General features: G+C 38.8%; 2 protein-coding genes and 1 long non-coding RNA gene across 10 annotated transcripts; 2 read left to right on the forward strand and 1 right to left on the reverse strand.

The window, feature by feature from the left end:
- Nucleotides 1-17,362: 17,362 nt before the first annotated feature.
- ETFBKMT (electron transfer flavoprotein subunit beta lysine methyltransferase) lies at nucleotides 17,363-26,357 on the forward strand. Of its 4 annotated transcripts, none has more exons than XM_032432780.1 (5): nucleotides 17,363-17,502; nucleotides 18,494-18,631; nucleotides 18,978-19,419; nucleotides 21,333-21,463; nucleotides 22,443-26,357. In XM_032432780.1, exons 3-5 carry the CDS (start codon nucleotides 19,094-19,096, stop codon nucleotides 22,784-22,786), a joined length of 801 nt encoding a protein of 266 aa, XP_032288671.1. In that variant the 5' UTR covers nucleotides 17,363-17,502; nucleotides 18,494-18,631; nucleotides 18,978-19,093; the 3' UTR covers nucleotides 22,787-26,357. The 4 variants fall into 4 exon arrangements, 3 of the variants coding, with proteins under 3 accessions (XP_032288671.1, XP_032288672.1, XP_032288674.1); XM_032432781.1 differs by lacking the exon at nucleotides 17,363-17,502 and adding an exon at nucleotides 17,514-17,638; XM_032432783.1 differs by lacking the exon at nucleotides 17,363-17,502 and adding an exon at nucleotides 18,208-18,222.
- Nucleotides 26,358-26,383: 26 nt separating this feature from the next.
- On the reverse strand, nucleotides 26,384-77,885 carry AMN1 (antagonist of mitotic exit network 1 homolog). 5 transcript variants are annotated; one of them, XM_032432803.1, is made up of 8 exons: nucleotides 77,705-77,885; nucleotides 53,874-54,006; nucleotides 49,618-49,762; nucleotides 47,492-47,709; nucleotides 47,108-47,164; nucleotides 40,034-40,145; nucleotides 37,285-37,353; nucleotides 26,384-26,658 (listed from the first exon to the last, which is right to left on the reverse strand). In XM_032432803.1, exons 1-8 carry the CDS (start codon nucleotides 77,803-77,805, stop codon nucleotides 26,585-26,587), a joined length of 909 nt encoding a protein of 302 aa, XP_032288694.1. In that variant the 5' UTR covers nucleotides 77,806-77,885; the 3' UTR covers nucleotides 26,384-26,584. The 5 variants fall into 5 exon arrangements, with proteins under 5 accessions (XP_032288694.1, XP_032288697.1, XP_032288696.1 ...); XM_032432806.1 differs by having other exon boundaries at nucleotides 77,725-77,802; XM_032432804.1 differs by having other exon boundaries at nucleotides 26,596-26,658; nucleotides 37,216-37,353.
- A 369-nt stretch (nucleotides 77,886-78,254) lies between these two features.
- LOC116649707 lies at nucleotides 78,255-111,642 on the forward strand. The gene is made up of 3 exons (XR_004302723.1): nucleotides 78,255-78,338; nucleotides 85,848-86,175; nucleotides 109,431-111,642. It is a non-coding gene; the product is annotated as an uncharacterized LOC116649707 (long non-coding RNA).
- The last annotated feature ends 32,537 nt before the right edge of the window (nucleotides 111,643-144,179 follow it).

Genomic DNA, 144,179 nt, shown 5'->3' on the forward strand with positions numbered 1-144,179 from the left:
AGAGCAGGTTGGTGTTTTCCTTCTACAACCGCCCTGGAAACGGCCCTTCCCCACTCCTAGCGCTTATTGCCAGACAGTTATGAGCTGATGGCGCCCCCTGGTGGCCAGCGAGGGAAACAACAGGCACAGCATGCTTCTCGCTTTGTGCTTGCCAGCTCTTTCCTCTTGTACCTATGTACAGAATTTTTTTTTTTTTTCAAAGATTTTATTTATTTATTTGACACAGAGAGACACAGCGAGAGAGGGAACACAAAGCAGGGGAGTGGGAGAGGGAGAAGCAGGCTTCCCGCGGAGCAGGGAGCCCGACGGGGGACTCGATCCCAGCACCCTGGGATCATGACCTGAGCTGAAGGCAGACACTTAACGACTGAGCCACCCAGGCGCCCCGGGTAGTCGAATTCTTAATTTTATTTCACAGTCTTTAAATATATATTTCTAATAGTTGCCACATATTCTTTAATTTTCTTCTTTTCCTTCACAGGTGGATCAGTGGACATTCGACTGAGACTTAGGATTTGTCCCTTTGAGAGTCCTCTCTAGTCTCAATTGTGTTCTACTTATGTAGTCTAGTATTTTCTTTATTTTTAAATGTTCTCACATTTTAAAGATTTTTTTTCACATTTTTAAAATTAAAATAAGGGAAAACAAAACAAGGTATTAAATCACATGGCAAACAGCATCAAAGAAAGATGGCATACTGTACTGCTGGCAGGCAGAAACCTCTGTAGACTTGAAGTTGGCTTTGGTTCCAATATTTACCATGTAATGATGCAGGTTTGAAATGTGCAGTGGCTGAAGTCAAGAACGGCTACAATATATATATATTTTTCTTTTTGGAGCCTCTAGCCTGCCCTTATTTCTTAATGCAGACTTAATTCCATTCCAGACAATTTTCTCCTCCCACCTGTATACACACGGTTTTAAGGAAAATAGAACTTCTTTTGGTCCTCTTCTGTCTCCTTTAATTCCATGTACAGGTGCAAAACCACTTCTTTTTTTTTTTTTTTTTTTAAAGATTTTATTTATTTATTTGAGAGAGAGAATGAGAGACAGCGCGAGAGGGAAGAGGGTCAGAGGGAGAAGCAGACCCCCTGCCGAGCAGGGAGCCCGATGTGGGACTCGATCCCGGGACTCCAGGATCATGACCTGAGCCGAAGGCAGTCGCTTAACCAACTGAGCCACCCAGGCGCCCCTCTTTTTCTTTTTTTTAAACATTTATTTATTTGAGAGAGAGAGAGTGAGGGCATGGGGGGAAGGGGCACACTGGGGTGGGGGGAGAGTATCCCAAGCTGACTCCCTGCTGAGTGGGGAGTCCAAGGGGGGGGGGAGGGAGGCTCAATCTCAGGACCCTGAGATCATGACCTGAGCTGAAACCAAGAGTAGCATGCTTAACCGACTACACCACCCAGGTGCCCCGCAAAACTGCTTCTAAAAGTGGCTGAAAACAAAAACCATATAAGTAGTGAATAAAATAAGACTTTCTAAAAACTAGAGTGTCAACCTCTAAAACCTTTCAAGTGCTCAGATGCTTCTCTTCCTCTTGCCAAAAATTTCTATATTCCTTTTCATCCTTTTAAAACTTTACCCTGTTTTTTTTCAAGTGCCAACTTTCAAGATAAAGAAAAAGGTACTGATTATATTTTTAATCACCGTTCCATTTATTTTGTTATTACAATAAAATAGTCTTAAATTGGTTTTTAAAGTACAAACATGCAAGTCTTAAGTGATAGCATGGCATAAAGAGCCTTTTGTTTGAGGGCCTGGGAACTAAGCATCATCTATTACAATGTTTCTGTGTAAAGATATACTCCAACTCCTGAAATAACAAACAGACAAGGACTTCCTGTGCTGAGTTTATAAAAATTCTAGCTGATTGATTCATGCAGGGATATAATACTTATTGGTAGTTTAAATAATAATAATTATTATAAACATTTATTGAATGTTTCCTATGGTCAGGTCTTGCTTTAAGAAACTTGTATGCATTGACTCATTTTTTTTTTTTTTTTTTTAAGATTTTTTATTTAGTTGAGAGTGAGGGAGCACAAGCTGGGTTGGGGGGGCAGAGAAGGGGTAAAGGGAGAGGGACAGGCAGGCTCCCCACTGATTGGGGAGCTGGGTGCAGGGCTTGATCCCAGGACCCTGAGATCATGACCTGAGCCAAAGTCAGACATTTAACCAACTGAGCCACCCAGGCGCCCCTGCATTGACTCATTTAAGCCTCACCCCGACCCTATGACACAGGTACCTCTCACTATCTCGCTTTACAGACAAGAACGTTGAAGCAGAGAGAGGCTAAGTTACTTCATCAAGCTCATAGAGCTATTAAGTGGTGGGGGAGTTTGACCTTAGAGCCACTGTGCTCTGCTCTTTTACAGAATTTATTTTGGAACATAGGCATATTTCAAAATCTCACTTTACTTCTGAGATTCCTATTAATGGTCCTTGAAGGCAGAGACCGAGTCTTACCCATTTTCGTTTCTCCTTCAGTGTCTACCCCTAGCAGATTCTCAGCAGAGTGTTGTTGACAACTGAGCTGGTTGGGGAGATCTCTCTAATGGTTATCATTCGAGCCGTCATACACAAGGTTTCTGGGCTTGCAGTATGCCCCCGAGGGACATGCCCGAGCAAATGTGAAAAACGTCAGTGCCATACGTGTTGATGTAATCAGAGAAGCCCTGGCACTGTCCCCAGCCCTCAGCTGCTGAGGATCACTGAGGGCCGAGGGTTGGGGACAGACTCTGTGAAAAGCTGCCCCCGAAGTAGACGTGGCTCAATAGGCAGGACACTAGAGTCCACCGACTCTAATGATCTTCAGATGTTGTAGAAAAAATTGAGCCTCAGTGGGGGTGACATGAAAGTTTCTTTTCTGTTCCAACAGCCTAAGATTCCAGAACCGAGCATCATGTTCCTCTTCTGAACAGGCTGCTGCATAGATTAAAGGAAATACTTTCTGTAAAGGACATGAAGTGAAGTAACACGGGTGATACTAGGTCATGATTGTATCATCACTGCTAACAATGGCTGATTATGGACTTGTACATCTGAGTCTGTCTTTTGCAGACAGGGAAAGTTGGTGAGGATACCTGGCTGACTTTCCATTTTTTTTATAACGCATAATTAGAATACGGAGTCTGTTTTTGCTTGGTGATGAGAAAGCTTTTCCTTCACCTTCCTGATGGTCCTTATTTTGTGTACTTTATTTTCAGAGGCCATTAACATGTTGACAGGTACTAAACTGCCATCCTCATTTTGTTACTCCTCTGATCACACGCCTACCAGGACTCTCAATTAAAATTCCTAATGGAATCCAAGCTTCTAAGTCCGGCCATCGAGACCCTGCACCGGCTGGCCCCCACCTTATCCTAATTTCATCCCCCACTCTCTGGTGCCCGCGAATGTGCTTTATTTGCTCCATAAAAAAGCATGTAAATTCTTGCCTTTCACTTTGTGCTTGAAATATCTTTCTCCTTTCTCATTACCAAGTCTAAATCCTGGAAGGCTAAGGGAATAAAGCCTGGTGTGCAGCTTTCTACGGGCACAGCTCCAGAACCAGACTGCCTGGGCTTGTCATCCCCGCTCCCCTGCCAATTATCGATGAGCCCTCGAGCCTGCTACTTAGCTTCCCCGTGCCTCCACGTCATTAGCTTGAAAACAGAAGTCACAAGAGTTCCTACATTCTAGACTTAATTCTGATGCTTAAAGGAGATGATTTAAGTCAAGAACTTAGAGCATTATCTGCTGGGTAGTGTGACCAAAGCATGTCCGCTCAGCTGGTATTGTTCATGTTGCTTTCTCGGACCTGAGCCTTTTCACAATAACGACTCCTTTTCCTAAATTCACATATTGTCTCTGCTCCTTCTTTGCCACATATTCACTCATTCCACAAATATTTGTTGGGTGCCTGTTATGGGCCACACAACGTTCTCAGTGCTGTAAACAAAACAAAGTCCCTGTCTTCGTGGAGCTTATATTCTAGTGTGGGAACACAAGCAGTGGGCAATTAAATAAGTAAGGCATATGGTTTGTCAGATGGTAATGAATATGATGGGACAAAATGAGGGGAGGGACTGGGAACACTGGGTGGGCACGGCGGTGTTACTTTATGTAGCGCGGTCGAGGAGACCCCGCGACAAGGGGACCCGTGAGCAGAGCTCTGATGGAAGCAAGGGGGAGTCTCGGCCATCGGGGGTGGCGAGCGAATGGGCAGTAGGAATGCTTGCTTAGCTCATGGGGAGAGCAGGAGGCAGGCCAGGGTGACTACATCGTCAACAGGGCAAGAGAAAGAGAGTTGGGGGGTGACCTCAGAGTGAGGGCCTTAAAATCCATTGTAAAGACTTAGGCTTTTTTCTGTGGAGAAAATGGATTTGCACATACATGTCTTTTTTCCCCTGGTAACTATTTCCATCAGGTAACTCCCATAACATCAGCTTTTCTGTCTGTACTGTTCTTCACTTTTCCTCAATTTAAAACAAACTAAAGTGCAGTTACAAATTTAAGGATTTTGTCCTCTGGTTTGTGTCCCTCATCCAGCGTTCACACTAGTTTACACCTTCCATTTCCACAGCAAGGGCCTTGAAAACTTACAGTAAAATGCTTCCCGGGTCTTCCTGCAGCAGGATGGCCTCCCACCCAGCTCTAGTCACTGCCCTGGTCAAGGTCATCATCAGACACTTTAAAACATTTCTCTTCCTTGGCCTCTCTGCCGCATTTGGAACTGTTATTCTCCTTCTCCTTAGTTTCTAGGACACGACTCTTTCTGATTTTCTTTCTTTTTTTTTTTTTTTTAAAGATTTTATTTATTTATTTGACAGAGAGAGACACAGCGAAAGAGGGAACACAAGCAGAGGGAGTGGGAGAGGGAGAAGCAGGCTTCCCGCAGAGCAGGGAGCCCGATGCGGGACTCGATCCCAGGACCCTGGGATCATGACCTGAGCCGAAGGCAGACGCTTAACGACTGAGCCACTCAGGCGCCCTTTTTCTTTTTTCTTTCTGATTTTCTTCTTACTTCTCTCTCCTTCCTTTTCCATCCTGTGTCACTTACGATGTATTTCCTCAGGGACATCACTTTACCAGTGAGGCCTTCCTTGACCCTTCTTATAAAACATTATTGTACCTCAACTCATTTTTCTCTAATCCTTTTATTCTGCTTTTTTCTTAGAAATTATCAATAGCTGACATATGCCTTTATGTCTTTATTATCTGTCTCCTCCATGAGAAGGAAGACTCCATTAGGACGAGGATTTGGTTCTCAAAACAGGTGCCAAGATTGACCACAGGTAACTGAAACCACGGAAAATGAAATCCTGGATAAAGGGGGACCACTGTTATTCAAAAAATATAAACTACAACAAATGATAAGGGAGTTAAAAGGGTACACCAGAAAATATCTACTTTACACAAAGGAAGACAGTAATGGGAGAATGAAAGAACAAAAGGGACATGAGACAGAAAACAAGTAGCAAAATGGAAGAAGTCCTTCCTTATCAGTATATACAAAATGTGAATGTATTAAAACTCCAATTAGAAGGCAGAGATGAGCAGAATGGATTTTAAAAAACCCACGATCTAAGTATATCCTGTTTGCAAGAGACTCACTTTAGATTCAAAGACAAAAATCAGTTGAAAGTAAAGAATGGAAAATTATATTCCATGAAAAGAGTAAACAGAAGAGAGCTGGAGCAGCTAAAACAGTATGAGACAAAACAGACAATTAAGACAAAAAGAGTTATGAGAAACAAAAGACATTATATGATGACAAAAGGGTCAATCCATCAAGAATGTATTACAATTATATACACACTTAACAATGAAGCCACAAAATACATAAAGCAAAAACTGACAAAGGGGCGCCTGGGTGGCTCAGTCATTAAGCGTCTGCCTTCGGCTCAGGTCATGGTCCCAGGGTCCTGGGATCAAGCCCCACATCGGGCTCCCTGCTCGGCAGGAAGCCTGCTTCTCCCTCTCCCACTCCCCCTGCTGTGTTCCCTCTCTCGCTGTCTCTCTCTGTCAAATAAATAAATAAAATCTTAAAAAAACCCCAAAAAAACCTGACAGAATTGTAAGGAGGTATAGAAAATATAATAAGTGGAGATTTTATTACCCCACTTTCAGTAATAGAACAACTAGATGGGAGATCAAGAAGGAAACAGAAGACTTAAATGACACTATAAACCAACTAGATCTAACAGCTAGTGATAGAACACTATATCCAACAACAGCAGAAGACATGTTTTTCTCAAGTACACGTGGAACATTCTCCAGGATAGACAATATGCTAAGTAAAAAAACAAGTCTCAATAGGTTTAAAAGTTATTAAAATCATACAAAATATGTCCTCTAATCAAATCCAAAAGATAAGTTGGGGCAACTGGGTGGCTCAGTTGGTTGAACGTCCAACTCTTGATTTCGGCTCAGGTTGTAATCTCAGGATCATGAGATGGAGCCCCAGGTTGGGCTCTGCATTCGTCATGCATGGAGTCTGCTGGAGATTCTCTCTCTCCCTCTCCCTCTGCCCCTCCCCCCACTCACACTTGGGAGCTCTAAATAAATAAATAAATAAAATCTTTTTTTTTTGGAGATTGTATTCATTTATTCGAGAGAGAGCGAGAGCTGGAGCCGGGGGCATGGGGGAGGAGGGGTGGAGGGAGAGGGAGAAGGAGAGGGAGAAGCAGATTCCTGGCTGAGCAAGGAGCCTGATGTGGGGCTTAATCCCAGAACCCTGGGATCATGACCTGAGCCAAAGGCAGATGCTTAACCAACTGAGCCACCCAGGTGCCCCAATAAATAAAATCTTAAAAAAAAAGATAAACCACAAGAATCCCTTCATAACTTTCATCCCAGAGACTTGGCATATTGAAAAGCCTATCAGTGTAAGACCGTTCTCGAACACTACCAGGAGGAACTTTATCAGAAACAGAAGATGTCATGAAGGAGATCATTTTTCCAAGAGCCTCAGACTACACAGTAGGCGGCTGGACAGGAACAGCTTCTACCCAAGACCATGGAAACAGGGCCTAGGCATACCAGGAGACATTGACTGGCATACCCTTCTTTTTCTCTTTTTCCTCCTTTTCTTGGCTTTATTTTCTGTTTTTTTTTTTTTTTTGTAGGCTCCATGCCTCAATGTGGAGCCCAACATAGGGCTTGAATTCACAACCCTGAGATCAAGACCTGAGCTAGGTCAAGAGTCAGGCACTTAAGTGACTGAGCCACCCAGGCACCCCTAGTTTAAAGCTTTTATTGCTAAAATCAAATAAAGTTTCCTTCCCTAATATTTGATATTTTGGGTAAATAAGGAGGATGAGCAAAGTGTTACACAAAACTGTTAATATCAAATTTCATTTCTCCACAGGCTAGGATGTGGATGAGATTTGTTTTCTCTCTTAACCCCAGGTGGGCCAGCTCAGAATTAACAGAATACCATAGACTGGGTGGCTTAGACAACAAACACGTGTTTCTCACAGTTCAGGAGACTGGAAGGCTAAGATTGGGGTGCCACGTGGTTGGGCTCTTGGTGAAGTCCCTCTTCCTGCTTTACACATGGCCACCTTTACATGGTGGTGAGCAGAAAGAGAAGCAAACTCTCTTCTGTCTCTTCTTATAAGGGCACCAATTCCATTATAAGGGCTCCGCCCTGATGCCAAAATTACCTCCCACAGGCCCCAACTCCAAATACCATCAACATGGGGAATTAGGGTTTCAACATATGAATTGGGTGGGGGGATAGAAACATGCAGATCGTAATAGCCAGTATTACCAGGACTTAGAGGCGCTGTTCAAGACCTTCAGATGAATCTCATGCTAATACTCGTCTCCACAGTCATTCTCTATATTCTCCATTGTCCTACCACTCACTTGACAAATGACTGGAATTTAACCACAAAGGTAAAAAATCTTGGAGAGCTTGATACTTATTCTTACCAGAGTCTGAGATAGCAGTCTTCAGGAGTGATGTAGATCTAGTGAGCTAAACAAACCAAGACGGTCAAACCAAGATACGAAACTCGGGATCCCTGTTGACCAAGATGAGAGATTTTGAGACCCTAAAGACGAGACGTTTTCCCTTGAGGACCTGGCAGGTGTCTGTCCTGTGGCTCTTCCGCCTCACCCCTCTTGCACAGGTCTTCAGCCCCATCTGCTCCTCTCCATCACTCTAGGTAAAATCCAGATTGCTCAAGGCATGGCTGCTAAGCCTCCGAACAATTCCTTTAATCCCAAAACAGTCTGAACTTTGACAGACTCCTCTTGCTGAAGACCTATAAAGCATTCCACTCTTTCCCTCTGAAGCGACAGCTCCTCTTGAGATTTCTCATGCCAGGCATTCTCTAATAAAAGCTCATGCTAAAATCTTGGTTTTTTTTTTCCCCCTACATAAACAATAATTACACTTTCTAAACTGCCCTCTGGGGGAATGCCTGAGTTGCTTTTTGAAACACCACGGGAAAGTCTGATTAAGGGACAGATAAAGAAACAGAGCAGCTTATCAAGACCTGGAGGAGATAATTCAGAAGTTAACAGTGATGTCACGTGAAAGAAAGAATGAAGAAATCTGAGAGCTGGAGCACAGAACAGAGTGGTTTCAGAATTATGGTTGAGGTCCACTGTCTGCCAGACTGTTGGGCTCCTGGTCATGTGTGTCTCTTGTAAAATAGACAGATTCCTGGGTTCCACCCCAAACCAGCTAAGTCGGCATCTCCAGGCCAGGGTCTGGGAAGTGGAATTATTTAAGGTGGGTCTTCTCATCAGGGGAGTTTGGAATACATTGTTCTGGAATTGTGTTTGTAAATAGCACTGGTTCTGGGAGTTTTAAAAATGACGGCTCCCTGATTCCGGCCTGAGGATTCTGCACCTAAATGTGTAATGAGGAGAGCGCATGCGTAATTTAAAACTCTTTTCCGGTGGTCCCCGCTGATGGCGCTTGTTAGAAATGCAGACTTTCAGGTACCTCCACGACCTGAACCAGAATCTGACCTTTAACAAGACTCCTAGCTGGTTGGTATGCATATCAAGGTTTGAGAAGCACTGCCTTGGGGGTACTCGGAGGTGTGGCTATTGTCACTCCCAACTTTACGTGGGACCAGGACAGGTCTCCTTCTGGAGGGGAGGCACCAGACCACCTGGAGAAGGAGCCCACCACCCTCTCTAGGTTTGGGGGAATATTTCATTTAAACACTGTTTTTACTGATGAGAACATTGGAAATAGGCCAAGGCTCAGGATGCTGCGGAAGGAGAACTGAAGTGGGAGTAAGCGAAGTTTGGGGTTCAGAGTGTAGGGACTATGATATTGATGTAGGAAAGATGACCTTAGAGTTCAAAGCTCACAGCCAAGAAAGAATTCTCGAGATACCTTTGGTGCAAAAAGGTGGTTTTATGAAAGCACAGGGACAGGACCCGTGGGTAGAAAGAGCTGCACTGGGGTCATGAGCAGTGGCCCATTATATACTTTCAAGTTGGGAGGGGGTTAGAGATAGTGTAAGTCTCTAAGGAATTTTGAAAGCAAGGTTTCCAGGACCTTGAGGGGGCTACCTATTGGTGGGAAAGGTCATTTATTACTGTCTAATAAAACCTTAGTCATGAGACCCTTCAGATGTATATCAGTGGGCCATATGCTTGGGGGATGATTGCCAACACGTATCTTGGGGGGAGGGGGTTTAGAGATAAAGGAAGTTTCCAAAGGAATTTTTATATGTTAAACTGGACTTAACAGGATCCTGGGAATGGGGGTGGGGGTCAGGCTCGGATTGCCTTTTGCCTTTAGCAAAGTGTAAACATCAAGGCAGTTGAGTCCCTAGAGGAATGTCACTCTCCCTGTTTCAAGAACTTGTCAATGGGCTGTAGGTAATAAGGAAATTTAATAATTTTTCTTCTGCCTTTGTTTCCCACATCAATATGGCTAGAAGGAATGTTGGGGGAAGTCTCAAAACTGTAGTTGCAAACTGTTTCTCCTGAGGGCATATGCTAATGTGGGGCTGCCAGAAGGGGTTCCTGGCTGAGAACACTCAAGTTAGCCTTGGGGGTCCCCACTGCTCTTAGGAAGACCCCTTTAGATCCCTAAGATCTGAACTTTAACCTCGGTAAGCAACGAGGACTTTGGCAAGGTACCAGTTCCTTTCAGCTTTATGATTGGGAAACTGCGAAGAAGAGACATTCTTTTCCTGTACTGAACAATAAAAACAAGTTCATTTTTAGTGTTTCATTTGTCTAAAACAAAAAAATGACTGGCCTCAGAATGCAACACTCTTGTTTGCTGTCCTAAAGCTTTTCTGTATGATTTCATATCAGTCTGGGATTTGGGGCTTCAGGGCGAAGGCAAACAATTCACAGGGAACTGGGAAGAACAAATGTTTGGTAAATAAATGTTCGCCATGCCATGCAGAGAAGTCTTTCTGATGTAAAAATTTCTCTCTGGGAATAGCTCTCTTCCCAGTACAGGCCCCCTATCTAAATTCTTTTAGGCAGTTAAGGGAGAGGTCAAAAGCTCTTTTTCAGTCTGTTGGGCCTTGGTTGTCTTCAGCTGGAAATAATCTACATGGCAAACTGGGTACGTTCTGGGGCGGCCTGTCCTGAACTCCATCACCTACGCTAGAGTCTAGCAATTCCACTCCTAGGTAACCCGAGAAATGTAAACATATATCCACGAGAAGAGTCCTACAAGAATGTTCAAGCAGCTTCACAGCTTTGTCTATAATGACCCCAAACTGGAAACAACACGAATGTCAATAGGCAGAAAAAGAGATAAAGTCTGTTCACACAGTGGAACACTATGGAATGACAGAAAGAGTGAAGTACCACTAGCAGCAACAGCATGGCGAATCTCAAAAACATCATGCTAAGCAAAAGAAGCCAGATACAAAAGAGTACCTACTGTGTAATTCCATTTGTGTGAAACTCTAGAACAGGTAATACTAACCTCTGGTGAATAGACATCAAAACAGTGGTTGCCTAGAGGCAGGTGGGTGGACAGATGAGACTAGCTGAGAAGGGGCAGGAGGAACTTTCTGGGGCAATGGGAATGTTCCATATCTTGAGAGGTGTGGGTCACATGCATGCATACATTTATCAGAACTCTCAGCAGGGGCACCTGGCTGGCTCAGTCAGTAGAGCATTTGAGTCTTGATCTTGGGGTTGTAAGTTCAAGTCCTACGTTGGGTGTGGAGATTCCTTAAAAATAAAATCTTAAAAAAAACCCCAACACCTCTCATCAGACTATTTGCTTGAGATTTGTGCATTTCAGTATATATGAATTAGAATTTCCCTTAATTAGAGGGAAAAAGAAAAAATGAAACAAATCCCTGTCCTTACGGCTAGTCCCTCTCCTCATTTTAGTTCAATAAGCAAAATAAGTGATGAATGCCTATGGAGCAAAGCCAAGCAGGGAAAGCAATTTTAAGTACAGTGGTCAGACCTTGTGGAGATGGTAGCATCTGAGTAGACTTAAAAGAGAGGAGGGCTTAAAAATCTGCAACAAGGGGCACCTGGGTGACTCAGATGGTTAAGCATCTGCCTTGGGCTCAGGTCATGATCCCGGGGTCCTGGGATGGAGCCGCAGCATCAGGCTCCCTGCTCAGTGAGGAGCCTGCTTCTCCCTTGCCCTCTGCTTGTGCTCTCTCACTATCTCTGTCAAATAAATAAGTAAAATCTTTTAAAAAAAAAATCTGCAACAAAATACCAGAGAACTAAATTCAGCAGCATAGTGAGAGGATTATACACCATGACTAAGTGGGATTTACCCCTGGAATGCAAGGATGATTCAACATACAAAAATTGATCACTGTAATATGCCACATTAACAGAACGAAGGGGGAGAACCACTCGATCATCTTAATTGATGCAGAAAAAGCATTTGACAAAATTAAGGGAAATGAGGGGTTAGTGGTGCTCCTTGTCTGAGGGAAGACCATTCCAGGCTGGTGGTGTAGCAAGTGTAAGGACCCTGAGGCAGGAAACAGCAAATGTGTTTGCAAACAGCAAGATGGCAGCAAGATGGTGGGTCTGGCATGTTGGAAAAGGTGTTGTTGAAGGGGCAAGTAGTAGGAGTGGGAGCCAGAGAAGGGGCCAGGCTTATGTGTGGGTGGAGGTGCTACCAGAGGGTATTCAGTGGGGCAGTGACATGACCTGACTTCCTTCCCTTTTTTTTTAAAGAGAAGATATTTTTTCTTTTCTTTTCAAGCTTTTATTTATTTATTTGAGAGAGAGAGAGAGCAAATGAGAGAGAGCAGGCAGAGTGACAGAGGGAGAAGCAGACTCCCCACCGAGCAGGGAGCCCGACGTGGGACTCCATCCCAGGACCCTGGGATCACGACCCAAGCCTAAGGCAGACGCCCAACTGACTGAGCCACCCAGGTGCCCCTGACTTCCTGTTCAAACGGTGGCTCTGCCTTTTCTGTTGGGAATAGACCACAAGGAGCAAGGGTGGAACTGGAGGGGTTAGTTAGGAGGCTACTGCAATAATCCAGGTGACAGGTGATGGCAGCTTAGGGTAGAGCGGCAGTGCAGGTGGTGAGGAGTGCTCAGATTCTGGGTATATTTTGAAGGTATCGCTTATAGGATTTGCTGGTAGATTAGTTGTGGAGTGTGTGTGAGAGAGAGAGGCAGAGGATGTGTCATGGATGACACCAACATTTTTTTTTTTTTTTGTAAGTAGGCTCCATGCCCAGCATGGAGCCCAACGTGGGGCTTGAACCTGAGACCCTGAGATCAAGACCTGAGCTGAGATCAAGAGTTGGACGCTTAACCAACTGAGTCACCCAGGAGCCCCAGCAGGAGTCTTTCTTAAACTTTAGACTTTAACTATTACCAGGGATGACTATTTCCACCGTATTTTACAACTGAACAAGCATGCCAGTGTGTGGTAACATTGTGGGTGAGAATCTGCTCTTTATCCAGAATTAAGTCGATTTCACAGTTTCAGGGTTTTGTTGGGTTTTGTTTTAGTTTTTTGCTTTCACCATTTTAACTGACACACCTGGCCGATATTAAGCTAAATTATCACTAGATGGCACTGTAGTTTTAGTTGGCTGAAGATTGGCCAGCTCAATCCCTTTTATTGTAAACTGGTCTTAAAAGGGCCCGCTGTCAGGATTTTTAAGCGTGACTTAGTGACCTGGACAAGTTTGCCTCCTGAAGGAGCAGCAACTGCAAACCTCAGAGGAGGAACTGAGAAGAGGAAACCTACACAGTCACAAAGACATGGTGCCACAGAATCGTTGCAAGGATAGCTTGGTGGAGAGAAGCTAGAAGGAAGCTTAAGCTCTAGAAAACCCCAAACTTCATACTTCATTCAAAAGTGTGGGGAGAAACACATTCTGAGGTGGCAGAGGCAAATCACACTTCCTTGGGTGCATTGTTTTTTTTTAAAGTAAGCTTCATACCCAATGTGGGACTTGAACTCACGACCCCGATATCAAGAGTCGCATGCTTGTGCTCGCTTCGGCAGCACATATACTAAAAGAGTCGCATGCTCTACAGACTGAGCCAGCCAGGCACCCCTCCTTGGGGGCAATTTATATGTTGTTTGCCTCTCAAGGCTGATTTTATTTATTTTATTTTACTTATTTATTTTTTTAAAAAGTTTTTATTTATTTATTTGACAGAGAGAGACAGAGAGGGGACACAAGCAAGGGGGAGTGGGAGAGGGAGAAGCAGGCTCCCCGCTGAGCAGGCAGCCCGATGTGGGCTTGATCCCAGGGTCCCAGGATCATGACCTGAGCCGAAGGCAGACGCTTAACGACTGAGCCACCCAGGCACGCCTCAAGGCTGATTTTAAAACAAAACTGAAGTGTCAATATTTTATTAGAAATATATTTACAAACTTATTTAATTTATATTGATAAACACTTAAAAATTATGTTATAAACAATCTCCCAAAGTGGCAAAAGAAGTTATGTTTTTCCCATCATTCCAGATAATTCCATTAACTTTGTTGAATTGTTCTTCCAGCACTGAGGAAAAACAAAGATACAAAGCCCCTATTTTTAATGTACCTGAATTGTGTAAGAACAGAAAAACAATGCAGCAATTCGGATTTAAAATGAGACACAATTTGAATAGAAGATGAATGGATGGCAAAGAAGCACATGAAAAGATGCTCAAACAACATGGATGAATCTCAAAATAAGCATGTTGAGTGAAAACAAAGACAAAAAAAGAGTACATACTGTACGATTGCATTTATATAGAAATCTAGAAGATGCAAACTGATCTATAGTGACAGAGACCTGACCAGTGACTGCCTGGGGATGGAGGAGGGGATGTGGGCAAGGACAGGAGGGAGGGATAATACGGAGGAGGGGGTGTGGGCGGGGCAGGGGAGGGGGCACTGAATATGCTCACCATCTTGATTTTGGTAATGGTTTCATGAGTGTATATATACATATCAAAACATCAGATTGGGACGCCTGGGTGGCTCAGTCAGTTAAGCGTCTGCCTTCGGCTCAGGTCATGATTCCAGGGTCCTGGGATGGAGCCCCACAGTGGAGCCCCACATCGGGCTCCCTGCTCAGTGGGGAGCCTGCTTCTCCCTCCCCCTGCTGCTCCCCCTGCTTGTGCGCTCTCTCGGACAAATAAACATACAAAATCTTAAAAAAACCCAAAAAACCCCATCAGATTGTACACTTTAAATATGTGAAATTTATTGCACGTTAATTATACCTCAATAAAACTGTTAAAAATGAAATTTAAAAATGAGACATTAATATGTAATGTTTATTTACTCATTTATTTGCTTTTTCTTTCATTTAACAGAATTTATTGAGTGTCTTAATTGTGCCAGAAGATAAAAGAGGAAAGAGATGGTCTGCTTCTAAGTCTAGTAGAGGAGCCAGGCAATGGCAGTTCTGCATGATATTCTCGTTGGATGTACCCATAGGAAGCTAAGAAACTGTCAAGATTAGTGTGTGTGTTGGGGAAGGCTTTTCAGAGGGCCTTGACCCTGAGCTGAGTTCTGAAGGTTGAGGAGGGAGGACGGGTTGTTTAGGTGGCAAAGGCTGCACCTTGCTGTCTTAACCAAGGCCTAGGGGAGAGAACAGGCCCTGAGGCAAAAATCATAAAGCTCAATTGATAGCTCAATTGTTATCAGACAGTTCACAAGTCTGCTTGGTACATGTGGGTCAACTTTAATAAAAGCAAGACAGGGCACCTGGGTGGCTCAGTTGGTTAAGCGACTGCCTTCGGCTCAGGTCATGATCCTGGAGTCCGAGGATCGAGTCCTGCATCGGGCTCCCTGCTCAGCAGGGAGTCTGCTTCTCCCTCTGACCCTCCCCCTCTCATGTGCTCTCTCTCTCTCAAATAAATAAATAAAATCTTTAAAAAAAAAAAAAAATAAATAAAAGCAAGACAGTTCTTTCTTTTAATTAAGAAAAAACAATACATCAACACCAAGCAACGACAGAAAAGAAAATCCAGGTCTATTTTTCATGGATTATCTGGTTTATCTTATAGGAATGTAAGGCCTTTTCTAGGCTATAGAAATATAAAGTCCAGAAAACAACAACAACAACAAAACATTTAAGTTGTACTGTAGAGAATGAGAGAGGAAGGTAGGATTGGAGAGAGACTAGTTAAAGGAATTCAGGGAAAGGATCATAGGGCTGAACTAAGGCAATAGCTGAAGGAATAGAAAGTGGATCAATTTTAAAATTATTAAGGTGGGGAGTGGACATTCAGCAGTCCCTTTAGCCTAGTTCCAAGTTTTGGTCAAGGTGTCTTCACTTTTTTTTTTTGTCTTCACATTATTAAATGCATCTTCAATGATGAGCACTTAATTTTTACTGGAAACCCTCTTTTGTAAAAATGTTAGGCTTACCTCCTGTCCCTGGTGTCTTGGGCAATAACTGGGATGTTCTTGCTATTCACAGGAATAGAACACAAGCTAGTTAAAAACAATTCTTTGACAAATTGATCTTGAACATGGATTAAGGTTTATTGCTAGTAAGAGAATCGGAGTGTGTGGAAACGAGAAATTATAGTTGAGAAAACAAAGGTTTACATCAGCAGCTAATTTTTTTAAAAAGTAGCCAGTTAATAAATACAGTTTTATTCACAGTCATATTAGTTTTTATAGAGGAAATCTAGGGCAGAGTGACTCAGAGATGCTAGGTGTGTATCCTACCCATCTAAAATAAGTACAGTCATTCATGCAAGGAGCAAATGAGCAGGATGCATCTGGGGTTGTTAACTGGAATAACAAAGTTTCATTCCCTTCTAGTAGTTCCTAGAGGTTCCAGTTTACAGGGAAAATGGGAAACCCCCTAAACCCGAGGGCAGAAATGGAGAACAGAAGCAACAAGCTCTAATTTTGAACAGGCGGCTGTCAGGTCATTCCCCAAACTGCAGACTAAGATGCAGAAACATGATTTGCCCGTTTCTTAGTTTGGGTCAATTTTCTTTTTTCCCTTTGGCACACCTGAGTGGGTTTTAATTGTTGTCAGGTGGGGTGGCGAGTCTATTTTGGAGATGTTGAGGGTTGGAAGATGGGACATATGGGTCCAGAACTTGAATGATATAGGTTGCAAATAGATTTATATTGTACATTTATGCAAATTATAAAAGAGAGGACATACATTATGATTTAAGTTCAGTTGAAGGTTAAGTGTCATCAAGGGCTTATACTGTGTCTATTTTGCTCACCACTCTGCCCAGTGCCTAGAAGTGTGTGTAGGGGCTCTGAAGGAATTGCCCCAAGATGTGCCACTTTGACCTGTGGATTATTTCTGAGCTGAAAACAATCAAGGTACAAAAGACTCAGGAAGAAACTGACCTCCCCCCTTACTGCCTGAAAGAATATAAATAGAGGACCTGCTCCAGAAGAAATCTATCACCATAGATAACTACAGCATAATATGAACTAGGTGTGATAGGGAGGAATTTAGCAAAGTCTGTTTGTTAAAATTCCTCTCTCTGTCCCATTGTTTCTGTGTGGCCCAGCAAACATTTACGCCTTTCATCTTCTGTGAATTACTTTCCTTCCCTTTGAAGTCCCAAACTCCCTTCTCTTTAGTTCAGGACGACATATAAACCTCCTTTGACCTTTCTGTTTTTGCATCTCTTCTACACCTGGCATTTCCATAGGTACAAGATTCAATTTGGTTTTCTTCTGTTGATGTGTTTCCTGTCAATTTAATTCTAAGATCAGCTAGAAGAAGCTTTGAAAGGTGGAGGAAGGGAAGAGAAACATTTTTCCTCTCCAACAAGTGACTGGCACAAAGCAAACGCTCCCAGTTCGACTGGATTTCGCAGAAATCAGAGTTTGACGGTCCCACGCTTCCAGAGCGAGGTCGGAGTGCCGCCTCCTCCGGAGGCCCTGCCCCTTTAAGAAAGGTAGGAAAAGGCCGAGGGAGGCTGCTGGGAAGGAGGGCGGGGCGCGCGGTCCACGCTCTGCACCAGGAGGCGCGCGCCTGCCTGCCCGCGGGGGTCGGCGCGCCAGGTGCGGTTCTAAAGAATGCCGGGAAAGACGCACAAAGGCGAGTGCTTAGCTTCCCTGGGCGCTGTTCGCCCACCCTGGTAAGGACAAAAAGGAGGCCTGTGCCTGCCCCTTTAAGACCGAGCCCTGTTCTCCTCGGAGGGAAATAACGTGGTCACGAACACTTTTGGAACTTACCTTTTTAACCCCTCTTCCTTCCTTAACAATTGATAACAGGTACCGAGTGCCCACCGCATAGTCCCGTGTTCATGAAGGATGCTTTTTTGGTGTTGGGGTGAGAGGGGGAGGCGCCGGTCTAGACAACACGGTGTTCCAAACCAAAATCCTCTCATATTTGCTCTGCTGTATTTATAAGCTTCGGCTCGTGCGATTCAAGGGCTGACCCAACACTTCCTAACAGAATTAGTCCAGGGAGAAGGGAGGCTGTTAGAGACCTGGGATCCCGAGGGCACGATGGGGAGATGACACCTACTGAAAGCCTATCCTGAGTTCGCACGCAAGTGGCCTGACAGGCATTTTAGCCTGCCCTGTGTTTTGATATTTTAATTGATCACTTGCGTTTACAAGTGGGGGTTTTTGTGTGAATATCTGGATTATCTTGAGAAACTGGAAGAGCTGGCAGCGTGTTCTTACCTGGAAGCAGTTTGCTGGCCCCTTTGCACTGCTCAGAAACAGAATCCAGGTCGCCACAGCCCCTCTACTATAACCAGCGGCATCACTCATGGATCACCGGTCTGGCCCCTACTCTAAATATTTGGGTGGATGGATATAAGACTGTTTAAAACATTTATGCCGAACAGGTCAGAGGTCCCAAGTAACTGGGCATATAGTTTGTGTTTAAACTGCTGTTTTTTATTCTTTCTCGTTCTTACCAAGGTGTTTTTCTATTGGAACAAGCCTTTTCCTCCCAGGCTTGGTAAAGATGAGTCATCAGAGATATTTACAGGAAGATACTTGCAAGTTGATATTTTTTATGACAATTAAATCCATAAAGTTTTAAGAAAAAATCTGAATCTTGATTACATCGATGTGTACTCGGTATAATTTGTATACCTTTGTCCACAATTACAGTTTGGTAACCTCCACGACTCTTGGCAAGACTTCATAAAGGCCAGAACTGTGTTTGCCCTGGCAATGGCTCTACCCCACTGCTAGAGTCTAAGCTTCCCAAAGATGGAGACTTATTTTGTTCACAGTGCCTGCTTAAAGGTAAGTGGTTTACTAAATGTGTTAAAGAACTTTATTTTGTGTGTGTGTGTGAAAGAACTTTAAAGGTAAACCTTATTTTATGTAACAGGCATGTTCCCGAGGTTTTCTCTCAAAATCAAATGTTTGTATATTTGTTGTTCTAAATTATTAAAAGGCTTTTGTTGTGAAAAGACTTCCTTTAAAAGGTTGGATTTTCCTAAGTTGATGCACCAACACTTGGTCTGAAATGGACTTGCACTTGTGAATCATCTGCTACAGAGCTTACACTGTAATATTTTCTTCCTATGTAATGGGATATGGAAGTGTGAGTGAACCTTGGAATTTTCAGTATTATTTCTGTTTTTAGAGACCCACAGATTCCAGTTGAGATCACCGTGGCAGCCGGACCCTTCCTTCCTCATGAGGAGCAGCAGCTCTTATCAACAGCAACACTGACAGAACCTGTGTTTTGGACAAGGACCGATGGCTTCGAGCCTAGGTTGGAGAGCATGTGCACCATTTCCCATGAACCACTGTGGTGTCTTTCTGAAAGCTGTGAGAAGCAATGGTCTTTCCTTGTTTCCCTGGGGCCATTACCCCTGGAGAGGAACTGGAAGCTTTTTGGACCCTGAGATGAAAGCTTTCCTGGAGGAGAACACTGAAGTCAGCAGCAGTGGCAGCCTCACCCCTGAAATCCAGTTGCGGCTTCTGACGCCCAGATGCAAGTTCTGGTGGCAAAAAGCTGACCTGTGGCCCTATAGCGAACCTTACTGGGCAATCTACTGGCCAGGAGGCCAGGCCCTGTCTAGGTATTGCCCTAACTGAAATGGGAAGCTTTAAGGCCCATACAGATCTGTTTTCTGCAGATTCTTTTTTTCAGCAGATTCTTTTTTCAGCCCCTTCCAACTCTGCATTCTCCCTGCTCCTCACAAAAAACCAGAGTTAAACCCCCAAATTCTTGTTTTCTTAATTTGGAGCAGTTTATCAGTGTATTTCCCCAAACACAGTTCTCTCTCCAAGAGAAACCCTAGGATCAGCTGTCATACTATGAATGATCTGCAAATTTCACACTATTTTCTGGTTCATGGTTCATAAGGTATGGCCAGTGCAGTTTCTAGATGGAACCTAAAGCCCTGGTCCTTTAGCTCTCCTAGTTTAATCTAGTAAATGTTGCTCCTCGAGCTTCACACTCCCTCCCTCCCTGGAGCCTCACTTCTCTCAATCTCTCAAAGAACAAGAGATGTGAGTGAGTGGGCCCCACAAGGATTCCTTCTCTAGTGGCTTACTGACATCTCAGGTGAACTCTGGACTTGAATCTGCATTTTTCTTTTCTTTTTTTTTTTTTAAGTAAGCTCTATGCCCATCGTGGGGCTTGAACTCACAACCCTGAGATCAAGAGTTGCATGCTGTACCGACTGAGCCAGCCAGGTGTCCTGAATGTGCATTTTTAAGGTGTCCTCTTCCACCCACCCCACCCCCCCCGCCCCCACACAGCAAAAGTGTTCTTTAGGACATTCTCTCACATATTCACACTATGCTTTTTATTAAAACACAGCTGCTGAGACAAAGGCAAGAGCTTTCAGCATTTCAGTCTGGTTTTTGCTCTTAGATTGGTAAATGATTAAACCTGCTTATACCTTAAGGGTATAGACCTCTGAAATGAAAAGGATAAGGACTTCTCATTGGCAGGAACGGGATGGCCTAACAGAATTAATGTTGTATATAGTTTTAAATGCAAAAGAAATAAATGCATATGTAGAGCTTTTCAGAGAATCCTGAAGATTGGAAAGCTTTCTAGGTGTTATCAAACAATTCTGATTTTCTGGTTGTTGTTGCCAAATTTTCAAGCTTTATTCACTTACATCATACCTTAAAAATATTGACATTTTCAGTGACGTCTATTAAAGTGATTGTTTATCAACTTCAAATATAAATACAATCAAATTCCTTAACAGACTGAATCAGAGGTCACAAGTTGGTGCACCCGCAGATGTGTTTTGTTCGGCCTTTATTTGTAAATTTAAAACAAAAAATCAGTTGCTAACATTTAAAACTTGGGACATTTCAAAAAAATAAAAAATAAAAATAAAACTTGGGAAATTTCATGTAAAAATGTCTGATTTTGAAAAACAGGAAAATCTGATAACACAGGATTTCTGCATGGCAACAGTGAGCTGAAGATGGGTAGCGCTTTCGCTTTAGACAGGCCATGTACATCCCTAGTTTGCCATAATCCCGGATATTCTTCACTTTCCAGTGGTAAGGTCAAGTGTCAGGGTTTATTATTTATTTCAGGGTTTCTCATCCATCTTCAGTGTTTGATACTATTTAGTCCTGGTCCAAATTGTTCGGTTGAACTGGACTTTGTACTTTACCAGAGAGGTCATTATAACAACATAAGCAGTAGGTAAAACCACTCTATGATGCACAATCAATCAGGAGGAGACAGTGAATTTTGGATCTAGTTTACTGAATCCTTATTATAGCCGTATTTTGTCAGTCAGTATTCTTGGTGCGTGACCGTTTCTGGATCATAGTAAGTGCTCAGTATTTTAAAAAGACTTTTTTGGGGGGTGGTGGCGCCTGGTTGGCTCAGTCATTAGAGGTCGTTCAACCCCTATGTTGGGTGTAGAGCTTAAAAAAAAAAAAAAAGACTTTTTTTTAAATACCTCTTACTGACCTTCTCCCGTCTCAGTGTTTTTTTGCTTTCTTTCCAAATTAGGTATCTTTTGGATAATCCTGATGTTGTTAGAGGAAAGTCTGTGTTAGATCTTGGGAGTGGCTGTGGGGCTACGTCTATAGCGGCCAAGATGAGCGGGGCATCGAGGATCTTGGCCAACGACATAGACCCTAGTAAGGATTTCATATTTAAAAATACTTAAAGCTCATCTTTATTTTCTTCCAGGATAAATATCTATAGATGCCTCAGCATGATAGCTTATTTCCATGTATATTTTGTAATCTGATATTGTGAACTTCTGTTCAGTAGGACATTGTCTGTGAGGAGCCTGTGAGGCCTGAATTGAACTGCGTATCTCTCAAGAGGATTTGTATTTATGTCTGTCAGATATCCCAAAGTGTACCAAGCTGGGAGCACTTACTCTTAATTTCTGGGCGAGGGATTTCCTGAAATATGTAGGTTGTGTGTATTTGACCAAAACCCAAGTGAGGAGAGAGGCCTTGTGTTTTGAGGGAGAGTTTATTCCATTAAAACCTAAGTTGGGACAGGTCAGTTTTAATTTTTTCTGATTTTCTTTTAGTTTTCAATTTTACTGAGGATCTAGCTTTTATCCTTATTTTATTTTATTTTTTGGGGGGAGAGTGGAGAGGGGTAGAGGAAGAGGGAGAGAGAGAATCTTAAGCAGGCTCCATGCCCAGCATGTGAGCCCGATGCAGGGCTTGATTTCACAACTCAGATCATGACCTGAGCCAAAATCAGGAGTCAGAAGCCTAACGGACTGAGCCACCCAGCTGCCCCAAGATCCTTATTTTATACAGGGGTCTCAGTTCTAACTTGCCAGGTTGCTCAAGCCCAAGGCTTGTTTCCCTGGATAGCTATAATAAACCAAACCTCTTGGTTATTAGATCAGCAAATGTTCCTTAAAACCTCCACATTTCTAGGTGTTTTGTATTGTTTGTTTTGTTTTCAGGATATCCATTCATGCATTTGAAAATTGCAGTAAATAGTTTATATTGGTAGATACTTCTTTACCTAAAAAACAACTTTCAACAAAAGGGAAAAAATATTGTTAGATTTTCTAAATTACTTAAATGAATCAATAGGGGATTAAAACTGCCTAGCATAAACCAATTCATTATGTGCTTCTTAAAGTTGCAGGAATGGCTATCACACTGAATTGTGAGTTGAACCAACTGGATCCTTTTCCCATTTTAACCAAAAATATTTTGGATTTGGAACAAGATAAGTGGGACCTTGTTGTGCTTGGAGATATGTTTTATGATGAAGACCTTGCAGACAGTCTTCATCAATGGCTGAAGAATTGCTTTTGGACCCATAGAACTCGAGTCCTGATTGGTGACCCTGGACGACCTCAGTTCAGTGGACATAGCATTCAACATCAACTGCACAAAGTGGTAGAATATTCACTTCCAGAGCCTACTAGGAAGGAAAACAATGGATTGACAACAAGCACAGTATGGGATTTTCAGCCTTGAGTTGTCCAAGTGCTTCCAGGTGTGAATATAGCTATGTTTGGGTTTAACCCTAAAAGACCCTCCAGTTTAAAGCATGTAGTATCTTGTTTCCAAAACCTGAAGTCTTAAAATTTTGTTAGCCTTTGTCATGTAATTTGTTCTCCATTATGCCAAATATACAAATCTCTACCTGCAGTTTTCTGGTTTTGCTGCTGTAGGAATAGAATTCTAGAAGGCAACACCAAAATGGTAGCAACATGTAATTTAAGTAGTGGAGAAGGATGAGAAAGAAAATGAGAAAGCAAAGTCTGTTTCTGTAGTTGAGGACAACTCTATGATGGATCTTCAAATTAGACACAATACAAAATATAGAAGAGTACTGTATTTCAAAAAATGACCTGTAAAGATCAGAGCTGCATTTAGTGTGGTACAGAGTACATGGGCTTTGGAGTCAGGCAACTCTGTCACTTTCTAGTTGGGACTTCAGGCTAGTTAAGCTCTCTGAGCTTTAATTTCCTCATCTATAAAATTGTAACAAACTTAATAAACCTCACCTCAAGGCTATTTTATTAAATGAAAGTATAAAGTGCCTCATACAGTATTTAGTACATAATAGGACCTCAACTGACAGTCGTGGATAAAAATAAAGATTTTAGAATTTCCTATATACCGTGACACTTTTTGATGCCTCTTTATGGTTCACTAAGGTTAGCTAGAAATTGGTAATGCTACTATATGTCCCAGGTTGTCAGGATCTTATATATCAATAAAAACCCTATGAGATAAATGAGAATGTGAAGAAGAATATGTATAGTATACCACTATTTATAGGTGAATGTATGAAAAGATGTATGTATGTACCTACATATGTATATACATATAAAATACATATTTGCTTGCAACATACATAGCATATTCCTGAAAAGATAAACAAGTAACTGCTAATGTGGTTGCCTTCTGAGAGGGTACCAGATAGCTGGTAGACTGGGGTGGGAGGGAGGCTTAGGTTTTACCTTTGGGTCTTGTAATTCTGTACTGTAGATTTTCTATTCTCTAATTTAAAACTAAACACCAGCATTATATGTGTTACAAGTGAAATATAAAATGCAGCCTTTCTAATGTACTCTTATGTTCTTACACACTGCTTAGGAATTGTTTATAACATGTACATTTTATATAAACTTTCTAATACATGCATGCTGTTGGGATTATGGTACCAGGGAAATGTGATCAGAGTTACAGTCATACAGCAGAAATGTGGAGAAAGCAGTTAAGGGCAAGTTGTTGCTCAGATAGGAAAATAGGATAATTCGATGGGAGTCTGGGAGCTGGGGCTGCAGAGGATTTGGTGATTATTAAACTTGGAAGTCAGAGTTTATTTCAGCCCAGTGAAACAACTCTTGTGCATCTAATTCCCATTGGTCTGTTGGGTCTTAAACATTATCAACCTAAATTTTGATTCAGACTTGGTTAAAATTAATAGAAATTAAAGGTTACAGTGGCATTGGATGATATTTGAGAGGAAAGAGTTTTTTTGACAATATCCTTTGAAAATTCAGAGTACTCTGCCGGTTATTGCCCTTCCCAGCAAGATAAGAAAGAGTAAATTATACTCGGGAGCACTGTGGAAGTCAACTTGATGACACAAAGAGAAGATTTAAGTTTAAGTTTAAATATCTACAGACCCTGTTTCTGTTATCCTCTCTTGATGATTTATTAGGCAGGCAAAAAGTCTTTGAGATATCCAAATGTTACTTAAGATATTTTAAAATCTCCCATGTATATAATGGTGAGCCTTGAATGACTTCATAGTTTAACAAACAGGTTTGTATTAAGACCATTCACATTTAAAGGGATTATTGATATAGCTGGATTAATTTCTACCGTATTTATAACTGTTTTCTATTTGTTGCCCTAGTTCCTTGTTTCTTTTTTGGTGTTCCACTCTTTTCCTGCCTTCTTTGGTTTTAGTTGAGCATTTTACATGCTTCCATTTTCTCTTCTCTCTTAGGATATCAATTATACATATTTAAAAAATTGTGTTTAGTGGTTGCCCTAGTATACACTTAACAACTAGTCCAAGTCCACTTTCAAGTAATACTGTATCACTTCATGATTTTCAGTTTGTTCAGCTTTTATCTTATGAGGACAGGAGTGATGACTTCTAATCACTTTATAACATCAGACTGGAAACTGGAAGTATGGGTATTATTTTTCTTTATTTATTTTTCTCCTTTATTTATTTATTTTTTTGTGTGTTCATTCATTCAACAGATATTGGGTGCTTGTTATGTACCAGATACTGTTCTAGGCACTGGGGAAGAAAAGACAAAAATTCCTGTCTTTATGAAGCTTATATTCTAGGGAGATAGATAATAAAAACAGACAAGATGCCAGATGGTGATAGACGGTAAGGAGAAAAATAAAGAGGTCAAAGTGTGAGGTGAGGATGATAGAGATAGGTAGGAATGGAGTACTAAAATTTTAAACAGAGATAGCTAATACAACCAGCAATCTAAAAAGGCAAGAATATTAAACTGCAAAGTGTTTTTAGGAAGATAATTCTTTACAGACCCTAAAAAGCTGACACTCTAGATCTTGAAAAACTTGTTTCCCAAAAAGGGGGAAAAGCTACTGACTTTGCTTAACGTTTACTATTAAATTTTATTGAATTTGTCTTTAGAAAAATTTCATAGGTGGAACAGGCCTTACCCATGGTTTACATATATACATATGTCTTACCTTTGAGGGGCAATATATATATCCATACTATACATATACTGCATTTATAAAGTAATTAGTAGTAAGGTCAAGAAATAGAGTTGAATGTATAAACATTCTTCTAAACATGTAGAAGAAATTTACCATACCATACTTCCCTTCTTTTGTACTACATCAGAGTTAAAATAGGAAATCTTTAAAAAAGTCCCACTGAGACAGGCTCATGGCACAGGGAATATACTGAATTTGGGGTGGTTTAAGCATAGTATATATACTTCAGAGAATTTTGTGATTATAAAAGAGTAATGCAGTTCATTTGAAAACTAAGATCTGTGTTGTTTTGTTCACAATATGAAACCGACAGAGCTTTAGGAAACAGCCTCTATAATGATATTTTGTATTTACTCATTCTTACACGTTCCTGAATGCAGTTGTTAAGGAGGAAATTTCATAGATGAATAGCACGTACTTGGGAAAAGTAGCCATGAAAATCAAGTAAGTGGCTGGGCAAGGGCCTCAGTAACATTCATATGCTAAATGGCTAAGGTGTATGATGTCCTGGGTTTATGACATTAAGCTATTCTATTTCTTTGTTTTATTGAAATATTAAATTCTGTGAGGATTTACAGGGCTGATGTTCAGCTTTGCTTTTGGCCAATGAGCATTTAAATACTTAAGGAAGGTAGGGCCCAGAAAATAGCTAGGAAGGTAATTATGCTTTTAGAGATACTAAGAATTCTCCTAATGGTTATTCATACTGGTAAATTTAACTTATGGCAGCTCAAATAGGTAGGTAGGAGAAGGAAATCTCCAGGAAAAACTGGTAATTTAAAACTTTGTTATTTAAGAAACCCAGTACTCCCCTCCCACCCCCCCCCCCCCCCCCCCCCCCCCCCCGCAAATACATCAGAGGGCATGCTAGGCTTACCATGTCAAAAACAATGACTCCGCAAACAAACAGGATAATAGCACTATTACATGTTTAAGGGTCTGTTAACTTCAAAGCAACAAGCACATTATTGGAAAGCCAATCTCTAAAACCATTGTTTCCTGGGAATGTAGTATGAAGATCATTGCTTTGATAAGCTTTAATAAGCATCAATAAACAGTCCACGTCACTTGCTTTAGTTTGTTGGGGCCTACTAATTGCTCCAGGACTTCTCGTGAATGATCTACAAAAGAAAACAATGACAATACATTAATTCACAATAATCAAAGATATTTAATATGTCCTCATGTATAAACTAGGGATGATAACCATGATACCTCATAGGGTTATTGAAAAGATTAAAGGGGATGATATATAAAGAACTGCAACTAAAAACATTTAACTAGTGGTAACCCTCATTATTAGCTGCAGTACACATATCATAGTAATACTTGTAAAAAAAAGAATAGGCATTCATTGTTTTCTCTGTAATTTAGTCTCAATTTCACCAGCCAGAGAGTAAAGGTATAATTTCACCATTAACCTGTGTATAAACTTTCTCAGGGTCCTGGCAGGCAACAGACATACTAATGTGGTGTGCCTGAACAGGGTTTAACAAAGCGACTATTTACAAAGGAATGAGCAGGATTAAAGAACGCCAATGGGTGTGGTAAGACACTTTGGGAAGCTGCAACATGCCCAAAATGATTAGGGGAGGGAGCAATTACTAGAATAGGACAACTTGACCTGGAGGCAAACATTTTCCATGTCACACAATACTCTTATAAAGCATGATTTTTAATAGATAATTATTATATGAATTCATTATAATTTAACCAATGTATATTATTGGACATTTAGATGGTTCTTAATTATTCTCAGTAGTGATTTTTAATATGGTTTATATCTCTTTGCCAAGTCAATTTTATAATGTCTTTTAAAAAATACGAGTTAAACAAAAATACTGATAAAATGTTACTACTTTAAAAATTATTCATAAGTTTACCAAACTTGTTTAATAGATACAGACTATGTTGTATATATAACAGCTCTTCAAACTAGTCTTGGAAATTTTCTAGTTTAGTGGTTGTTAGAGTTACAGATTTCACAAACCAATAGAGAAAAAAGTGGGCCCAACATATGGTTTCTAAATTTTATTTTATTTTATTTTTTAATTAAAAAAATAATTTATTTGAGAGAGATTGAGAGTGTGAGCACAAGCAGGGGGAGGGATCCAGGGCAGAGCGCAGAGGGAGAAGGAGACTCCCTGCTGAGCGGGGAACCCGATGCGATGTGGGACTCTGATTCCAGGACCCTGGGATCATGACCTGAGCTGAAGGCAGACACTTAACTGACTGAGCCACCCAGGCAACCTCTAAATTTTATTTTAAGCAAAACAAAAATAAGCCCAAACACCAAAACTTAATGTAAACAAGAGAACCAGAGTGTATGGAAATGAAAAGTAATTATACCAAAAAACAAAGGTTTACATCAGCAGCTAATTTTCAAAAATAGCAGCTCATAAGAGAACAAATGCAGTCTTGTTGTCACAAAAATATCATTTATTACAGAGGAAATCCATTATATAGGAAATCTAGATTAAAGACAGGTTTCAAATAAGTTGAAAGTAAAAGCATGGACAAATGTGTATCATGAAAACAGTAACTATAACAAAGGTGGAGTGCTTTACTAATAGCAGATATGGGGAATATTTCCCAACTCATTCTGTGAGACCAGTATTACCCTGATGCTAAAGCCAAATAAAGACATCACACACATACAAAGCTACAGACCAATATCTCTTATGAATATGTACTCAAAAATCCTCAACAATACACTAGCAAATCAAATCTAGCAATATATAAAAAAACTTGTATGCCATGATCAGCTGGGATTTATCCCAGGAATGAAAGGTTGGTTTAACATCTGAAAATAAATTAATATTAATACACTTCATTAGTTTCCTATTGCTACTGTAATAAATTACTACAAACTTATTGGCTTAAAGCAACACAAATTTATTATTGTATAGTTTGGAGGTCAGAATTCCAAATTAGGCCTCATTGGGCTAAACTGGATCAGCACTCCTTTTTGGAGGCTCAAGGGAAAGAATTCACCTCCTTCACTTTTCCAGCTTCTAGAGGCCACCACATTCCTTGCATGCCTCCATATTCAAAATGAACAACAGTAGACAGTCCTTCTCATGCTGCCAATTCTATGATTCTCCTTCTGCCTGCCTCTTCCCCTTATAAAGACCCTTATGATTACCCTGGGCCCACCTGGATAATCCAGGATAATCTCCCTATTTTAAAGTCAACTGATTAGTTCCATTTGCAATCTTATAGAATATAACATATTAAGGTTCTGGGCATTAAAACGTGGACATCTTTGGGGTATTATTCTGCCTATGACATATACCATATCAATAGAATAAAGGACAAAAAGCACATGATCATCTCGACACAGAAAACGCATTTGACAACACTCGTGGTAAAAACATTCAACAAACTAGGAATAGAAGGGAACTTCTTCAACCTAATAGTGTCTATGAAAGAACTAAAGTTTTAACCTCATATTTCATGATGAAAGACTAATGTTTTCCCCCTACAATGAGAAACAAGGCAAGGATGTCTGCTCGTCCCACTTTTTTTTTTTTTTAAGATTATTTATTAGAGAGCATGCATGTGTGCACACAAGCAGGGAGGGTAGGGGCAGAGGGAGAGGGAGAAGCAGATTCCCCACTGAGCAGGGACCCAGATCCCAGGACCCTGGGATCATGACCTGAGCTGAAGGCAGCTGCTTAACTGGCTGAGCCACCCAGATGCCCCTGTTCTTCGCCCCTTCTATTCAGCATTGCATTGGAGGTTCCAGCCAAGGAAATTTGGGAAGAAAAAGAAATAAAAGGTATTCATGTTGGAAGGAAAGAAGTAAAACTATCTTTATTTGTACATTATGTAATACATATAGAATGTCCTGTATAATTACAGACTGTCCTAGGGGATCCACTAAAAAAAACTAATAAGTGAGTTCAGCAAGGTTGCACAATACAGGATCAATATACAAAAGTCAAATGTATTTGTATACACTAGCAATGAACAATCCAAAAATGAAATTAAGAAAAGAGTTCCATTCACATTACCAGCAAAAAGAATAAAATACTTAGGGATAAATTTAACAAAAGAAGTGAAAAACTTAGTCTGAAAACTACAAAACATTGTTGAAAGAAATTCAAGATCTAAATAAATGGAAAGACACCTGTCTGTGTTCATAGATCAGAAGATAATATTAACATGACAATACTCCCTAAATTGATTGCAGATTCAATGCAATCGCTCCCAGAATCCCAGCTGTCTCTCTTTTTTTTCTTTAGAAATTGACAAGATGATCCTAATATGTATATGGGAATTCAAGAGACCCAGAACAACCAATACAATTTTAAAAAGAAAAATAAAATCGGAAACTTATACTTCCCAATTTCATTTTAGTTGGTGTTTTTAGGATTATTTGGCATTTTTACTAATTATGAACATGTTATCAAACATACATACATATTTGTTTTCTGACTGCATTTGTGTCATCCTTTTGTAGAAATTTATTATTGCACATAAATAGGATGACATTTTTCCCTCCAGTACACCATTTTAGGTAATTTTAAAATTTTGATGCTAGATGGCAGTATTACATTACTCAAAGTCTCCTCAGGTACCTTTTTCTGGAGAAAATAGAGTATTTAGGATGGTGACTTTGAATAGTAGGAATAACCAATGCCTGTGAGTTTATTATGCTATAAAGAGAAACTGTGGGTTCTCTAACTATTTAGTGATCCCTTTCCAGAACACTGTAGTGTTTTTTTTCCTCCTATCCTTCTGAGTTCTTGGCTGAGACCCCCCATAATAAAAGACAGATTAACCAGGAGAAAAACAGCTTATCAATATGTATGCTTCATGTATGCATGAGAGATACCCAGGGAAAATGAGTAAACTCCCTGAGATGGCCCTAGCCACCACCTTACATACCATCTTCAGCTAAAGACAAAAGAAAGATATTGGGGTGGGGCAGGGTGGGAAGGCATCAAATTATAGGAGGTTATTAGAAAAAGCACAGTAAAAAGTAAAGGTAAGGTTTGCTTTACAGATTTGTGTTGGTGTCGTCTCCATTGACAAGATTCTCTTGTGATTTAGAGTCACCCTTTTCTTCTAAGTATAGAGAGGGAGACACTTACAAAGGGAGATTTTTTTCTTTTTTTTTTAAATTTTATTTATTATTTGTCAGAGAGAGAGAGCGCGAGCGAGCGCACAAGCAGGGGGAGCGGCCAGCAGAGAGAGAAGCAGGCTCCCGCTGAGCAAGGAGCCCGATGCGGGACTTGATCCCAGGACCCTGGGATCATGACCTGAGCCGAAGGCAGACGCTTAACCGACTGAGCCACTCAGGTGTCCCAAGGGAGATTTTTTTCTTTATAAATGCAAATTTCTCTCACAAAAGGGTAACTTCTGTTCCGTATTCAGAGCTTCTCTATTGTCTGCTGTTTCTCAAAAATAATCAACTCAAAAAAGTCCTTATCCTGAAGAAGCATATTGGGGTGGCATATTCTGCCACCCTTCTAAACACAGACTTTCTGAAAAAGACTCAAAAAATCATCAGTACCAATCACACTGCTGTTGCTTGATGTCACTCTCCTATTTCCGTCCCTTTTCTAGTAACAGTTAAGCCACTGACACCAATGGTTCTGGGAAATTGCTCCGCTGGGGAAAGAATTAGAGATTGTGCATCAGGTGACTTAGGTTTTTACTTCCAGTTCTACTATCAAGTATTTCCACTTAAGGTCATTCTCTGTTCCCTTATCCTTAAAACAAAGGTGTTGTGTAGATGAAGTCTAAGGAAGATTTTACCATCTCTCAAAATCTATGATTAATATAGATGGAGACCACTTTTTGAAAGAGATACATGGCGGGGCTTCTAGAGCACCAAGAAAAAGAAGAAACTGTGGGAAACAGAAATTAACTAATTTTTTCAAATGATCAATTACATTTGTAATTTAGATATTTTTGTAGACTACACAGTGAAAAAAGTAAGGCTGGCAGATTTTTACAAACAATGGTCAAAGTTCTAATGCCTCATTACAGTGTCTGGAATAAAGAAGTTCTGTGGCACGGAATTGATAATGAATAAATAAATAATAATGAAACAATAATATAGGATTTAGGAAAAGTAAAATACAAAATAATAAAAGAGTTGTCCTTTAAGCAAGGAATCAACTTTAATTAAAGGAATCTCGGAAGCAAACCACTTGGGTATTAATGTTTGTTTTGGGCTCTAGGTGGTAAATCTTGACATATTTATGATCTAGGAATCTAAGTAAAGAACTTCCTTGTATAGTAATCAGGCTGAAACAAATCCTCACATATGACTAAAATTTGGGTCAATTCAATCAAAAGTAGCAGATTTCCTGTTGGTTTTTCCTGCCTTTCAGTGTAAAACATAAATTAATTTAGTGCTGTCTTATTGCTTTATTGCCCTTTTAAAATCTAAACCTCCATGCCTGCAAATACTGTGAAACATGTGTAGATAATTATGAGAAACTGAAATGCCTGTCTGTTGTAGATTAGTAAAGGTGTGTGAGCTGAACTTACTGATAATCACTGCAGACATAACTGAATTAAAAAGAATTTAATAAGTTGTAAAATTATTTTTCTGCTTCTATAACATCTAGAAAAAGTACATTATGTCAAAGAACAAAATTCAGCCAAGTAAATTATAGGCTTTATTAATTGATTCATGAATCAGGCAGCATCCCATCTAGCAAGTAGAGGGAAGCTCTAAGGAGTTGTACAAAATAGAAGATTTTTATAGGAAGGAGAGTAGGGCAAGAAGTTATTAGCAAAAGAAAAGTAGGGATTGGTTCAAACAAGGTCACCTTCTCATAGGGGGAAAGGCAAAGGGTCCTATTAGGTGGATTACCTCACCTTCCTCTGGCGGGATGAAGAGGGCCCATGTGATAGATTACCTCATTGGTGCTGAACAGAAAATTTTACATTGTTTGTCTTAAAATTTCACTCCTTTGAGAAACTGAAACTGCAGTTAAGTCTAAGTTTGCTCTACTGGGGCAAGTGGCTCTACCTTGGACCTGCGGTTTTCTTTCTAAAAAATTATAATTTACGAGACTTTAAATAGCAGTTTAGTTTTTTTTTTTTTTAAAGATTTTATGTATTTGACAGAGAGAGAGAGAGCACAAACAGGGGGGAGTGGCAGGCAGAGGGAGAGGGAGAAGCAGGCTCCGCGCTGAGCAGGGAGCCCGACGTGGGACTCAATCCCAGGACCCCGGGATCATGACCTGAGCCGAAGGCAGACGCTTAACCGTCTGAGCCACCCAGGCGTCCAATAGCAGTTTAGTTTTTATTTTCTTTTCTGCAGAAATAAAATCAGGTGTTTCAAACAGTTTCAAGACCTGACGTATAATGTGGAGTTCTGTTTATAGTCTGACTTTAAGGTTAAGAAATTTAAAAAATAGTTAGAATTATAGTAGAGAAGATAAACCTATTAATTTAGGGAATTTGAGGGGAAACTATAGTGACACTGTCAATTTGGGGGTGAGACTGCTTTGGGGATAACATTATAATTGAACATACTATGTACATATATTTTTATGGAAAATAAATCATATTGTCTTATATAGTCATATATAAGCAACCACATAAATATATAAGCATGAGGAAAAATGTTATATAAGGTATCATGAAAGAAGAAAAAACTTTCATTTACCAGGCCAACCTTGTAAATGAAACCATTTACCTTCTTTGGAGAAAAAAATAAATAAAAATTAAATATAAGGTGAATATATTACCCCATTTTATTTTCATTTAATGATGGTAGCAAAAATACACAATGGTAGTAGTGCTGACAGGAAAGGGGGAAGAGTAGAAATGATCTGGGTAGTTGAAAAACTTCAGCTTCTTCTCTTTATGAACCTTTTTTAATAAAGCAATGGTATATGAACTCTTTTGCATTATTATCAGATCTCTCAATTTTATGGTTGACAATTATACACAAGGGCAAGCTGAGGTCCATAGAAGTGTTCTGTGCTAAAAAAATTTTGGGAAATGCTTGGAATAAGATAGTTAAATAAGTTTCTTAGCTATAGTATTTCTCAGACCCTTTGATAAATTAACATTCATTATAATGGTATGCTGCATTTCCCAAACTTTTTGGACACACAAACGCTTTTAGTTCTGGGGTGTCTGGGTGGCTCAGTGGGTTAAGCATCCGACTCTTGGTTTCAGCTCAGGTCATGATCTCAGGGTCAGGAGATTGAGCCCTGCATTGGGCTTTGAGGTCAGCGTGGAGTCAGCTTGAGATTCTCTCCATCTCCCTCTCCTTCTGCCCCTCCCCCAGCTCATGCATGCTCTCTCTCTAAAATAAATAAATAAATAAATAAAATCTAAAAAAAAAAAAAGCCACTTTTAGTTCTATGCTTTGTTGGGGAAGAAAAATATCCCTCTACCCTTTAAAATTCTTCCGGCTGCTGTCTGAATTAAACAGGAGATAGATTAACAGGAGAAAATCAAATTTAATTTGCATGTATGGAGGTCTCATAGATATGGGACCTAAGAAGTGACCAAGACAGACAGCTTTTATACTTTTTAGATGGAGAAACAAATTTTTTATGAACTGACAGGACAAAGAAAATTTATGTTTGGGAGCTTTAATTAATAAGGAATTCTAAACAGAATTGAGGCTGGGGTAGTAAAATAGTAAAAGTAACAAGGTTTGTTTATATAGACTTCCCCATCCCTGATGATAAGGATGTCTTTCTAGCTCCTGGTGCAGGGAGGGTACCTTTCACATGGGAGATTTGTTTCCTACTTTCGGGAGACAAAAGAAGGTCAGAGTGTTCTTGCATTGGCTGTTTCTTAAGTAACTTAAATTCAAAATAATAAATATACTCCATGGCATATTTTGGGGTGGCCTGCCCTAAGCTCCAACACTATACCTATGGTATTTTCTAGAACATGATAACATGTCACTATAGTTAAGGGATTTCAGGGCAGATCAAGGAAAAAGATATGACCACAAGGTGGCAGTAGGACACAATAAGCTTTATTTGGGCTGCGCTTTGACAGATTTGCTTTCAGAAGTCCCTCACAACATGAGATCTTCCAGAGACAACAATGTGTGTGTGTGTGTGTGTGTGTGTGTGTGAGAGAGAGAGAGAGAGAGAGAGAGAGAGTGGTGGGGGCACTACTGAGAAGGGAAGGAGGGTAAAGGAATTCCCAGAGGACTGGAGAGGAGGTTTGTGTGTCATGATGTAGCTCAGCATCAAGATAAGGGAGTCTCTGGGTCAGAGAGCTCCAAAGGGCAAGAGTGGCTTGAGTGCAGTTTTTCAGGGTATGCAAAGCAGGCAGGCTCTAGATGCTAAAAATCTGCTTCTTTAGGCTGTATTTAAAATCACTGAATGAATAAAGATTCTGATGCCGGTGCCTTTTTGAATAGTCCCAATCTGCTATGAAGAAATAAACTATGTAGGGGCGCCTGGATGGCTTAGTTGGTTAGGCATCTGCCTTCAATTCAGGTCATGATCCTGGGGTCCTGGGATCAAGCCCCGCATTGGGCTCCCTGCTCAGCAGGGAGCCTGCTTCTCCCTCTCCCTCTGCCGCTTCCCCTGCTTGTGCTCTCTCTCTCTCAAATAAATAAAATCTTTAAAAAGGAAAAAAAAAGAAACTACATAGAGGCCATCTTTGGTTCATTTACATAGCAGTAACAGTTGGTAAATGCTGGCCTAGATAATCTTCTAGGTCAAAACTACTGTTATTCTATTCCAAGGATTTCAAACTCCTGTCATTTTATTTTATTTTATTTTATTTTTTTATTTTATTTTTTATTTTTTATTTTTTTTTAAGATTTTATTTATTTGCGAGAGAGAGAATGAGAGACAGAGAGCATGAGAGGGAGGAGGGTCAGAAGGAGAAGCAGACTCCCTGCTGAGCAGGGAGCCCGATGTGGGACTCGATCCCGGGACTCCAGGATCATGACCTGAGCCGAAGGCAGTCGCTTAACCAACTGAGCCACCCAGGCGCCCAAACTCCTGTCATTTTAATGTGTACTTTCACTTCTAGTAAACCCACATGAAAATATAAGAAGTGATTTGAAAGGGGTATTGTGTTCCTGCTCCAACTGCTAAAGTTAACTGATAATTACTCTTTACTGTAAAGCAATGGTTCTCAAAGTGTGGTCTGTAGATCCTACAGTCTGAGACCCTTTCAGGGTTGTGAGCTAAGATAGTCACTTTATTCATGGAACATCATTTTTACTTGAAAGAACAGCTGACAACCTAAGGTTATTCAGACTTGGGTACTTGTCAGACTATTTCTTTTTTTTTTTTAAATTTAAAATAAATTAATTAACATATAATGTATTATTAGTTTCAGAGGTAGAGTTTAGTGATTCATCAGTTGCATGTAACATCCACTGCGCATTACATCAAGTGCCCTCCTTAATGCCCATCACCAGTTACCCTGTCCCCCCACCCACCTCCCAGCCAGCACAGATTACTTCTTGAAAAAGAGCAAAATGAGCCTATCACTTCAAAGAAAACAAATGTCACAGTTTGTTGCCAATGATAAAATTTTAGCTTTCAAATGGATTTTGGAAAATTTGTAGCTATCATTATGATCTTGACAACTACCCAGTGGTGATATTAACAAATGTGATTTTTTTTGCTATAATAAAATGTGTTGACATTGGAAGATCTATATTACTAAGAGAACCAATATTTTCCAAACTGCCAATGCATGACATTACAAAATCACGTATGGGTAAAAGATCCAATCAAAATACAAGACAGACGAATGGATTGTAATGTGAGTGTATAAAAAGTTCATTGATATATTTTCACCTTCCACACTGCAACTAACCTTTAAGAAATGACCGCTTACTGAGTTTGGGGGTAATATCAAAGAAGAGTGTCCACAGGGTAACCAGAAAGATAATGAAGGTAAAATAAGCAAAGGTTGATTTTATAATATGTTGCCTAGTCAAGTTATCCTGAAACAAATATAATAGAACATTAAAATAGAACTATTTCAGCTAAGGTTCCACGACTAGAGGTACCAGCTACTCTCTCCCATTCCAGTGAGATTCCAGACCTATATATGACTTGTAAATGCTTGGCTGAAATCTGATTTTGGAATCCATGGCACTTCATCCATTCAAAGATACAAAAGTGTTAAAGTGAGAAGGGATGGAGAGTTGGAAATTGAAGAAAGGATTTCTTTGAAAACAGCAGTGATTGGAGTTCTGGAAAGAGGGCTGGAGGTGCTTGCTTTTCCATTCAAGCCCAGTGAAAGGAAACTCTAAGGAGATCGGTTGGACTGATATGTCTCTTGGGCTTGGAGGACACAGGACACTAATATCAGACCCACATCTGAGAAAACTAAAGGGCAAAAGGCTATGGTGAGAGTCTCTGTAGCTAAAGAGAAGACTGAGGTTGGGACATATCTGCACTCTTATTGCCTAAAGTATGTGTTTCCTGTGGACAGATGAGGGCTGCCATGGGTTTGCTTTATATTTTGCTCATGAAAGGAGCCCAACTAAGTTAGGAAACCTGAGCAGAAAGAGACTGAAGGTATATTGCTGGATGCCTGGGGAGAGAGGAAGAAAATAGTAGCTACTAACTAGAAGAGACATGCTGGCTTGAATCAAGAGAACTGCAGATAGGAGACATATGCAATGATGAGGGGCTGGTAGGAAGTGGGCCCTGAAGAACCCCAAAAGTGCCCCACTTTTGAGAGAGGACGGATCAGCTCACCCACAGGGCCTGGAGTGCTGACCCTTGATCACAGTAGCACTGGTCAAGTAAGACTTTTCCTTCCCTTACCTCTGTTCTTGCTTATACCAGTCCCACCCTGTACGAACATTGGTGGGATCAGAAACCACGGTGGGCAAGCTGGGGAAGGAAGAAGAGAAGTGAGGGATGGTAAAATACAGAAACCAACAATGTCCTCTTACCCACTGCAGCCAAATCTGAGCTGACTGGAGGAGCAAAAGCTTTAGCTTGAACTTGTTCGGACTACTGCATGGACCTAAGACATTTTAATTACTGAAACGAGAGGTTTCAGTGATACAGAATGACAAGACATTTTAACTATCTGAGAATGATAAGTCAATGGCACCTGAGATTTCATCTGGCAGTAGGGAAAAATTAGCCTCTTTAGAGCAGATTTGCAATAGAGTAGTGTGAAGAAAATAGAATCGCTTTACGAGTACCCCTTGCTTGTTCAATATATTGATCAAACATAGCTCAGGGGATAGATTTACACAACTTGATTGGTATTCTGGAAAGATTATCAAAGATTGCTGTTATACATTCCATATACTGTGGTCTCCTCCAGCTTAAAATAAGAGCCTACTGGTTAGAATACAATTTTCTGCCTTGTTTGATGACCAGAAAACCTCTGTTTGCCTTCCCACAACCCCCATGATAATATATACAGGTACCAATCCCCTGCACTCAGTCCCATGAGTTTTTCTTGTTCTAAGTGATTTTTTAAAGATTATTATTACTAATTTTTATAGATAAAACCATTCACATGATAAAAATTCAAAAGGTACAAAGGGTGTATAATGCAGGATTTTCCTACTCTTGTCCCTCCACAACTTTCCCTGGAGGTAAGCACTGTTAACAGTTTCTCATGTCCTTTTTGGCTTTAGTTTTTTGAGAAATGTCTTGGCCCAAAAGATTTAGTCTTCATTATAGATGCCACTGATACAAAATACACCCCGTTGTACACTTGGTTTACACTGACAGTCCATACGTAAGAAAGAACAGAGGTTGTTAAGAGGATTTCTAGGATCATAACTCAACCTAGAGAGTAACTGTTTAGACTGTAATTAGAGCAATGAGCTGGAAGGACTGGACATCAGTGCTGACTTACAGGTCAGGTACAGGTTATCCTGTGGTATGTGGCCCATTGCAGGTGTAATGCAAAAGGGCTGAGGTGCTGTGCTTTCAGGACACAGTCATATATAGTATCATGGCTCTGTTTTTCCCACAATAATATAGTATTTTATTCATTATTTTATAAATTGTGATACCAAAATGATATTTTTGCAATTTTAAAATTTATATTCTTATATATCACTATTAGCTCTATTAGATTTTATAAGTAATAAAATATTCTTTTAAAGATTATATTTTTATTTATTTGAAAGACAGAGAGAGAGAGAGAGAGAGCACAAGTGGGGGGAGGGGCAGAGAGAGAGGGAGAAGCAGACCCCCAGTGAGCCGGGAGCCCTATGTGGGGCTCCATCCCAGGACCCCGGGGTCACGACCTGAGCTGAAGGCAGACGCTTAACCGACTAAGCCACCCAGGTGACCCCTAAGTAATAAAATATTTTTAAAGGTAAAATCTTTATGTTTTACTATCTTTATTAGTCCTTTTTTTTTTTTTAAGTAGGCTCCACACTCCCACACCCAGCATGGAGCCCAACACAGGGCTTGAATGCTTGAACTCACAACCTGAGGTCAAGACCTGAGCTGACATCAAAAGTTGGACGCTTAACCAACTGAGCAATCCAGGCGCCCCTCTTTTTTCTTTAAAAAAAGTTTTTTTTTTTTAAAGATTTTATTTATTTATTTGACAGAGAGAGACAGCGAGAGAGGGAACACAAGCAGGGGGAGTGGGAGAGGGAGAAGCAGGCTTCCCCGCGGAGCAGGGAGCCCGATGTGGGGCTCGATCCCAGGACCCCGGGATCATGACCTGAGCCGAAGGCAGACGCTTAACGACTGAGCCACCCAGGCACCCCCCCAAAAAAGTTTTTTTTTATTGGAGTACAGTTGACACACAATATTACATTAGTTTCAGGTGTACAACATAGTGTTCAACATCTCTCTCTGTTATGCTATCATCACCACAAATGTAGCTACCATCTGTCACCATACAACAATATCACTGGTTATATTCCCTATGCTGCACCTTTTATTTCAAGTATCATGGCTCTTACACAGACCACATGGGCTGTGACTACTTTGTTCTCCTTCAGTGAAGTATCACATTAGCCTAAGAATCCAAATTGTCCTGAATACGTTATGCTATGCTCACCACAAATGTAGCTACCATCTGTTACCATACAATATCATTGGCTGTATTCCCTATGCTGCACCTTTTATTTCCAGTATCATGGCTCTTACACAGGCCAAATGGGCTGTGACTACTTTGTTCTCCTTCAGTGAAGTATCTATCACATTAGCCTAAGAGTCCAAATTGGTCTGAATCTCAATGGCTATAGTTTGATGAGATTAGAGTCAACAGGTCATTCAGCATATTTAATAGATGTAATATTTTAAGCTTGAATTTTTTTGTCTACATAAAACATCATGTTTATTATCAAGACCTCTACCATCATCATCATGACTAACATTTATTGAGCTTTCACTATGGACTAGCTACCATATAAAGTGCTGTCAGATAGTTATCATGACTAAGCTTATGAGGTAAATACTGCTATTATATCCATCTTACAGATGAGGAAACTGAATAATGGAATGGGTTGAGTAGTTTACTTAAGGTCACACAGTTACTAAAAGATGAAGCCAGGATTTGAACCACCCAATCTATCATACTAACCTGTTATTAGGGGGCATCCATGGAAGAGTAATATATGTATCTGAGGACAGCAAGTGAGGACAGCTTCTACAGCCTCATCAGTCAGATTCACACAATGTCCCATATGAATCTCCTATTTAAAAATAAAGAAAGGATAGTCAAAAGAAAAAACAGATTTATGATGACAGCATGAAAAAGCTTGGGAACTACCCTGATACAAAAAGAACCAGGGGTGCCTGGCTGGCTCAGTTGGAGGAGCATGAGACTCTTGATCTTGGGGTCATGAGTTCGAGCCCCATGTTGGGCATAGAGATTACTCAAATAAATAAAACAAAAAACAACAAACAGAGGTGCCTGGGTGGCTCAGTTGTTTAAGCAGCTGCCTTCAGCCCAGGTCATGATCTCAGGGTCCTGGGATCAAGCCCCATGTTGTCAGGCTTTCTGCTCAGCGGGGAGGTCTGCTTCTCCCCCTCCCTCTCCCTCTGTGCGCTCTCTCTCTCAAATAAATAAAAAATCTTTAAACAACAAACAAAAAGAACCAAATATCTACTTGCAAGAAACATTCAATAGAAAGGACTAATGTAAGTATGCAGTAATTTGGAAAGTATAGATGATTTAAAAGTTAAGTGCCCAACCATTTTATAGAGCAATATGGCAAAATCTGTTAAAACTGAAGATGAGTATACTCCAGAACCCAGCAGTTCTAATTGAAAATGTCCACTATACAGAGTAACTCTTGTATATGTGCCCAAGGAAACAATTTATAAATGTGCTCATTTTAATATTATTTGTAATAGTAAAAAAGTGGATAATGGGTAAACAAATGGTGGTTTATTAATGGAACAGATGAAACAGTTAACATGAAAAATATCTACTTGTATTAATAGACATAAATCTCAAACATAATGTTAGTTCAGACACTTTGGAAAACAGTATCGTCTTATCTTTTAAAGCTAAATGTGTACTTACTATATGATAATCCCATTCCTAGGTGTTTACCCAAGAAAAATGAAAATGTATGTCTACACAAAGACTTGTACGCAAATTTCTATAGTAGTATTCATAACAGTCCAAAATTAGAACCACCCAAATGTCCATCAAATGGTACATTCACCAATTCTGAACAAACTGTGTCATATCCACACTATGAAATACTACTCAGCAAAATAAACAAATAAAAGTAATGAAACAGTAACACATGCAACAACATGGATGAATTTCAAAAACATTGTGCTAAGTGAAAGAAGTAAAAGAGGGGCGCCTGGATGGCTCAGATGGTTAAGTGCCTTTGGCTCAGGTCATGATCCCAGGGTCCTGGGATCGAACCCCACATCGGGCCTCCTGCTGAGGAGGGAGCCTGCTTCTCCCTCTCCCTCTGTCTGCCACTCCCCGCTTGTACTCTCTCTCTCTGTCAAAATAAATAAAATCTTAAAAAAAAAAAAGTAAAAGAAAAAAGTAAAAAACAAAAAAACTGGGTATTGCATGACTCCATTTATATGAAATTCTAGAAACTTTAAAACTATAATGCCAAAGTAAATCACTGGTTGCCTGGGGATGGAAGCAGGTAGAGAACTGATTGCAAAGGTATGGGAGAAAATGTTGTAGGGTGATGGAAATGTGTTATACCTTATTGTGGTGGTGGTTAAAGGCTGTGTAACAATTACCAAAATTCATCAAACTGTACACTTAAAATGGGTAAACTTTATTGCATGCAAGTTATACCTTAATAAAGCTTGGAAAATTAAACATAATTTTGAATGAAAAGCAAACTGTAATAGAACACATATATTATAAAACTATTATGTGAAAGTTTAAAACATAAAACAATACAATATCTTGTTTATGGATCCATATCTATATGTGTCTATCCATACATAGGTAAAGTATACAAACACACAAGGAAAAATAAACAGGTGTCTTTAGAATGTGGTTACTTTGAAGGAAGAAAGGGAGAATAAATGTGCAGGGAGCTTTACATGTAACATAATTTTTAACAAGGAACTAAAATAAGTATGGAAAATGTTAAAATTTAAGTGGCTGGTCCACAGGTTTGTGTTATATTACTTTCTATCCTTTTTCATATGTTAGAAATATATATCCCTCGTTTTATGTCCTAATTAGGAATCCTTCTGCACTGGTGGTGGGAATGTAAAATGGTACAGCCACTGTGATAATAGTATGGCAGTTCCTTAAAAAATTAAACACAGCATTGCCATATAATCCAGCTATTTCACTTCTAGGTATATACCCAAAGAATTGAAAGTGGGGACTAGAACAGATTATTTGTATACTTATGCTCATAGCAGCGGTATTCACAATAGAGAATAGGTGGAAACAAGCATTGAAAGATGAATGGATAAACAAAATGTTTATGTATATACATACACACATATAAGCATATATATATAAACACATATAAACATATACACGTGTGTGTGTGTGTATATATATATGAATATACCATATATATACAATGGAATATTATGCGGTCTTAAAAGGAATGACATTCTTTTTTTTTTTTTTTTTAAGATTTTAGTTATTTATTTGAGAGAAAGAGAGAGAGCACAAGTGGGAGGGAGGGGCAGGGGGAGAAGCAGACTCCCCGCTGAGCAGGGAGCCTGATGCAGGGCTCGATCCCAGGACCCTGGGATCATGACCTGAGCTGGAAGGCAGACACTTAACCAACTGAGCCACCCAGGCGCCCCAGGAATTAAATTCTGACACATGCAGGGACACAGATAAACCTTGAAAACATTAGGCTAAGTGATATAAGTCAGACAGAAAAGGACAAATATTGTATGATCCACTTTTATGAGTTATCTAGAATAGGCAAATTCATAGAGACAGAAAGTAGAACAGAGGTAGCTAGAGGCTGAGGGGAAGGGGTAATGGGGAGATATTGTTTCATGGGTAACGAGTTTCAGTGTAGGATGAGGAGAAAGTTCTGGAGATGGATTGTGGCGATGGCTGCACAACAATGTGAATGTACTCAATTCCACTGAATTGTACACAAAAAATCGTTAAAGTGGTAAGTTTTGTGTTGTGTATATTTGACCATAATAGAAGACATTTTAAGAATTCCGGAAGTAAGATTTATCTAATAGTTGACATGTATATTTATGGTATTAATATTTTTTCCTCCTGAAAAGTTGATATTAAGTTGGTATACTAATATAATCAATCATATCTTACAAATAAAGGAAACCTGAGTATATTGAAAACTCATAAAAATTGAGGAAAAAAGCATCTTGTTATAAATTGGCAAACATGTCCTATGATATAGATATAAATTGGCAAAGGCTACAGACAAAGAAATACAATTTGAGAACAGATGGAAGGAATAGTGTCCAACATTTAAAATATATTAAGGCATAAAAAAAAAAGATTCAATGCTGCAAACTGGGATCTTCGCAAAACTGTGAATTTACAACATAACCTTCATGGGAACCAATTTTATAATACGAATTTAGGACCATTAAAGTAGCCATACCTATTGATCTACTTGTTCTGTTTTTTGGAGTTCATTACAGCAATGGAAGAAAAAAGTATAAACCCCAACATATGATTATTTCTAGTAGCTAAAAACTGAAAATAATCTGAATTACCAACAACAACAAAAAGGAAAGAAATGATACATCCTATGAACAGATTTTGTTCTCTGATGTACCAATGTCTAGAACATAGCAGGTACTTAATGAATATTTGTTGAATAAATGAAATTCTACAGGCAAACAAACTTTTAACCATGAAGATTATAGAACCTTATAAATATGACAATAATATAAAGTTAATATGATAACATTTATTGAGGGACTATCTTGTGCCTGGAACTTCAGTAAAATATGGAGATAAAATGATGATAAAATGATGAACAAAATGGTCTCTGCCCACTGGGAACTCAGATCAACAGAAATTTCAGAAATAATCATGACATTCAATAAATGTTGTAATATGTTGTTTGTCAATCTTTAGGAGAGGTCCTTAGACTTTTTTTTATTATTATTAAGTAAACTCTACCCCCAACATGGGGCTTGAACTCATAACCCCGAGATCAAGAGTCGCATGCTCTACTGACTGAGCCAGCTGGGTGTCCCGAGGTCTTTAGACTTTTGATCGAATTTATTTTCAAATTATAAACAATTAAGCAACACTGATAATATCATTTCCAGGAACAGAACATATGAAAAGCAACAGATTAAAACAGAGCACGTGATAAAAGGTAGGAACACATACTGTCCACAAGAGAAAAGTCAGTAAAAAAGATGAAAAAGTTTATATTTCAATTTGAGTCAGAAATTGTGGTCACAAAAATACTAGATGCTATGAGACAAAGGTTAAAGTATATTTACTCTGTTTAAGGAAGGAATTAAGTTCTAATAAAGTTTAGAAAGATTTCCGTTGAAATGTTTTGGCACTTATAGAAATAAGATTTGGAAAATTGAAAAAAATAAAAAATTTAAAGTATGGCACTATAATCGCCAGCACTTATTGGTAACTGAATCTTTTTCTTTTTCTTTTTTTTTTGTATTTTTTTGAAAGATTTTATTTATTTATTTGACAGAGAGAGACACAACGAGAGAGGGAACACAAGCAGGGGGAGTGGGAGAGGGAGAAGCAGGCTTCCCGCTGAGCAGGGAGCCCGATGTGGGGCTCGATCCCAGGACCCTGGGATCATGACCTGAGCCAAATGCAGATGCTCAATGACTGAGCCACTCAGGCGCCCTTCTTTTTTTTTTTTTTTAAAGATTTATTTATTTATTTGAGAGACAGAGGGAGAACATGCACATGGGGGGAGGGGCAGAGGGAGGGAATCTTCAAGCAGACTACCCACTAAGCAGGGAGCCCGATGTGGGGCTCAATCCCATGATTCCCGTGGAATCATGACCTGAGCCGAAGGCAGACGCTTAATGACTGAGCCACCCAGGCGCCCCTGAATCTTTTTCTAAGTCTGCTTAGGTTGGTAACCAGCTCCTAATTTTGTAATACTGAAGTAAATACGTAGGTATGTTTCCTATCACTGCATGACAACTAATTTCCTGGTGGTTTTATTAGGGAATGATAAACTATGTTAACTGTTTGGGAACTTTATTAAAAATGATGATTATAAGATAATGTTATTGTAAGAACTAAATAACCTAATGAATATAAAGCAGTAGTAAGTGTGGAGGCTGGAATATAGTTAGTGCTCAACAAATGTTAGTGTTTCAAACAGTAAACATTATAGCAGAGTTTATTGCCCCTACAGTTAGCATGCAATTTGGAATTTGGAACTCAGTATAAGAAAATATGGTAATTTCTTAATCAAAAGATTTGTAAAAATATATACACTATACAGAAGATTTGTAAAAATATATACACTATATGTACATACACGTGCACACACATACATATAAGCAGGATTTAGATATAAAAAGATAAAAAAATTGTCTCTGGGCAATAACTCAAGGGGAAATATTTTGGCAAAAACATGGTACTGTTATTCTTTTATGATAGTTATTGCTAACATTTATAATTCATTTATAGCCTGTTTACTTCCAAAAAGAATTTATGTGGCTGATTTTTTTTTAAGATTTTATTTACTTATTTGAGAGAGAGAGAGAGCATGAGCAGGAGGGAGGGGCAGAGGGAGAGAGAGAGAAGCAGACTCTGCGCTGAGCAGGGAGCCTACCTGGGGCTCCATCCCAGGACACTGAGATCATGACCTGAGCAGAAGGCAGATAGATGCTTAACCGACTGAGCCACCCAGGCACCCCTGATGTGGCTCATCATTGAAAAGCACATCTATATTATTATTATTATTATTATTTTTAAGATTTTATTTATTTATTTGACAGAGAGAGAGACACAGGGAGAGAGGGAACACAGGTGGGGGAGTGGGAGAAGCAGGCTTCCCACTGAGCAGGGAGCCCGATGCGGGGCTCCATCCCAGGAACCTGGGATCAGGACCTGAGCCGAAGGCAGACGCTTAATGACTGAGCCACCCAGGCGCCCCATGAAAAGCACATCTATATTAAATAAGACTAAAAACCTCACTATAAACCGGGAAAGGAGGAAACCAAAATCCTGGGATAAAAGGATTCTTAATATATTTAGAAGCAGTTTATAGGTGCCACATCAGTCACTGAATGGAAGGCCTGAACACTAATTTAGGATCTTCTTAAAGAGCTGTACAATGTGGCTGTTGGGGAGGAAAACCTTTTTCCTCTTATTAGGTTCTATCTTTGGGAGCCTGTGAATTAAAATGACAAAGACAGACAAGCAAGAGAAAAGGCAAGTTTGGTCACACACAAGCTCACAAAGAAAGTGGTTCAAAGAAATGGCTGCAGTATAGAGTTTATAGGTCATTTTCATAGGAGAAAGGGAGGGGGAGAAAGGACACTTAGAGAAAAACAGATGACTTTTAGGAAAAACAAAGTGGGCTTTTAGAGAGTAGATGGGGGAGGTGTGATAGTCTTGTGACAATTTTCTTTTATGTCATTTCTCATCTGACTCCTCCAGTGATAGGAGTGATCTTCCCTGGGATTGGGTAGTCTTCCTTGAAGGGGGTTTGATGGCAGCTGAATTCTTTTGGAAGGCTCTGTTTTTAGGCAGATGGAGGGAGAGTGTTTCAGACAAAGCCTCTTTTTGCATCTGTTGATTCTTAAACATCTTTAGCTCAAAATAATTTTTATGTGACAGGCATATTCTGGATCCCTGCATGTATATTAAGAAAGTAGGATGGCAAGCCACTAAGTAGGCCTGGTAATGAAAATTCTAAAGAATATCACTTTACATTGATGAACTTTCATAATCTTCACTATAATAAGATTATTCTTCAATGTGTTAGAAGCTAAAACTTCTGGAAAATGAGGACTTTCACTGGAAGTAAAATGGGTTTTTATTTAAAGCCTGCTTTACCTCCTAACTTTACCAGTTTTTCCTTACTCTGGAAATAACGAGGTAGAGGCAAAAACCAAACCAAACCAAACCAAAAACACGCCATGGAAACACCTAATTGATAATAAGGCACTGGTTGTTTTCTACATTCAAAAAGCAATTTCTGAGGATAATATAAAAATTTAGTTAGCATCAACTTTATAGATATCTTAAAATTACCTCTAATTTCTTGGCACAAGATCCATTAACAAGCGCAACCACGCCATCGTCAGATACCTAAGCAAAGAGAACAATCAACATGGCACATAAATGGGAAAGATGAAAGTAAAATTTTCCAAATATTATTAATCACTTATATATGGTTTTATTGCCTCCCATTCAGCAAACATTTTAGTGTTAGCCACACTTATCTTTTTCACCCTTACTTAAAATAATTGAGGGGATTGTGCCAAGTTATATTGCAGTTCTATAACCACTGAAGCATGAGGTGGTCAACAATTCCAACAAAAACCAAAAAAATTAATTATGTTCTTCTGATGAGTCATGGAAGTTCACTGGGCAAACACATACAGTCTTTATATTTCAAGTCTATATTTCATTTACCTGAGTAGCTGAAAAATCAACGCACTGCAAAAATGGGCAGTTTTCTCCTAATGCATGTAAGGACACATCGGTAATACCTAAACAGCCACCTAAATCAATGATCTTTAGCAGCCGGCAGTTGAATGCGAGAGCAAGGACTCCTTCATCAGTGAGATTGCAGCATCTTTTCAAAGAAGCTTCATGCAGGTATGAACAAGAGGAAGCCACAGCTTTTACTCCTGAGGGAAAACAATTACGTATCAATGAGCTATATATGTATACATATGAGAAATGCGACTGATTTTCATTTTAGCAATCACCAGTATTGATACACCCAACTGTATGTTAGCCTTTTGCAAAGTAGTCCATCTCTGAGGATATACTTATCTTCCAGTGATGCTGTCATTATTAAAACTCTTTTGGAATATTTCAGGAATTGTCTACCATAGGCTGTAGTTTACGGCAAGCCTTTATTGTTGACAAGTAAATTTGCCCTTAGGAAATAGCCAAAAGTCATTCAGAATCAAATTAGGTCATTAAATAATAGATGAATCTTTTTGTTACAACAAAAGTTTTAAAGTAATAAAGTTAATTTTCTTGTGGACTCTTGAAGGGAAATCTAAAGTTAAATTGCCCAAATGTCTTAGGTGATAGTTTTCATGCTTATCCTTAGGAATCATACTTCTGTCTCTCTATTCTCTCTTCCCCTTTTGACTTTTAAATCCAATTAAATTGATGTAAATGCACATTGGAGACTGGTACATGATAATGTGTCACAAAAATAAAAGAGTACTTTGCGGATCCTGGGCCCTTCAGTCATGCATAAACATTATAACAGTGTGAAAAGATAACTTTATGAGCAAAATACACAAAAGGGAAGATGGTGAATTCATGTGTAGGTCATTTTTACTCTTCTCCATATCTTAAGAAAGGACTTTCAATTAATTAATTAATTAATTTTTTACCTCCCTGAAAGAACTTTTGTTTTATTAGTGTCCAGCATGAAAGTTCTTTTTAGTGAGGCATTATTTGTGTAAATATTTAAAAACTTATGCTTCTTTGTAATACTATGAATAGCCTAACTTGCTAACCAAGATAATTGCAAAATACAGCAAACTACTCAAAACATTTTCCAGAAACCTAGCTAGCCAAATAAATCTCTCTTACATTGAAGGAAAAGGTTAAAATCCTTTATTGATTAAAAAAAGGGTAAAAAATCCTCTAGTGTCACTGAAAAATGCCGTTTGACTGGCTATAAAAAACTATGCATTGTAGGGGAAAAATTGTACAGCATAGGGAATACAGTCAATGGTATTGTAATAGTGCTGTATGATGACGGATGGAAGCTACACTTGTGCTGAGTACAGCAGAATGAAAACAGTTGTCTAATCACGCAGTTGTACACCTGAAACTAATATAACGTTGTATGTCAACTCTATGCCGATAAAAAATTTTTTTAATTCAAAAAACATAAAAACAAAAAAACAAGCTATCATTGTACAGACTGATAAGAGAGTGCCTAGTAAGTTTAATGTGATGATGATTTAACTTTCTGTGGTCATTTAGCATCAAGAAAGCCTTAACAAAGTATGAACTGCTAAATAGCAAACGAATGTCAAAGTGTTCTGAGCTCTTGTACATGGATGTCCATCCATGTTTACTTTAAATATGTTTCAAAAAAAAAATAAATGTTTCTCTCTCTCTCTCTCTCTTTTTAAAGATTTAGTTATGTATTTGAGAGAGAGAGAGCACGGGGGTTGGGGGGGCAGGTCAGAGGGAGAGGGAGAGAGAACCTCTAAGCAGACGCCTCACTAGCGTGGAGCTGGATGCAGGGCTTGATCTCATGACCCCGAGATCGTGATCCTGAGCCAAAACCCAGAGTCAGATGCTTAACCCACTGCACCACCCAGGCATGCCTACTGCAAATACGTTTAGATTACAAGTAGTGACTTACCCAGTATATTTCTTAACTTTCAGCAACGGTTATAAGCAGGAATTCTAATTTGGATTCTTTATCTTAGTTTGAGTATTTTTATTGATAAATACAGTTTCTGTTTCTTTGACATCTTCATACTCACTTCTGACATATTAATTATACTAGATGGTGAATAGGAATCTACCAATTTATTCAGTGTTAATAAACATACCCTTTGAAGTTATGGAAATTCTGTTTTCTTTTGAGGAACTTAAATTTAATTTCTTCAGTTTTCTGCAGTTGCGCAGGTGCAGGAGAGCAGTGTCTGAAATATCACAGCTTCGTAGATCTAGAGTTTGGACTTCAGGATGTAAAATCTGTAAAAAATACATGATTTTGGAAACTTAATTTTTCCTATAAATATAAGAAATGTTTATTCCATGTTGAGTGTTTTGGTGGCGATGACAGACAAATGGTGGATGGAAACCAGAGCAAAGAATACAAAAACCTATCTGAGTGCAGACACATAAAACGTAAAGCAGGAAGAAACAAGTCCCCCAAAGTCTTTACTGGGACGCATGGCATTGTTGATGTGGCTGGTACAGCGTAAGGACCCACTAGACCTGAGAAGCAGATTCAAGGTGCTGGCATGTGCTTATCTTTTTCCAGTAGTTCCTGACTGTTATTAGAGATCCTAGCTATGTGCCTCTACTCAGCAGGTATGAGTATTTAGTCTCTACATACTGAACGGTTATAGGATGTGACTATTGCTTTTCTAGAACATTTACCTCCTTCATTCTTATTGGGAGCGCGTACAAACAAACCCAGTATTATTGAATATTTACTTAAGGGCAACAAATAGCAAACTGATTTCAAATTGTTCTGAGCTCTCTTCCTTGGCTCTTTCTTTCTTTCTTTCTTTCTTTTTTTTTGAGAATGAGGGGGTGGGAAGGGACAGAGGGAGAGGGAAGAAATCTTTTTATTTTTTTTTAAATATTATTTATTTATTTATTTGACAGAGAGGGACACAGCGAGAGAGGGAACACAAGCAGGGGGAGTGGGAGAGGGAGAAGCAGGGTTCCCGCCAAGCAGGGAGCCCGATGTGGGGCTTGATCCCAGTACCCTGGGATCATTCCCTGAGCCGAAGGCAGATGCTTAACCACTGAGCCACCTGGTGCCCCAGGGAAAGAGAATCTTAAGCAAGCTGCTTTCTACTTTTTTCCAAAGTAGAAATAGCTTTACTTTTCTGAAAAAAAGTGATGTACTATTGTTGTAAAAGATTCAGAGAATATAGAAAAGTTATAAAAATGATAAGAATAACTATTTCTATTTATTGAGCACTTACAGGAAGGGTACTAAGTGTGTTATATACATTATGTCATTTAATATTCTGTCTCAAACACAGACACACCCCTGAAAGATTGGTCACTGCCATTTTACAAATCAGGGAATTGAGGCACCTGGAGCTTAAGTAGTAACACAAAGTACATAGTCAAAAAAAAAAAAAAAAGCAGAGCTAGGATCGAAAACCAGGTCTTTCTAATTCTAAAGGCCATGCTTTTATCCACTACAACTAAAATTAAAGCGGAGGGGGAGACAAACCATGAGAGACTATGGACTCTGAGAAACAAACTGAGGGTTCTAGAGGGGAGGGGGGTGGGGGGATGGGTTAGCCTGGTGATGGGTATTAAGGAGGGCACGTTCTGCATGGAGCACTGGGTGTTATATGCAAACAATGAATCATGGAACACTACATCAAAAACTAATGATGTAATGTATGGTGATTAACATAACATAATAATAAAATTAAAATAAAATAAAATAAAATTAACCATAATACCAACACCCAGAGAAAAACATCTTAGTTCTGATGTTTTTTGAGTTAAAAAAGAAAACTGAAGAAAAATGGGATCAGATTATATATACTTGTAAGATGAGCACTTTTACAAAAACGATTTATTGTGGGTGCATTCTGTTCCATTTTATGCATGCACCATAACGTGTTAAATGCATTCTACACTGACAAACGCTTCAGCTGAACCTTTAGGCTGATTTAGGAGGCAATATAGTATAGTGATTAAGAACATGTCTTCTGGAGGCAGACTGCCTGAGTTTGAACCCTATGAATATGATCACGCTCTGGTTTTTGTATGTGTTTGTGGGCCTCAATGTCCTCATTATTAAAATGGGGTCAATATTTTGTGAGAAGTAAAGATGCCTGGCTTACAATGTATGCTATATATGTCAACTGTTATTATAAATATTATGATAAGCACACTTGTGTGCTTTCCCTATTATTATTTTCTTGGGATTGATGTCAGAAGTAAATGGTAATTATATGAAGTGATGGAGATGTTAAATAACCCACTGTGGTAATCATTTTGCAATGTATAAATGCATCAAATCATTGCGTTATATTATTTGCTTTAAATTTACACAATGTTATATGTCAATTATATCTCAATAAAACTCGAAAAATACTAGGACTAAAATTGTTGAGTCAATAGTAAGCACATTTTTAGGACTTTTGATAGTTAATGGCAAGCTGTCCTCCTAAAAGGTTTTTTATCAATTTATACTCCCATCAATAGGAGATAAAAGTGACTATTGCCCACACTATTGTCAACACTGGGTATTATTATTTTTTAAGTCTGCCAAACTGAAAGACAAACTGTGACTTTTATTACTAATGAGGTTAAATTTCCTTTTATATGTTAATAGTGATTTATATATTTTCCTTTGAGTATTTCCTGATTCTTTGTTTTAGTATTTGTTTTAATTTTTCTTAGTGGTTTGTAGGGATTCTTTAAATTGTCAAGATAACAAACCTGTAGAATTGCATGTGTATTGCAAATATTTTTCCTAGTTTGTTACTTGACTTTGCTTCTTTTTTTTTCTTCTAGCTATAAGGAAGTTCATATTGTTATGTAATCAAATCCACCAATTTTTTTCTTCTTGGTTTCTAACTTTGGTGTCATGTTTAGAAAGGCCTCCTCCATCCAACTATAAAAAGATTTAGGAAATATTTCAAAGAGAGCCATCCAACTATGCATGCAACTTTGTAACAGATGTTAGATCTGGCTTTTTGAATAATTTCATAAGTAGGACTTGTAAGGATGGAGATTCGAGGGAGAGCACAAAGAAATCATACTTCTGTTTTTTTCTATCTCTTTCACTCCTTAGCCCTTTTCTATTCAGGTAAAATTAGGTTTATTTTTTTTTTTCAGGTAAAATTAGGTTTAAATGAATATTAAGGATTGCCATAAAACAAAAATCTAAGCCACTGCAATATAGGCTAATGGGTGAGAACAAAATGGGGATGGTGGGGAACAGAAGAAAACCACCAGTTTTCTGTAGCGTCATAATGATTCTTCTGTGGACCACACACAAACTAGATACATCCACAGAACCACTGACAGTAAGAACCTGGGGATATTATTCTACCTCCATAGAGCTAAGCAGACTACAACACTAAAATGTCTATGTTCCAATGCAAGCTAAAATGAAGAAAACAAACCATTATAAGTACATCAGGTTAATGTTAGAAGAAACACAAATGGCACATCCAAGTGCAATTATAATGTGAAGGTCACAGGGACAGTCATGTGCTAGAGTGCTATCATCAGATCCCTTTTGATCATAAGCTTTGGGCAGAATGTGTAGTAAAGTCAGCAATTGCTAGTTAGAACCAGAGTTTCTACAGTAGACTAGTCCAGTGTAGACTAGAGTCTTTGGCAGACAGTGATGATGGCTGCAAACCCATTTTACGGTTAAGAGAACTGAGGCTCAATGTCGGAAAGAGTGGCAAAGCTAGGATTTCAATTCAGGTTGGAGGGCCTTACTATACTTACTGCCTTATAGAACAGCCAATTTTAGCTTAGTTGTAGTGATTAGTATCAATTAGCAGGAGTGAGGTCTCCAGAAGAGTGAGAAGAGTTTAGAAGAGTGGCTTTTAACTGCTGATTGTTATCCATGAATGGATAAAATCAATTTAGTAGACTCTGATCAACATTTCTGTAAACTGACATAAGACATAACAGAATAAAGTAGAAAATATCCAAGTGTACTGTACATTGTATGGTTACATGTGAGTGTGGTTTGTGGACCAGAGTCATAATGCAGCATATATTTCTTACTGTGGGTTTTTTTTTCTTTTTGCCATTTGTGTATTCACCCGGCATTTTTATTTTTACTTCTTCCAGTCTTATTGAGGTATAATTGATCAAAAAGCTTATAACTTTTTGAAAATGCAGAGATCAAGGGTGCTGGTATGATGAAGACAAGGGGGGCAGCTGAAAGAACGGTGAGAGATTTTTAGCAACTATTACACATGAACATTTTGGTTATCTGGAGAAAAAAAGAACCCCAATGTTTTGTTATATTTTAAAATTATAACTAAGCCTACTATATGCTATTGCTCCAAATATCTGAAACCATATCTAACAGTAAAATATAATATGCTTGCTTTGCAATTGTACATACTCTTACCTCACTTATATTTGAATCTGTTATCTGCCCCTGGACACTCATTATTTTAATCAGTCTATCTTTTATGTTGGGAGGTAAAGGCTTAATGTCTGTGATGTATCTGGAGATGTTCTTCATGAAGCACCACAGGCATCTGAAATACAAATACAATGTAGTAAATTACATGGTACTGGTCCTCATTCCTAATATTTATGCTGTTCCTTCTCATTTAGTCTTTTCATAAATAGGGTGTACATTTGTATCGATATTTGCAACTAAAGCTTGCTAAGATTCAAAAGCCTAGCATGCGCTCTGTTAGGCTGAGGCTCTTCCTTTACATTTTTTTCTCAGTATACCTCATTTACTAAAATGCATTCTAAATGACAAAAAAAAATTTTCCTAAGTCAGTCTCTCTAATTCCTAAGACACAGTTACTACCAAGATTTCAGTTACATATTCCTAAATAAATATTGGATGAGGGCCTACTTATTGACAAGTTTTATCTATTAATCCAGCAAACTTTTCACTATTTTTCTTAAAAATTATGTGTATAATGAAATCATGAAAGAACTACAACCACAACGATTGCACAAATAGTACAAATCATGGAGATAACAAACTTAGTGCCAGGATTGTATATATATAAAGGAGAGTTATCAGAGCAGGCAATAATCAAGGCCCATATGACCAACATATTTCCTATGTAGCCTGAAATTCCAACTATCTGAGAAACTCATATTTTACACAAACATAAATCTTACTTAAATCTCTGATTTCAACTACCTCCACATATATAATTTTACATTATATACATATACACTATACATTACATCCTATCCTTCCCCCTTCCATTAGATTAGTTCCTCCCACTAATATCTAGTGTATGTTCTTTATTTTTTTCTGTGCTTTTATACACATGTGCATGCGTACACACACACACACACACACACACTGACACATTTAAAGGGATGGGGGGATCACTGTTTCCTAAAATGGCCTCACCGTATACTCACTTTTCTATACCCTCTTTCATTCAATAATATCTTACAGAATTCTTCAAAGCATCAAGTATAGTTTTAATGCTCCCTTAATGGCTTAATGGCCATATAATATTTCACAGCATGGAGGATTTATTTAGTTATTCCCCTATTTATGAACATTCCACTGTTTCTAGGACATGTTAACATACGTTGTCAACTTGTTTTCTAGAAAGTCTGTGACACTTCATATTTCTATCAGCAGTACTGGAGTATCGTATTCCTCTACATTCCTAAAGCAACAGGTTCATTTTATTCATTTTTCCATTTATTTCCGTTGTCTCCCCAATCCCACACCCCACCACTCCAGGAATCCATTCTAATGTCTAGTGTGTACCCTTTCGTTGTATGTGTCCTTTTAACATGCTTGTTGTATGTATTTCTAATTTATATATCTGGTATTTGTCATAGATTTGTTTAGTTTTTCACTCACCAGTGTTTTTAAGATCTACCTACTCTTAAATGTTGGAAGATCTCATGTGTGAAAAGTGGTATCTTATTATTACTTTAATTTGTATTCCTCTAATTACTAGTAAATTTGACATCTTTTTATGAACTTGCTGGCTCTCTGGATATGCTTTTCTCTAAATTGTCTATTCATATCCTTTGCCTATTTTGCTATTTTTTGACTTAAATTTTAAGAGTTGTTTTTGTGGCCAAATATATGACTGAATTTGTATTTGTTCCACAAGTATTCAGAGAATATATATTCTCTAAGAGATGTAATGTTCTATTATACATGTATGTCTAAATATATCTCTCCATATAAGTATATGTATATGCACACAAATATATTATGTGAATATATGTGATTGTTTGATAGTATTTAATTCTTCTGTTATCTTTCTACCAAATTTGTAGAATTCTTTTTTTTTTAAAGATTTTATTTCTTTATTTTAGAGAGAGGGAGTGAGCATGAGCAGAGGGGAGGAGCGGGGGGGAGGAAGAGGGAGAGAATCTCCAGCAGACTCTGCACTGAGCATGGAGCCTGACACAGGGCTCGATCTCACGACCCTGAGATCATGACCTGAGCTGAAACCAAGAGTCGGACGCTTAACTGACTGAGCCACCTAGGTGCCCCTATTTGTAGAATTCTTAATTTATAATACTTGTATTTTGAAATCAAGTTTTACTTTCATTTCTACTCGTTTTTGCTTTTTGTACATTACTGTTTTATAATGAAAAAATTAAAAAATACATAAAAATAAAATAGGATGACATAAAACCCATGTACCATAAGTCTAGAATTTTAAAATTTATTATTTATCATTGTGTCAGATATCTTTCTTAAGACATAAAACATTTCACACTTGATCTTAGCCAAAAGGCCGAAAAGTGATAAGAAATAAAACATTTCAGATAAAAATAAAGCCTCCTTTGTACATCTACATAGGTTTACTCTTTCTCTGTCTTTGCAGAGGCAACCACTAGCATGAAGTTTTTGAAAACAGTTTGTGTCCATGATTTTATTTTTACTACTAAAGTATATATGCATAAATAACAGACTATTGTTTTTATATTTGCAAAATGTAGTGTATTAAGTTTCCTACCATGGCTGACCTTGTCAATTGTCCTTGTAAGTGACAATTTTCCTTTTCCTAAGACTTTGGTGTTAGTTGCAAATTCATGATCATTATATCTTCTTGTGGAATATTCCTTTTATCATTAAGTAATGTCTCTCTCTATACATACTGTTTTTCACATCAGATTGTATTCAGTCCAGTTTTAAAGTTGTTCTACTATCCTTCTTTGGCTTCTTTTGCTAACATGTTTTTTTTTTTTTTTTTTTTTTAAGATTTTATTTATTTATTTGAGAGACAGCATGAGAAGGGGGAGAGAAAGCAAGAAGCAGACACCCCCTGCCTTCGGCTCAGGTCATGATCCCAGGGTCCTGGGATCGAGTCCCGTATCGGGCTCCTTGCTCAGCAGGGAGCCTGCTTCTCCCTCTGCCTGCCGCTCCCCCTGCTTGTGCTCTCTCTCTCTGACGAATAAATAAATAAAATCTTTTCAAAAAAAAAAAAAAAAAAGCAGACACCCTATTGAGCAGGGAGCCTGATGCAGGGCTCAATCCCAAAACCCTGGGATCATGATCTGAGCCGAAGGCAGATGCTTAACTGACTGAGCCATCTAGGTGCCCCTCTTTTGCTAACATGTTTACAAGACTCATCTGCATTATTGCAGATAGCTATAATTTGTTCATTTTAATTTTCTGTTTGTTCATGTCCATTTTCAATGCTGCCTACTATTCCATTGTGTGAATAATTTATCTTTTCTACTGTTGCTGTACAGTTGGGTGGTTTATAATTTACTCTTATGTATAAAATTCATATGAATACTCTTGGAAGGTCTTTTGGTGCCATGTGTGCCTGTTTTTGATCAAGTATATATCTAGGAGCAGAATTGCTTGCTGATAAGGTATGCATATGTTTAGCTTAATGCCAAACAGTTTTCTGAAGTGATTGTACTGATTCCTGGAATCCATATCCTTGCCAACACTCGGCATTGTCAGTTTTTAAATTTTAGCCAATTTATGAATATATGGTAGCAATGCAATGTGACTTTAAGTTTCAGTCCCTTATTATTAATTAATTTGAGCATGTTTTCATTTCTTTATTGTTCATTTGGATGGTCTCTTGAGGAGTATCTGTTCAAGTATCCTGCCAAGCTTTCTTTTGGGTCTATGTTTTACTTACGGATATGTAGGAGTTCCTCTTATATTCTGGATATGAGCTTTCTGTTGGTTATATATGTTACAAATATATTCTCCCATTCTGTGGTTTGCCTTTTCATTCTCTTAATCATGTCTTATGTTGAAGAGAAGTATAATCTAATGCAGCCCAATATATTAATGTTTTCTTTATGGTTTCTTTTGGGTTCTGTTTATGAACTCTTTCACTGTCCTAAGTTCATGAAGATATTCTGCTATGTTTTCTTCCAGAAAAAATTCACTAAATGTATTGTTTTACCTTTCACTTAAAAACAATTTTTTTTTAAATTAAGTATACTCTATGCCCACTGTGGGGCTCAAACTCACAACCCTGAGACCAAGAGTTGCATGTTCTACTGACTGAGCCAGCCAGGTGCCCCTACTTTTTGCTTTTTGACTTAAAAACTACCTGGAATTGATTGTTGCAATTGTAAAGAACTATGCAGAATCTGAGAGTTTACCCCACTTACAAGCTTACAAGTGAGCCTATTACCAATTCATGAATGCTGGCAGAAGACCCAGAGATTCCTGGGTCATAGAAAAAGGGCTTTATTACTCATGACAAGAGCAGTAGCCAGAGCTTCACATTTATGCAGGTTCCCCATGCCCTCTAAGTCCTACAGTGTAATGTACGTAGGGCCCAGATGAATGCTTGCTCACGCGGTGGGTTGTATTGCAGGAGAAAACACCGAGCTTGGGTGATTCACAACTTTTATGGTAAACTGAAGCAAGTCTGCTCTGTTTTGGAAGGAGACAATATTTGCTGCACAAACAACCCTGAGAAATGCCCTAGGTAAAGAGTAGTCAAGGCCCTACATTCTTGGCATACCTGTAAAGTTCATGGCAGATTGCCTCTCCCAACATCTACCCAACACGTTCTTGGCTGAACTCAAATATTTATGTAAGTGTACCACTCTGTCAGCTACTCTAATTAATTTGATCAACAAAGGCAGAAACCAAATCTGTTCACTTTGTCTCTTAAAGCATTTAATTAAGGCTACTATCAATAGTATTCCAAGTAGCAGGGTAAGGCCAATCTGCAGTAATGACCTCGACAGCACCCCCAGGGTCCCAGACTTAGTTAACTGTGAATAAGTATGGAAGGGTGGGGAGGACCAGTAAGTCTCATTTTAGATAGACAGGATGTAGTCCAATCTATCATCCACTACGAAACATGCAAAGGAATTTAGATTGTTATTTCAATGGCTACATTTTTCTTTTGTAGGACTTCTAATTAAAAAAAATCTGGGGCGCCTGGGTAGCTCAGTTAGTTAAGCATCCACCTTTGGCTCAGGTTGTGATCCCAGGGTGCTGGCATGGAGCCCCACATCAGGCTCCCTGCTCAGTGGGGAGTCTGTTTATCCCTCTTCTTCTGCCCCTCTTCCCTGCTTGTGCTTTCTCTCTCATTCTCTCTCAAATAAATAAAATCTTTTAAAAAAAATCTATTATCTGTATTCTCTTAAGGATAACTGTTTCTTTGTTTTTGAATATGTCTAATACATTTGTTTTAAAATACCTTTCAAACTGTTCTATTATTTGTAGTTCTTAAAGTGTCAATTCTCTATTTTCTGCTGAGTCTCTTTCGTGCCATTTTTTTGTAAGTTTTTTTTTTTAATTCTTTAATCTCCAGCAGACTCCCCGCTGAGCCTGATGTGGGGCTGGATGCAGGGCTCCAGGCAGGGCTCAACCTCACAACTGAGGTCATGACCTGAGCCGAAATCAAGCGTGGGTCCCTTAACCAACTGAGCCATCCAAACACACCCCCCTGCCTTTTTAAGTTTTTACTGTTAACTCTTTTACACAAGTAATTTTTCATGAGAGTCCTGTGTTCTTTGTGTGAAGCCATCCCCATAGTGAAGGTTTGGGTTTTCTCTGCTTGAGGACCCTATGTTTGGTTGGGCTTCAATAACAAAATACCACAGAGTGGCAGGCTCATAAACATGAGAAATTTAATCTTCACAGTGCTGGATGCTATAAGTCTGAGATCAGGCTGGTTGAATAAGGGCCCTCTTCCTGGTTCATATTCAGTGCCCTCTCTATGTGTCCTCACATAGTGGAAGGGGCCAGAGATTTCTCTGGAAGTTTTAAAAGGGCACTAATCCCAATCATGAGGGCCCTACCCTCACGATTTAAACACCTCCAAAAGCCCCCACCTACTTAACATTCAGCCTGTAGCACATCCCATGAGCGTTCACAAGTTCCAAAGCAAAGTTAATGTTATTTATTTATCTTGAGGATTCTGTAACATATTCACAGTGAACATTCAAACCATACACTTGTGCATAATAAAGGCATGAAAGACCAGTTTTTCAACAGGAATTCCACTTTTGGCTGGGACTCTATATCCTTGTCAGTGCATGTGGGTTGCTCTGGGGGTGGGGCGTGTGCGACCTCAAGCTAGGCGGCTCTGCAGCAGGGGTAGATTCCGAAGGAGCTGAGTAATGCAAGCTATCTGTTGACCATTCTCTCCATGGGCAGCAAGTCCTTCCCTGAAGAGAGATCTGAGCGGCGTATCTCCATGGCTAGCTCTCTCATTTTCCAAAACTATGTTTCATTTAGGTGTTTGTATATTTTAAGTAATTCACACTGAATGGACTACATGGCATAATAAAGGGTAATAAGTTTAGACTCTCCCAGCTCTCATTCTCCTCTACTCTGTTAGGATATTGAAATCAGATATTCCATTATCAACAGACATTTATATCATTTATTCTAAAAGTAAAAGCTTAATGAAAAAAACTCCCAACTTTTTGATAATGGCTTTATTAAGATATAATTGACATAACATCAGTGTTTTTTGGTATATTCACAGAATTGTGCATTCATCATCACTATCTAATTCCAGAACATTTTCATTACTCTAAAAATAAATCTTGTACCCATTAGCAGTCAGCTGACAATCTCTCCCATCTCCCACCCATCTACTCTGTCTCATCCACATAAACGGAATCATAATAATATATGGTCTCTTGTTACTGGCTTCTTTTACTTAGCATAACATTTTTAAGTTCTTCCATTTCAATTACTGTACTTTTTCAATTCCAGAATTTCCATTAGGTTCTTTTTTTATATATGATTGCTATCTCTTTACTGCTATTGTCTATTTGATGAGACACTGTCATCATACCTTCTTTTCCTTTTTTGAAATCAAGGTGAAATTCATAAAATATAATTAATTGAAGCATACAATTCAGTGGCATTTTGTACATTTATAATGTTGTGCAACTACCACCTCTATCTAGTTATAAAACATTTGTTATTAGCTCAAGAGAAAATGTGTACCTATTAAGGAGTCAGTCCCCATTCCTCTCTCCACTGGGTATCTGGCAACTACCAACTTGCTCTCTGTTGCTATGGATTTATCTATTTCAGTTATTTCATATAAATGAATTCATACAATATGTGGTCTTTTGTGTCTGGATTCATCCACTTAGCATAATGTTTCCAAGGTTCATCCATGTTGTTGCATGTATCAATACTTTATTCCTTTTTAATGGCTGAATGGTATTTCATTATATGGATATACCACATTTATTTTTTATTATTTTTTTAAAAAATATTTTATTTATTTATTTGACAGAGAGAGACACAGCGAGAGCAGGAACACAAGTGGGGGAGTGGGAGAGAGAGAAGCAGGCTTTCTGTGGAGCAGGGAGCCTGATATGGGGCTCAATCCCAGGACCCTGGGATCATGACTGGAGCCGAAGGCAGACACTTAATGACTGAGCCACCCAGGCGCCCCCAATATACCACATTTATTTAAAAGATTTTATTTTTAAGTAATCTCTACACCCAATGTGGAGCTTGAACTCAAAACCCGGAGATCAAGAGTCACATGCTCTACTGACCAAGCCAGTCAGGTGCCCCCCACATTTTGTTTAATGATCATTGGTGATGGACATTTTGGTTGTTTCCACTTTTTAGCTATTGTGAATACTGCTGCTATGAACATATATGTACTAGTATTTATTTGAGTATCTAGTTTCAGTTCTTTTGGGTATATACTTGGGAGTGAAATTGCTGGGTAATATAAAAATTCCATGTTTAACTTTTTTTTTTTTTTTAAAGATTTTATTTATTTATTTATTTGACACAGAGAGAGAGTACAAGCAGGGGGATTGGCAGGCAGAAGGAGAGGGAGAAGCAATCTCCCCACTGATCAGGGAGCCTGATGTGGGGCTCAATCCCAGGACCCTGAGATCATGACCTGAGTGGAAGGTAGACGCTTAACCAACTGAATCACCCAGGCACCCCTCAATATTTAACTTCTTGGGGCGCCTGGGTGGCTCAGTCGTTAAGCGTCTGCCTTCGGCTCAGGTCATGATCCCAGGGTCCTGGGATCGAGCCCCACATCGGGCTCCCAGCTCAGCGGGAAGCCTGCTTCTCCCGCTCCCACTCCCCCTGCTTGTGTTCCCTCTCTTGCTGTGTCTCTCTCTGTCACATAAATAAAATCTTTAAAAAAAAAAAAAATTTAACTTCTTAAGGAACTGCCAAGCAGTTTTCTCCTTTACTTAATATATGTCTTCCTTTAATTCTTTGAATATGTTTATAATAGTTTCTCTGAAGTCTTGCTAAGTCCAACATCTGGGTCCTCTCTAAGGAAGTTTCTGTTGCCTATTTTTTTCTGTGTACGAGTCAAACTTTCTGTTTGTCTTGAAATTTTTTTGTTGAAAACGGGACAGTTTAGATAATAAAATGTAGAAACTTTGGATATTGATCCCACACATTTGTGATTATTTGTTTGTTTAGTGACCTGGCTGGACTATTTTAGTGAAGTCTATTTCCCTCACTATATGCAACTTCTGATTTGCTTCTTAGTGGGCACAGCTTGGACATAAGCATTGTTCCCTTAGGATGTCAGTGGTTTTGGTAGGGCTCTCTGTGACTCAGAGCCAAAGGCTGTCAACCTTCACTCCTTACAGATTGCTCTCATGTTTTCAACAATGTGTGGGGTACAAATTGCTCCACAATGTCATCCAATTCATTTTGGACTCCTTTGTGGGATTCGTTTCTGAGATCAGTGTTTAAGGTTTGTTCTGACTCAGGGCAGGCTCTTGTTAGATGTCCCTTTCCCTGGTTCTCTCTGGTAAACTTCTTTTCCCATTTCATTATATGGTATATCCATATAATGAAATACCATTCAGCCATTAAAAAGGAATAAAGTATTGATACATGCCTATGGTTTAGCTTGCATCTCACATGTAGCTCTCAGACTCTTGGTTAATACTTACTTAGATTTGAACTTCCTTCACCCTCTGTTTCAAATAAAATCATTTTCTTGACAGCTTTAGAATTGTTTTGCAGCCTGTCTTTCTTCTTGGGAAAAATCTCTAAGCTACAATTTCAGAGCTGGGAACAAGGATGATGATATGCTTCTCTCTGAGTGAAACCCCTACCTCCGGAGCAGAGTGCTGGGCAGTAGCCTCTGGTCTTCTTACTTGCCTCTTCTAGGATGGAACCTCTACCCACGAATGAGCTGGGATAAGAGAGATCAGCATCCCAGTATTCTCAGCATGCCATGCTGAAATAGAACCTGTGCTCCATAAGTGTGGGCTAGGTGGAGGTAGCAATCCCCCAACCGTCGACCATACTCACCCATAATTTAGCCTGTGAACAAGTACCTAGGGAGAAGTGTGACAAGAAATACTGGCATCCTGTTTTTTCCAGGAAAATACTGAAGCCCTTGACTAGGAACTGGGGGGAGACGTAGCTCCATCACCTTAGCCATACCCACCTGGAGTGGAGGTATGGTTCAAATGCCATAGACTTGTTGTTCTTACTGAGTTTTAAAAGATTATCTTGAATGAATGTTTTTTTCATTTGCTGTCTGCCCTTAGGAGGATTTCCAGAGACTTTAAGCGTTGGTTTTGTTTTATAATTTTCAACTTTTATGCTTATTTTACGGGGGAGCAGGTCTGTGCAGCTCCTCATACTTCCTTTTCAGTAAGTCTTCCAAATAGCATCAATCTTCGCATCCATTTAACAACTGTATCCCATTAATAAGAAATATGGTGACTCCTTTTCTTTCAAATATGTACTTGGGCTCTTTTCAAATAAGTTGGTCATTTTAAGTTTGCTTACTTTTCAGTGCAAGGTCTTTCTATCCCAACTGATTCTACAACAATTCTTGGAAAGAAATGGTGAGAGAGAGAGAGAGACAGACAGACAGACATACTCATGTATTTTTAAAATCCATATAATTGCTAAATTGTTTTAAAAATTGAGGTGAGACAGTTTCCCAACTTCTGGCTCGTGGTCACAGTTAGGCCTTTCACACTTCCATAGGTATGCTCAGAAGGTAAGGTCCCAACTGCTCTTTATTTGGGCCATTTCTCAGGTGGGTTGTGTTTGTAGCAAACAGTTCTGAGAGATAAGGTATTGTCTCCCTCCAAGACAAAGGGCAAGTCTGCTTATTGCTTGTTATAAAACTGTGTATTCCTCGAGCTCAGTGGTTTTTTTCCCTGTAATATACCGATTGTGCAGGCATCCATCTGAGCCCTCTGTGTCATCCTCATTGGATTTGGGGGAGAAGGGCAACTGAGGCAAACTGCTCATGTGGCTTGCTGTGCTGTAACAAAGTCCTTTGTCTCTAGCCCAGAAATCTTGTGTCTTCTGCCACTGTCAAACAATATGAACAGTAACAGTCTCATCAAGTAAAATCAAATCCTACATCTAACAATTTTGTGATGAGAATGGGATGCTGATGGAAACATAGGTTTATGCAAGAGGGAGGAGAAAAGTTCTGTGGGCCAGGTCTGGGGATATGAGACTCCTTGAGATCTAGTAGCAAATGCTCTCCCCATTTACAGCAATTTGTGCTCTAACCCAAAGTGACATTTTAAAAAAATGGCGCTTTTCCACCTCTAGTCAATGTGATATGGGAAACAAAGGCAGAAGAAAAATTATTAAATTTCCTTACTACCTACAGCCCACTGACAAGTCCTTGAAACAGAGAGTAACATTCCTCTGGGACTCAACTGCCTCAATGTTAATACTTTGCTAAGGGCAAAAGGCAATCCTAGCCCAACCTGCCCCATCCCCCTGGATCCTGTAAGCCTACTTTAACATATAAAAATTCTTTTGGAAACTTCCTTTATATCTAAACCCCCCAAGATACGTGTTGGCAATCATCCCCCAAGCATATGGCCCACTGATATACATCTGAAGGGTCTCATGACTAAGGTTTTATTAGATGGTAATAAATGACCTTTTTCCCAACAATAGCTAGCCCCCTCAAGGTCCTGGAAACCTTGCTTCCAAAATTCCTCAGAGACTTGTGCTATCACTAACCCCTTCCCAACTTGAAAGGATATAATGGGCCGCTCCTCATGACCCCAGTGCAACTCCTTCTGCCCATGGGTCCTGTCCCCGTGCTTTCATAAAACCACCTTTTTGTACCAAAGCCATGTCAAGAATTCTTTCTTGGCTGTCAGCTTTGAATCCTAACATCTTTCCTACATCACTTACTGCTTACTCTACAATGGCAGAGTCCCCAAATTCAGTGTTTCTTTCCTGTAATGCACCTCACAGCTTGATTAGACATTCATTTGGGCCCTCTGTGTTACTCTTGTGGAATGCAACACACTGCTTGTGTTGGCATCCATCTGAGCCCTTTGTGTTGCTGCTGTGTGTCTTGGAGGTCAAGAGGAAGTGACATAAACACGCTAATGCTCATACTGCTTGCTGTGCAATGAATAATAAAGTCCATTGTGCCTTTGATCCAAGAACCTTTGTTCTACCAGCATCCACGAAACAAAACCAGGCTAAAAAATGTATTAGCTTATAAGAAGGGTAAAATCAGATTCTATACTGACAGTCATTCCCCTTATATTTTCCTTTACGCAGATTTCAGCTATATTTCAACTGTTTCCCTTTTCCCCACAATGCCATCCTTTTTTCTGCTCCATCTCTCTTCCTAGTCTTTTTCATCTGGGCCCTTTAGGGTCCTCTTCTCTGAACTCAGCTATCTAGCCTGTGCCATGTATTCTCCACAGTAAATGCCTTCCTCTTTTTGCTCCAGTTCCCTCCAGCAGCAACATTAGGGAGCTTGGAAAGAAACAAATTCAGTATTTTGAAAAATACTGCTATGAGAACTATTAAATGGTTCATGAAGTCTATCCAAAAGTCTGTTGGTCAAACAAAGAAAGTTTATTAAATTTTCCACAGCAAGGATTTAACAGGGTTTTGGTAGTGTCTCAATAGGGGAAAGCTACGCAAGAGTACATTCAGGTTTCTCCCTCCAAGATGGGGAGTGGGTTAATATTAGGCAAAATTTGTGACCTAATAGTGTAAGACTGATAGATACAGGGTCTCAAAGCAGGCCTTGGTGAACAATCTATCCTGATAAACATAACGTTTGCTTTAATAATCAAAATGTTTGTCCTAATAACCAAACATTTGTTTAGATAAACAGATGGCAAAAATTTCCTGGAGCAAGTTATACTGACATAAGCTATCTCAGTTTTCAGTCCCATCGGTTGACACAGGTGGTCTAAGTTCTCAAAACAAAAATGAAAACTGGCCAGCTAAAACCTAACAAAATCTTCAAAAGCTGTAAAAAAAAAAAAAAAAAAGGGGGGGGGGGGGGGGGGGGGGTGAGATAGACATCTCATCTGATAGGAATTGCTCCAAATTTTATAGTTAAAAGAAACAACTTATTTATATTTAACCCATCAGTTATATGGTGAATTAATGTAACAAAGAAATCATTTTTGGCATAATACGAATGTTGCATAAAATTTGGTCCTTGGTCACCTTTTCCTCTCCCCATATTCTCTCCCTTAAACTTAGCAATGGCTTCATCTATCATCTGTTAGGAATTTACTCCTAATTTTAGACTCAATCCTTGATCTCTCTTTCATATTTCTATCTGCCTGTTTGATATTTCTAATGGATGTTCTGATTCATTTTTCTCATAAGACACTTACTTCTCCATGATTATCTAATGTTAATCACCATTTTCCTGGTCAACAAAGCTGAAAACTTTAATTTTTGCTTTTTCCCTTTCCTTGGTCCTTCTATTTAAAACTATTCACCACATCCCAGATCCAAAGAATTCTCTAAGGCAGTGCTTCAAAGAGCTAGTCAGTGAGGAGATTCAAGGATGTAAACCAAGCAGTTTCCTGCATGGAGAAGTCCCATCCTCTGGACTAAACAGTGCACTCAGTAAAAGAGTTGATTGTTATTTTGGATCAAGCTCCTTACCTTGTTACATCCCAGAAATAGCTTGCTGACCAGCTGCCAACCTGAACATACCTCTTCCCAAAAGGATTAGGAAATATGGATCTCAAGCCAAAAATGGACCCTATGGGGGACAACACTGTAGTATGACAATGAAGGTCAGGTGTTCATTTTTTTGCTTTATTTAATTTTTAAAAAAGATTTTATTTATTTATTTGACAGAGAGAGCACAAGCAGGTAGAGTGGCAGGCAGAGGGAGAGGGAGAAGCAGGCTCCCCACTGAGCTGAGAGCCTGACATGGGGCTCAATCCCAGGACCCTGGGATCATGACCTGAGCCAAAGGCAGATGTTTAACCAACTGAACCACCCAGGCATCCCAATCTTTTTGCTTTATTTCCAAGTTCTGGATAATTTTTCTTAAGGTGTTATTCCGTTTCCTCTTTTTTTCATTAAGCACTATGTTTTATTTATTTTATGTTAGTGGTTTATGTATCAAGTTGTTTATTTATCTTTATTTGGCCACAGCCAAACTTATAGAAAGATGCAACCCCCAGGGGTATAGTGAATGCTCCAACAATATGAAATCACAGATGCTTGGCCAGAAGGCCTCGTATCTGAGGTTTTGTCAAAGCACTGGAAGTCATGGTAGTTATTCTCCTCAACACCAACCTCAAACCTAATGTCCTTGCTAACTCACTAAGCACTATATTTTATTTTAAGATTTTATTCATTTGAGAGAGAGAGTGTGCGCGCATGTGTGCGGGCAGGGAGAGGAGCAGAGACAGAGAATCTCAAGCAGACTCCACGCCATCAAGTGTGGGGCTGGTCTCTGGACCTGATGGGGGTGGGTGGGAGGGTTTGAGTGTGTGTGTGTGTGTGGGGGGGCAGACATGGGGCGGGATGCGGGGCTGGATCCCACAACCTGTGAGATCATGACCTGAGCCCAAACCAAGAGTCTGAAGCTTAATGGACTGAGCCACCCAGTCACCCCAGCATTATGTCTTAAAGTTCCATCCATACAAATCTACTCTTCACTTCCCTAACAGCTGCATAATACTCGATGGCACCTCTCCCAGTGATAGACATTCCAATTTTCTGTCACCACAGTGGAATTCTGCAATGAACATCTTCATACATGTCTCCTAGTTTGGGCTCTCCTTACCTCTTTCCAAGATTCTGCAACAGTTTCCTAAGTGTCTCTTTATTCCCAACTTCTCCCTAATTCAAATCTCTCTCTACTCCCAGCACAGTTCCAAAATCTTTTATAGCTCCCATTGCTACAGAATTAAACACTGTTATATCATTCTGGTCCCCAAAGTTCTACTCCTAATTATATGGTTTTATGTCATACTACTCTGCTATTCATATTGTATTCTTCAGCCAAACTGAAATGCTACTTTCTGGTGAAATACTGCTGTCTGGTCTTCTCCCGTATTTCTAACTTTCCTGCTTGTCAAGCCTTTGCCCTTATTATTCCACTCCTTCTTGGATGCATTTCCTCTCATTTCCAATTGTCAGATGCTACGAATCTTCAAATACAACCCCCTTTACAAAGCCTTCTCCTAGTCTTGTATATTCTTTTCCTCATCAGAAGTTTCAAAACTCTTTGTTAATCCCTCTTTTGTGCTATTATTACTTATATTATAGCTATTTATATATTTGCCTAATGCTAGTCCCATAAGACTGTACCTTCTTTATGCTAGTTATTTCCCACAATCATCAGCATAGTGCTTCATATGCCAAATGTGCACTTTACATACATGCTTACCTGAATATTGAGCAACTCCTAAAAATAAGGAACTGTGGCTATGAAGAGATAAAAGACTTGATTCTGGCCACAGAAGTTCAGAGGATCATTTGTATGGATACATCAGGGAAGTGTCAGGATAAAGACAGGAATTAAAAGACAGGAATTCAGCTAGGCTTTAGTCTGTCTTCCTAACTTGCACTCAACTATTTCTCCAACTCTTTTTACTGACAAAGAAAATCCTATTTGGATTAGGCATAAAATTTAAGCCAAGAATGAAAGCAAGATACTTTTCTCAGGACTCTAAATAAGCCTGAGTTATACATAGGAGAATCAACGGATTTCTCTTATAAAAAGTGACTGTGGGGGTGGCTGGGTGGTTCAGTTGGTTAAGCATCTGCCTTCAGCTCAGGTCATGATCCCAGGGTCCTGGGATGGAGCCCTGCATCAGGCTCCCTGCTCAGAGGGGAGACTGCTTCTCCCTTTCCCTCTGCCTACCCCCCACCCCGCTCATGCTCTTTCTTGAGCGTGCACTCTGTTGATCTCAAATAAATAAAATCTTAAAAAAAAACCCCAAAACACGTGACTGTGGACTGAGGGCCAGAAGTTTATGAGATATAATGTAAAGGTTACATCTCAGTGATTTCAAAAGCACTCAACAGATTAAGATAATTGTTCTCCTCAGCCTTAATTTTTACATGGCAATATTTTTAATGTAATATTAATGAACTGAAAGCTCCTGGAGAGAAGCAATTGCCACTGTAACTGCGACTTCCAGCACAATATCTCATGTGAAATAATTAATAACAATAACTAACACTTAGTGGTGCTTATTACTTGCTAGTGTTAAAATAAAATAACATGGAGACCAGGCTTGAAAATCCCTCAAGCAGACAAAACCAGTTAGGTCACATAGTGAAACTTAATCTAGCTTTTATCATGATTGTAAGAGAAACTTAACCTAGGTTATTTCTTGTAAATGTCTCTGATAATGATAAATAACACTTAAATCATCTTCCTAAAGTAGTATAAGAGAATCACTTTTAACCAATCCCCTGCCATTTATAAACTCCCATTTAAAAAAAAATTAATTCCAGTATACTTAACAGTGTTATATTAGTTTCAGGTGTACAATGTAGTGATTCAATAATTCTATACATTACTCAGTGCTCATCATGATAAGTGTACTCTTTAATCCCCTTCACTTATTACCCATCTCCCCCCGCAACCCACCGCCCCTCTGGTAACCATCAGTTTGTTCTCTATATTTAAGAATCTGTTGCTTGGTTTGTCTCTCTCTTTTTCCTTTGCTCATTTGTTTTGTTTCTTAAATTCCACATATGAGTGAAATCATATGGTATTTGTCATTCTCTGACTGACTTATTTCACTTAGCATTACATTCTCTAGCTCCATCCATGTTGTTGCAAATGGCAAGATTTCATTTTTTTTTTATGGCTGAATAATATCCCAGTGCGTGTGTGCATGCACGAGCATGTATGTGTGTGTTTCACATCTTCTTTATCCATTCATCTATCAATGGACACTTGGGTTGCTTCCATAATTTGGCTATTGAAAATAATGCTGCAATACACATAGGGGTACACAAAACTGTACCCCTGAAACAAATAATACATTATATGTTAATTAAAAAAAAGGAAGAAAAAAATAAACATAGGGGTATATATATCTTTTTGAATTAGTGTTTTTGTATTCTTTGGGTAAATACCCAGTAGTGAAATTATTGGATCATACAGTAATCCTATTTTTAACTTTTTAAGGAAACTTCATATTGTATAAATTCCTCTTGTAAATAACCAATCGTTGTAAAGATTAAACAACTTTCTCATCCTCACTTTATAAGCCATCCTGTAATTACATGCCTCTGAGATTCTAACCACTTCTGGTTTGAAGTCTCCCTGTTTGCTAACAATTTGTTTCTCACTCAGTAAAATATTCATATCAAGTAGAACTCTCTGAATTTTATTTTGACAGTTTTTGGTGTCAGAAGTGGGATCCAAAGATGACCCCAGCTCAGCCCCAAGGCCAGTGAGTAACCAGGTGCCAACACCCATGAAGCCCACTGCACACTGCTTTCTTACCAACCGTGGAATTCCAGGGTAAGTCTTTCTCAGATTCAAACTCTACTCCCTTTGTGTTGACCTTTCTAGTTTTACTAAGCAACCTTTGTTGAAGGTTTTCAGTAAGTCACACTATTCTGTTCTAAAGAGGGGTTAATGTGTGAAATTCTCTGTTTTGGAACAGCCGTTGAAAAACAGTACCCCTGATAATTAAGATTTCCTAGGGAATCTAAGGCAAAGATGGGTTCTACCTGGTCCAAAACTCAGACTAGGATCTTATGCCTTTTTGGAAAAATGGGTGAACTTTACAAAGAATAATTGGAACAGCAGTGACCATTTTGGGAAAATCCTTAACTTAGATAAAATAGCCCACCTTAGGGGCACCTTTTAAAAAAGAGGATCACAAATTACTTAAAGACAATAAATGCATTCATTAGTTGGTATGCCAAAGTGTTAAAAAGACAAAATGACTCCAAAAATAGCTTCTCTAAAGAATTCTTACAGCACACAAATAAAAAAGTTGTGGTAAAAAGCTTAAATCATCTGAGCAGATAACCTTAAATTATTCTATCTGCCAGAAACACAATTTGGGTCCAGCTATTCTTTTGAGTTTTGTATTACTGTACCTGACACACAGCTAAAATTTTTAAACGAAAGCTATAAAATCTCTGTTTACAACTGTCTATATATTAATGTATATGTGTCTATGTATGTATGTTATGCATATGTGATTTTCAAAAAGAGCTCTATTTAATTAGCTTAAAGAAATATAAGTACTTAAATAAGTTAAGTATTCTTAAAACTCTCAGAAATATAGACACTAACCCAAATGCTTTTCAAGTTCATAAGATCTGGGATAATCTTCAATGCATTTTGCAAATAGTTTAAATATGTTGATGTAATTAAAACAGGCATGTCTTCTTAGTAGTCAACATTAAACATAATGCCAATATACAATCTTTCCTACCTGGATTTACTAGTCAAATAAGCTGATGCTATCTTTGTTACAAAATTTGTAAGCAAGAAAAACCAAAGATGTTAGTTAGGTATTTAATATTTAATCCAAGCATAATTATTAAAAACAAATATTTTAAGATTAAATAAGATGATGGATATTCCTCTAATGTAGATGAATGAAATGAAATGAAATGAAATGTAGATCATTTCCAAATAGATAATATACTGAAACATTAATTGCTAAATATATGTTTAAGTTTATTTACTTTTGGGGTGCCTGGGTGGCTCATTCGTTAAGCGTCTGCCTTCGGCTCAGGATCGAGCCCCACATCAGGCTCCCTGCTCAGCAGGAAGCCTGCTTCTCCCTCTCCCACTCCCCCTGCTTGTGTTCCCTCTCTCGCTGTGTCTCTCTCTGTCAAATAAATAAAATCTTAAAAAAAAAAAAAAGTTTATTTACTTTTGGCAGCTTAATTTTTATAAAGAGACAAAAAATACTTGGATCTATTTTTAAACATGCCTTTTGCCACATTAAAAAAATGTACTATGAAGAAGCACATGTCTCTAAAAAATATACTTTCTTATAATTAAGTGTTCATAAATTTGCTAATCTACTACAAGATGCTGATATATGCCAGATGTTTACAACTGCCTTCTTCCTAGTTTTCATTGGAAAATAAAGATTACTAACAGTTAAAATTTATAATCCATATATAAAAATAAGCCTACTAAAACAAGAGTAAAAGAAAACAACTATGTATACAAAGTATGAGAGGAGAATAGGATGCGTTTTTTATATGAAGAGTATGCAAAGAATATAGGATTTGTTCTTATTAAGGAAAAAAAGAGTAATCTTGTCCTAAAGTAAAATGGTTATCCCAGAATGAGAAAGAAAAAAGGAATAAAACAAAAATCTAAATGGATACAGAAAGTTGCAGAAGGCTTGTGAAGAAATTCCATGCTGCATGGTCAAAGTTAGCTAAAATTAAATGGATTTATTTATAAAATTTTCCAAAACTGAGTTGAATAATACACTAATACAAAACCACAGTTTAATTTTCTCTCTGTTAAAAGGACAAAGTTTCTTAGATTGTTAGTCTGCTCTTAATCAGAGATTATGAAAGGTTTTTCTTTACCTTTTGTGTATTTTGTCTAGGAAACAAAGATTCAATGTCTTACGAAAATAATTTCCTGTGTTTCACTTTGTCTTTATCAGGTTTTTGATTGCTTAGGAAAACAATCTTTTCAATATTAAAAGAGCTAAGGTATTTTTTTTTTTAAGATTTTATTTATTTGACAGAGAGAGACACAGCGAGAGAGGGAACACAAGCAGTGTGAGTGGGAGAGGGAGAAGCAGGCTTCCTGCGGAGCAGGGAGCCCAATGCGGCGCTTGATCCCAGGACCCTTGGATCATGACCTGAGCCCAAGGCAGATGCTTAACGACTGAGCCACCCAGGCGCCCCAGAGCTAATGTATTTTTAACAACTATGTACTTTCTATGTTTGCTTGTGAAGTCTTTTTGTTACTTTGGTTGAATAGGTAACTAAGTATTATTTCACAATGACCTGTGATCCTATTTAATTAAGTGGTGTTTTGTTTTGTTTTGAGAGAGAGGAGGAGGGGGAGAGGGAGAGGGAGAATCTTAAGCAGGCTCCATGCCCAGCACAGAGCCCGATATGGGGTCAATCGCTCGACCCTGAGATCATGACCTGAGCCGAAATCAAAGAGTCAGAGGCTTAACTGACTGTGCCCCTCAGGCGCCTCTAATCAAGTGACTGAAACCTTTTGACATTTTTTACAAACTTCCCAAAATCAAATTCTAAATGAAGTCTTTTTGACTTCGAACTAACTTTGGGGTATTCCCAAGGCTCCCTGGAAGATCTCAGTTTTTTTTCTCTCCTTATAAAAATGGAGACATTGAATTATAAATTTCTCAAATGTTAAATTGCATGGGAAACATTATCAAGTAAAGGGGATGCTTAATCTTCTTAGACTGTATTTGTATGGATATATGTTATTAATATAAGTGTTCCAGAAATTGCATAGAACTCCTAGGAATCTGATATGCCCTGATATAATGTTATCAGTTATTTTTAAATGTTGTATGCCACAGGAATAGCCAAACTTACCTGTCAATCACATCATTTTTTTTTTTTACAGTGAACTCTTTAACTAAGGCTATTTTTAAGTCTTTTGTCATTCACAGACAGTTGTTTTACACTTAATTCTTCTATGAAAACATTTATAATCAACTACAGGCCAGAATGCTTTGTTTTCAAGGAGATTCATAGAAAAGACACTGACATATACTCTAGAATAGAAGTTTCTGATAATTTTAAGATCATACGACTTAACTAGGTAAGAATTTCTAGCATGCTATGGAGAAACTGATTGATCCATAAAACTGCTAACCCAAGAGCAAGAAAACAAGAATTGATTACATGGGACTAAACTAATGGAGATGATTATAATTTTTATGACATTGTTTGCAACATTTTTGGTTCTTTACTGTTTTACTCTCCAAATTTAAAGAACCCCTTTTCTCCTATCAAGCCACTATGTAACTTATAACAATTTGGTAAACTTTTGTAAACAAAGATTAAACATTTATCTTTTTCTCCCTACCTGATCCCTTCAGAATTCAAAACAAAACAAAACAACAACAAAAAACCCTTATTGAGTGTACTTATTTTCATGGCAGTATAGGTATTTGCATAAATTCAACAAGAATTTATTCTCTTTATAACAGGACACAATTGGACAAGCCCTTGGCTTGGCTTCTTGGCCTGAAGAGGTGTTTAAACATCTAATCCGAGATTTCTAATTACCAGATGGTTTTTAAGAAGCTAAGGTTGATTTGTGGAGCCAATAAAACCCTTTGAGTTACCAAAGCTTGGACTGGAATATCATATTTGAACATATGCATAAAATCACTATTCTGCTGCACTTATATAAATAACAAGCTGAATTTAATGAGACTAAACTTATTTTACAATTATATTGTGATTATCTTTGGTAAAAACGAAGTGACTAGGGGCACCTGGGTGGCTTAGTCGTTAAGCGTCTGCCTTCGGCTCGGGTCATGATCTCAGGGTCCTGGGATCGAGCCCCGCCTCGGGCTCCCTGCTCGGCGGGAGGCCTGCTTCTCCCTCTCCCTCTCCCCCTGCTTGTGTTCCCTCTCTTGCTGTGCCTCTCTCTATCAAATAAATAAATAAAAAAAAAAACAAAACAAAAAAAAACGAGGTGACTATAAGAGAGAAAAGTTATGTTTCAATAGAAAACTATAGTATACCTATTATCAGATTCTAGTCCTGTTCATAATCTTTGAGGTTTTGTTATCTATCTGTAAACTCAACTGGTCCTGAATTCTTCCAGTTTCCTCCAACACCTGGCTACAGCTTTCCAAACTAACATTTCCAATTTTCTCTCACCATTCTGACTTGGAATAAAAACTAAAATTGCCCTTTAACCCAAGCCCTACAACCTAAAGCCAGACAACTTGATATAAATCTCAGAGATATCACCACAAGAGATCATGTACAGACAACCTTAGTGCTTATTTCTATACGGGCCACTCAGAGAGTTCACTAGAACACCCAATGACATCATCAAAGTCATTCAAACTGCAAATCAGGAAAATCCAACAGATTGAAACTGCCATCCTCACTCCACTATCTAAAGATGTTTTGAGCTCAAATCTAGAAATTTTCTTGACTGGCTGCTCTTCAGACTCAGAAACTGAGTTTGTAATTTGCTCCAACGATTAATTTTTATCCTTCTTTTGTTTCCATAGAAATGCCTGTTTGCTCACACCGTATAGGGGCCCAACTTAGATGGAAGCTCTCCTATAACACTCCTGAAATAAGACATCATCATGTTTATCCTAAGTAATCATAACATGATTCAACAGTGTGAGGCACTAATGTAATATTAAAAAACTTACTTTCCACCAGGTCTAAGAAGCTTTCTGTGATCCATTCCAAAAAAAGACATTAGAACTTAGAGACTTAGTTTATTGGAAAAGACACCAACAAAAGACTGCTTTTAAATCACCTCAGAGAGATGTCTTCTGCAAAATCCCTACAATTACAGCAGAAATCTATAAACTCTCTAGCCAGAGTTATATTAGACAATTGCACAGCCTTAGACACCCTCACCACTTAATAAGGAGATGCATATGCTCCAACTGGTTAAAAAAAAAAATTTCCATGTTAATAAATTAGGACTAATTACCCCCAATTTAAAAGATCTTAAAGATCAGATGTCACTCTTTCATCAAATAGGTGATATTTCTTTCACTGATTTATTTAGTTGGTTAAATCTTGGCTCCTGGGAATCTCTGCTTCCAGGAATTTTTCAATCCTTGTCTGTTACTTCCCTCATAGTCATCATATTAACCTTGCTAGTTGTAGAAGTGCCAACAACACTGACTCCATCTTTGGCCCTCCATTTTGTTTATGCTCATGCAATGACCTCCCTCAGGGCTACATGTTCCAGGCCACTTGGACGTTAATGTATGCCCTGACCAGAATGCGGGAAGGCTTACTCTGATCTTCCCTCAAGTGGCGTACAGAAGGCACACTTCAGATAACTAGGAGAGATGGCTGGTGCATAAAAGGCGCCACTTTAGATAACCAGGAGAGATGACTGGTGCACAGATGGCGCCACTTTAGATAACCCCCCCTTGACTGCACCACGATGCCCCTTGCTCTATAAAAGCTGTAGCTTAAGGTTTGGACTGGGTGGAGAATAGCTGCATAGCACCTGGATCATTTATCCACTGGCTCCCCCTTGTCAGTAGGTTACATTGAATAAAGTCTGTGTAAACACTATGGAGTGGCTTGCTTCATTTTTGGCTTTCCAAGTGCCTACTTGGTGTGGAGGATATTTTACTGTACCTCCCCCACCTTCTAACACTAGTGCACTGTATCCTCTCAAGAGTTTTAAATGCCTTTCAGCAGCCACTCACACACCAAATGATATCCATCAGGATTACACAACTCAAAGAACTCAATAATCCTACTGCCCATGCCTACAATGACTATGCAACTGTTTGTAATGGCAACTACATGACCATACAACCCAAAGACTACATCAACAGTGGTAGCGAGAGTAATAGCATATTGGCTCACACTTTCAGCTTGCTGAGGGAATGACCAAAAGGGGGTAATTTTTTAGATAAAATAAAATGGAGACCACGCTCGAAAATCCCCTAAGCAGACCAAACCAGTTAGATCATATAAGTAAACATAATCTGGTTTATTTCATGAATGTAAGTGAAATTTAACAAGTTATTTCTTGTAAATCCCTCTGATAATCATAAACAAAACATAAATCATCTCCCTAAAATAGTGTAAGACAATTACTTTTAACCAATCCCTTGCAGTTCTTTAAATTGTGGTACCAATCATTGTAATAACCAATCACTGTAAAGGTTAAACAAACCTAGTCATTCTCAGTTTATAAGCCATCTTGCAAACACATGCCTCTGGGATTCTCGTTTCTCCCTCACGAAAATAAAGCTCCTTGAAATTTCTTTTGACACTAGGCATCCTTCTAAGGACTTTACATATGTTAAATTTATTCCTCACTATAACTCTATGAGATAGGTACCGTTGTTACACTAATTTGATAGGTCAAGAACTCAGGCACAGAGGTTAAATTACTCTCCATGGTCACACAGCTGGTGAATGGGACTGGGAGCTGAACCCTGTAATCGCAATCAAGCAATCAAGGAGCCGTGCTGCCTCGAAGAATCAGTATCTATCCCAGTTACAGGAACTGGTGGAACTTTGCTGAAGGCTTCTGAGAGCCACATCTAGTGTTTTGTTTTGTTCTACCAAGGCTTTCAGCTCCCGTCAGAAACAGGCCACTGTCAGGAATTGCCTGGGCATCAAGTTGTCAAGGCTGACTGAGAGTTCGGACACCCATGTGGGGGCGCCCACGGCGGACAGCGGGGCAAACCTGCCTAGCAGCCCACTTGACACAACTGCCCTCTAAGAGGAGACAACAAATCAGGAACTCAGAAACAGAAACACCAGCGGGGCCCTCTTCAGAGGTCCAGAGCTGGGAAGGGGCGGGGAGGGAGAGCAAGCACAGGGCTCGGCTGGGGCGGGGCGAAGGGGAGGCGGGGACCGGGTGGACTCACAGATCCAGAAGCTGACTGACCCGCCGCGAGCTAGGCATCGCGGCCGCCCAGGAGAGCCTCTTCCGTGGTCCCAGGGCCGCCCCAACGGAGCCAGAGACCATCCGTCAACTCCTGCCCCCGCGCGACGCGTAGGCCCTCGTGACGTCACACGGCTTCTTCCGGTGACCGGGACGCAGCCACGCTCGGGACTACGGAGGGAAAGGAGAGAAGGGAGGTGATAAAATGTAGAGTAGCCCTAAACTCGGTGAGGCGCGACGGGAGTTGTAGTTCTGCCACCTCGCGGGCTCCGTTTACGGGCGGTTTCCCAGGAGTTGAAGCCCCGCGCGCAACCTAGCTGGGCACACCTCCAGCGGCGCTCTGCTTAGAAGCCGCTCCTCTTACTGCAGGGACGTATTTGATGCTGGTCCGTGCATTTGGCGACACATACTGGAGACTCCCTTGGAAATGGACTCCATTAACGTGAAACGGAGCGTTTTAGAGCAACCAGGAGTGACCGCTGTTTACCGAGCATTTTCTCTGAAGCACGTACTGAGCTACGTGCTCTCAATTAACTACATTCATTTAATCCTGTGAAGTCGTGATTATTTAGCCTTATTTTACAGATGAGGACACTACATGCCAACAAAAAAGCTCAGTAAGAATTTCATCATAGGGGGGAGGGGCATCTGTTCAAATCAGAAAGGATTCTAAAGAAGGGGCACCCTTTCCCAGGTGGAATTCTTTCTCTTTGGTTATGCTGCAGAGTGCCGGCTATTTTTTAGTGTTTTTCGTTCTTCCTTGTGGATTGATTTGTTGTTTATGTGTCTGTCTTCCTTTTATAAGCTGAAAGTTGGAACCCAGTTTTGTTCATCTTTTCAGGATGCTGCTTATTCAGGCAATACACATTTATCAAGCATTGAAGGAGGGTAGAGAGAGTGCTGGTGCTGAGGATTCAGTGGTGAACACATGCACCAGACCAGTAGAAGGACAATTAAATTGTTAAATGCTAAGATGAAGTTAATGCTATGCGAGCACCCATGGAGGAGTTGGGGGAGCAGTTCAGAGAGAAAACTGTGGTCTGTTAGGGACTGCAGACAATTCAGGGTGGTGGCTACAATGGAGGGTGGTGAGAGATGAATGTAGAGCAGGAGTTGGCAAACTTTCTATGGAGGGCCAGATAGTAAAGATTGTAGAGTTTTGTGGGCCATACTGTCTTGGTCACAGCTACTCAACTTGTAGCTCAAAAGAAGTCATAGACAATATGAATGAGTGGAGCTGTGTTCCAATAAAGTTTTCTTATTGAAGTTTGAATTTCATGTAGTTTTCATTGTCATGAAATATTCATATTTTGGTTTTTCAACCATTTAAAACTTTACGTTGCAAACTACAAAAATGAGCAGTGGGCTGGATTTGGCCGGCTGGTGGTAGGTCTGTCCTCTTCTGATCAAAAAGCTAAAATGGGGCCTAATGATCTGTGTTAAACAATTTAGGCTTTGTCTGGAGGACTTTGGGTGGAGTCATAGGTAGGTTTTAAGCAAGGACAGGGCATGCATAGGAAAAATGAGATTTAGAAAGAACTCTAGCTGTGAAGTATTCAAAGAACTGTAGAGGTCACAGGTGGAGACCAGATAGGAGTCCTTTGATGATAGCCTGAGCTAAAGTAGTAACAATGGAATGGATAAACAGATTCAAGAGGTAATGGAAGTTGAACTGATAGGATTTAGAGATTGGTAGGGGTGAGGGAAAGTGAAGAGTCAAGATGAACTTTTAGGCTTTGGGTTCGGAGAATTGGGTGGCATATGGTGGTGCCATTTATTGAGCTGAGAGGATTGCAAGAGTTTTCTGAAGAGAGGAGGAAAGTATTGTTGGACATGTGGCTTTTGAGGTATCTATGGAAAAATGTAGGCATGGAGCTATAGATCTGCAAATTGTGCTGGTTTGCTCTTAAAGAATAGATTGAATAGCAGTGATAATGCATGCATTTACTTATTGATAACAGTAATTTAGAAGAATCCTCTGCTGTTCTGGGAGCCATTTAGACCTTGGAAGACCATGGGAGAGCTTGACAGAGCAGATAAGGGTAGGACTTCATAGTCCTTCCTATCTGTTGAGTGCTGCACAGCTGTCCATCTGGGTCTTCCCACTGATTACTTGATTCTTCAAGGAAAATATAGGCCATTGCCCCATTATTATGAGATGTTCAGCTTTGGGTGCCAGTATTCTTCTCAGTAGTCAAAGGAAGTCATCACAACTGTTTTTTTTTTAAGAAAATTATAATGAGGTAAGATGACAAAGTCCTAGTTATTTCTAGCCAGTTATTTTATTTTTAAATTTTTATTTATTTTTTTAAAAGATTTTATTCATTTATTTGACAGAGAGAGGGAGAGCACAAGCAGGCAGAGGGAGAGGGAGAAGCAAGCTCCCCGCTGAGCAGAGAGCCTGACATGGGGCTTGATCCCAGGGTCCTGGGATCATGACCTGAGCGGAAGGCAGACGCTTAACCAACTGAGCCACCCAGGTACCCCTCTAGCCAATTATTTTAAAGGTCAAAGATGTGTACATGATATCACAATTCTTAGGACTATTTTTTTTTCTTCAAAGATTTATTTATTTTGGAGAGAGCTAGTGGGCGGGTCAGAGGTACATAGAGTGAGAGCAAATCCTTGGAGAGGTAGCTGAGAACAGCAATTGACACTGAGAAGAAACAGCCAAAGAGGTAGGGAAAAAAAACAGTGGGGTGCTACAGAAGATAATCATGACCAAAACTGTCACATGCTGAAGAGAAATCAAGTAAGATAACACCTGAAGGTGGTTTAGCCAGAAGAAGGTCATCAAGGGTCTTTGAGGTGGTGATGGAGGATGCAGTCTGATTGTAATGTCAGGAATGAATGGGAAGTAAGGAAATGAACACACAAGTAGCCCAACTCTTATTTACAATACATACTTGTTCAAATGAATTGCTGTTTCTATTAAGACTCATATTGAGAAGAAAAGGAGATTGTAAAAGTGTATAGCTCTACTTTGTGGAAGGTAAAATGGGATAACTCAGAACTGTTATTTATGGACCTTCTAGGTGTCAAACGTGGTAAATACTTAACAGGATCTCATGTAGTCATCAATCGAGTCTGAAATATGCTATCTTATAGATGAACGTGAGGTTTACCTAAATAAATAGGTCTGTCAGATTCCAAAGACCATGCTGTTTCTACTTTATTTGGGTGTTCAGGAGAGAGGTTTATGGTACATCTAAGATCATCAATATAACTTGCAAAGGGCCCTTTCAAAAAGTTATTAGATTTTTCAAGATGGTGATAGCAGAACATTAAACCAAGGCAGGACCCTGTACAATGGCACCGGTGGTCCACCCATGAAGCTGGCCTTGGTGTATGCAGGACTTCCCAAGAAAATCAGTTTCAGCTAGTGACTATTCAGTAACTTTGTCAAAATAAAATTCAGAGACAAATGTGAACACTGGGAAACTTTTAAAAAAAATCCAAGTACAGTTGACATATGATATATTAGTTTTAGGTGTACAACGTGGTGATTCGACAGTTATATATATTATGAAATGCTCATCATGATAAAGTATAGTTACCATCTGTCACCATACCAAGTGATAATATTATCGACTATATTCTCTATGCAGTACTTTTCATCCCTGTGGCTTATTTCTTTTGTAACTGCAGGTTTGTACCCCTTCATCCCCTTTACCTATTTTGCCTTTTAGGAAAACATTTTCACTTGCAGTTCAGAAGTAGTGGCTCATCCCATAGAAGAGGAGGCATTTATAGCTCTGATGATATGGCAGATATTTATAGCTCAGATATGGCAGCTGACAGTTCAGATTGGATAAGAACAAGATGTTCCTGTCTTTTTGTAAGGAAAACAGGATGTTCTTATTTTTGTGGCTTATCTCAAGAGGCAAAGCTTTCAGGATTTCCTGTTAGTCAATGCTTTTAGGAGTTTCCTGTTATTCATGGTTTATCTTGGAATGCAAGGTTATTAGGAATAAAAGTCTTTTCTGGTGCATGGTAAGTGATTTGTGGACAGCGCCAGGCTAAGGGCAAGATGTCGTGTTCCCATTCTCTCCTCTTTGCTTGCTGTACCCACTTTATTGTAGTTTCCTCTAGCTCGGAACCTCCTCCATTTCCTATCCTAGCTACCATATAAAAACAACTTATAGTTTGTTTTTCTGGGCAGGTTATATAAGAATAATAAGCAACATTACTTACCTTAAGTCATGCTATTTATTCCTAGCGTGTTTGTGTATGTGTAGAAAAATACATAATAAATGTCTACAGATAAAATGATGAAGTATATCTTATGCAATATATGTATATGTATGTATATATATACACACACAAAATTGACCCTTGGACAAAATGGGTTTGAACTGCCCAGGTCTATTTATATGGATTTTTTTTAGTACAGTACTGCAAATGTATTTCCTCTTATGATTTTCTTTCTTTCTTTCTTTTTTTAAAGATTTTATTTATTTCCTTGGCAGAGAGAGAGAGACAGCGAGAGAGGTAATACAAGCAGGGGGAGTTGGAGAGGGAGAAGCAGGCTTCCCGCCGAGCAGCGAGCCCGATGCGGGGCTTGATCCCAGGATCCTGGGATCATGACCTGAGCTGAAGGCAGTCGCTTAACCAACTGAGCCACCCAGGCGCCCCATCTCTTATGATTTTCTTCTCTCTAGCTTACTTTATTGTAAGAAAATAGTATAAAATATATATAACATACAAAATATGTGTTGACTTTATGTTTTGGTAAGGCTTCCTTAACAGTAGACTATTAATAATTAAGTTTTGGAGGAGTCAAAAGTTATATGTGGATTTTCGACTGTGTAGCGGTTTGGGGCCCCTAGGTCAACTATGTGAGTGTGTGTGTGTAATGAATCTTGGGTCATTTATTAAGAATGTGCGTGCATACAAGTAGATAGCAATAAATTGTTGTTCAGATCATCTTTACATGTCATATCTCAAAATATAAGAACAGGCTATGAGTTAGGTTCTTCACTTTTAAACCATACTGCTTATATTTAGATTCAAAATAGCAATTTCTCTCTCTTTTTTTTTTAAGATTTATTTATTTATTTGAGAGAGAGAGAGTGAGAGTGCGTGTGAGTGAGCAGGGGCTTGGGGGGCAGAGGGAGAGAGAGAGAGAGAATCCTAAGCAGACTCTCTGCTAAGTGTGGAGCCTGACACGGGGTGCGATCCCAGGGCCCCAAGATCATGACCTGAGCTGCAATCAAGAGTCAGATGCTTAACCAACTGAGCTACCCAGGCGCCCCAGCAATTGCTCTTCTAATATTAATTTTCAGCTCAGTATAGCCTATACATTATCATCTACTACTGACCCCAAATCATTTCATTTGGGTATTAGTGTCCAGACTAGGTGCAAGATGGAACCACTTATGCTAAGCCCACATCAGCAAACTGGAATTTAAGTTTCTATGCTTGGCTGTTCCAGAAAAAGCAGGCCTTGGCCAACCAATCAGTGCTTGCCTGCCCAGCACAAGTCATCTGACCTGGCTCTAAGACTCTCCTTTGCTCCATATAGGGAAGTAATCCTGCTTTAACCAATCAGCAAATGCCGAGTATAACTTCCTTGTTCCTTCTCACTTTGGTCTGTAAACATTTCTTGCCTTGTATGGCTCTTTAGAGCTCTTTTCTATCTGCTAGACGAGATGTTGCTCCATTTATGAATTGCTGAATAAAACCTACTAGATCAGTAAATTGTGGAAAATTTTCTGTTAACAGTATCAAGGATAATTGTGAACACTTATAGAGTAGTTAGAATAATACCTTGCACACAGTAAGTATCTTACAACTTCTAACTCATTTAACTGTTAAAGAAACCCTCACTGATAGATATTTTTACTGTTATCATACCCATTTTCCAGACAAGGAAACTGAGGCCCAAAGATATTAAGAAACATGCCCAAGTTCATGTGGCTAGTCAGTGGTAGAGCTGGGATTTGAAGCCAAACAGTTAGGCTGCAGAGCTGGGTTCTTAAACAATACTATATGGTTGCCCCTACAACATTTAAAATAAAAACTCTTGATAGTTCTTGATAATCATAAAATACAGTTATCAGAGATTTAAAACTAAAGGATATCTTTAGCTATGATTTATTCCAACATCTTAATTTTGCAGTTTAGGCAACTGTGTTTCAGAAAAGTTCACTGATTTCTCAAGATTTCTGAGCAAAGATGGGACTAGAATATATTTACCAATCCCATGTCCAGTACATTTTCTAAACCTAATCTTTAGGTTATAACTCTGAAGGGGGCTGAAAACAAACAGAATAAAGAGAAGCCAAATGAGTGACTATTATCCTACTATGTGTGGGTTATTTCCAAGTGGGAATGTCCTTAATTCGTTTCAATGTGAAAATAACACATGTTCTTTTTATTTAATTTCTTTTTATATCTCATATCATGTCTTACTCCAAATTGGAAAAAACAGTGCCCATGCTCATGAATTCTTGTGCATTGTTAAAATTTTCCATTGATTAAACCCTTGATTTAATTTGAGGCATAAAATGTATGACTCAGGATTTTTGCAGGAAATAGCTGGGCAAGTTCAAACAGGTTAGGCAAGGAGATATTAATAAAGAGGCTGTTTATAAAGGTGTGGGCAGAATTAAAGGAAAGCAGGGGTAAGGGTGGTTTAATACCCTTAGACTAGCAATAGCAGGAAGCCCTTACCTCTCCTAGTCCTGAAAGCTGGGAAGGGAACAGTTACCAAAACCAGGAGAGAGTGGCCATAGGTGAGGCCACCTAGAAGGAGCTATGGCTTTTGGGTCAGTAAAGGAACATAGTCCACCTGTGGCAACCCAGCTGGGAGGGATCCTGGAAGAATAAATATTCTAAACCCATTCTCCATCCCTTTTTGATTTCCTGGTGCCTCTGCTTAGAGTTTCAACCCACCCAGAAGTTAGAGGTAAAGAAATCCCAGTTTGTGCAGTCCATAAAAGTCAGCCTCTTAAAGCCCAAAGTAGAGAAGGATAGAGTGGAAAATAACCAATTCATAAGCCACTGGTTTTTAGATAAAATAATTAAATATCATGAACATTTTGAAAATTAATAAGAGTAATAGCTCAGCGGGGTGCCTGGGTGGCTCAGTTGTTAAGCGTCTGCCTTCGGCTTAGGTCATGATCTCAGGGTCCTGGGATCGAGCCCCTCATTGGGCTCCCTGCTCTGCAGGAGGCCTGTTTCTCCCTCTCCCACTCCCCCTGCTTGTGTTCCCTCTTTCGCTCTCTGTCAAATAAATAAATAAAATCTTAAAAAAAAAAAAAGAGTAATAACTCAGTCTGAGCCAAAGTAGTAATTATTATAGTTTTATAACTGAGAGGGATGGCAATTGTGGTCTTTCATCAAGATTCTAAGAGCCTGAGCAATGACAGCTTAAGCCCTGTCTTTTTCTAGTTAGCTTCATTGGTTATTTTTATTTTTATAAAGTTATGCAATTCCTAACTCACATTTATTCGTCATGTGCAGTGGAATCAAATGCCTGGCATTTCCGTTGGATAGACTTTAAAAATCCATTAATAACAGTTATTCAAATAAGTATTTAATGCCTATTATGTGCCAGACAGGATATATCAGTAAATAAACATGTCCTCTTGGAGTTTACATTTTAGTGTGAGAGCGAGAAAACAAGCATACAAACAAAATAATATGTGGAGATAAGGACTATAAGAACAAGATAGGATGGTGGACAAAGGGGTACTAAGGAGAAAGGGAGAAGGAGGCGGAGAGACAAAGAGAGGGATTAGTTTTGCTCTGGTGGTCAAGGAAGACATCTTTAAGGCTGTAGCATTTTTGCTGAGACTTGTTAAAAGATAAACAATTTTAAGTTTATTCAAGCAAAAATTGATTGGAATTAGGTGCTGCCAATCCAAATGTAGCTATGATCACTGAGCCAACAGAATTCAGGGGAAAGACTTATATACACCAAGTGCAGAAGCAGAGAAAGGAAAGTATTTGATTGGCCATATATTGAAGTCTAGTTGGCTTTTTGTGATTGGTTATCCTTAGCGTTTTGATATTGGAACCTTGAGCCATTTATAGGCTTAGATTTTGGTTTGCACATGTTGGCCACTATGGCATTAGAGCTACCTCAATCTAATGGCCTCCTTGTTTAATTAATTTAACAGACTTGAAGCATAAAAGGAGCTAACCACACAGAGATCTGGAGATGGAAGAGAAAGGCTCTGAAGCAGAAAATGTGCTTGCTAAAGTTGGAAGGATGGAAGGAGCAGGTGGAAGGAGCCCCAGGGAAAGAGAACTGTGGTGGTAGTAAGCAGCACGTGCATTCATAGGACCTTCATGCCTGGGACTCTGAAGATTTTAATCCTGGGTTGCTGTCATGGTGGTGATGAGTCTCAGAACCTGAGACTCTTAAATCTCAGAACCATGGAGCCTGCATGTGGCTAAGAGCTTGGGCTCTACCCTCAAGAGTCTGAACCCTTATTTTTGCCTAAGGTGAGTGTAATATTGTGATTTATAATAATAATAAAAATATATATTTGATATATATGTTTGTGATTTATAATAATACAATACATATATACATATATAGATAAAATATGTTTGTGATTTATAATAAAATACATATACACACACACACACACACACGTGTGTGTGTGTGTATATATATATGGTCTTCATCTTGTTTCTGGTACAGAGCTCTTAAAACTCTTGGAATTTCCTAAGAGCAATGGGAGCAGCTTTTGTTTGTTATAGTATTTGGTCTTTTCTCCTTGGTTCCTGAAATAGCTCCAGAGCCTTAAAAGTGAAAGGAATATGTCATGTTATTCATAACAAGCCCCTTTCAACCACACCTGAATTTATGTTAATGCAGTGACTTTTGGAAAGCCCGTAAGGATGGGAGCTAGTTGCCAGGGGAACTAACCTAATTAGAAGGTTGGAACTTTCAATGCCACCCTCCATCTCGGGAGGGGAGAGGGGCTGGAGGTTAAATCAATCACCAGTGGCCAGTGATTTAGCCAATCATGCCTGCATATGAAACCTCCATAAAAACTCAAAAGAACAGGTTTGGAGAGCTTCTGGATTGGTGAACACATGGAGATTTGGGGAGGGTGGTGCACCCAGAGAGAACATGGAAGCTCCATGCTCCTTCTCCCAAAACTTACCCTATGCGTTTCTTACATCTGGCTGTTCTGAGTTATATTCTTTTATGATAAATTGGTAATCTAGTAAGTAAAATGTTTTCCTGAGTTCTGTGAGCTGCTCTACCAAAGTAATTGAACCCAAGAGGGGGTTCATGGGAATTTCCATTTTAGAGCCAGTAGGTCAGAAGCATAGGTGACAACCTGGACTTGTGATTGGCATCAGATGTGAGTGTGGGAGGGGATTTGTGAGCCTTTAACCTGTGGGATCTGGTGCTGTCTCCAGGTAGATAGTGTCCGAACTGAGTTAAATTGTAGGACACCCAGCTGGTGCTGCAGAATTGCCTGATGTGTAGATAACCCAGACATCTGGTGTCAGAAATGAAGTAGTGTACAGATGGTCCCCAACTTAAAATGGTTCAATTTATGATTTTTCGACATTATGGTGGTGTGAAAGCAATATGCATTCAGTAGAAACTGTACCTCAAGTTTTGAATTTTGTTCTTTTCCCGGGCTAGCAGTATGTGACACCATCTCTTTTGTGATGCTGGGCAGTGGCGATGGGCCACAGCTCCCAGTCAGCCACGATTACAAAGGTAAACAACTGATAAACTTACAACCAGCCATTCTGTTTTTCACTTTCAGCACAGTGTTCAATAAATTACATAGATATTCAACACTTTATTATAGAATAGGCTTTGTGTTAGATGATTTTGCCCATCTATAGGCTAACATAAGGGTTCTGGGCATGTTTAAGGCAGGCTTGGCCAAGCTATGATGTTCGGTAAGTTAGGCGTATTAAATGCATCTTCGACTCATGACATTTTCAACTCACCATAGCTTTGTCAGGATGTAACCCCATAAGAAGTTGAGGAAGTTATATAGCAGTGGAATATTGAGAGTAGAGGAGAAACACATGGAAGTGAGCTTTCCTTGGACTGAGTCACTTAACTCTTCGGTAATTCAATTTCTTCACTTGTAAAATAAGGATAGTAATACAGTATCTTATCCAAAATCCATGAGGACAATGTGTCTGAGAATTTCTAAATTTCAGGATCTTAGAATGCTAGCATGATGTGAATACCAGATACCATGAGACACCCCCATGGGGCTCTAGGGCAAATCAAACATTAATATTTCTGCATTGAAAATATTATGGTGGACCGACTCTTAAAGTGGTCCCACAATTCCCACTTCCTGGTGTTCACTCCCTTATGTGATCCTGTCCCTTCAAGTATGGGCAAGACTTGTGCTTGCTTCTAACTGAAAATTTGGTAAAGATAATAGGATGTCTGTGATTATATGCACATGATTATGTGATTATGTCACATACGATTGTAGTATCCATCTTGCTGGAGTCTCAGTCTTTCTTCCTCCTACCCTTCATTCTTGCTGGCTTTGAGGAAGCAAATGACCATGGTAGGGGATGCCACACAGCAATGAATATGGATGGGCAGCCTCTAAGAGCTGAGGGCAGCTTCTGGCTGACAGGCAGCAAACAAAACAAAACACACACACACAAAAACAAAAACCGAACTGAAGCCCTCAGTCCTATCACCTCAAGGAACTGAATTCTGCCAATAACATGAGTGAGCTTGGAAGTGGATCTTTCCCCATTTGAACCCAGGGGAGACTGCAGCCCCAGCTAACACCTTGATTGAAGGCTTGTGAGACCCTAAGCAGAGGACCTGGTTTGGACTTAGAGATAGGGACGCCTGGGTGGCTCAGATGCCTTCGGCTCAGGTCATGATCCCAGGGTCCTGGGATCGAGTCCCGCATTGGGCTCCTTGCTCAGCTGGGAGCCTGCTTCTCCCTCTCCTGCTGTTCCCCCTGCTTGTGCGCTCGCTCTTTCTCTGTCTTTCTGACAAATAAATAAATAAAATCTTAAAAAAAAAAAGAAAAGAAACTTAGAGATAGTAAATGTCTGTTGGTTTAAGTCACTAAGTTTGTAGTAATATTGTTACACAGCAATAGTAAACTAATAAATGTATGGATATTCATACCTTTTTTCCTGATTTTTAAAATTTATAAATAAAAAACATTATAAGTAACCTAAGACTGATGAATCACAGACCTGTACCTCTGAAACAAATAATACATTATATGTTAAAAAAAGAAAAAGACAGTAGGAAGGGAAAAATGAAGGGGGGAAAATCAGAGGGGGAGACGAACCATGAGACACTATGGACTCTGAGAAACAAACTGAGGGTCCTAGAGGGGAGGGGGGTGGGAGGATGGGTTAGCCTGGTGATGGGTATTAAAGAGGGCATGTTCTGCGTGGAGCACTGGGTGTTATACGCAAACAATGAATCATGGAACACTACATCAAAAACTAATGATGTAATGTGTGGTGACTAACATGACATAATAAAATAAAATAAAATAAAACATTATAAGTAATCTAAAGATCCTCACATCTGTTCAAGACAAATTTTGCCACCAGAAGCATTTGGGCTGCAAATACAGGAAAAGACTGTTGGTTTTCAGTCTTTTGGGCTTCCAAATAAAGACAAGGAATTGTAGACTTGTATCATATAACCTTATAAGGTTGCTGGGGGATGGAAAAAAATACTATGTGTTAAGGGGTTTGGAATAGGATTTAGCATATAGGAAGTACTCCATAAATATTGGCCATAATTATGATTAGAATCAGAGCTCCTGGGGCAGGTCAGCCTCTCTGCTGCTATTCTTTGCAAGTTACTTCTCAGTTTCCCTATCTCTAACAGGAGGGCCTCTCAGAGGACCCCAGAGTTGGGGGAATAACTCCTGTTTATTGAGTCCCTGTTCTGGGGAGGCTTGGGCTGGGTGCTCAGTGAGCTGTAATGTGAACTGTTTCTGAGTGAAAGGCATATGGTCTACTTGTGGCCTTACTGCTGAAGAGGTGCACAACCCTAGGGAAGTGGCTTCTTGCTGAGTCTTAATTTCTTGATCTGTCAGATGGGGCTGGCTGATCCCTCCCACCTCATTATGTGAGAGGAGAGGTATGACAAGTGTACTCATTCTAGACTGAAGGATTATTTTTGTTTTTAATGTCATTTGAGGGGAAGAACATACGCAAGGATCTGCCTGACCTTTCCTTATATACACGAAGAAAATCCTCCCAACCCTAATAGTAAACCCCACTTCCACCCCGCACAGAAAACAGAGGAGTGGCTCCTTGTCTTTTGCCTGGTCTTCTGTGCAGTTGGAGTGAGGACTGCAGGTTTCCACCTGCCCCACCACCATACCCACCCTCTGCATCTCTTATTTCTTATGCAATAATGACCTGTGTCATTACTCATTACCCAGCTCCCTCACTAGACTATAGGTTCATGAGGGCAGCCCAGTGCCCTGCATGCACCTCAATAAACATGGAATCAACGAAAACAGGAAGAGGAGTAAAGAGATTATTACTAGGTAAACAGGAGGGTGAGACACTTCAACCAGGACACTTACTGATGAAAGCCCCAGGGATGGTCAGAGTAGTCAAATTTGGATATATTTTGAAGGTTGAACCAATAGACTTGCTGAAGGATTGGAAGTGAGGGAAAGAGAGAAATCAAGGCATTGTTCATTCATTCATGTTTAACTAATAATTATTGGATATTGACTAGATACTAGGTACTATTTAAGATGCTTTAGGTATAGTAGCAAATAAGAGAAGGTCCCTGATGTTTTTATGTTCTAATTGATGGAGACAAGCAATAAACAAACCAGATATTACACAGAATGTTAAGTACTAAGAAGAAAATAAAAGAGGGCAATGTAACAGGTTATGAGGTAGAATATATTTGGCTGAAAACCCAACTCAAAATGGCTTTAGCATTAAGATTTTTATCTCATTGGAAAAGTCAGAGTAGGATTGTTCCATGATTGGTTACTCGGTGACTCAATGGCATCATGACTCCAGCTTAGCATTTCTGTGATTCTCAAGTTTTCTTCTCATGCTTGTAAGATGACCCTACAGTTCTAAGCAATATATCCTCCCACTAAGGTATAGGCAGGGAAAATCTATTTTTTTTCTCACATCTCTCTCTTTTTGAAATCTAAATTCAATTAGCCAACATATGGCAGATTTAGTGTTCAATAATTTATCAGTTGTGTGTAACACTCAGTGCTTGTCATATCACGTGCCTTCCTTAATGCCCATCACCCAGTTACCCCATCCTCCCACCCACCTCCCCTACAGCAAATTTCAGTTTGTTTCCTATAGTTAAGAGTCTCTCATGGTTTTTTCCCTCTCCGATGACTTCCCATTCAGTTTTCCCTCTCTTCCCCTATGATCCTCTGCGCTGTTTCTTATATTCCACATATGAGTGAAACCCTATGATAATTGTCTTTTTCTGAGTTATTTCGCTCAGCATAATACCCTTCAGTTCCACCCACGTCCATGTAAATGGTAAGTATTCATCCTTTCTAATGGCTGACTAATATTACATTGTATATATATATACCACGTCTTCTTTATCCATTCATCTTTCGATGGACATCTCGACTCTTTCCACAGTTTGGTTATTATGGACATTGCTGCTATGAGCATTGGGGTGCAGGTGCCCCTTCCGATCACTACATTTATATCTTTGGGGTACATACCTAGTAGTGCAGTTGCTGGGTCATAGGGTAGCTCTATTTTTAACTTCTTTTTTTTTTTTTTTTTAAGATTTTATTTATTTATTTGACAGAGAGAGAGTGAGAGCACAGTCCGGGAGACAGAGGGAGAGGGAGAAGCAGGCTCTCTGCTGAGCAGGGAGCCCAATGCGGGGCTCGAAGCCAGGACCCTGGCATCATGACCTGAGCCGAAGGCAGATGCTTAACCAACTGAGCCACTCAGGCACCCCTATTTTTAACTTCTTGAGGAACCTCCATACCATTTTCCACAGTGGCTGCACCAGCTGCATTCCCACCAACAGTGTAAGAGGGTTCCCCTTTCTCCATATCCTTGCCAACATGTGTTGTTTCCTGACTTGTTAATTTTAGCCATTCTGACCATGTGAGGTGGTATCTCATTGTGGTTTTGATTTGTATTTCCCTGATGCCAAGTGATGTGGAGCATTTTTTCATGTGTCTGTTGGCCATTTGTATGTCTTCTTTGGAGGAATGTCTGTTCATGTCTTCTGCCCATTTCTAGACTGGATTATTTGTTTTTTGGGTGTTGAGTTTGATAAGTTCTTTATAGATCTTGGATACTAGTTCTTTATCTGATATGTCATTTGCAAACATCTCACATTTTGTAGGTTGCCTTTTAGTTTTGTTGACTGTTTCCTTTGTTGTGCAGAAGGATTTTATCTTGATGAAGCCCCAATAGTTCATTTTTGCTTTTGTTTCCCTTGCCTTTGGAGATGTGTCTAGCAAGAAGTTGCTATGGCCAAGGTCACAGAGTTGCTGCCTGTGTTCTCCTCTAGGATTTTGATGGATTTCTATCTCAGATTTAGGTCTTTCATCCATTTTCAGTTTATCTTTGTGTTGATGTAAGAAAATAGTCCAGTTTCATTCTTCTACATGTGGCTGTCCAGTTTTCCCAGCACCATTTATTAAAGGGACAGTCCCTTTTCCCATTGGATACTTTCCTGTTTTGTTGAAGGTTAGTTGACCATAGAGTTGAGGGTCCATTTCTGGGCTCTCTATTCTGTTCCATTGATCTATGTGTCTGTTTTTGTGCCAGTACCATACTGTCTTGATGATTATAGCTTTGTAATAGAGCTTGAAATCTGGCATTGTGATGCCCCCAGCTTTGGTTTTCTTTTTCAAAATTCCTCTGGCTACTCAGGGTCTTTTCTGGTTCCATACAAATTTTAGGATTATTTGTTCCAGCTCTGTGAAAAATGTCAGTGGTATTTTGATAGGGATTGCATAGAATGTGTAGATTGCTCTGGGTAGCATAGACATTTAAAAAATATTTATTCTTCCAATCCATGGGCATGGAATGTTTTTCCATTTCTTTGTGTCTTCCTCAATTTCTTTCATAAGTGTTCTGTAGTTTTTAGAGTACAGATCCTTTACCTCTTTGGTTAGGTTTATTCCTAGGTATCTTATGGTTTTTGATGCAATTGTAAATGGGATTGATTCCTTAATTTCTCTTTCTTCTGTCTCATTGTTAGTGTATAGAAATGCAACAGATTTCTGTGCATTGATTTTATATCCTGCCACTTTGCTGAATTGCTGTATGAGTTCTAGCAATTTTGAGGTGGAGTCTTTTGGGTTTTCCACATAAAGTACCATGTCATTTGCAAAGAGTGAGAGTTTGACTTCTTCTTTGCTGATTCAGATGCCTTTTATTTCTTTTTGTTGTCTGATTGCTGAGGCTAGGACTTCTAGTACTATGTTGAACAACAGTGATGAGAGTGGGCATGTGTCATGTTCCTGACCTTAGAGGAAATGCTCTCAGTTTTTCCCCATTGAGAATGATATTCACTATGGGCTTTTCGTATATGGCTTTTATGATATTGAGGTATGTTCATCAGGGATATTGGTCTGTAATTCTCCTTTATCAATGGGGTCTTTGTCTGGTTTTGGGATCAAGGTAATGCTGGCCCCATAGAAGGGGTTGGGAGTTTTCCTTCCATTTCTATTTTTTGAAACAGCTTCAGAAGAATAGGTATTAATTCTTCTTTAAATGTTTGGTAGAATTCCCCTGGGAAGCCATCTGGCCCTGGACTCTTCTTTGTTGGGAGATTTTTGATTACTGCTTCAGTTACCTTGCTGGTTATGGGTCTGTTCAGGTTTTCTGTTTCTTCTTGTTTCAGTTTTGGTAGTTTATAAATTTCCAGGAATACATCCATTTCTTCCAGAGTGCCTAATCTGTTGGCATATAGTTGCTCATAATATGTTCTTATAACTGTATTTCTTCAGCGTTAGTTGTGATCTCTCCTCTTTCATTCATGATTTTATTAATTTGGGTCCTTTCTCTTTTCTTTTTGGTAAGTCTGGCCAGGGGTTTATCAATCTTATTAATTCTTTCAAAGAACCAGCTTCTAGTTTCATTGATCTGTTCTGCTGTTGTTCTGGTTTCTGTTTCATTGATTTCTGCTCTAATCTTTATTATTATTTCTCTTCTCCTGCCAGGTTTAGGCTTTAGTTGCTCTTCTTTCTCCAGCTCCATTAGATGTAAGATTAGCTTGTGTATTTGAGACTTTTCTAATTTTTTGAAGAAGACTTGGATTGCTCTGTACTTCCCTCTTAGGACTGCCTTTGCTGCATCCCAAAGGTTTTGAACAGCTGTGTTTTCATTTTCATTTGTTTCCATGAATTTTTAAAATTCTTCTTTAATTTCCTTGTTGACCCATTCATTCTTTAGTAGGATGCTCTTTAACCTCCAAGTGTTTGAGTTCCTTCCAAATTTCCTCTTGTGATTGAGTTCAAGTTTCAAAACATTGTGGTCTGAATATATGCAGGAAATGGTCCCAATCTTTTGGTATCAGTTGAGACGTGATTTGTAACCTAGTATGTGATCTATTCTGGAGAATGTTTCATGTGCACTCAAGAAGAATATATATTCTGTTGCTTTAAGATGGAATGCTCTGAATATATTTGTAAAGTCCATGTGGTCCAGTGTGTCATTCAAAGCCCTTGTTTCCTTGTTGATCTTCTGCTTAGATGATCTGTCCATTGCCATGAGTGTGGTGTTAAAGTCCCCAACTATTATTGTATTATTATCAATGTGTTTCTTTAATTTTGTTATTAATTGGTTTATATAATTGGCTGCTCCTGGGTTAGGAACATAAATATTTATAATTGTTAGATCTTCGTGTTGGATAGACCCCTTAATTATGATATAATGTCCCTCTTCATCCCTTACTACAGTCTTTCGTTTAAAATCTAATTTGTCTGATATGAGGATTGCTATTCCAGCTTTCTTTTGAGGTCCATTAGCATGATAAATGGTTCTCCACCCCGTCACTTTCAATCTGGAGGTGTCTTTGGGTCTAAAATGAGTCTCTTGTAGAGAGCATATGCATGGGTCTTGCTTTCTTTCTTTTTAAAGATTTTTTTATTTGATATATGGTGAGAGCACAGGCAGGGGGATCAAAAATAAAAATGGCCATACCCTGATCTCCAGCCCCAGGGCTGAAAGATCATGGCCCCTGCCTTCAGTAAACCCACAGCGGTCTTCACTTTTGTGAATGCCAAACTCTGTAGACTCCTGCAGTTCACACCCACACTGATCCTCCTGGGGGAAGCAGTCTTCACTTTTGTGAGTGCCAAACTCTGCAGACTCCTGCAGTTCACACCCACACTGATCCTCCTGGGGGAAGGCAGAGGGTCACAGTGCTTCTGTCCTTTGCAGGGCCCCCACATGGAGAGCCATCACCTGGTCATGCATACTTCCATGCCACCCCTCTGGGGAGAAGGTTGAGGGTCACCTCTTTTCTGTCCTTTGCAGGGCCCCTGCATGGAGAGCTGTCTCCCAATCATGCCAGGGTTTGCGGTTTATGGCAAACGGAGCTGATAGCCCCCTCCTGGGCTTGCTGACCCTAACTGGTTTCCCCACCCCAATGCTTGGGAACTCTGCAGGCTCAGGCACTCCTGTTCTGTGACCTTGCAGATCCTGAGACCGCACTGTCCCACCTAGGATTCTGCCCCCCTTCACCACCTGAGCACCTTTCAGGCAGGGACATGTCTCACTGGAGCAGATTTCTAAAGGATCTGATTTTGCTCTCCAGGGCTTTATCACTTTCCATTAGCCGACTTACAGAGGCTCCCTCCCCCTGCCGTTTATCTTCCAAAATACTCCCTCAGGTTCACTTCTCCACACTTCCTACCTTGCAAAAAGTGGTTGCTTTTCTATTTGTATAATTCTAGCAATTCTTTTCTTATATCTGAGGTTGAATTCATAGGTGTTCAGAATCATTTGATAGTTATCTAGCTAAATTCAAGGGATCAGATGAAATGAGGCCCCCTACTCTTCCACCATCTTGCCTCCCTCCAGCCTCACATCTCTCTTTCAAGATCACAGAAATCTTCTCCTAGAAGAACCCTCTGCTATACCCTTAGTATTATAGCACATACCATTGCTAAAGCATCCTTGCCAAGGGGAACGAGACGTCATCTTTGGCCTAGATCATCATGATTTATCCCTTGGGGTTGGGCATGGGCCTGACCACCCTTGTAGCATGTAGGTACTGGATATCTGAACAAAATCATGATTCTGTTAAAGGGGTGAGGAGGAGAGAGGGAATGACCATAAGCAAGACACCGTCATCCACAGAGAGGCAGGGAATAATTAAAAAGGGGTAAGGTGACCTCCGTAGAGATGGTAATGCCTGCTTGAGTCTTGTCAGGAAGTAGTTGTCAGTCTTAGGAAGTCTGGGGACTAGCCCTCCAGGTGTAAAGAAGAGCAAATGCACTTCTTATGAGTATGAGTACAGGGTTTGTTTTTGGGGTAATGAAAATGTTCTAAAATTGATTGTGGTGATGGTTGCACACCATCTGTGAATATACTAAAATCTATTAAATTATATACTTTAAGTGGGTGAATTATATGCCATATGAATGATATCTCAAAGATGTTATTTTTAAAAAAGAACAGTAAATGCAATGCCTTGAGACTAGACAAACTTAGTATGAATCACAAAAATGGTTTGAGTCACTGGGTCAGATTCAGTGGAGAATTCTTGTAGCCAACCTTAGTTATAGTTCATCCATTCACAGAGTATGAAACTCAATTTCAGAACTTTTAATAAAAGGTAGTGAAATACCCTGTATTTCAGGTGTGATATTTCCTGTTGGTGTTTCTTTCCCAGGAATGCAGTTTTCCTAGGCTTCAATCCACTCAGCACGTGTGCCCTCCAACAGACCTGCAGCCACTAGGAGGTGGAATCTTGTCTCATCTGAAGGGCTTCTTCTATGACTTACAGGGAGATGTTGCATTCTCCTTATGTATAACATCTGGTCTACTAATTAAGCTGATAATTTTCCTTTGGATACAGCTTTAACAATAGATATTACCCAACTTAGTTTCTGTCTTTCTCTTTTGTGGCTGAGATTTGCTGTTTGGGGATTGGTTTGTTTGTTTGTTTTAGTTTTACCACAATTACAAGAAAGCATTTAAAAAATATTATTTTAAAATTATTGAACTATAATTGACATACAATGTTATATTAGTTTCAGGTGTAAAACATACTGATTCAACAATTCTATATATTACACGAAAGCATTTTTATCAGAGCTAGTTCTATGCACCTTGCAGCTGGGCCTTTCTAACACTCTGCAGAGGTGCAAATGAGCATTTGTCATGAACTGGCACTTGTCCAAAGCTGTACAAGGGAGATAGCTCAAGTTCATCTCATATACATAATTGAGGAACAAAAAGAAGGCCAATGTGCTGGAGTTTAGAGAAGGAGATAGGACAAAGAGGTAGGCAGGGACTAGATCATATAGGGCCTTGATGACTATGAGAGATTAGATTTTACAGCTAAATGTAATTGGGAGCCACTGGAAGTCTTTAAACAAGGACATGACAAAATATGATAGGTATTTTAAACAGATTAATTTGGAGCCATAAATTTGGGGGAAATAACTGCTACACAAATAACTAAAGAAGACTAGTATCTAGAATATAAAATGTATGCCTACAGATCAATATGATAAAGACAAAAAACACAATTGGAAAATCAGCAAAATACTTGAGGCAGCAGTTCCCCAAAGAGGAAATCCAGATGGTCAATAAACGTGTGAAAAATATTCAAACTCATTAATCAACCAGGAAAATATATGCTAAAACCACAATAAAATACCCATATAAGCCACTAGATAGGTAAAAGTAGGAAAAAATTCTGATTTACCAAATAACTTTGACAATAGTAATGCAAACTCATCCTCTTGTGGTCAGTATTAAATTGATATAACCATTTTGGAAAATAGAAGGTATACATCTTTTTAATTTAATTTTATTTTTTTATTATTTGTCTGTGGGGGGGGTATGGGGGGAGGGGAGCAGAGGGAGAGGAGAGAGAGAGAATCTCAGGCAGGCTCCACACTGAGTGTGGATCCTAATGTGGGGCTCCATTTCACGCCTGCGAGATCATGACCTGAGCCAAAACCAAGAGTCAGATGCTTAACCAACTAAGCCACCCAGGCGCCCCCATGTTTATTAAGACAATCCAATATCTATATTCATATATATCTTAGAGTCTTGCATGTTAGTATCAGGAGACATGTATTAGAATGTTCACTGTAGCACTAGTAATAACTCAAAATATCCCAAAGTCCATAAATCATATAATCTAATGGTACTAATTATGGTCTATTATATTATGAAATTTTATACAGAGCTCCAGCTCTATCCATCAGCATCAGCTCATGAACATAATATTGAGCAAAAAGAAGCAAGTCACAAAAGAATACATATAATGGGATTCCATTTATATAATTTCAAATTGATAAAATGAAACTATTATTTAGGCATGTATACACATGTGGTAAAATGGAAGTAAGGCAAGAGAATGATTTAAAAAAAAGATTGTGTTTATCTTAATAGGAAGGGAGGAGATGTGAGCAGGAGGCAGCCTTATGAGGTACTAAAAGTGTACCATTTCTATGAAGCACAAAAGTTTTTAATTTTGATGAAGCTCAGTTTATCTATTTTTTTTCCTTTGTTGCTTGTGCTTTTGGTGTTATACTTAAAAAGTCCTTCTTGGGGCACCTGGGTGGTTCAGTCGGTTAAGTGTTCCACTCTTGATTTTGGCTCAGGTCATGATCTCACAGTCCTAAGATTGAGCCCCATATCAGTCTCTGCTCAGTGGGGAGTCTGCTTGGGATTTTCTCTCTTTCTGTCCCTCCCCTGCTCGTGCATGCTCTCGCTCTCAGTAAATAAATAAATAAAATCTTAAAAAAAAAAAAAAAAAGAAATCCTTCCCAAATCTACAGACATAAGTATTTACCCCTATGTTTTCTTCAAAGAGTTTTATAGTTTTGGTTCTTACATTCAGATCTTTAGTCCATTCTGAGTTAATTTTTTGTATATAGTGTGAGATAGAGGGTCCAACATCATTCTTCTGCAGATAATGTTCCATTTCTAAACCTGTGTGTGATACATTGATATTTATATTGACTATATAATATATTATATATACTCTTCCATATGTGAAATATATTTCATAGATTTAAAAATACAATTGGAAATAATTGCTGGGAACTGTGTGGAGTGCCCTGTCTGTGGAGAATATGTTATAGTGAAATGAAAGACAAATCAGGAACACCAGTTGGAATGTCTTACGGGGTTTTTGGCTGAAGTAACAGGATAGATGGTGGTGCCATTAACTGGGACAGCAATGAATGCAGAAGGAAAAAGGTTTTGGGGGGGAGAAACAAAATTATCTGAAGGATATGTTAAATTTGAGGAGCTTTTCAACATCTATGTGGAGAAGTCAAAAAGGCATTCTGATATATGAATCTGGGGTTTAGTGTGGAAAGTGGGTCTACAGGTATACACTTGTGAGTCTGTGGCATACAGCTGTCATAAAGCTATGGAACTAGTTGAGATTACACAGGGAGACAGCGTAGACACAGGAGGGAAGAGCATCAAGGACTTGCGTAGAGTGTTAATAATTAGAAGGTAGGCAGAGGAAGCAGTGGGTCCTCCCAAGGAGACTGAGAAGGAGCAGCCAGTGAGGAAGGAAGGGAACAGAAGAGTACAGTTTCAGGAAATCTTAGAGAAGAAAGTGTTTCAAAGAGAAAGGAATTGTCAGATACTACTCAGAGATCAACTATGATTTAGACAGAGAACTAATTATTAGATTTGGCAAAGTAAAGATGGTCAGCAAATTTGATAAGAGATATTTTGTGGAGGAAGCAGGCAAAAACCTGATTGGCTTTACACAGCACACTGGGGAGTTGAACACTCAGTGACCACCATTCAGTTCGATCACTTTCTTCTTTTTTACAGTTTCTTTAAAAAAATACCAGGAGGCATATCGTCATTGGCCACCAATTCTTCCTTATAAAGCAGAGCGTGTATTCCTTGTTATGTGTAGCTAGCCGGTATCAGAACTGAACCCATTATACCTTTTCAGTCCATGTTACGGCTCACAAAATAGTGATTATCTAAAAAAAAAAAAAAAAAAAAAAGTTCTCCTGAAGCCCTGGATTTTAGTAATGAGCAGAACAAAAAGTCCTCTAGCACTTCTCTTTATGCCACATATATGCAAGAACTGATTCATTTTCTGGACATTTGCGATTAGTGTCTTCATGCAACTCTAAATAAAATATTTGCCTGCATGAGCACAGAACAGTAATTCCTCTTTCACATTAAATGCCATTGACATTATGCAATGTCAAATAAGTTGACACTGGAATTTTGCCAGTAGTTTGTTTTGCTTTTTCTGAGTGTATTTTCAACAACTTTCCAGCTAGTTTTTACAAACCTTTTGACAACAGTGAGAACTACCCCATTTAGTATACAAGGAACACAACTCTGAATAAAATATTGATAGTTTTGGTCTCTTTCTGACTTTAGCAAAAATAATTATTTAATCTGTACTATATTGTTTTGTTTTAGTAATGAAAAATTTAATTGGTTTACTGGAGGTTACAGTGTTATGTTAGAAATTGAAATCAAAGCATCATTAATTTCTTGCCAAAACTTGACAAAGTTTCTTAGAAGATAGCACAGTGTGAAAAAAATAACTGCATTGCTAATTTTCAGATATTCACCATCACACTTCATATATTTTTTACTTGTTTCTGTGAAATTATCACATTTACCTCTTATCTAAAAATGGGGGTCCTCTTCATTGTTTATATTTATGACATTCTGAATTTTAATATTTACATTACTATTTTCATCATTATATTTTTGCTGTAGTGCTTCCAAAATTCTTAATAACATTTCTTCAAACATTGGAGATATAAGGCCACACAATAGTAACAACACAAAAATTAAAGTGTTGTGGAAATGTTTTAAATCGAGATGAACTGTACCTGATAATTGAATATTAGTGGAGACAAATTGCCAAGCACGGTTCTTATAGTTCATGTAATATTTTCAAAAATGATGTTATCACAGAGAATGTAGCAGGACTTATTATTTGAAGACAGTAGTGTAAAGTTAGCATTTTTCCTTTTGGAGGCTAAATCACCCAAAAGTAAAGAGTAGAATAAGAAAAAGTATGAGACAAACCCTTAAATTACAAAATAAGTGGATGGGAGTGAGAGTATTGGAGGATGTTAAGATTGCAGATTTTAGAAAGATCTCATTAGATTTAGGATTTCAGATTGGCTTGGGGTCAGGGTTATGGTTAAGTAGCAAAATATACTGCTTAAAAGTTAAGGACATAGCTTAAATCTCTTGTATAGAGCCTAAATATCTCATTTCAAAGGCAGGAATGCAATTCACAGGTTGGTTGCAGGAGCTTCCCTGGATCAACATGGTTCCAAGAAGCAGAGAAAGTATAGCAACGGATGTATCACATATTGGAGTTGTAGTTGCAGAAAACAGTCTGCATCTGTGACAGCAGGGGAGAAGAGAGACTTTGCATTGTGAACATCCCTGTAGTGGCCTATCTCCATTGCCTGGGGAAAAGTCAAACAAAACTCCCACACAAAATACTAGGTCCTAAGCAAGATTCCTGTTGGCTTGGAAAACAGTGTAGATAGCCAGAGTAACAGGAAGCTGCCTGGCTTCGGGAAGCCAGGAAGAGCAGCGCTGGCCTGAGGAAATATTCCTATAGCAACACAATTGTTGTGGGTACCAGTGCTTGGAATGGCAGCTGTCCGGACAAGCAGTACCTGGGACACTCTAAGCCAAAGCCCCAAAGAGGACTGGAGCGGTCTTGGTTACTGACAGAAATAGAAACAAATATTGTTTGGAGGAGATCTCTCCAAATTTGGTCCAGAGGACTCTGACAGATTTATGATTAGGCAATGAACTCAGAAACAAGATTGCCAAACACACAAGAAGGCAATAACCATGAGTGAGAGTCAGCAGAAACAAAGAACAGATTTAGATTCCCTACAAATTTCAAGGATTGGAATTATAATTATATACATACAACGTAAAACAGCTATGTGTGAACTGTTTAAATAAACATGCAATTTAAAAAGTGATCATTCAATTAGAAACATCCAGGAATTTTCAGAAACATTTTGGGAACAATCCAAAAGAAACCAGAAATAAAAAATACAGTTGTTGGCAGCAAAAACAAACAACTGTGAAGGGTTTAACTAGATTAGATAACTCAAGTGCGAATTCGCAAACCAGAAGATATATCTGAAGAACTGATCCAGAATGTAGTAAAGAGAAACAAGAAAATGGAAAATGTGAAAAAAGAAAAAGCTTAAAAGATATGGAAGATGGAATGACAAGATCTAACACTTAGAGTTCCACATAGAAAGAATAATGAGAAAGGAGGAGAGGCAATATATATAGAGATAATGGCTGTGAATTTTTCAGAACTGATGAAAAAGCGTAAATCTATAGGTCTTAAAAGCAAAGAAGAAAAAAATACTAAAAATATAATTCAAGAAAAAAATCATAGAAATAAAGAGACTTGAGTCTGAAAACAATATAAAAAGGTAAATATTACTTTACAAAATAGTCCCACATGGTCAACACCAATATATGTCTTCATAAAATTACTAGATTTCAAAAATTAACATTCTTTGAAAGTTAAAATAAATCACTTATAATGAGAAAAACAGGCTGACTTCATATTTTTCCACAATTATTTTTTCCTAGAAGACATTGTAGATAGAGCAATACAGTCAAGGAAAGATGTATGACCCAGGGATTGTATATCCAGTTGAACTGTTGTGTAAGTAAAGAGGCAAAGAGTTCTGAAAACACAAGATCCTAGGGATAATGTTTCTATTAACTCATTTGAAGATTCTGCCAGTGGACAAATTTTATCGAACAATAGATGACTAGAAAGCATAAGGTAGATAGCATTAAGGGCTGTTGACAAATAGGATTAAAACAAAAACAAGGGGCACCTGGGTTAATCGTCTGCCTTCAGCTCAGGTCGTGATCCCAGGGTCCTGGGATCGAGCCCCGCATCAGGCTCCCTTCTCGTTGGGAAGCCTGCTTCTCCCTCTCCCACTCCCCCTGCTTCTGTTCCCTCTCTCACTGTGTCTCTGTCAAATAAATAAATAAAATTTTAAAAAAACAAAACAAAACAAAAAACAAAAACAAATATGGGCATTATTTTTACTAAACAGAAAGCTAATCATTAAGAAAGATAATATAATTAATTAAAATTGGAAAGTTGTGGAGAGAAAGGAGAGGTAGAAGGATGAAGCAAGCTACTAATTTATTGCTTAGAATAGGGCATTTATAATCTAATGAAAGAAAGGATTAGACATTAGACAAAAATACAAATAGTTATAATCATCAGAAGAATTGTGCATATAACCAAGCAAAAGCCCACACAGGAAATCATTTTTTAACCTTAAAAGCATGAATCATAACAATATAATATGACATAACCATGACTAAACATATCTTTCATATCAATAATTGTAAATAATTGTAATAATTATAAACGAGTTAAACTCGGGGAAAAGTCAGATTGGATACAAAACAAAAATAATTCTACACTATAAAGAAAGAGAAACTTAAAACTAGGAGAAGAAAAAGCATTAAATAAGAAAGGGCACTTCATATGCAAAAGGGTGCAATTCATAGACATAACAGTTAGGGATATCTAAATACAAATAACATAGCATCAGGATAAGCATAGTCCTTAAGCAAAGGTTAAGGTCTATACAGAGAAGTAGACAGAAGCACATTAGTGGCAGGATACTTCAATTCACCCCTCCAGTCCATGACAGATAAAGCATATAAAGAAACAAATAAGGATATAATAGACTTAAATAACATAATACAGTAGAGTTAATTGGTGTATGTCAAATTCTGTAATTCTGAAATCAGAAAATATACTTCCTATTTATGTTCCTAGTTAAGAAGGAAACCTCAATAAATTCCAAAAAGAAAAAAAAAAACAAAACCCAGTACAGATAACTTTCTCTAGTAGCAATATAATAAGACTAGAAGGCAACAAAAGCCCCCCCTTGGAAATACAATATCTTGGGTTAAACAGCTCTTGGGCCCAAGGGAAAAATGGAATTGCAGCTATTTAGATAAAACAATAATAAAAACAGTACATATCAGAACCTATGTCATATTGCTAAAGCAGTGTTCAGCACAAACATATTTTAAATACATTTGTAATATGTCACAATTTGCTTAAAATAGCTAGGGATTGTACTAGGGGATTCCAAAAACCTAGTACATACGTAAATATCCTATTTAGTAAGAAAAAATCACTAGCAACAAAATTAAAATCCAAAAATCAACAAAGTTCTAGAAATGAAAGTATCTTTCAAACTGTTATGGTGTCAAAACAAAAATGTGAGTCTGGACATTACCAAGGCAAGAGTTTATTAAGGGGGACTACTGCAATAGAGAGATACTCAAAACCTAAGCAGAAACATCTCTGAGAAGAAGTGGGCAAGCAAAACTTTTATATGCAGAGACCATGGGACAGGTGGCAGAGGAAAGAGGAAGGGGTATACTAAAATTGCAAGGAGGGGGTGGGTCTTGAACTTAACGAACTGTGTCGAATACTGTAAAAGCGGGAAGATCAAGGCAGGAAATTTTAGTTGGTGGTTAGGCACATGGGTGGAGTTTGGGTCTGAGATGGAGCAAAGAAGTTACAGCACAGAAAGTTTGCATAAAGTTCAGGGTCTAGCCGTTCCTTAGGAAACTAAAGTTATGTCAAGCATTAAGTTTGACCAGTTTTGTAATTGGCTATCAGTGCCTGCTTAAATGATTTTGTTTTTTAAGTGGATATAAATTGCATATATTTCAGGTCATGCTGACAGAAACATATCCTAGAATATAGCTTTATAAATACTCCAAACTAGGTCTTATTCACAGGTGAATAAATTACAAAGCAGCTAGAAAATTTCACCATATTAACTAATAAGAAAGAATGAAAACAAATGAAGTAAGCATCCAAATGAAATTAACAAAGATCAGCAAAATAAATCTAAGAAAACAGAAGAGATTAAAAAGATATAAATAGAAACTACTTAATTATAAAATAAAAAATGGTAGAATGAAGTAACCCAGGAGCTGGTTGCTTGAAAAAAAAAAGATAAACTGTTAAGTGAGTTAATTAAGAAAAAAAAGCACAAATCTACTTGATGCAATAATTTGGAAATTCTAGATAAAATGGATTTGTTTTTAAGAAGCTATAATATACCAAAACTGATCTCAAAAGAAACTGAAAGTCTAAACAAATCAATTACTGTAAAAGAAAGTATAAAGAGCTTTCCCACACAATCAAAGCACTTTTTATAAGTTGTTATGCTGCAACTTTAAGGAACAGATAATTCCAAAATTTAAGCTATTCTAGCACATACAGAAAGAAAGAAACCTCCCAAATTCTTTATATGAAGCAAGAATAATTTTGATACTAAATCTGACAAAGATGATAGGGAAAAGAAATGTCCATTAATTTCACTTATAAATATTGATGAAATAATACTAAATAAAATATTAGGAAAAGGAAACCTGCAATAGCTTAAAAGAATAACATGGCAAAATGGGGTTTATTTCAGGAATACAAAGGTGATTAAATATTAGGGCATATATTTTATGAATAGATATAAAGAAGATCAACTCTACAGACTTTGAAACAGAATTTGATAAAAATTTAAAAGCTACTTTTGAGTCAAAGATGTTTATAAAAGAATAAGAATAGAATACACTACCTTAACATAAATCTGTTTTAACCCCCAAGCCAGCTTATGTTCAATAGGAAAATATTAGAAGCACTCCCATTAACAAATGGTTAAAAAAATGATGACTATTTCCACTAATATTTTCCTAGCTAATGCAATTATCTTTTTTTTTTTTTTTTAAAGATTTTATTTATTTGACACAGAGAGAGAGTGAGAGAAAGAGAGCACAAGCAGGGGGAGTGGCAGGCAGGCAGAGGGAGAGAGAGAAGCAGGCTCTCTGCTAAGCAAGGAGCCCGATGTGGGGCTGGATCCCAGAACCCTGGGATCATGACCTGAGCCAAAGGCAGCTGCTTAACCAACTGAGCCACCCAGGCACCCCACTAATGCAATTATCTTTATAATTTGGGGAAAAATTAGAAGTTAAAAAATATCGGAAATAAATATGTTTGCTCCCGTCACTTCTATTCAACGTTGTACTAGAGGTTCTAGCCAAGGCAATTAGGCAAGAAAATGAAATTAAAGGCATCTAGATTAAAAAAGAAGAAGTAAAACTATTTCTATATGCAGATGACATAATTTTATATATAGAAAATCCTGAAGATTCCACAAATCCATTAGGGCTAATAAATGAGTTTAGCAATGTTGCAGAGACATAGATCAATATACAAAAATAGTTGTATTTCTATATATTAGTAATAACAATCCAAAACTGAATAAGACAATTCCATTTACAGTAGTATTAAAAAGAATAAAATACTTAAAATAAATTTAACAAAAGAAGTGGATGATTCATAGTGAAAAAACGAAACACCATTGAAAGAAATTACAGAAGACTGGAATTGAAATGATACCCATGTTTATAGATTGGAATATCTAATATTGTTAAGATGACAATACTCTCCCAAATTAATCTGCCAATTCAATACAATTCCTGTCAAAATTCCAGTTGCCTTTTTGCAGAGATGGAAAAGCTGGTCCTCAAGTTCACAGAGAATTGCAAGAGGCCCTAAGGGCTAAAACAATCTTAAAAATAAAGCACAATATTCCAGTTATAAAATAAATAAGATACAGGGATATAATATACTTCATAGGGAATATAGCCAATAATACTGTTACTATTTTCTATGGTGACGGACTTATTGTGGTAACTATTTTGTAATGTATATAAATATCAAATTATTATGTTGTACACCTGAAACTAATACAATATTGTATGTCAATTATTCTTTAATAAAGACTATTTCAGATGCATAACAATAACAAAAAAAGTTTAAAGTTAGAACACACAATTCCCCATTTTGAAGTTACTTTAGAGCTATAGTATTCAAGACTATGTGGTACTGGCATAAGGATAGACATATAGGTGAGTGGAATGAACTGAGAGTCCAGAAAAAAACCCATATACTTATGGTAAAATGATTTTCAATAAGGCTCTCAAGACAATTTAGTGGGGGGAAGTAATAGTCTCTAATGAACAGTTCTGGGGCAATTGGAATTTACAAACAAATTTAAAACCCAGTTATCATATGCTGTATACAAAAATTAACTGAAAATGGATCAACACCTAGATACAGGAGCTAAATCTTATAAGAAAACATAGATAAAAATCTCTATGGCCTTGCATTAGACAGTGGTTTCTTAGACCTGGCACCAAAAGCATAAGCAATGAAAGAAAAAAATAGATACATCGGACTTCACGAAAATTAAAAAATTTTGTGCTTCAAGGACATTACCCAGAAAGTGAAAAGACAACCAAAGAATGGGATAAAGTATTCGCAAGTGTATAGAAGAGTGTATAGCCTAAATTATGTGTATAAAAAGATCAGAGGTGTGTGTATGTGTTTGTATGTGTGTGTTTTCTTATATCTTGTAAAATATCTCTGGAAGAATACATAACAAACTGATCAGTATTGGCTAGGGGATGTGGTTGGAAGGAGAATGTTTACTGTTTATCCTTTGACCTTTTTCAATTTTTTTTCATTTTTTTATTTTTTAAGTAATTGCCCCACCAACATTGGGCGCAAACTCCCAACCCCAAGAACAAGAGTTGCATGCTCTACCGATTGAGCCAGCTAGGCACCCCAACATTTTTCAACTTTGAATCACGAAAATCATATCTATTTTTAAAATAATAAACTAAAAATATAAGAGGATTTCTGTAAAAGAAGTAATTAATCTTAACTTCACATTTATGAACTGTGTGTGGACAAAATTACTTCTTTGCTTTCTCCCCTGAAATGGCCAAACTTTTTTTTTTTTAAAGATTTATTTATTTATTTGAGAGAGCGAGAATGAGAGAGTACATGAGAGGCGGGAGGGTCAGAGGGAGAAGCAGGCTCCTTGCTGAGCAGGGAGCCTGATGCGGGACTCGATCCCGGGACTCCAGGATCATGACCTGAACCGAAGGCAGTTGCTTAACCAACTGAGCCACCCAGGCGCCCAATGGCCAAACTTTTTTGACCACTCTTTGAGCAGTATTGCCCTAGAACTTTAAACATTATGATCCAAAGAATCTACCACAGTTGGGCTCAATATCTGTATCTCTATTACCTTAGGACTAGGTATTATATTCTCATACCAGAAATTAAAATTTAGAGAAATTTAGTTCATAGTTAAATTCAATAAATACTTGTTGAAAACCTATTATGTAACATAATTTGTTATGGAGAGATGAATGTATCATGGCTACCATTTTCATGAAGCCCACAACCGTGCTAAAATACCAAACTATAATTAACCATATAAAATATGTTTCAAATACACCAGCAACACTGTGGCAACCAGTTAAAATAGGCTTACTGTAACACCTCTGTGCCTAAGTTTACATCTGAAAAGATACACATGAAATTGTTATTAGCAATTACACCTGATGGGTGGGATTGGTAGGAAAGAGGTGGAGGACTTGTGCTTCTTTAAATACTTAAAAAATGAAGATGGTAGAATCGTGAGTGACTTTATTTAGTTTTAGGGTTTTTGTTTTTCAAATATAGGAACAAATTTAAACAACCACATAAAGTTACTTCTTCGCATAATCAAAACAAATTCTCCTATTTCTCTCTTTCCCAAGTCCTTCACTTAGCAGTTAGTATGAAAACCTGGCACTTTGTGTTTTCTTTGACCCTTGTTAAATTAAGAAGAATGTACAATATACTAAAGGATAAGATCATCACCCAAAATGTGAAACCTAGAAACTGAATTTATTGCTTACTTAGGTAAGGGAAAGCTATGCTGATCAGACACAGTCTCACTGAGCAGTGCAAATAGAGGTTTTATGGGAAGTATTGTTTTGGGACGTATTGGTTACCGAGGCAGGAGTAGTTGAAAATCAGCCTTAGAAACACAGGTTATAAAAGGCTGTATCCTGTTTCTGAGGTGTGTTTACTGGAGTAAACTGTCACTGATCAATTAAATAGCTTCAAAACCAGCTTTGGTCTTTGTTACCATGGCTATAAAAGTATCAGTCTTTTCCTAGGTTCCTGGGGATTTTTTTTTTGTAATTCTTAAAAAATAAGTTATGTCTCTTTTTGCCTGCCCTTGCTTTGAAAACTAGAGGGGTCTTGCACTGAAAGGAAACAATTTCCTTAGACTAATCATAATTTGTTATTAAAAGGTCTTAATAGAGCTTATTCATTTTCTATTGCCGCAGTAACAGATTACTGCAAATTTAGTGGTTTAAACAACACGAATTTATTATTTTATAGTTCGGTAGGTTAGAAGTCTGACACAGGCCTCACTAGGCTAAAATTAAGGTGGTGGAAGGGCTGCATTCCTTCTGGAGGCTCTGGAGAAGAATCTGTTTCTTCTTCCAGCTTATAGGGGTTGCCCACATTCCTTGCCTCACGGCCTCCCTCCTCCTTCAAAGCCAGCAACACAGCATTCCTCTGACTTGGCTTCTGTTGTCATATCTTTCTCCGATCCTTCTTTCTGCCTCCCTCTTTCCCTTATAAGGACTTTTATGATCACATTGGGTCCAGCTGGATAATCCAGGACACTCCGAAGATCTGGTGATAGAAGGTCCAAGACTGGTATGGTAGCTCCACAACACCATCACCTGACCCCTTCTGTCTTGCCGTATACACAGTTCACAATGACTGTAAGTCTCAAGCATCATGCATGTGTTCCAGGCAAGAAGAATGAAGTGGAAGAGACAGTACCAGAAAAATGCAGTTTATGTCTCATTTGCCAGAACTGAGTCATGGGGGCCACCTCTACCTGCAAGGCAATCTGAGAAGTACGTTAGCTTTCTTGCATCTCTAAAAAGGGAAGGAGAATGGAAATCAGTGTCGGAATGAGGGTTAGCTGCGCTAACCTCCTGAATGACTGCAACAACTAAGTGAACTTAACAAAGAACTTTGTCCAGTTACTGAAGAGCAGGTACCAGGTGCTAGAATTTTAGTGGACTACTTGCTGCACGTGTTGTAGGATCCCTGGTGACACTCTCCTCCACTCCAGAGGGCTCAGGCACAAGAGATGAAGTTGAACCTGGGGCAGACAGCTTCACATTAGGGCAGCCCCCCCTTTCTATTCCCTACCTGAGTGTAATCCCATGCTTCTTGTACAGTCTCTTTGGGAGTAAATGCCAAGTCGCATGCCTCCCAGTGCAGCTGCAACTCATTAGTCAGAGATTTCACAATGAATGCTTCTGGAAACTAGGTGCAATCTGACCTGTTAACATTCCACATTTATCTTACTTCGCTACATTCTGGAGAGCAGGGTGGCAAGAAGGCAAATCTAAGGTCGTATCCCCGGGGTCCCTGGGTCTCATGTATGAGTTCATGCCAGCTGAAAACCCTCTTCTTGCAGGAACCGGGTACCTAAAATATAGTGTCCCTTTCTTCCTCTTGAATTCGGAATCGGTTGAAAGAGATACAGAATCAGACAAATGAAGGTCAAACTGTCACCTTAATAAAGCTGACTGGAAGACATGGCCAAGTGGGCGCTGTCATGCTTTTCCCAGACTTATCCAGTAGTTACTGGTACAGTTGAACAACACAGGCTTCCCAGTAGAATACAGGCCCATGAGAGGAAAACTGACACACTCTCTGCAAAACGCAGGTCTAGAAATGGTAGGGGAAGGGCTGAGCTGTTTATTCTCCCCAACTCACGTGTCCAACGAGGCTCTCCTGTTCCCCTGGGGAGGAGTAAATGAAGGGTGGAGAGAGGTTGTGATTCTCAGCTTTCCAGGAAGTTTGAGGTCACCCAGGTTACAAATGAGCACCAGGTTAGAGAACCATTTTGGTCTCCCTTAAGTTATTGCATATGGAAACACAAGGGGTGGAGATGACTGTTCTTCCCTATAGCTAGGAAGGTTCATTTTGTGTTTGTGGGTGTGTTGTTTTTCTTTTTAATTAAACTTTATTTTGAGATAATGATAGATACATACACAATTATAAAAAATAATACAGAGGGATCTCACACTGCCTTTATCTGGCTTTCTCCAGTGGTAACATTTTACAAAACTATAGTACAATATCACAACCAGCACTGATACACTCAAGGTACAGATTATTTCCATCAACACAAGGATCCTTCAGGTTGCCCTTTTATACCCACACTCATTCTTGCCCCCCACACTCCAGAAAGGTTCATTTTAATGTGCTCTGCTCTTTTTGTAAATGGCAGATTTCCTCTGATCTGTTTTCCTTCCTTTTAATACAAAGCAAATAGAGACACCTGCTTTCAATTTCTTTTTATCAGTAGGACTATCGTTAGGCAACAAAAGCTTAACCCCTCTAGGCTTGTGTTAACACTGTTCCTGTTTGAGAGAATTACCTGGAATCATAAAACAGTTCTTTGGGGAAAGGTGTGTGGGTAGAAAAATAAGTTCATTCATAAAATATTCTTCAGAAATTCTTCACTTAGTTTGTAAATACCATGATCAATATAGTTTTTGTTTTTCCTTTGTTCAACATAAAGCCATAAAACCTCTGGAGCAGATTTTATTTTTTAGAAGGCTATGGCAATGAACTGTCTTCCTCCTGCTTAAGTTTTCAAGAACCAAATAATTAGTATGCTTCTGACTGCCTCAGAAACTCAAAGATACCTGGAACTTTATTTGTTCTTTCATGACCCTTCATGACATACCTCAGCTTCTCAGGACATGTCTCTCACTTGGTTTACATCGTAGAATTTCTGGCATCATCTCAGAAGACTCCCAGAAATGCCCACACCTCACCTGTTTTAGTACCCTGTCCCTCCAGTTCTCCCAGTTTTGAAGGCCCTTTCTAGCCTCACTTACATCCCAAGCTTGGAGGCCCATCCATTGTTATTTGCATCTTTCTCAACTCTCTCACATTCTTACTCTCCTGTTCCACCTGTACTGTCACCCCCCGACCAACAGTCTACCTTCTCCATTCCTATTAGGAAGGAACTTGGCAAAGAACATACAATATTGGGTTTTACATGGGACAAATATAGATTCAGATCTCAATTCTGCTCTTTTGTCTGCAGCGGACATTTATTAATTTTTGCTCACCATCATCCAACCCCTTTTCTTTTGACAACAGCACTACAATTCTCCTTTAGTGAATTACCTGCCCAACTCTCCAGGCTTGGAGGCAGCTCTCCTAACTAAGCATATGACCCTTACTAGGGCAGTTTCTCTCTCTCTCGAATTGGGCTCTGGAATGGAGTGACCCAAAGACATTAAGTGATTTACATGGGCATCTCTCTGTTTCTACTACTGAGACCTGGAAAAATGTTTTGTCCTTTACATACTGGTCATTAGCCTCTTCTTTGTTTTTATAGCTTGCACATATCCTCCCAATGAAATTCCTTTTATCTCCTATTAGCCAGAGTGATTTTCTATTGTTTGCAACCACAAAACCCTAATGAACTAGCTGCGGAAGATAATATTAGTGACTTAAATTCTGGATAATCAAGAAAAATTGCATTTACATATACGGATGTCATGAGCATTAAATGTGAAAACAAACCTAATTGTTCTGGCATATAATAGCCACAATAAATCCATGACGTCTAAAAAAAAAAATCCATGACCTCTAAACTCAGGTGAACCTCCAACAGAGCTTGGCAATCTTTTTATTTGTTCTGGGCCATCTGCTTCTCCAAAATTCCCTCAGCAGATTTTACAAACATTTACAATTTTCTTCAAGCTGCCCATTTAACCTCCCCCTCAAGCTCAACAGCTTGTCTTAAGCATAACAGGAGAATGTCAAGGAGACAGAGGTACCAGGTTTGCAGAACCTTGGAAGGTTTTACTGACCTTGTGATTCATGCCAGTGTCATGATGTCTCAAACCTAGCTTGTGAGAATAAACTTCTGAAAAAACATATATAATCAAAACCTTCCCAAATTTACAACATTGATTACAACAATGGTAAGAGTCTCCTTACCATTACCTACATCCTATAAGTGTTTGTAATACTTGGAGTAATTCAGTGGTTCTTTTGCATATATGTACCAGTGTTATATGCAGAGTTAGACTGGGCAGATTGATGGAGTGAGGTTGTATTCTGCTCTGCTGCCAAGATTCTTCCTCCTAAGTTGACAATCTTGGACTTGAAGGTCATATCTGGTAGCTTCCTCTTCTGACTGTGGGCTTCTGGTATGCTGTGAAGTTAGTACTATTCAGTCTTTGAACAACTGTCAGGATCAGAATGCTTCTGGTTTGTCCTGGTACTAGAGATGCTATTTGAAATTTTTTGTGCCTTCTTCCCAGTCAGTCATCAGAACATCAAGATTACATGTGGCTACAAATAATTAATGTGATAAGGGATGAAAATTATGTCTTTTTTTAAATTGAAGTATAATTATTTGTTCTTCCAATCCATGAGCATGGAACGTTTTTCCATTTCTTTGTGTCTTCCTCAGTTTCTTTCATGAGTATTTTATAGTTTTCTGAGTACAGATTCTTTGCCTCTTTGGTTAGATTTATTCCTAGGTATCTTATGGTTTTGGGTGCAGTTGTAAATGGGATCGACTCCTTAATTTCTCTTTCTTCCGTCTTGTTGTTGGTGTATAGGAATGCCACTGATTTCTGTGCATTGATTTTATATTCTGCCACTTTACTGAATTCCTGTATGAGTTCTAGCAGTTTTGGGGTGGAGTCTTTTGGGTTTTCCACATAAAGTATCATATCATCTGCAAAGAGTGAGAGTTTGACTTCTTCTTTGCTAATTCAGATGCCTTTTATTTCTTTTTGTTGTCTGATTGCTGTGGCTAGGACTTCTAATACTATGTTGAATAACAGTGGTGATAGTGGACATCTCTGCCGTGTTCCTGACCTTAGGGGGAAAGCCCTCAGTTTTTCCCCATTGAGAATGATATTCACTTGGGTTTTTCATAGATGGCTTTTATGATATTGAGGTATATACCCTCTATCCCTATATCTGAAGAGTTTTGATCAAGAAAGGGTGCTGTACTTTGTCAAATGCTTTTTCTGCATCTATTGAGAGGATCATATGGTTCTTGTTCTTTCTTTTATTAATGTATTGTATCATATTGATTGATTTGTGGATGTTGAACCAACCTTGCAGCCCAGGGATAAATCCCACTTGGTCATGGTGAATAATCCTTTTAATGTACTGTTAGATCCTATTGGCTAGTATTTTGATGAGAATTTTTGCATCCATATTCATCAAGGATACTGGTCTGTAATTCTCCTTTTTGATGGGGTCTTTGTCTGGTTTTGGTATCAAGGTAATAGTGGCCTCATAAAATGAGTTTGGAAGTTTTCCTTCCATTTCTATTTTTTGGAACAGTTTCAGAAGAATAGGTATTAATTCTTCTTTAAATGTTTGGTAGAATTCCCCTGGGAAGCCATCTGGCCCTGGGCTTTTGTTGGGAGATTTGTGATTACTGCTTCAATTTCCTTACTGGTTATGGGTCTGTTCAGGTTTTCTATTTCTTCCTGGTTCAGTTTTGGTAGTTTATACATCTCTAGGAATGCATCCATTTCTTCCAGATTATCTAATTTGCTGACATATAGTTGCTCATAATATGTTCTTATAATTGTTTGTATTTCTTTGGTGTTGGTTGTGATCTTTCTTCCTTCATTCATGATTTTATTTATTTGGGTCCTTTCTCTTTTCTTTTTGGTAAGTCTGGCCAGGGGTTTATCAGTCTTGTTAATTCTTTTGAAGAATCAGCTCCTAGTTTTGTTGATCTGTTCTACTGTTCTTTTGGTTTCTATTTCATTGATTTCTGCTCTGATCTTTATTATTTCTCTTCTCCTGCTGGGTTTAGGCTTTATTTGCTGTTCTTTCTCCAGGTCCTTTAGGTGTAGGGTTAGGTTGTGTATTTGAGACCTTTCTTGTTTCTTGAGAAAGGCTTGTATTGCTATATACTTTCCTCTTAGGACTGCCTTTGCTGCATCCCAAAGATTTTGAACTGTTGTGTTTTCATTTTCATTTGTTTCCATGAATTTTTTTAATTCTTCTTTAATTTCCTGGTTGACCCATTCATTCTTTAGTATAATGCTCTTTAGCCTCCATGTATTTGAGTTCTTTCCGACTTTCCTCTTGTGATTGAATTCTAGTTTCAAAGCATTGTGGTCTGAAAATATGCAGGGAATGATCTTAATCTTTTGGTACCATCTGAGACCTGATTTGTGACCTAGGATGTGATCTATTCTGGAGAATGTTCCATGGGCACTAGAGAAGAATGTGTATTCTGTTGCTTTGGGATGGAATGTTCTGAATATATCTGGTCCAGTGTGTCATGTAAAGTCTTTATTTCCTTGTTGATCTTTTGCTTAGATGATCTGTCCATTTCAGTGAGGGGGGTGTTAAAGTCCCCCACTATTATTGTATTGTTGTCGATGTGTTTCTTTGCTTTTGTTATTAACTGGCTTATATAATTGGCTGTTACCATGTTAGGGGCATAGATATTTACAATTGTTAGATCTTCTTGTTGGATAGACCCTTTAAGTATGATATAGTGTCCTTCCTCATCTCTTATTATAGTCTTTGGTTTAAAATCTAATTTATCTGATATAAGGATTGCCACCCCAGCTTCCTTTTGGTATCCATTTCCATGGTAAATGGTTTTCCACCCCCTCACTTTCAATCAGGGGGTGTCTTTGGGTCTAAAATGAGTCTCCTGCAGACAGCATATCAATGGGTCTTGTTTTTTTATCCAATCTGATAGCCTGTGTCTTTTGATTGGGGCATTTAGCCCATTTACATTCAGGGTAACTATTGAAAGATATGAATTTAGTGCCATTATATTGCCTGTAAGGTTACTGTTACTGTATATTGTCTGTGTTCCTTTCTGGTCTATGTGACATTGTGAAGATGTGAATGCTACCTAGAGCAATCTACACATTCAATGCAATCCCCATCAAATACCATCAACTTTTTTCAAAGAAATGGAACAAATAATCCTAAAATTTGTATGGAACCAGAAAAGACCCCAAATAGCCAGAGGAATGTTGAAAAAGAAAAGCAAAGCTGGTGGCATCACAGTTCCGGACTTCAAGCTCTATTACAAAGCTGTCATCATCAAGACAGTATGGTACTGGCCAAAAACAGACACATAGATCAATAGAACAGAATAGAGAGCCCAGAAATGGACCCTCAACTCTATGGTCAACTAATCTTCGACAAAGCCAGAAAGAATGTCCAATGGAAAAAAGACAGTCTCTTCAACAAATGGTGTTGGGAAAATTGGACAGCCACATGCAGAAGAATGAAACTGGACCATTTCCTTACACCACACACAAAAATAGACTCCAAATGGTTGAAAGACCTCAATGTGAGACAGGAGTCCATCAAAATCCTAAAGGAGAACACAGGCAGCAACCTCTTCAACCTCAGCTGCAGCAACTTCTTCCTAGAAACATCACCAAAGGCAAGGGAAGCAAGGGCAAAAATGAACTATTGGGACTTCATCAAGATAAAAAGCTTTTGCACAGCAAAAGAAACAGTCAACAAAACCAAAAGACAACTGACAGAATGGGAGAAGATATTTGCAAATGACATATCAGATAAAGGGCTAGTCTCCAAAATCTATAAAGAACTTATGAAACTCAACACCCAAAGAACAAATGATCCAATCAAGAAATGGGCAGAAGATATGAACAGACATTTTTCCAAAGAAGACATCCAAATGGCCAATAGACACATGAAAAAGTGCTCAACATTGCTCAACATCAGGGAAATCCAAATCAAAACCTCAATGAGATACTACCTCACACCAGTCAGAATGGCTAAAGTTAACAAGTTAGGAAACGATAGATGTTGGCAGGGATACGGAGAAAGGGGAACCCTCCTACACTCTTGGTGGGAATGCAAGCTGGTGCAGCCACTCTGGAAAACAGTATGGAGGTTCCTCAAAAAGTTGAAAATAGAGCTACCCTATGACCCAGCAATTGCACTACTGGGTATTTACCCCAAAGATACAAATGTAGGGATCCGAAGGGGTATGTGCACCCTGATGTTTATAGCAGCAATGTCCACAATAGCCAAACTGTGGAAAGAGCCAAGATGTCCATCAACAGATGAATGGATAAAGAAGTGGTATATATATACAATGGAATATTATGCAGCCATCAAAAGGAACAAAATCTTGCCATTTGCAACGACATGGATGGAACTGGAGGGTATTATGCTGAGTGAAATAAGTCAATCAGAGAAAGACATGTATCATATGATCTCACTGATATGAGGAGTTCTTAATCTCAGGAAACAAACTGAGGGTTGCTGGAGTGGTAGGGGGTGGGAGGGATGGGGTGGCTGGGTGATAGACATTGGGGAGGGTATGTGCTATGGTGAGCACTGTGAATTGTGTAAGACCATTGAATCACAGCCTATACCTTTGAAACAAATAATATATTATGTTAAAAAAAAAAAAGAAGATAGTAGGAAGGGAAAAATGAAGGGGGGGAAATTGGAGGGGGAGATGAACCATGAGAGACTATGGACTCTGAGAAACAAACTGGGGGTTCTAGAGGGGAGGGGCATGGGGGTGGGTTACCCTGGTGATGGGTATTAAAGAGGGCACGTATTGAATGGAGCACCGGGTGTTATACGCAATCATGGAACACTACATCAAAAACTAATGATGTAATGTATGCTGATTAACATAACATAACATAATAAAATTTAAAAAATTTTTAAAAATTGAAGTATAATTAACATACAATGTTATATTAGTTTCAGGTGTACAATATAATGACTCAACAATTCTATATATTTCTCAGTGCTCATCAAGATAAGTGTGCTGGTAATCCCCTTTGTCTATTTCACCTGTTAATTATGTCTTAGTTACAAGAGTCTATAAAGCATTCTCAAAATGACAAAAATACAAGCATATCAGTATAAAACAGTACCAGCCATAAATTTATGAAATCCCAGTAAATAAAAAGTAGCACTATGAGATGAAGGAAACTTGACTAACTTGCAAAGGTGGTTTCACGGTATTTAGAACCAAGCCTTGTCCCTTTTTCATTGATTTCTAGATAAAGAGGCTCTTCTTATATATTTTTTCTTTCCTTCCCTCCCCCCCCCCACTTTGCCCTTCCTTTTCCTTCTCTTCCTTTCCCTTCCTTTCTTCCTTTCTTCTTCTCTGCCTTTTCACCTTAAGTAATCTAGGACTAGCATTAAATCTGTTAGACATGGCATTTCCTCAGTACATATGTTTCATATTTTCTTTCTATTTAATATTTCATTTTATTTTACAATTTCCCCCCACACTACTGAAGTTTTTCAGTGTTTAGATATTTTCCCCTGGATGAAAGCTGAGTTTTTCTTGCGATCCCTGATCAGTTTTATTTTATCTTATTTTTTTCCTGATCAGTTTTATACCTTAGAAGAACAGTAGCACTGCTGTCTGGTTTCTGGCAGTCTCTTTGACTAGATGACCTACAGAGATGGTTTCATTAGCCTTAGAATGAGGCTCTGGAGACTCCAAGAGGTAGAGAAATTCTGGGTGCTCAGTCTCAATACCAGTGGTTTCCCTGGCAAAAATAAGGTTTGTGGCTCGAATAAAAGGAAACACCTACCCACCTGACATCTAGCTTTGCTCCTGAGGAGGGGCACATACCAATAGGGAAATGTGAAAAGCTCCTGATCTTGTAGGTGTATGAACAGCAGGCTGCTGCCCGGAATGCTTGACTGGGCATCATGACATTACTGAGCCTGATAAGCTCCTGCTCACAGCACATTTACGTGGTACAAGTGTGAGGAGAGCAGGTGTAGCTGCAGTAGCAACATCTGTGTCTGTGCTAACAACACACTGTGGGACGGGGCTCAGAACGTGGTCTCATGACAGTACGTTAGGAGGGGTTTAGGTCTGAAACCCTGAACATTCCAGGGAGAGGTTGGTCTTAGTTGAACAATGTGTCCAGGGGGACAGAATGTGGCAAGATTCTGGGAGTCTTGGCACAGCTACCATGAACTATCCGAAGGAGGTGCTGACAGGTAGGAGTTGATTATGAGGCTGGGTGTAGCTCTTGCTTTTACCAATCTCTGCATAAACTGATGATGAGGGTGAGCTGTCTGCTCTTCTTTATGTTGAACTAAAATGATGAATAATGGCTGGGTAGACCATATTGGTGGCTTCTTCTAGGAAGAGAGGGAAACCCTCTTGCTGGGATCACACTCCATCATGCCTTTGCACTAGAGGTTGTACCAGACGGATGAAACTCTTTTTGGAGATAAGGTTTCCTTCAGAATATTTTTAAAAAATTTCCCCTCCCAATTGGTAGTTCTCGAAGTAATTGATCCCCTCGACCTGAGCCAACATATCCACCTATTGAGAAACCTGTGGGGCGGCTGTCACACTCCTAAGCCAGGAGTCGGTTATAATGGTATGGAGTTCAAGAAAGAGAATGAATCTGGAGATTTAGATTTGGCAGTTGGCAGCATATAGATGGCAGCTAAAGCCACTGGAATAGAAAAAATACAGGGAGAATGATTAAAATAATAAGAAAAAAGAGGTAAGGGTTGAATTGTGGAGAATGCCAGTACTTACAGGGAGGTAAAGGAAGAAGATCAGCAATGGAAGCTGAGGAATAGTCACGAAAGGGTTAGGACAAAAGCCAGGGAGAAACGGTGTCACAGTGGCCCAGGGAAAAGAGATTCATGGAAATCAAATGCTGCAGAGATTAAGTAAGGGCTGAAAATGTATTGGAATTTTAAACCAAGAACTCCTTGCAACATTCCAGTGACCTGGGGACCGCAGCTCCACTGGAAAGTTTACTGTGGGCCAAAGAAATGGGAGGTGAGGAAGTGGAAGCGTGTATGGACTTTTCTTTCATAAATTCAACCATGGAGACAGAGTGGGTAACTAGAGCTGAACTAGGAAGAGCATTTCGGAAGGGTTTTGTTTTTTCTTCTTTTCCACAAGAAGGTATAGAAGTGGAGCTTCAGAGTACAGTTTCAGAGTATCTAGAAGCAAGATAGGGGAAGACCTAGTAAGGAGGAAGTAGTTTAAGTTGAAAGAGCAAAAGGGTGATGGGAGCGGGAGAAGGTAGTAAAGGATACAAGGGAAGGGTGGTAGCCAGACTCCAAGATGTCGCCCAATGAGCCCTGCTTCCCGGTATTCACACACTGGGTTCATCTCCTCCCAGGTTGTACCAGGGGTGGTCTTCATGACTGATTGAATACAACAAAAGTGATGCTATGTCGCTTCTGAGATGAGGTCATAAAAGACGCTGTAGCTTTCATCTTGGTACCTTCTTTCTCTCATCATTCGCTCTGGGGGAGGCTGGCTGCCACTTCATAAGCAATCTTATGGAAAGGCACACCTGGTGAGGGACTGAGGCTTCTTGCCGACAACCAAGTGCTGAGCTGGGAAGGGGATCCTCCGGCTCAGGTAAGCCTTCATATGACTGCATTCCTGGCTGACATCTTGGCTGTAACCTCATGAGATATTCAGAATCCCAGATTCTTCACCATTTGAAATGGTGTGAGATAAAAAATGTTTATGGTTTTAAGATGCTAAGTCTCAAGTAATTTGCTATGCAGTATCTGGGAGGAAAAGGTGTTCCTCAACCCTGTGAAGGTCCCTGGCTGGGTCTGAAAATTAAACAGACAAAGACAGTTTAGCAGGAGAAAAGTACAAACTGAATACAAGTTTTATGTGACACAGGATCCTTCATAAGGAAATGAAGACCCAAAGAAACAGAACTGAGTACTTTTATGCTAGGTTTGAAGAGTGCATTGCTGTGGAGGAATATGATAGATTAAGGAGTTTGAGGTAATTGTAGCAACACACTTAGCAAGGCCTGTTTGTTTGGATTCTTCTTGGTGTCCTTTTGTCCTGGAGATAATGATGCTCTTTCCAACACATATAGGGAGGGCACCTCTCACATGAGGGTTTTATGACCTGATTCAAGGCAGAAGTGTAGGAGGAAGGTCAGAGTGATCTTCCTGCTTCTGCTTGTTTTCTCAAACTCCTTCAGTTAAAATATTCAGTATTCATATTTTGGGATAGTGTGTTCTGAACCCCATCAGCATAAATAGATAAATAATACAGGAGGGAACAGCTTTGCGCAGGAGGATGTTCTCTGCTTCCTCAGAGACGTTATCAAGTCGGGTCATTTTTATAAGTTCTTGTTCTTTAAGCTTATTTTTTATTGCTTATTCTTGGTATCTTGAAATATTTTATTTTTTTATTTTTTTTTTAAAGATTTTATTTATTTATTTGACAGAGAGAGACAGCGAGAGAGGGAACGCAAGCAGGGGGAGTGGGAGAGGGAGAAGCAGGCTTCCCGCGGAGCAGGGAGCCCGATGTGGGGCTCGATCCCAGGACCCTGGGATCATGACCTGAGCCGAAAGCAGACGCTTAACGACTGAGCCACCCAGGCGCCCTGAAATATTTTAAATTCTAACTTACAACTAGACTTTAATCATTTTTATTGCTCAAAAAAAAAAAAAAACCAAAAAACAAAACACCCCACATCAGAATCTCCTACTTTTTGTAACATCCCACTCAAAGTTGTCTATAATACTTCTTAGCTGATATCCATTTAATAATTCATTTGATAAATATTTATTATGTGACATTGTTATAAACTTTAGAGAAAGCAGTGTTGCTTTTAAAGTGATTAGTAGAGTGACGACAAGCTATTTGCTAGTATATCCAAATTACCCACCCATACTGAACAAAGCAGTATGGGTATTAAGCATAAAAGCATGAACAAATGTCCAAATAGTATATGTGAGAAGTCAATAATGCAAGCAGAAAAAAATGACACCTACAAAGAACCCATGCATGCATGAAGAACAATCTGAGAATGTATCAAATCAAAGTTGTGTTCAAAGCAAAAATCATGTTTGCATGACGAACAGTGGAGTATCAGTTAAGAAAAATGATACCCTTGATCCTAGAACAATGAGAAATTCTTCCTGCAAGTGGGTGTAACTGCCAAATGGGATCATATAAAAGAAATACGAAGGGAAAACTAATTTTGGGGTTAGAACCAGGTGGAACTGAAGCTGTTTCTTGAAGTTCTGCCTCAGGTCATCCAAGAGAGTTGTGCCCCCCTTCAACCCATTTATGATAAGTATAAGATTCATGCATAAAAAATTATTCTGTTGGTGGATGTGACTTATTGCATAATGAACTTGTGAATTTGCAGTCATTTCCATTATCTATCTCAGAACTTTACTCTTGTATTCATTTAGGAAGGACTTACCTGCAAACCATTGTGCAAAGTTTAAAATGCCAAATATGCCTCAAAGAAATGAAAGACAGTGTTTTTTTTCCTTAACCAAAGAGTTTTTCTTTTATCACTATCTCTTCTCCTTTGTTGTATTTTGGGTTTTCCCAGGTTGGAGTAGGCTGGACCACAGTGAGAGCCTGGAGCTTGACCAGGTCATGGGCCGGGCAAAGGTGGCAGGATTAACAGGCCCTGCTGTCAGAACAGAGAAGGGTCTAACAAGGTGGACATAGTTTTCATGGTTTCCCATTAATACTCTGTAGGAAAAATTACAGTACTTGGAAGTGGAAGACCTTGATTTGAATTCTGATTTTACTATTTAGTAGCTGTGTGATACTGAGCAAGAGACGAACCTCCCTGAGTCTCAATGTCTCCTCCACAAAGTAGAGCTAAAAAAACCCTGCCATTATTACATTCGATTTTTTTCTTAAAAGTCAAATAGCCTTGTATCAAATATATGTGAAGCTATTTTTAAAGCTATAAACATATTATTTTTATTGTTGATACTGTTATCATTTCTTCTTACCTTGAATTTTTATGTTCTTGGCAAAAGCTCAGATGGTCTTTAAGTCTTGAGTGCAACTTGAGAAAGGCTAATAGCTAATGCTGAAAAAAAGAAAACAAAACCATTGTCTTTTAAACAAAATTATTAACACATTTGAAATTAATTTTTGAGTCAAAAAATAATGCCTACAAGTCTACATTACTGGAAAATATCGAATATTTCTTTGAGATTGCAAGGACTTTGTATTTAGCACCCTAGAACAAGATTATATTCCCAACACGAAAAAGCTAATCTAGGGGTGCCTGGGTGGCTCAGTTGGTTAAGTGTCTGACTCTTGATCTCAGGGTCCTGAGTTCAGGCCCTGCACTGGGCTCCACAATGGGTGTGGAGCCTCCTTAAAGAAAAAACCCCACTAACCTATTAGCATTTGCTATTACAAATAGTTGTCACAAAAACAAAACAATGGAGATTTAATTTATTGATTTTGTAAAAGGTGAGTCCCTAGGATATTAAAACAATTGTTTTTTCTAATTATAAACATAACATGTTCATTGTAGAAAATTTGGAAACTGCATATAAATATAAAGAAGAGAATTGTTAGAACTCATAATCACATTCCTCAAAGATAGTCACTGTTAAATTTTTGTATCATTTTTCCAATTCCCTTCTCCCTCTTTTTGGCTTTTTTCCCCACGTATTTTTAATTATGAGCAGTACTATAGCATTAAATAATCTTTCAAAACATGATTTTTATTATTGTAGTCTAGCATTGTTTCTTTGCATGTAAAATTTGTGCTTTTTTTGTTTCAAAGGTAAATCTTTTTTTCTCCAAGTATTTTCCTAAGGACCTAGGTTCAAAACCTTGCATTACTCTGAATTCCTTCATTTTTTCCTTGTGGGAAGTCATCTGAATTGACTCAATTCTGAGTCAAATCTGAATTCTAGCACTGAATCCTAAGAATTCTTTCCTTTCTATCCGACTATCATCGGCCTAGGCCAGGCTCTTGTTTCCTCTGCTCTAGACTATTAAAGTAGTTTTCTTACTCGTCTCCTTCTTTCTAGTTTTTTTTCTCTGTAATTCATTTTACAAACCTCTTTAGAGATGTATTTTTTTTAAAGATTTTATTTATTTATTTGACAGAGAGAGACACAGCGAGAGAGGGAACACAAGCGGGGGGAGTGGGAGAGGGAGAAGCAGGCTTCCCACTGAGCAAGGAGCCCATGCGGGGCTGATCCCAGGACATTGGGATTATGACCCGAGCCGAAGGCAGATGCTTAACGAGTGAGCCACCCAGACGCCCCTGCAAACCTCTTTAATGCATCATTACACTCCTCAAAAATATTGACTGTTTCTACATTCTATAGCAGAGGTTGCAAAGTGGAGCTCCAGGGCTGGATACGGTCTGCAAATTTGTTTTATTGCTTTGCAGTGTTTTGGACATTGTTTTTTTTAATTAGTTGGAATCCTTTAGGTGGGTCATATGCTTCACTGATTTATGTAACTTGCCAAGGAAAGCTGAGCGGATTTTGCATTGTATAACTCCAGGGGGCACTGTGTACATAGCACCCCCTATAGTTGTGCAGTGCACAACCTGTACCATCACAGCTCTACCCTGTGGCCTGGCTAAAACCTCTGGACGTTTGATGCTCTACACTCTAGTCTATACAATATGGCAAAGAAAAGTGATGTCTTGTCTAACCCTGTCCACAATAATGACTAATCAAGCCCATCCTGTGCCAAAGCCTAGAAAAGGCTGACGTTTCTAAAAACATTGCGCTCTAAGATGAGTCTTAAAAAAACAGGAATATTCTAAAAAGCCTTGAATTCTAAGATAAGCCATAAAGTTGTTTTTTATTTCAGAGACAGAAACATTTTGTTTTTCTTTTTTATCAAAATGGACCCAAAAGTTATCCAATCAGAATTACTGACTACCATAGAACAAACTGAATTATCGCCTGACCTTGCGATTTTTTATTCAAAGGCTTCTATTTTCTTGATTAGGTGAGCCAGTTCTGCACTAACTTGTCTCCTTTGCAAATGCAAGTTAAAACTCTGCTCAGTTCTTGAATTTGTGTCTGAGATTTGCAGAATAAAGTTCCTTTAATCCTAATTCTAAACTCTTTACAGCGTGGATCCTACATCCCCAAAGTTTTCTCTTTTGCATAAAAATTCAAACAGACTAATTGACAAACTGACTAATTTCCCCCACTTCACAATGCTTTTGTTGCTTTTTTCCTTCCCCTGATCCTTTGTTCTCCTTTTCCTGTCCTCTTAACCGATGTCACTTTTGTTCAAGACCATTTTAATCTCACTGCCCTTGCAAAGCTTCTTTTGCCACCTTAGTTTCCATCTGTTTTTCTCAGGACTCTTTCTGCCCTTATTGACTACCTTATCATTTATTTGACACTATGTGAGTCCTTTTGTATGTGCATTTTTAAAAATTTATTTTTATCTTTTTTCTTATTATAAAAGTAAAACTTGTTCAATTTAAAATACAGAAAACATAAAGGAGTAAAATGAAATGAAACACTTGTCCTAAAACAATAAATACAAAAGGAAAAAAAACCACCCTAGTTGAGTATTTGTATAATCTTGGGATGGGGAAGGACCATCTAGTCTGGTGCTAAAAATATAAACTTTGAATTTAAAAACAGTAATTTGCCTTTATAAAAGTGTTACCTTCCTACATGGTATTTGTTCCATGGAGTAAAACATCAGGTTTCTTTTTTGTTAGGTGAGTTTTGATTTCAGAGGAGACTGAGCTCCTTGAACAGAGGTAAAAATGGACAGCCTTTCCAGACCTTGATTCATAGCAGCACGTCTCTCTGTAAAGCACTTGTGCTGTTGTCCAGATAAGGGTAAAAAGGTGTAGAATGTTGACACTTAGAATTAGAAACTGTTCGTATCACCAGAGCCTTTGGTTCTAGACAGAGTTTGGACAGTTCCGGCAAGAAAATAATGGAAAATTTGTGATTTCTGGGAACGAAACTACTAAACAGCAGATGGGAGTTAATCGCTATTCTTTTAGTCTTAGAGCTAGAGAGAAGCTGTTGGACTAGTCTTAGAGCTAGAGAGAAGCTGTTAATACTTTTGACATCTGAAGAAATCGACCTTATTTTCCAAAAGCCAAACGAAGGAGTTTCCCCCCCGCCCCCCAAGGAAAATATAGTAAAATCTCTAAGTAATGAGTAACAAATAAAGCACCTTCAAACTACCACGAGTCACCAGTCTGTGTTCCAATCTGTTGAGTGGGTGAGGTCCGAGTACAGCTTGGAAAGTTCCCTGCCTCCATAATCTCTATGCATGCTCTCTGTCCCTCGCCTCAGATGCCTTTTGGGGTTTTCATCCTTTATTATAAACAATTGAGTCTTCTCCCCTCAAACATATGGAAAGTGTAAATCAAGGCTTCTTTAGTAAATTGTGTTTTATTTATTTATTTATTTATTTATTTATTTATTTATTTATTTTAGATAAATATGTAATCTAAGTAGAGAACGGTGGACTTATTATGCAAATACAAGAAAGCCTTGAAAAAGTCCCTTAGCTGTTCCTTACAGATCCAGTACGTTGGGGTTTAGAGAGAGCAAATTGGTTGGGTTGAGAAGGATGGTGGATGGATCCCAATGTCACAGGGATTAGTGTGGGGCTAGTTCTTCGAGAAAAAGTCATTTTTCACATCAAAGGATATATGTGGGAGTTTATTAAAATTATCAAGTCACTAATGCCAAACCAAGCCTCCTTTTGTTACTGACCCCCTTCCAAACGAATTGTGAGCCCTAAGCCCAAGCTTATAAAAATTCTGGAGATGGCACTGCCTTAAACCTTTCTGGCAAATATATGTTCACCCTCATTTCCATCCTACCCTCCTTCAGAAGGCAGAGGTATGTAAAGAAAGAAAATAATAACATTTATTAAGCACTTAATATGTGTCGGACACTATTTTGCCTGCTTTATATTTAATAACATATTTACTCTTCTCAACAACTTAGAAGATATATGCTGTATATCCTCTTATTTTGCAGATGAGGAAACAGCTTTGGAGAGGTTAATTTATGTGAGAATCCCTGAAGTCCCAAGAGTTTTCCATGTGGCCCCTGTATTTCTACTTTGCCTCAATTGTTCTTCCCATTCCTTCTTGCACAGGATTTTAATCCTGATCTCTCTCTCCCATCCATTTTGATAAATTCAAATTGCCCAAACAATGGCTGCTAATGTGCATTAACAATTTCCTCCTCTTCTGAGATGCTTTTCTGACCAGCTATTCCTAAAACTAGCTGAATTTTGGCTGAAGTCCCCTCCCTGACTCCAGCTAAAATTCCATAAAATTCTTGCCCCTTCCTTCCTGAAGACAAACTGTTCTCTAGTTCCTTCAGGAGCCTTCTCAGGACCAACATTTTATTTATTTATTTTTATTTATTTATTTTTTAATTTAAATTTTAGCTAGTTAACATGCAGTGCATATTGGTCTCTGGAGTAGAAGTCAGTGATTCATCACTTACATACAACACCCAGTGCTCATCACAAAAAGTGCCCTCCTTAATACCCTTTACCCATCTAGTCCATCTCCCCTCCTACCTCCCTCCATCAACCCTCAGTTTGTTCTCTATTAAGAATCTCTATGGTTTATTTCCCTCTCTCTCTCCCCTCCCTTCCCATATGTTCATCTATTTTCTTTCTTAAATTCTGCATATGAGTGAGATCATATATGGAGTCTTTCTCTGACTGACTTATTTCACTTGGCGTAATTCACTCTAGCTCCATCCACGTCATTGCAAATGGCAAGCTTTCATTCTTTTTGATGGCTGAGTGATATTCCATATCACATCTTTATCCATTATATCACATCTTCTTTACCCATTCATCAGTCATCAGTCGATGGACATTTAGGTTCTCTCCATAGTTTGGCTATTGTTGATGATGCTCATATAAACATCAGGGTATATGTACCCCTTTGAATCTGTATTTCTGTATCCTTTGGGTAAATACCTAGTAGTGCAATTGCTGGGTTGTAGGGTAGTTCTGTTTTTAACTTTCTGAGGAACCTCCATACTGTTCTCCAGAGTGGCTGCACCAGCTTGCATTCCCACCAACAGTGCAAGAGGGTTCCCCTTTCTCCGCATCCTCACCAACACCTGTTGTTTCTTGTGTTGTTAATTTTAGCCATTCTGACAGGTGTGAGGTGGTATCTCATTGTGGTTTTGATTTGTATTTCCCTGATGATGAGTGATGTTGAGCATCTTCTCATGTGTCTGTTGGCCATCTGGATGTCTTCTTTAGAAAAATGTCTATTCATGTCAGGACCAACACTTTAAATAAAGTCCTATGCTAATGGTCCTCTGGCTGATTTTTTCCACATTAATTTCCCCAGCCACATGGCTAGGAAGTAGTAGAGCTGAGATTGAGACCCTGATCATTTAACAGCTATACTATATTGGTAATTTTCCATTTTTAAAAGTTTGTTAAGGATGAGTTTATTTGCAAACTGAAATGCCGTTTTTCAGAGAAGTGATCTCATGGTCTGAAGCCAGCTCTTTAGGCTGTTATAACCACCCCGAACTGCTGTAAATGGAGGAAACAAAGCAATAGTGAAAGAAAAGATTGGAATTGAGTGAATGAAAGAAGTAGGTAGGTATTAGTAGAGTGACCATAAAATTTATTGTCCAACTAGGAGACTTTGGAGAGTGAAAGAGTTACTATTAATATTTATTACTCTAGGACAGTAGGCATAAATTGGGACTATTCTGGACACACCAGTACATATCTTCATTCTAGGTGTAGGTCACAGCTGAATGACTTTGAGCTAGTCTTCTTAACCTGCTTGAGCCTCAATTTCTTCACTGTAAATGGGAGTGTTGACACCTAACTCAAGGGGGCAGTAGTGAGAACGAAATGAGAAAAGAGTGCACACTTGAATTTGTAAAGTACCATATAAATATAATATTTTAAAATGATTATTACTAATATTACTGATCTGAACCATCACACTGTGTGTGAATACATATGTGTGAATATATAGTTTTTATTGAGGTAAAATTGACATATAACATTATATTAGTTTTAGGTGTACAACATAATGATTTATGCACTTGCATAAATATTATGATTTAATATTTGTATATATTGGGAAATGATCACCACAAGAAGCCTAGTTCACATCCTCCACTGTATATTAAATGTTGATTTATGTTGCTCTTCTCTTTGATACTCTCCCTGTCAGGAGAGTTTCTTTGCAACTATAGTAAGAGGCAGAGAAAGCAAACAAAGCAGTAAGAGGCCATAGGCATTCCATCCCCTTGCCAGGGCACACAGACTACTTAGAGAATAAGTTCTGTTTCATTTCAGAAAAACAAAAACAAAAACAAAAAAACAACTTTGTTTTTACTGAAGTATAAAATGAATCAATGTTGTTAGGTCAAACATCAAATTTATAAACACAAACCCCAATCACTAATAGAGTCAGAGGAAGGTTCATGGATGATCAGTACCCACAAAGTTCTTGAGCCCAAGTCTTGGTTTATATTTTATTTGCAATCTAAAATCTGTGCTCAGGTTATCTTTTTTTCTTTTTTTAAAGATTTTATTTATTTATCTGACAGAGAGACACAGCAAGAGAGGGAACACAAGCAGGAGGAGTGAGAGAGGGAGAAGCAGGCCCCCCACTGAGCAGGTAGCCCGATGTGGGCCTCGATCCCAGGACCCTGGGATCACAAACTGAGCCTAAGGCAGACGCTTAATGACTGAACCACCAGGCACCCCGTGCTCAGGTTATCTTATCCTTAATCTACTGTTACATTTCCCCCAGATCTTCCTCCAAGGTGGCACCAATTAGACCAATGTTCTGCTCAACTCTTACTGACGATTTACGTCATTTTTCATTATAATGTTCTCCTCAGGAGGAGGCTCATCTCCTTGGTAACCAGAGCATGCCTGGGGAGTCCTGCTTTGTGGAGCCCTTTACCCACTCCCTTGGCCAGCTTCTAATGTGTTCTTGGCTTACTTGGTAAGTAAGGTCTGGCAGTCTCAAGTCTGAAGCCGAATTTGGTCTTCATTCTCTTATCTCTTAGCTGAGAGCCAGCTATGCAACTTCATTCTTCTTTATTGCTGACCAGGGAAATTTTCCCTTAGAACTGAAAATCCTCCAGATACCCATATCTATATAACCCTGTTCGCCATTTTCCAAGGCTTTTAACCAAATATAATTGTTATTTATGATTCTATGTGTATTTCTTACATTCCATTATGATTCATTCATTCACATTTTCAACAAATGTTTATTGAGCACCTAGTATATGACAGGCATTGATTTAGGTGTAGGGATAATACAGGGTGAAAACTAAGTTTTTGCTCTCAGGGAGTTTACATTTAATTTGGGAACACAAAAAACAACAAATAAATAGATATTATATCAAATAGTAATAGGTGCTATGGAGAAAAATAAGAGCAAGGGAGGTTAGGCAATCCTGGGGCGGGGTGGCAGAAATACAAAATAGTATATAGGGTGGTCAGGGAAAGCTTCACCATGAAGGTGATGACATCTAAATAGAGACCTGAATGAAGTAAAGGAGGAAGTGATATGGCAATATGGCTGTGATGAAAGAGTATTCCAAACAGAAGGAAAAGCAAGTGCATTCTTATGATGAGCACCGGGTGTTGTATGTAAGTGATGAATCACTGAATTCCACTCCTGAAACCAATATTGCCCTGTATATTCACTAACTAAAATTTAAATAAAAATTTGAAAGAAAAGAAAAGAAAAATACGTGCAAAGGTCCCGAGGTAGAAGCATGCTTGCATTCAGCAAACAAAAAGGAAGCCAGTGTAGCTGCAGCTGAGGGACCAATGGGAAGAATAAAAGGAGATGAGGCCAGGTAGCTAGGGCTAGGTGTTGGTTGTAAAATCATGAGTGACATAGGATGTCATTGCAGGCTTTCAGCCAAAGTGTGACATGATCTGGCTTGCATTTTTAACAGTATGAAGAACAGATACAGAGAAGTATAGAGATTAACTAGAAAGTTATTGCGATAATCTGGGCAAGAAATGATGATGGTTTGGAACACAGTAGTAGCAGTGATATGCTATGAGATAGTTAGTTATGGATATATTACATTTAGAATTTAAAGCCATTATAGGGATGCCTGGGTGGCTCAGTCGGTTAATCCTCTGCCTTCAGCTCAGGTCATGATCCCAGGGTCCTGGGATCGATCCCTGCTCAGTGGGGAGCCTGGTTCTCCCTCTACCTGCTGGTCCCCCTGCTTATGCTCTCTCTCTCTAACAAATAAATAAAATCTTAAAAATAAAAATAAAAATAAAGACAATGTAATTTGTTAAAGGATTTATGTAGTTTGAGAGAAAGACATCAAAGATGACTCCATCATTTTTGCCCTAAACATGTAAGAGAAATTTTTCCTCACTGAGCTGGATAATGCTATAGGAAGGGTAGGATTTTTTTTTCCAGTTGAGGGCTATTTGAGTTGTTTCTAGGTTTTGATGATTATGAATAAAGCTGCTTTAAACACATACAGGTTTTTTGTGTGAACATAAATTTTCATTACCTTAAGATAAATATGCTAAGTGTATGTTTAACTTTAAAAGAAACTGCCGAAGAGTTTTCCAAATTGGCTGTCCTATTCTGCATTCTCACCAGCGATGTATAAGAATTCCAGTTACTTGGAGTCCTCACAAGCACTTGGTATTGTCAGCTTTGTGTGTGTGTGTGTGTGTGTGTGTGTAGTCATGCTAATAGGTATGTAGTATTTCATTTTCATTGTAGTTTTATTTTGCATTTCCCTAATGACTAGTGATGTTGAGCATCTCTTCATGTGCTTATTGGCCATCTGTGCATCCTCTTTGGTGAAATGATTATTTAAATCTTTTACCATTTTAAAAATAAGGCTGTTTATTTTCTTATTTCTGCCTTTTGAGAGTTCTTTCCATACTCTGGAGTCAAGTCCTTTGTCAGATATATGATCTGCACATGTTTTCCAGGGAGGGTAGGATTGAAAGGAAATCGGGAGTTTGTTTTTAGAGAAGTTGAGTTTTTGATCCCTATCTGACATGTGGGTGGGGATGTGGAATAGGCAGGGGTTCAGAGGAGAGGCCTAGGCTGGATATATAATATATAAATGGGGGAATTATCAGCTTATAGATGATCTGTAAAGCCATATAACTAAATTAAGCCCACCTGAGGGGCAAGAGTAGCCAGAGAAGGGAAGAAGTTCAAAGAGTGAGTTCTGTGAGGCATCAGATGTAGAGAAATTAGCAAAGGATACTGAGAAGTAGTAGCCAGGGAGATAGGAGGGGGATTAAGAGAGAGGGGTGTCACATGAGCCATGTGAAAAGAAAATGGTCATAAACATAAACATAAATAATACGCTTTTTAATTTTATCACATTATATCAATTTCCTTGTTTATCTCCTTCACTACATGTCAGGTTTTTGAGGCCTGGGAATATGTCACATCCATTACTCTATCTCTGGGGCTATGGTTAGCTCAGGGCCTGCCACATGTTAGACTCTTTTGACAGGAATACTTTTCCTCTTATTTACTTTGAAAAAACTTTTAAATTAGAGAAAAGTTATAAGAATAGTACCATGAACTCTGGAACTCCCTTCACCTAGATCAACAATGTTCAGTAAACATTGTGCCAGATTTGATTTTTTTTCTCTTTCTCCCTTTACGTTACAGATATCATGACCTATCACACCTAAGTAATTTAACATCTATCCTTAAGAAAAAGATAATGTCTTACAAAACCACAGTATAATTACCAAATTCAGGAATCTTAACATTGATACACTGTTATTATTAATCTACAGTCCATGCAAATTCTTTGAATTGTTCCAGTAATGCCCTCTGTAACAATCCTTCTCCTTCACACTTTTCATTCAGCTCCTATGTTCCTTTAAGCTCCGTTAATCTGGAACAGTTCCTCAGCCTTTGTCTTCTTTGACATTGACGTTTTTGAAGTATGTTTTTAGAATGTTTGCCAATTAAGATTTTTTCCAATGTTTAGATTTCCTCCATTTTAGGCAGGAAAATGCGTAAGTGATATCATCGTATACATATTAGAAATTCAGTCTTGGTTGAACCATTAAAGAGAGTAATTCACTAATTTCTTAAAGGAAGATTATGTCAAGTCAGGAACTGAGATGGGTCTTAGATGCTACCCTGCTTGCATAGAGATAGGTAGATAGGTAGGTAGGGCGAGCGGGAGAGAGAGTGAGAGAAGAGTGAGAGACAAAGGGGTACTAGCAAAAACACCTGGTCTCTGGATGAGAGATCAGAGCTTTATTTACTCACAGCAATAACACCAGGTGGACTAACACTGTTGCATTGTCCCTCAGGCCTCACGCGCCATACAGGGAGACTCAATGAGAGCGAGGTGGCTAGGCCTACATGTAGGGAGGGATCACCCTGCAGGAGAGGGACTCTGGGAGCTTATCTAGGGAGGAATAACCCTTCTGCTTTCCCTTTCTTTTGGAGGAGGGAGAAAAGTCTTCGCCTCTGATGTAAACTGATTCTCCTTAGAACAGAAGGGGAAGAATCTTGAATTGTTACCCTTTGGAAACTCAATTATCTAAATTGTCTCTGAGGGAAGATAAAACCAGCTTCTTTGAGATTGCAACCTGAGTTTTCTGCTCTTTTGATGTGTAAACACATAGGCAGATAGTTCCCTAAGTCCTTCGGTAGGCATCTCTAGGGAGGAGGGAAAGTTCCTGGTCCTGGAATGTGAGGCTTTGACTCCAGGTAAGATAAGTTTTATGACCCTTTAAGTGGCAGCAGACGTCTCTGTAAGCAAGGCTATAAAGGGCAAATATTCTCATCTTCATAGTAGATCAGTGCCCATGGCTCAGTGTCCTACAGGAACACGGGAATACAGGGAAAATTAATTTTCCCACAGACTATAGTGCAGAATTTCAGAAGGGGCAAAATTCGTGTTTTTGTAATGTATGGACATCCTTTCTGTGCTCTCTCCCTCCCATTTAGTGCATCTTTCCTTTGACCTTTGGTGCTCTCCTGGGACTCTACCCTATCACTTCAATTTTGGGGTATGGGATGCTTTTCAAACTACTCTATGCCACAAGACTACTTTCGTCCTATGTCCCCAAATTAAAAAGTTCCATACTTTTAGGGTGGTGGAGCTTAGCTAGTTGCTAAAAGGAGAGCAAACTAACTCAAAATTAGCCGTCAGTGAATTATGTGCTCTTAATATTGCAGGAGACCGTCCCCCGCCCCTGCCAGGGTACTGATACCTATCACACAGAGGCGGAAACATTGAAAGAATGAGGGTGAGGCGAATTTTGTGAAAGCACACTTGTGACTTGGAAAATACCATATAAATGAATGTCAGTTTGTGTAATAATTATTACTAATGCTACTACACTAAGGCCTGGGTATAGGAAGACACTATTTTAATTAGTGGCTTGTGTTGACTTCCCCCACTTTCCTGCATAGGCCTTCATTTTCCTACTTTCTGTCTCATGGCCACAAGACTCTGGTCACTGCACCTCCAGACCCATTTCTGTACATTCCTGGCAGAAAGAAGGATGTGAAGTAAAGGGCGAAGAGGACAAAATAAGCTTTCTCTTTTTATTCAGAAAGGGACACTATCCCCAGAAACTATTACCTTCATCTTATTTCAAAAACTGTCATGACCAGCCCAGAGGCCAAGGAGGATGGGAAAGTATTTTTCGAATTGGGCACACAGCTACTTAACAAATGACATAGGTGCTCTATTAGGAAGAAGAGTTGGGCAGGGTGGGGTGGATCTTGTTTGAATAGGCAACTAGCAATGTTAGCCCCATACAGCAATATTACTTCTAGGAATTTATCCTACAGTTATACTCACCGTTACAGGATCTGTTGGTGCCCCGGACATCCCTGCTACCATTTTGGTGTGCCTATTCCTTTCCACCCCTCCCCCCACACTCCCCAGCTGTGGGAGCTGCTGGGAATGGCTCCCACCTACAACCCCAGAGGATTGCCCTTGGATGATTAGAGCCACCTGAACTTTAAAGTGCCTGGAGTTATGTGCTGATCTCCCATACCTCCCCACCCCCACCCCCACCCTGGAGTAGCCAGTGACTATTTGGGTGTTAGAAGGTGGAGGGAGGGACTCTAAAGTATTCTCCAGACTGAGAATGCACTTTGAGACTGAAAAACGAAGCAAGCCACTCCATACCATGTACACAGAGTATTATTCAGGGTGACTAACTTACTGATGGAGGAGATCAGGCGGGCAAGGATCCAGGCACCACACAGCCATTCTCTGCCCACTTTGGACCTTAATCCATGGCTTTTTTAGGGTGAAAGGATCATTGTGGTGAGGTCAAAGTGTAGTTATCTAAAGTGGTGCCTTCTGTCGGCCAGTCATCTCTATTACTTATCTAAAGTGACACCTTCTGCGGGCCAATTTAGGTAAGATCAGAGCAAACCTTCCCTGTATTCTCCTCGTACATTAACCTCCAGGGGGCCTGGAATGCATAGTCCGGAGGGAGGTCACTGTGAAGGCATGAACAAGATGGAGGGCCAAAGATGGTCAGTGTTGTCAGCATTCCTACAGCGAGGGTACAAATGTTCTGGTCCCTAGCCTAAGGGCAGATAGAAGCTGCTTGCAGTTTACGCTTTAGAGCTCCCTATAGGAACAGACTGAATCCAGTCTTCATCTGAAATCACATTCTTGCTTGACTTCTTCCCCTTCCTTTTCCTACTTCCCTCACTCTTTTAGGTTCCTGAGAGTGTTCTCCTAATAAAATACTTGCACGAGAATCTCCACCAGAATCTCTGCTTCTACAGAGACAGGGCTAAGATACTTACACATACGTGAAATGACGCATACAGGATTGTTCATTGCTTTATTATTTGTAATAGGAAAAGACTCTTAACAAGCTAAATATCTGTCACAAGCATACTGGTTAAATAAAGTATGGTAACATATATAATTGAGTACTTACCATGCAGTTGTTAAAAAGAATGAGACAGCTCAACTCATAACATTGGTTCCTCTGGGAAAGAAACTGGGGGTTGAGGAACAGGGTAAGAAGTAAACATTTCACTGTACTGTTTGTTCCTTTTGAATTTGGAACCATTTGGATGTATTGCATATTTTAAAAAGCAAAATTAACATTAAAAATTAATGTGGACTAAGCAAGCAAATTTGTTACTTAAGTGAAAACTCCCAAGTATCTATAACATTTATTAAATGACTATAAAATAGGAGTAACAAAAACTATTATTGACTGAGAGATTACTCCGCGGCCTATGTGTCTACTCCTTTTATATCTATCTATATATATAATAAAAGACATCTCTCAAAGTCTTCTACACCCCGCCACCACTGTAATCTGGCTCTGTGCTCTCTGCTAATATAACTCTTACTTAGGTTATCAATGATCCCCTTGTCTTTAAATCCAGTGGCTGTTTTTCACTCCTCATTTTTGTTGTCTCTCAGCAGCAGTCCATAGCCATATGCTTCCTGATTTTCTGCCTACACATACTCATTTCTTCCTAGTCTCCTTGATCAGTTTGTCCCCTCTGCTGTCTTTAAATGTCCAAGTTTCTCAAGACCCAGACTTAGGCTGCCTTCCATTCTTATTTCATGCTTTCTTCCCAGGTGTTACTATCTACATCTGTGGCTTCAGTGACCATCGATGGACATATGCATCCCCAGTTTTATAAAATCTCCTCTGAGCTCCCGTTTTCAACTGCATATTTACCATTTCCATTTGGATGTCCCAGTGAATGGCACCACCATTCACCCAACTTCTCCTTTCAGGAGCCTAGAGATCATCTTTCTCTTTTAATGCTCATACCCAATCAACCACCAAATCCAATCAATTTTGACTTTTAAATATCTCTCTAATCTGTTCATTTCCCTCCATCTATACTGTTGCCACCCTCTTGTAGCTGCTTTGTAGGCTCTCACTTGGATTAGTGCAAATGGTCTCTTAACTTGCCTTTCTGCTTTTGATCCTGGTTTCTTCTATTGCATTCACCATGCTACTACCCAGAAAAATCATTTCAACATATAAATGTAATATAACTCCCTTCAATAAAACTTTGTATTGGATTTTCAGTGCATTTCAAATAAAATCTAAATTTCTCACCAAGGACTCTAATGATCTGAGCTATGCCTACATCTTCAATCTTATTTCAGAGCATTCTCACTTTGGCTCCCTTAGGGTTCTGTCCTCAATACTGGCTCTTTATTGTCTCATCTCCTTTTCTTGTTTCACATTTTTAACGTTATTCTTCCTGCTTTCCTGTGTTTGGCTTTTTCTCAATGTTCAAGTCTCAGATCAAGTGTCACTTCCTCAAAAAGTCTTCTCCAACCATGCATCTTAAGTATCCTCATCCTGTTTTATATCATAGAAGAAATTATTTATTTTCTTCTTAGCACTTACCACAATATGTTATTACACTCATTTATACATGCATATACATGCATATACATACATGCAGTTACATATTAAATATGTAACTATTTATTTATGAGTTTATTATCCATTTCTAATACCATCTCTATCCCAAATGTCCACCCCATCAGGGCAGAGACTTTGTCAGTCTTATTCACCAATATATTCCTTTTAGCTAGAACAATGCCTGGCATGTAGTAAGAAATTAATAACCATTTGTGAAAAGACTTTCACATCACTTTTCTTATGTTTTTGCCCTCTGGTGACATTGGCTTTATTTGAGGTCTTAAGAAAATGCAGTGCAACTTTCTCCCTGAGTACCTTAGCATATCCTATTTGCTTTGCCTGGAAAGCTCCCTGCCACCATATATTTAGTTACCAGCTACCTATTTTTCAGGTCTTAGTGTACATGTTATTTCCTTAGCTTTATTATCCTTGATATTCTAGACAAGATGAGGTCAGTATTATATAATCTCCTAATACCTGTGTTTTTCCTTCATAGCACTTATGGAAATTTGTAATTATATTTATTTTTTGGTCTGTTTCCTATAGAAGAGAGATCAGCGGGACACTTGTGGCTCAGTCGGTTAAGCAGCTGCCTTTGGCTCAGGTTCTGGGATCGAGTCCCACATTGGGCTCCTTGCTTAGTGGGGAGCCTGCTTCTCTCTCTGCCTGCTGCTCCCCCCTGCTTGTGCTCTCTCTCTCTCTCTCTCTGACAAATACATAAATAAAAACTTAAAAAAAAAAGAGAGAGATCAGCAAGCAATGGCACATGGGCCAAGTCTAGCCCCCAACATATGCTGTAAGTTAAGTTTATTGGAACACAGCAACACGCATTCATTTATGTATTGCTTGTATGGGTCCTAAAATATTTACATTCTGGTCCTCTACAGAAAAAGTTTGCTGACATCTGCAGCAGACTAGACTATAATCTCTTCTAAGGCAAAGATACTGTTTTACTTATGTCTTCCTAGAACACTAATAAAAATTAGAGAACCCCAGTAAAAACAAATTAAAATAAATAAATGGTAATCACTTTGCTAAGTACTTTACGTATATTATTTTATTTGTTTATTTATTTATGTATTTATTTTTTAAAGATTTTATTTGACACAGAGAGAGATCACAAGTAGGCAGACAGGCAGGCAGAGGGGAGGGAGAAGCAGGGTCCCTGCTGAGCACAGAGCCAGATTCAGGGCTCAATCCCAGGACGCTGGGATCATGACCTGAGCCGAAGGCAGATGCTTAACCGACTGAGCTACCCAGGCACCCCTGTATTATCTTATTTTAATCTTCACAACTTTATGAAATAATTGGTATTATCTACAATTTACAGATGATGAAACTAAGGCTCAGAGCCATCAGTGAGTGCCCTAAGATCATACAGCTGATATGTAGCAAACCAAAATTTGAACCTAAATTTAAAAATTTTTACTTCTATAAATTTTATTTAGAAATAATTAATTGATACTAAAACTAGTCAGTAAAAGTTTAATAAGGGACAGTATATCATTACACAAATTACTGATTAATTACAAAAGAAAAACAGTGACTTTACAGTGGAAACACCAATTGATCAAGGTTAACATCACCAATAATGGAGTGAACTGATATTATTTCCTCCCGATGTAATATAGCAAAAATGTCATAACATCTCTTATACAATGTTAATGCCAAAAACACATGATCTGAATCTAATTACTAGGAGATATCAGACAAATTGAGGGATAGTCTACAAAATTCAAAATGTCAAATAGTTCAAAAGACAAAATTCAAAAATGTCAATGTCATGAAAGACAAAGAAAAGCTAAGGAACTGTTCCAGATTAAAGGAGACTAAAGAGATATGACAACTAAATGCAACACGTGATCCCAAATTGGGTCCTAGACTAGAGAATCTTTTCTTTTTCTATAAAGGACATCATTGGGACAACTGATGAATTTATGTTAGAAATAGTGGAGGATGACATATAGCTACAGATTCATTGGTAGCTGCTCCTGAAAAGAGGTGAAGACTCTTTCCCCACTGTGTAAGTCAGAGATCTCCAGAAAAACAGAACCAATAGGACATATATGGAAATAGATCTAGATATATAGATGAGAGGAATTGGCTCATTTGATTACAGAGACCAAGAAGTCCCATGGTCTGCCATCTGCAAGCTGAAGGACTAAGAAAGCCAGTGAGTAGTGTAAGTTAGTCTAACTCTGAATCTCTGAGAATCAGGGCACTAATGGTATGAGTCCTAGTCTGAGTCTGAACACCTGAGAACCAGGAGTGCCAACATCTGAGGGCAGGAGAAGATGGCTGTCTCAGCTCAAGCAGACGGAATGAATTTATCTCTCCTTTCTATTCTACTCAGGCCCTTGAGGAACTGGAAGATGCCCACTCACACTGGTGAGGGTGATCTTCTTTATTCAGTCTACTGATTCAAATGCTAAACTCCCAGAGACATCCTCACAGACACACTCAGAACTAATGTTTTACCAGCTGTCTGGCATCCCTTATCCCAGTCAAGTGGACACATAAAATTAACTATCATGCCTACCTCTTGAATCTAGGACTGGTCTAATGACTTACTTTGTCCAATAAAATGTAGAAGCAGTATTACAGATTTTTGAACTGCAGCCTCCAAAGGTCTTGTGCTTCTGCTCTTAACTTTTTTATAATTCTGCCCTGAGACTACTATTTAATAAGCTCAGTCTGGACTACTGGAGGATAAGGCCATAAACTGAGGAACGCTGGTTGATAGCCAGCACAAGTGCCCGGTGTGTCAGTGAGACTTGGAGAGATTACGGTAGCCACACGAGTGATTCCAGGAAAGATCAGGAGAAGAACCACCCAGCTGACAAACTGCAATCCACAGAAATTATGAACAATACATTTTAGGTTTTAGGTTACTGATTTTGGGGGTGGTTTGTAATGCAACAAAGGCTACCTGAAACAGATATGTCTGAGACCAATGGCTGCTTGGCTAAGGGCTCATGAGGTGGATTTGTTAATTAGAGTCATCAATGTACAGTCTGGATCTCAGCTCACAGATGTGAACATTTAAACTTGTCAATAAACCCAGAATTGATCAGACTCCATGAATACCCTGATAACTAAACTCAGAAGAAACTGTTTATAAGCCAGGACATGTATCTATCAGAAAAATTTATAGTGGAAATTATATATTTTTTCATGTCCTCTGTTTAGGTGACTGGGAAGCATTTAACAATCAGTTTACTTAGGGGAGAATGGAATTAGAGCACCAGGAAGTATATCACTTATCTAAACTATGAAAGTCTTGATCCAAACTATAATGAGTAAAGTAAACCAACCTTATCCTTCAGGAGTTATAACTATGGCACAATCAGAGTATATGTGTCCACCATAGTCAATTTCTCTGGATTCACAATGGTAATTATGTAATCAGTGCCAAAACCTTGCTCTTTTGCTATCATTTTATTATCTCCTCTAACATTTGCTTTTACTGAAAAATTTCTTTAGACAGTGTAAAATTGATATTTTATCAGTGTTGGGTACAATTACATTCTAGTCCTTTCTCAATGATAATACATCCCAATCGCCTTAATGCATCATATGTGTTTACAGGTATTCTTATTTCCTAGGTATTTCTCATTTGTCTTTTGACTTTGTTAATAAATTCTTGACTTATACCCTGTGTCATTTTTTTTAGTAATCAAGTTTATAATATAAAAAGATGTCTTCTGGGTTCTGTATCATACTTGGAAGGCCAAGGTCCTCAGAGATATACCTCTGACTGTTGGAGAAAAAAAACAAAAATAACTTTCATCCCAGGATCAGCACTTCAGGAGTAGGCTAGTTGACCTGGTAACGGAACACATGACAATTATATCTCAGTAAAGCTGGAATATAGATAGACACATAGATGGATAGATAGACAGATAGATGAACAGATAGATAAGAAGAGCTCCTGAAGACAATAAACAGCAAGAAATTGAACTTGAAGAAAAATCTTCCTCATTCCTGATCTAGGAAACAATTTTTTGGTTCCTAATAGTGGCTTGTCTCATAAGTTTTTGTTTTGTTGTATTTTCATAAAGTTAGGGAGTTGCTACTCTGTTCTGTGTGATCAGGTTTCAGATACATACCTGGTATACTTACAAGAGAGATTATTGTCAGAAGGGCTTATTTTTACACATAAAGCAAAAGAAAGCAACATAGGAATTTTCTTATTTTACTTACTGCCACTTATTTTAATTTATTGTTTATTTGTGTTTAAACAGGAAAGAAGGACTTTTTTTGAAAAGTAAATTATTTCTATTTCAGAGACAATTTAGATAACTCTATGCATTCTGGGTAACAGCCTCGAATTTTTGTCCTGTTATAAATATACACAAATCAACTTAAGTTTATATTCCCTGGCTGTGACCCAAATCTATTATCTTTTAACCTAATGATCCATTATCTCTTGTCGTAGCAAAGTAAAATTTGTCTGACCTGACAGAAAAGCATATGTAAATATACAATTGTGTAAAAAAGAATAAGGCAGCATTTAGGATATATTTGCTCATATTGCCATAAATTTGTAGAAAGTAATATTCTAGTGATACTTCCTTTATTGTCACATTTATAAATATGTGACCAAATATGTAGAAAAGTAAAGCTATGTGCTCCTTTTTAAATTGTTATTATAAGATCTTATTCATTCTTAACTGTATTTATGCCATTAAAATTGGTCTCCATAGGTCTGCTTTTAGCTTATAACGCTAACTATTGAAAATCCAGAGCTTGGCTTTATCAATGCAAGCCTTTCTAATTAACAAAAGATAGCTCAGAAAGAGATAAATGATATGCTTCTATTCCCATAGCACAGAGGAAGAGATATCTTTCTGTGACATAAAATTTGTTCAAAATATTTGCATTTAAATGTTAAATGGTGGATATCCACAAAAATACTGATTTTTTTCTGTGCAAAATGGAGATGCTGTAACTTCATAACTATTTTCAGCATGTTCTATTTCTTGTTATTATAAAGCTGCCCCTAATTTGTTTTCTATTTACCGAAACTTTTTTTATTGAAGTATAGTAGTTGACATACAATATTACATTAGTTTCAGGTGTACAGCGTAGTGACTCAAGTTTATACATTATGCTGTGCTCACCACAAGTGTAGCTGCCATCTGTCCCCATACAATGCTGTTATAATACCACTGACTATATTCCCTATGCTGTACCTGTATCTTTAATCCCTGTGGCTTATTCATTTCATAACTGGAAGCCTCCTACTCTCCTTCAACCCTTTTGCTTATTCCACCACCCCACTTCCTTTGGAAACCATCAGCTTGTTTTCTGTATTTATGGATCTATTTCTGCTTTTTGTTTATTTGTTTGATTTGTTTTTTAGATTCCATATAAAGTAGAATCACATGAGTGAAATCATATGGTGTTTGTCTTTCTCTGTTTGCCTTATTTCATTGAGCATAATACTCTCTAGCTCCATCCATGTTGTCACAAATGGCAAGATCTCATCCTTTTTATGGCTGAGTAATATTCCATTGTGTGTGTGTGTGTGTATCACATCTTCTTTATCCATTCATCTATGGATGGACATTTGGATTGCTTCCATATCTTGGCTATTGTAAATAATGGTGCAATAAACATGAGGGTGCATATATCTTTTCAAATTAGTAGTTTCATTTTTAACACGTAATGCCCATTAGTGATATTACTGGATCATGTAGTATTTCTATTTTTGATGTTTTGAGGAATCTCCATACTGTTTTCCACAGTTACTACACCAATTTACATTCCCACCAACAGTATACAAGATTTCCTTTTCCTCCATATCCTCACCAACACTTGTTGTTTCTTGTGTTTTCGATTTTAGTCATTCTGACAGGTGGTAAGGTGATATCTCCGGGTGGTTTTGATTTGCATTTTCCTGATGATGAGTGATGTTGAACAGCTTTTCAAGCATCTGTTGGCTATCTGTATGTCTTCTTTGGAGAAATGTCTATTCAGGTCCTCTGCCCACTTTTAATCAGATTATTTGTGGGTTTTTTGGTGTTAAATTGTATAAGTTTGGTCCCAGAGTTTGGCCAATGGTTGGTACCATGACTCCGGATACTTCCAGAAATAAGCAAATGTGCTGTGTGAGCTTCTTCCTTGATCCTCTTCTTTTTCATGCATGATGGGGGAAGAAAGCCCGTGATTTTGCTAGATTTCTTATTTTAACAAAGTGTGAGTCCTATATAGTTAAAATGAACAACTAGCAATACTTTGGATATTAACCCCTTATCAGATACATCATTTGCAAATATCTTCCTTGGAAGTATAATTTTTTTTAGGATTTATTTGTTTATTTTAGAGAGAGAGGGAGAGGGAGTGAGAGAGAGCTTGCAAGAGTGGGAGGGGCGGGGGGGGGGGTAGATTTCCAAGCAGACAATGGGCTCAGCATGGAGCCAGTTGTGGGGCTCGAGCTCATGACCCTGAGATCACAACCTGAGCCAAAACCAAGAGCTGGATGCTTAACTGACTGCACCACCCAGGCACCCTGGAAGTATAATTTTTTAAAAAAAGAGTCTTGTAAAACTATTAAAACTTAGACATTTTGTTGCTTAAAATGTCCTTAAAAATAACCTTTAGAGAAATTCTTGTGCTTTGAGAGTCCCAAGAACATACTAGTTTGAAGATTTGTTAGGAAGACTCATTTAACTAAACAGGTTATAATCATGGCTTAAGTTTATACAGCATAAGATACAAAATAGGATCAGCAGAAAAAAAGATATGCCTAAGTGAAGACCAGAGAGATTAGGCACAGACTTCCAGGTCTTCCCCATGTGTCAGTCACACTGTAGTGCTTTCGGTCTAGTAGCAAATTATAGGAATGTGTATAAGATACCTCTGCCCAGGTAAGCCCACTTAGGTCTCAGGGCCCAGAATTCTTACAGGAATCTGCTCATGTAGGCACATTCCTCCTACGTGACCACTCATGGTGCAGACCTCAAACCAGGAGGCAGATGCACATGATAAATCTTGACGTGCATGTTAAACAAGACTGAAAGTCAGATATATCTTGTCTTAATGCATTCAGAGGATAAGTGACTATGCTAACTCCAAGGGCTTAGCTCCCTTCTTCCTTGAAGTTTATGATTCTGACTTGTTGCTTTACTTGATAATTTG

Source organism: Phoca vitulina, unplaced genomic scaffold (assembly GCF_004348235.1).
Source record: "Phoca vitulina isolate PV1807 unplaced genomic scaffold, GSC_HSeal_1.0 scaffold49, whole genome shotgun sequence".
Lineage (NCBI taxonomy): Eukaryota > Metazoa > Chordata > Mammalia > Carnivora > Phocidae > Phoca > Phoca vitulina.

Excerpts from the sequence above, each read along its gene's own strand:
- AMN1 (XM_032432803.1), bottom strand. The coding sequence starts at position 77,805 with ATGGTCTCTGGCTCCGTTGGGGCGGCCCTGGGACCACGGAAGAGGCTC. Across the intron at positions 37,354-40,033 it reads TGGATGCCCCCTAATAACAG|CTTGCCCACCGTGGTTTCTG; the intron begins GTTAGTATGATA and ends TTCCTTCCCCAG. Across the intron at positions 26,659-37,284 it reads TGGTATAAGCAAGAACAGAG|ATCATTCACGAGAAGTCCTG; the intron begins GTAAGGGAAGGA and ends TTTCTTTTGTAG.
- ETFBKMT (XM_032432780.1), top strand. The coding sequence starts at position 19,094 with ATGGCTTCGAGCCTAGGTTGGAGAGCATGTGCACCATTTCCCATGAAC. Across the intron at positions 19,420-21,332 it reads GGAGGCCAGGCCCTGTCTAG|GTATCTTTTGGATAATCCTG; the intron begins GTATTGCCCTAA and ends TTTCCAAATTAG. Across the intron at positions 21,464-22,442 it reads GGCCAACGACATAGACCCTA|TTGCAGGAATGGCTATCACA; the intron begins GTAAGGATTTCA and ends TGCTTCTTAAAG.